Source organism: Ochlerotatus camptorhynchus, unplaced genomic scaffold, assembly GCF_037179485.1.
Source record: "Ochlerotatus camptorhynchus isolate MF236.1 unplaced genomic scaffold, CSIRO-AGI_Acam_v1.1 ptg000391l, whole genome shotgun sequence".
Lineage (NCBI taxonomy): Eukaryota > Metazoa > Arthropoda > Insecta > Diptera > Culicidae > Ochlerotatus > Ochlerotatus camptorhynchus.
In genome coordinates, this window is record NW_027040878.1 from 2,298,401 (window position 1) to 2,442,579 (window position 144,179).

At 40.4% G+C, this 144,179-nt stretch overlaps 1 protein-coding gene across 1 annotated transcript; it reads right to left on the bottom strand.

Annotated features, from left to right (window-relative positions):
• Positions 1 to 25,110: 25,110 nt before the first annotated feature.
• On the bottom strand, positions 25,111 to 110,787 carry LOC135710565 (diuretic hormone receptor-like). Its single transcript, XM_065233180.1, has 11 exons — positions 108,928 to 110,787; positions 81,640 to 81,838; positions 81,441 to 81,555; positions 81,254 to 81,347; positions 80,425 to 80,505; positions 62,158 to 62,240; positions 61,898 to 62,008; positions 61,626 to 61,811; positions 42,445 to 42,569; positions 41,908 to 41,937; positions 25,111 to 26,031 (listed from the first exon to the last, which is right to left on the bottom strand). Exons 1-11 carry the CDS (start codon positions 109,181 to 109,183, stop codon positions 25,923 to 25,925), a joined length of 1,389 nt encoding a protein of 462 aa, XP_065089252.1. The 5' UTR covers positions 109,184 to 110,787; the 3' UTR covers positions 25,111 to 25,922.
• Positions 110,788 to 144,179: the final 33,392 nt, after the last annotated feature.

Genomic DNA, 144,179 nt, shown 5'->3' on the forward strand with positions numbered 1-144,179 from the left:
TGTTTTTGCTGTGTGGTTTGATTCTGATTCGATTGAAACAACGACCAGCAGGCTTCAATTACGTTTGTTGGTTACGGTTCAATTTAAATCCTCACGGTTATCAATTCTCTAATCAATTGTCGGAAGCTGGCGCAATCGGGGCAACAGTCTTCGTGTCGTTTTTGATCAAGAAATCTGTAAACCTGAAGCGGATCTAGTTTTACGACTTGTCAACTTGTCAACGGAACCACGAAGCATGTGAACAAGAAGTACGAAAATAGAAATGAGGAATATCCTGTGCATTGTTATGCGAAGCTGAAATTATCCTGCTGCGAGGCGATAAGAAATCTGAGCCAACGAAGACAATCCATCATCCATCCTTCTATTTAAGATATTTTTGCAAAATTGTGTCCTGAACCCCTTTTCCTTGGCTTCCGGCTGCGAAAGGCGCGAATGTCTACAATATCCTGTTTCTCTCCAGGAATCCAGAAGGACTAAAATGGGAAAGTGGAACATTGTTTCCAGCTGTTTTTCTTTCTTTCTGGAAACCATAGATTCGTGAAGCAGTTCTCTACTAGGCCTGGGGCTCCGACAGGGATATAACCGGCTTGCACAAGTTATTTCCGCCGAGGAGATTGAAACATAATATTGTTTGTTGTGAATGTGTTCGTTGGGTAAATATATATTAGGTTATGTTCTGAAGACGCATGTTTTGGTGGGAGCGTTCAAGCGGATGATTTGAGTAGTATTGATTGCTTGATTTTTAAATACAGACTCTGCGAATTTGAGATTTCCACGCACTTAAAGAAAGACTTGATCAATTTCGTAGTTGTTAATTGGGAGCTTTTCAAAGCCTTAGACCACGATTTTCATACAAATACTTAAATGAAGCTCTTACTAATTAAATCATACTCACACTTTAAGCCACGTTCCCTGTAAAGCTCTGCATTCAAGTTGACGAGCAAATCCGGAAACTCCAACACCACTGACACTAGGCACAAAGTATAAACAGCGACCAGAGCACCCGATTTAGCGCACAAAGGCAACACCGGCTACAGAAATATACCAGCTTAGCTCTCAATTAAAACAAATTCAATTACTTCCATTTCAATCCGATTCAAATCCGTTTGCAGACTCACACAAATACAATAGCGCACCACTATTCACACAGCTGCTCCTGCTAATGCCCTTGCTGCGATGGATGGCGTCACAATAATGCATCAACAACACGACGACACTATCTCAGTCCCCTTGAGACCGCACAAACTTGAAACTACTGCCACCCACAATTTATTTCCGACCCCTCCCGACGAAGGGGGACTTTTAGTATTTACTGGTTCCGTTTCTGCTTGTTCGTTCGCGTGAGGACCGACCGCACTAAATCTAAACTAAACCGTCATCACTGGACTTTTTCCTCTGATTTCCTGTGCTTGACTGGAGCGCGGACAAAATGAAATCCATATACCATTTTCTCATTTCATTTCACTGTGCACTTCAGGCCCCACTTCGCTCCCGGTCATTCCACTTCTATTTCCACTTCCGCTTTGGTTTTCCGTATTTTCTCGTTAGTTTTCCTTCTGAGCCTGGTGCCTTATTTATTGGTCATCAGATCCAGGCTAGCGAGGGATCGCTAGTCGGAAAAATCCGAAACAGACTGACGGTGGAATTCCGGTCCGCACACTGGTCCGTTCTCTGAATGACAGCAAACGTTAATCCCAAATCCTATTAACTGACACCGAAGGAGCACATGGAACGACTTATGCTTCTTCTTGATGTTCTTCTTTTTGTTTTCGCTTCACAGCAAATCACTTCCAATTCTTGGCACTTGGCGCGATGACGACCGATTGGGCTGTTTTCCTGGCTGCGCCCGCACTGTTTGGGTGTGTCGTTCAATTAGACTCTGGAGCAGGGAGAAAAAGAAAGACAATGGCGTTAGCTTGCTGTTCGAGTTAATTTTAATCTCATTTTATGTCTTGAATCAAAGCGAAGATGTCGATCGTATTAATCGAATTGGACAGAACAACCATGGTGGGGATTACAGAAATCGGAGCAAATGAGCTAATCGGAGGGAAAAGAAATAGCGGAGGATTAACGTTTTGGCAAACATCGAAAAATGGCCACCTAGAACTTCCCGCCAGTCCTCAGCGTAGTGTTCCTTGAGCATGGTATGCTGCACCTTTCCCGACTAGGACTAGGAAAGTAAAAGAAAGCGAGGTAATAGCATTTATCAAAAAAGTGAAGAAACCTAATTCCAAGTTCAAGCAAACTGCGGCACGGATTATTTGCGCTATTTATAAGCAGAAGCAACATAAAAGCTTGTGACATTTTTGGCTCTCGTGAGTGAGTCGTGTATACGATATAGGGGACTAAAAATAACCTCCGTAGACTTTTATTGGGGATGGTTGATTCTTGGTGTTTTGATGTAGGAGTGCTATTGTTCTAGAATAAAGGCGTTTCTTCGTTGTCTTTAAGGTGGCATAGAAACTAGAGAAATTATTAAATTTTTCTTCACAACGTTCGGAACATAACATCACTGCGACCAGTAATTTGATCTATTGTAGTATATCCCGTGTTCTTAGTTTAGTGCATGTCGTATTACTTCATCACTATATAGAAATGATGAAGTATTCGGTTTTGAAACAGTTGTCATTCTTGCCTTCATCGCAAGGAATCGCTTCTAATTGAATGGTCCCGCTATTTATACCCTTCGAAGAGTGAAAGCACCCTTCAAAGGAGCGGCACTTTGTCAGTCAAAAACGGATTCCTTAGCAACACAATAAAGCAATGACACCGATAATGACCATGCATCAGAACCCTAGGCTTAACCACTTCAAACTAGAGAACAGCGAATAACAAATTAGGATTCACGTAGAATTAAAATAACTACCTTGCTCATTTTTATCTCATCCACGGTGGACAAAGCCTAGTCTTGTCACTATCAAGAAGGCATAAAAGTAAAAAGAACTAATATATGATTACTGAAAAATCCTGTTCCCCTAGTTTGAAGTAGTCAGGACCAGTTCTGGTAAAAATCATTTCTTCTACACTCATCTTAGCTGAAAATACAGACAACCTTAACAGATAGACAAACTACTTGCATGAATTTGAATTTTGACATAAAAATATTCTCTTGATCAAGGCAACCCCTGAGTATCGACAATATTTGTTTTTCTTCATTCGTGGCTGGATATTAGTAATCCTATATAAGAGCACCCGTACCCTCACCAATGCGTTGCTATTCGGGCTGCTAGTTTGACAACTTTAGCCATTGCTATTATAGTCAGCAACTTGTTTACGCACCGGTCGTTGCTATCACGATTGTGAATTTACGTTTTCGGCATTCGCACCGATAGTTGCTAAACTTATCGTCGAACTTCCAACTGAAATTGATCACAGAGTTTCGTGATTGTTTTTTTTTTCGACAATATTGATATACCTAACCACGCAGACTGAAGATTGAAGGTTAAGATTCAACTACAGACCCAGGTACTCAAGAAACGGTCCTCCGGTGTTTTTTAAGTGATTTGAATCTTTTCTACAATTCAGAAAATACAAAAATTTAAGTTCCAGCTGTAGTGAGAGACAAATCTGCTTCCAACGGGGGGTTTACTAAAATGACTTGTTTCCCGATTTGACATATAAGTATAGTTAGTTAAACATTGTATCTGTAACCATATGACATAGTTAATTAAACCAATAAAAAAGAGAAACTAATATACCTTCCAACGAGAAATCAGAATATATGCGCATCAGAAGTCCATTCAAAAGATTCCAAGCCCATTCGAAGATAATACAATCATATTTTATTTAGTGAAAAATAAGTTTGGGGTTTGATGCTCACAGATTGAATTCAAGCTGCTTAAAAGTAAAACAACGAATAATGAATAGAAAAAAAATATGTAAATTATATTCTTCTTACTTACAAAATCTGTCAATTTTTAAAAAATCTGTAATCTGTATAAACAGATATCTGAATCAAAATATTGAAAGGAAATCTGTATGGTTCAAAATAAATCTGTATAGCGGCGCCGGTGGTGTAGTGGTAAGGGGAAGTAAAGCCGTTGGTCCCCGGTTCATGAGTTGATGAGTCGATAGGTAGGGTCCAGGTATGGGAGCTACCTTCCTGGCGCCGTTAGCATTGCACGGAAAACAAGATCGACGGAAAAGAAATCAAAGAAGAGATAAATCGGTATATGTGGCATCACTGCATGCTGAATTGATGATAACATCTAGATCTTAGGCTCTGGGGTCGACAATATTCAAAATAAAAATTTTGCCCAAAATGAATGCAAAATGATAATTCTCGCGTCACTTTTCAAATAGACCAATCTACATTGATCGATTCTCTTCAGCGACTCTATCTTTCGTTAATTACTTCCCAAGTAACCATAGGCACGCTATTTCGCCTTTTTGGCTATACATGGGTCTCATTAGAACTTACAAACACTGGTATAGCCGTTGTTCAGTTGTAATAAATTTGTTGTAAATTTGGTAAGATCGTATCTGATTTTATCTATTTAAACTAAATTTACATGATTCTCATAAATTTGACAAATTCTTAACGGAGTTTTCTCCACGCATCTCATTTTTTGTGTCTTTGAAATCATCATTGAACGCCAAATGGATTATCTGCACATTTTTGAGCATGTGATTAAACATTACTTTAAATCATATATGTTTAAGCATTATATTATATACTGGGTTGGGGGGGGGGGGTGCCTAAGGGAATCAAAGGATGTGTTGTCTGGACGAGGGTTCGTGGATTTGCCAGCCCCTTGTCACGTGATTACAGTTGACCATCTGGTCGTTTTGTCCAAAGGTCTTCAATGAAGCTGATTCACCCTGCTGCAACAAACCATCAGGCAGAACCTTACAACCGACAACTTTACCGAGTTTTTTTCAGTTTTCTTGATTTATTTAATTAAAAAAAATACACACGAAAAGTACACGTTTTTCTATGTGCTAAGGCATTTAAACTATCCTGCAGCTGAATTCCGGGCATAAATTTCATCGGAACGAAAGAAATTTATACATATTAAATGTATGTAGAAATTTCCATCTCTTCGTTAAAATTTATGCCAGGAATTCAGCTGCTGTAATCAGGCTTGCTTCCACTCACTTGCTATAAAAAATTGTTTTTCGGACTTATGAAATCATTAGATATTATAATGATAGTTAGTAGCTGTAAGTCACAAGATAAGGTTGTAAACTAGGTGTTTGACACATAAAACCTGTCATTATTGCTTTCAGTGCGTCACGATCAGCGATTTTACGATTCGTGAGCGCTCACTCTGAGTGAACGCTCACGAGTCATAAATTCACTGATTGTGACGCACTCAAAGCGAAATTGACAGGTTTTATGTGTCCAATACATACCTCCCAACCTCTTCTTGTTTCTGCCAAGTACAAACTTTTATAATAGCATCCAATGATTCCATAATTCCAATAAACATCTAAGCAGCTCTTTCACTGTCGATGCGTCGTCGACTTTGGAAAGCAACCATTTAGTGATGAGTGTGTGAGTTCTGACCACGTTTTGCGTCCATTGCTGCAATGGAAGCGCTCTGCCCCCTTTGGCGATACTGCCAACCAAGGAAACCAATGGAACCGGCTCCCGGTCTGATGGAGGAGGCTTTTTGGATAGCGGAAGATAAAGTGTTTATTGTGTTGCATCTTCTGACTCTAGTTAATTCGATTGAGCCTTATCAAATAAATAAATGAAAAAAATCAGAAACGTCAAAAAATATGTCTCAAATCCACAGTTGCGCCTAAATGTAGGCATTTCATTCAAAATCAGTGGTAATTTTGCTTAATAACCTGGACACTTAGTTTAGTAAAACATGGTAGGGTAGACGTACCAGTTATGGCTATACGTTCCCATTATGGTGTGTTCCAATTATGGCCTATGGAATTCCATAGGCCATAATTGGAACATACCATAATGGGAACGTATAGCCATAACTGGTACGTCTACCCTAATTGAATGGTAATGACATCAATCGTTGCAGTCCTATGATCGTTTGTTTGAATGTTAACGTCAGCTTATAAAATTGAAATTTATGCAATTTTTTTTTTGTTAGGAAAAACACATAAAGGCTTGGAGTCTCATGATGATATACTTTTAACGTTTCTCATGATATCTATCACATAACATGTTATACGTGACAATTAAAGGTGCAACGCATTATGATAAATTTCACCCCGGTGATCAATTTTCCCCCGGATTACGGTACTTCCTGAACAACCTACAGTTTTGAAAGAACAATTAATTTTTAAACAGTTGAAGATCCTCAGAACTTGATCAACTTTACGAATATCTTTGTCTATATGGAGATCTTTTGAATATGTCCTGCTGTCTAGGAAGGGTACCTGAAAGAATATCCTGTAACTTATGCAACGTTTCCTGAACATCTACAAAACTCCCTTAAGTTTTACTAAATTTCCTCAACTTCTGCGAAGTTCCCTTAATTTATTCCAAAATCCATATTTTGTCAATCTCTTTTAATTCTACGGAGATCTCTGAACATCTTTGCACTTCTGGCAAGGCAACTATCAACTATAAATATTCATGAACAATTGGAAAGTTCCTTGAAATTAAACGACGTTCTCAAAACCCCCAAGAAGTTCATGGAGCATTTTCGAATTAAGATCTCTGACAATCTTCGTTGCCTCCCAATACTGAAACGAGGATCGCTGAAGTTCCTAGAAGTTTATTGAACTATTAAATTCCCTGATTTTTTTTCCAAATTTCTTACACTTATATGAAGTTTTACGCTACGAAATTCGGAATACTTCTACAAAGTTTGCTGTACTTCTACAAAGATTGCGTAACTTCTACGATTCTCGATGATTTTCCGTGAAATTCCACGAACGAAATTTCTTACAAATGTAAATGTGTCCCCCCCCCTCTCCATGCGTAAACAATTGGGTTCTTTAATTTAGAAAAAAAAATATCGGTTTTTATATATTATCTGAAAGAGGTCCGTTTTCTGAACACAGCGATATGTTTTTCGAGCCCACACAGTTTCATCTCGATTTTTAAATCAAGATTTAAAGCAAAATAATAACTTCACTGTTTGACACTAAACTGACAAACTGACAGCTCGCTCCCATATAAAGTGACACCGAGGGGCGCTAATAAGGTGACTTTTGCAAATGTAATCGTTCTTATTTAAAATAGTTCTAGTGTACCAAAATTGATGATAGTTTGGGTTTGGGTTCCATTTTTAATGCAGATTACGAATATACATTTACCTCAATACCCTTAAAGAATCCAATTGTCCAAACAAAAATTTTAAACTGTCTACGTAGTTTATGAACAGCCCCTTATATAGAAGTTCCTGATCAATAATGAGCCTTCCTGAAATAAAATAATGTTCCCTTAACTTCTACGAAGCTTCTCAAACTCAAATAAATTTCCCACTTCTACGCAGTTTTCAGAACTTTTCCAAGTTCCTTGTTTCTCCAAAATTTTCTGTAGATTTATGAAGTTCCTAAAATTTCTTATAAGTTTCCTCAATTTCTACTACTTAGAAGTCCTTAAAATTTTACGAAGTTCCTAGAAGTTAAAGAGAGAATCCCTGAGCTCATTATCAATTTGTAGGGCCTGAAGACGTCTAATTATGTCATCGATTAAATATCGATATAATATAATTTATCAAAATTGCTTCTTCTAGTCCAGAACGTAAGAAAAGTAGTCAACAAAAAGGACTTCAAAAAATTATTAGTGACATCAAGCTTGACAAAATACCGGTAAATAAAAAAAAAACACCAAAAGTTCTGGGGGGGGGGGGGGGCCTAGATAATTCTGGATGGGGGCCTGGCCCCCTTGGCACCCCAGTAGTTACGCCAATGCCATTCAGTACCTTCATCAGGTTTTAAGCTTAGATAACTGTTGAGACCAGAATCTCTTATTTAGTGAGAAGTTCAGTCCTCGGTCTAAAATCAAAATCCAAAAACCTAATGCTAAAGGCACTCCTTTTTGGTCTATCAAAATTCTGAACCACACTATTGTAACAGTCTCTTAATTTAGTAGAGTAACTGTCTTAGCGTTTTGAACAGTTTGTTTGATAGAATCGAGAAAAAAGGCACTCGCTCCAGCAGTCCCGGTACACATAGGGGAAATGGATGTAATGTCGGCCTAAATGCCCGTAATTTGGGCCCATACATAAATTCAGCAATCGACTAAATTTTCAATAGCGACCAAAAATATTCATTTGTACCGTCCCAATGACGCGTTCATCTAGATAAACTTGAAAAATAGTAGATTTTTAGCGATGGGCCCAATCTTAGAACCATAGGTCAACATTAGAGCCAGCCAACATTTGAAAAGAATAATGAGCTGTGGATGAAAGGATGTCTAGACGTGGGAAGATCGGAAGCTATTAACGATATATCTGTGCAATCAAGTAAGTGGCTGCATGAATATTGCATCACAAAACGCAATCGGTGAAGGAAGCTATTGAGAAACGAAAACAGATATCCAGAACAAGTTCAAAGCTGAATGTGGGCTGTTAGTGGACATCGTTAGAGAGCGATCCGGAACGGCAAACGATGGCAACACAGTGCGGAGATTTTTTTTCGAATCCATCGAAGACAAGTGAAATCACAAGTATCATATCTTATATTTTCATGTTTTAGGTTGTCGAATTTAATTACATAAAGTATGACACACGATGTTTATTGCTCGATAAATTTCAGGTATTGATACTATTTTATGAACGCTGTCCTGTGGGTATGCTATTAATGTGGAGACCTTCCGAACATTCGCTTTAGATACAGCAAAACTTTATGTAAAGCTCTACAGTTGGTATCCCATGCCAGCAAAGTGTTTATGCACGGATCCAATGCAATCAAAATTGCATTACTACAAATCGGCATGCTGTCAGAGGAGGCACAAGAGGCCCAAAATAAGGATTTCTGAAATTTCCGGGGATGGAAGAGCAGACACACTAGTCGGAAGGATACAATGCAGGATATTTTCAACAATTTAATGTTAACTTATGATCCTGTTTTGTCAGCGATGAGAACTCCCGTGATCAATAAACACAGGGATCTCAAACCGACTATGGTAGCACTTTTCTGCAGCTACCAAATGATGCAAACAGTGTTAATGATATAGACGATAGTGATGCTGATAACGAGGATATTTATGAAGATTAAACCTTATTTTATAATATAATAAATGTTACAGATGCATTTTATATTTTATTTCTACTACAACAACAACAAATGAACTTGAAATCTAATCATTTTAAAGATTCAAACAAAAACAAAATTGCTTCAAGGCTTACTTGATTATTTTGGTATGTCATGTAGAGAAAATAGCAATTCACAAGTGCAATGGTGTTTTTTTGTAAATCTAGTATTTTCAACACGCTGCAATAAAAATGCCTTGTAGTGCCCTGTTCAGTGCTATTCAGGATATCCATCGGTAAGCATTGAAGAACTTGTGAGCTGAAAATGAGCTGCTACTTTTAGCTCATTTTTGTTCTATGGACCATAGAAGTTTGCATGAATTTTAGCTTGTTTTGATGAAATATGCTGATAATCATTTACTTTAATAAGTATGTCACAAAAAATGCTTGAGGAAATGCATATTTTTATTAAAAACAACACATTTAAGTTTATTTTATCTGCGTTTAAAGTACATTAAATTGAAGAAAAAAAACTGTTTTTCAATGCATATTACTAATAATGTCAAATATCTCGCTTGACGTAGGCTGTGGATTTTTGACGTCTTGAGAAGAGTTGTTCAAAAAGTCAAAACAAACAACTTTGCTTAAAAAAACTTTTTCGCTATGATGCTTCTATAAAAAGTTAGAGGTGGCACCATCTGAGCGGCGTGATCTAGAACTAACATATTGACGTCCTTAGATAGTCCTTAACCACTTGAACAACTTTGCAAAAGGCACCAAACCTCTAAGATGCAGGGGTGGCGCGCTACGATTTTTGTCCAACAAAAGTACCATTCTGCCCCTATGTGCGGTAGGGCAACGGCGTACCATCCAAAACCTTCACGTGATTACACAAACTCGAGACAGCTTGTGTTCAAGTCCTCTGCCATCCGTGCCGAACAATTTAAGTTAGATTAAATAAATTGCCGTTGAAAGCCACTTGTCTGCCATAGTTCTGTAACATAAAGATTTGTGATGTCAGGTGCACTTTGATTTCTAAAGTTATTTTAAAATGACTAACATTAGTAAGTTTCCGAAACTTGAGCGAACATGTCTGGAACCTAATTATGAATAATAAAGAAATTGAATCTTAATTTTAGGATTTATTCAACAACCACCTAGTTTCAGAAAAATATATAAATTATTTGTTAAATTTGGAATTAAATATATATACCATTTATTTTGTTATTAATTAATAATATATTTATATTATTGAAAGCAGCAGCAAAAATAATCTCGTAGTTAAAAGTCAACGTTTTTACCCTTCTTACAAAGAAGGGTATAGATATCACTTGAAAAACCGACTATCGATCCGAGGCCCGGAGGGCCGAGTGTCATATACCATTCGACTCAGCTCGACGAGATCGGAACATGTCTGTGTGTGTGTATGTGTGTATGTGTGTGTGTATGTAACGATATGAATGCGCTCACGTTTCTCAACCGATTTGGACAAACTCGGCGCCAAATGATAGGTCTTGGGGTCCCATTGAACGCTATTGAACGGTTTTGGAATTGGTGAACTGGTTCCGGAGATATAGCCGGAATAAGATCCGGTGAATATGGGCCTTCACGCTGGATTTAACGGAAAACTTATCAAAACCATCATGCGACACATCAAATTACTACAGTATTAAAAAATAAGATCAATGCAAGTCGTGTTAAGTGTTCCAGACCACATTGGACACACTTGGACATGTTCCGGGTACCCCGGGGAAGTTGCTTGAATATGAATTGAATTAAAACCCATTAAATCACATTAAAATACGATGATAAGGTGATTGGTAGCCTCACCAAATAGACTACACCCGGATATATTCCGGGTACCCCCAGGCAGTGGCTTAGCGTCACTGGATGACACGGGGGTGGGGGGCTTGGTCACTGATAATGACAATAAAATAAATAAACTTGAATAAGTAAGAAGGGTCTGATCACACCATAGGTGGATAAATTCGGGTCCATCTTGGGATATATGAACTAGTTGTAGATAAATGGTCTGTCATTTTGTCGAAAAAAAAACCTTTTTTTTAAATAATGGTTTTTTTTTTTTGAGAAATCTGAATTTTAAGTTTTAAATATTTTTTTTCAGGTCAGCAATAAATTTTTTAATTTTTTGAAATTTTATTGTGCTTTTTTTCTCTTACAAATCATTCTTTGGCAATACTTTTGTAGTACTTTACATTATTGAGTTATAATTTTTTGAAGAAAATGTTATTGAAAATAGTCCCGGCTTTTTTAAACATTGGTCTATCGTTTTTTATTAAAGAAAAGAAGTATGCAAAGTTGCTTAAGTAGACGAAATCCACACATCCACAAAGTTTCATTGAAATCTGAGAGGGGGCTGCCACTTCCTTTGTCGAGTTAGCGTGAAATTCGACAATCTAAAATGAACTAACACATCATAACTAGTACAGTCTGGTTATATGAATTCTGTTTACCATTTAAAATGTGATGACCCCTGGTATAGGAATGTTTCTGGTTTGACCACAATGTACTAAATTGGATCTGAAGTGTTTATGCTTGACCAGCAATTTAATGTTCTTTGAACACTTCTTTCCTATTCTTCTATGCACCTGGCTTTGAAATTCTTACACGAGCTTTCGCTTGTTCTCAACTAAGTGTCCTTGAAGCACTTCCACAGTAATTGAGAGCTTTTTATGCCAAAACCAATGCATGAATTTGTGACAAGCACAAAAATACCCGGGGGTGACGAGAAAAATGTCCAACCCTAAAGATGTTTCAGACTGGACCGGGAATCGAACCCGCTGCCTCTAGCTTTACCGTGCCTTTATTTAGCTTGAGCACTTACACAATTGTAGATTACATAGGATCATCCTTGACCTATACCATTTTCACATTCAAAAAATTTCTCACCCGCATATCAAACTCGCTGCCTCCATAGCCAACCGTGATTCTAAATTTGTGTTAATCCTAAAACATTTTTAAGCCAGTCTTCATCTAATCTGCATACCAACATTCATAATTACCGCAAAACTCACCCACTCTCTCGCCCACTCTCCCCCTTAATTGCAGCTCCCAATTATTCCGGACCAGTGCACGCCCGCACTAATCTGCCTCTCGGTTCAACACTTTTGATTGTTTAGCGAAACCGACACTGAAATAATCTTCTTCTGCACCACCACGAATCAACAAGTATCATCCATTGCCAATTTTCCGCGCCGAAAAATGTGTCCTACTTTTCCAAATTCCGGGAACACATCATAATCCTATAAATCCTTCCCGTGAAATTGTCTTAATCTAATCAACTGCCACGCTGAAACCCACCGAATGGTGATATAATTGCTTTCCTTCTAAGATATAAAAAAACAGGCTCGAGATCCGTCTTCGACACCGACGTGTTTGCACTGGAACCGCTCGCGAAGAACTGTTGAACGCTTGGTCCACTTGGTCACATCTGAAGGCGGCCGGTCGTGTCGTGTGCCGATAGTCAGCACAATCAGCAGGATCATCCTTCGAAGAGAGCGTGGTTCTCTCGCATAATTTCTCCCGCACGTGTTTTTCTTCCCAAACCGGAGGTCGGTGGGTGAGAGTTTCCAGCCGGCATTTTCCAATCTCGGAGAGCGGTTTGTTTATGTTTATGTTCGAATTTCGAACACAGCCGGCTGAGAGCGGGAGAGATTGAGTGCGTGTGTGGGATGGATGGGTGGTGGGTGTTTTCCGACAAGTGGGTAACACGGTTGGTGGACCCATGTGTTTGTTTATGCTGGAACGACGTTGCCGGGTGCAATTGTTTGCATTACAACGACGACGATAAAGTGCGGAAAATCATCGGAAGCCAGAGCATGTGCAATGATGCTAATATATATGCTACCATGATAGGCTGTTACTTTGTAGGATGCCAGCGATGTTCGACTAAATGACGTTTACTTTTAGCTCTACTGACACGATGATTGTGTTTGGATACGTCCTTGTAGGAAGCAATCACAATAAATATGCTATATTTACACAAGTTGCAGTTCGTTTTTTTCTCCATTCGGTGCAATTTAATCACTTCAGAACATTTAGCCGGATCGCTTCGAATGCATCAGTGTCATCCATTTAGGAACCGTGACGCAGTTAATGGCAATATCTTTCTCTACAATTTGGCAGAATGGTGGGGAGTGGTTTACATTGGAGCTTAATTTACGGTGGAGGATGTCATATTCGGAGGGAACGGTCAACAGTTTTATGGTTGTTTGTCGAGCGTGGTGTTGAATGCAAACAGTATTAATTCCTGAGGATAATTATAGGACGACAGAAGAATAGAGACACAATGGAAGACCTGGGCACATGTGAGCACACCAAGCTTCTTTTTAAAGCTATCATAGTGTATCAAGAAATTTTTGGTACATCTGAATGGATTACTTTTTTCAACACTGTGAATAGAAACCTTGGCTGCACACTTAGAAATAACTAATTTTACACAAGACGTAATTCATTTCGTGTAAAATTAAGTGTTCTCAAACCGAAACATAAGCAAATTGACGAAGAGAACGTTTCATTGAATTGATTTTCTTGTTTCTTTAAACTGATTCTTATTTCAAAAGGGCCGCTTACATGTGTCGGTCTCAGGGAACCTAAATTTACATGACATTTTCGTAGTATATGGTGATTGATCATTTGTTCAACTATTCATGGATTTATTTGTTTAGTTTTGGACTTAATAGGAAATTTTCAATTTTTCACTCAAATTTCAAGCCTCTGTAAAATCTCACTAATCATCAGTATCTTTATAATGACTACAAATAAGCGAAATTTTAAATCGTTTAAGTTACATGAAAATAACTTTTTTGTTGAGAAAAGGTCGCTTTAACCTTTCTACAAAGAAGCATTAGGGAGGCCTAAAATAACACTTTGTCGGGAAATCTGCGGGCTCACCCTCCAAATGTTAGTCAAAGATGTTGCATAAATACTTTTGTGCGGCGGATACTCTGAGAACAGTAACTTAGACGTAGCCCCGATGAGATTTTTTAAATTTGTAATTTTTTTTATAGTCACAGTTGAACAAATATTCCTAATGCATGCACATTTAGTGCCACCCAACCCTTTTATACTTTTAACACATTCTTTGGGGGTTTCTGCTAAATGAAAAAAAAAATTAAAGTATTGTGTCCTGATGTATGTCATGCATTTTCGACTATTACACTTTATCTTAAATTTTTCACGTATTTCAATATTTCCGTTATGGTTCAAAAGTCGCGACAATTCATGTTAGCATAATTGACCACCGTTCATCTTATGAGATAATGTATTTAAATTTAATGTAATGATTAAGAATTGACAGAATTTTCCCTACATAACAAAATAGGGTTGATCAATGTTGATCTATTTTACTGTGTGTGATCAATGTGCACTAAATTCGATATAGACTACAATAGGAACTAATTGTAACACTAACACTATTTCGTCACACATTTTTTTTTGTTGATTTGCACCTCAGTATAATACACAAAAACGCCATGCATGTTGTGGGATAAAAGAATTCGCAAAAAATACGTTATATTTTTCAGTAGCTCCATCATTAGTTTTAAATTAGGTCTCTGAAGCAGAGAAGAGAGTGAAGGTTGCATTTTATGATAACGCAACAGGCAGATGTTTTCCCTCTCAGAAAACGGTACTTTCAATATTGAACAAAATGTTGGTTCATATGTCAACGAAGTAGGGGAGGAAGGGGTATAATGATCATACGGGTTTAAAGCACCTCTTTCTTCTCCATAACATAAAATTATCATGCATCATCATTATGTACTTTACAGCGTGTTCGTAGAATGATGCAAAATAGAATACTGTGCCTTTTCTCAAATCAACCGTTTGGTTTCCAATAAGTAGGAGCTTAGTACAACATTAATTGAGGCGCGATGCGTAGCACACCTACAAAAGCCTTAGATGCGATACTAAATCTTCTTCCACTACACCAATTTGTGCAATTAGATGCTGAAAAGATCGCACTAAGACTTAAGCGAACTAAAACCTTGTTTGAAGGGAACATTAAGGGACACCTACATTTATTAAAACAAATACGAATCAATCCATTAGTAACAGTCAGTAATGATTGGATGGAGACAAAATTCAATTTTAGTCGACTGTTCAATGTGGTACAACCAGACCGCTCTCTCTGGAGTGCGGGAGGACCACAAATCCACCCAAGATCAGTTGTATTCTATACTGATGGATCAAAACAAAATGATAAAGTGGGAGCTGGTGTGACAGGTCCTGGTGTTAATATTTCAGTTTCTATGGGTGGATGGCCAATCGTTTTTCAGGCTGAAATTCAAGCCATACTAGAGTGTACTATTGTGTGTTTAAAGCGGAAATATAAACATGCAAATCTATGCATTTTTTCTGATAGCCAAAAAGCTTTGAATGCTTTAAAAACATTTACATGTACTTCCAAGTTAGTATGGGAATGCATTCAGATACTTCAACAGTTGTCTAATAACAATACAGTAAATCTCTACTGGGTGCCAGGACACTGTGAAGTAGAAGGTAATGAAAAGGCTGATGAACTAGCCAGGCAAGGATCATCTAAACAATTTCTAGGACCTGAACCATTCTGTGGGGTCTCTCCAAGCTCCATCAAGATGGAATTAAGGAACTGGACAAAGATGATGATATATTGTAATTGGAATAATACTATCACAGCCCGACAATCAAGAAAGTTTGTGATGCCAAATGCATCAAACACACAAAAACTCCTTAGCCTCTCAAAGAAAGACCTATGTACTTACATAGGACTAATTATAGGGCACTGTCCAGCCAAATATCATCTAAGACTAATTAAAAAAGTTGATGATGATATTTGTCGGTTTTGTAACGAGGAAACAGAAACCTCCGAACATTTATTGTGCAACTGTGCAGCACTTCTTAACAGAAGGGTAAAGTTCTTTGATAAGGGACAACTACAGCCCTTTGAAATATGGTGTTCATCTCCTAGTAAGGTAGTGCGTTTTATACGACACATAATTCCTTGCTGGGAATATACCTAAAGTTAGGCGTTGATGGTTACTTCTAATAGTAGTTTTTTACCATAATAAGGTTAACAAAAACCGGGGAATATACTACAATAGATGAAATAAATGGTCGCAGTGGTAATGTACCCAACAGGAAAAAAAAATAAAATTAGGGGGATTCAGTTATTGATTTTCAAAGTCAGAGAAAAAGCTTCTAAGCCCCACAACTGACAGGATTTCTCGCCGTTTTTCATGAAGGGCGTGGGGCAGAAAGTATCTTTTGTGTAGAATATGTTTAAAAGGATGGACTTGGGATGTTTATATAATTGCATATATAGAGGTACCAGATCTGTTTTACAATCAGTTGTTGGTAAATCACCAACAGATTACCATCGAAATGCATGTCATCATATGCCTCTTAAGCATTTTTTTTCTCAAATTTGAAAGTTCTGGCTCTCTGGTAAGCGGGTAAAAATAAACGAAATTAAAATTTTGTTGTTACTTATAATTGTAGTTTGCTTAACAATTATTTCCCAGAAAAAAAAATGGGTTCGTCTAAGTCCATGTCTTTTTCGGGTTGTCATTGTTGGATCTGGATACCATAAATTACTCTCATTGGTCGAAAGGTACAGTAGCAGCACCTACCCTACCCGTGTCCCCTAGAGATCGTCAAGTCGACGGTGACAGGAGCACGTACCGTGGTAGAGGTAACAACAGCTGCAATTTCAAAACCTACGACTGGATGCCTTCCTTCAGATAACAACTGGAGTGCGGTAAAAATCGGTAGAACTGTTTCAAACACATCGTCGGTGAAATAATTAACACTTTACCCTTTGGCTTCCTATCGGACAGAGATTAAAACCACTTGCTTCGTTAGTTGTCACAAAAAGTAAACATAATTTATTCAGCCTATTCCTTTTATACACATCTCCAACCTAGCTCAATTTCCCTTTTTGTATATACATCTCTTTCTCTATCGGATCTCCTATTCTACATCGGATTCTTTTCCTTGGTTGAAAGATCACTTGATCGAAATCGTTATGCACGTTACTACAGTCGGTACATGATCATTTCTTTTTGCCAGTGGTGGCGGGGAGTGGGGGACACTTCTCACTATCCCTCTCCAAAGGGGGAGTTTGGTAAAACTGATTTGTACCTTCCTAAAAGTTGTCTAGCTCGCTTTCTACTCTCTACATGCAATTGTCACACTGCCGTACTCTAAACGGAACTATCAATTCTATACTTTCATCTCCTATATCGTATAAAAATTACCCCTTTAGCCTGTTATTTGAAATTAACATCTCCATTTCATGAAAAAAGTGATAAAATTATAATTTGCGCATTTTTCAAAAGTGTTTTAATTAAAAATTAGAAAGTATTTATTTCAGCAGATTCGTTAAGTAACATCCTATCGATTGGCGTATTTGGATTTTAATTTCATCTATAAATGACAAGCGTTCAAAACCCAACACTATTCCATCACACATATGTTTTGATTTGCACTCCAGTATAGTTGACAAAGACGTAGTCCTACGTCAAAATGCACCATAGCCTGCTAGATGCTCATTTATTTTACGATATATTTTTCAATTATCATAAATCTGAAACAATTAATCAAAGCTAAAAAACGCGGTTATTGGCGTAATTTCATCGAGAGACTCTCACGAGAAACCTCAATGAACACCTTGTGGAGGGTGGCTCGCAACATGCGTAGCCGTTCATCATCTAATGAGAGTGAAGAATACTCCAACCGATGGATATTTGATTTCGCTAAAAAGGTCTGCCCGGACTCAGTTACAATACATCATATTCTTCGAGAAGCGTCTCCAAGCGGCGGTTTTCTGGATAGACCATTCAAAATGCTGGAATTCTCTATGGCTCTTCTTTCACACTGGGAAGCGATATGATTAAATTCAATCTTCTAAAAAAATCACCCAGATATCGCTAAATAACGCTTGCTATACTTATTCAATTCCTTACTAGAAAACAACATTATACCGCCTGAATGGAGACAGGCCGAAGTAATAGCCATTCGAAAACCTGGCAAACCAGCGTCTGACCATAACTCATACCGTCCGATTGCTATGCTTTCGTGCATTAGGAAATTGTTGGAGAAAATGATCCTTCAGAGACTCATTCAGTGGGTCGACTCAAATTATTAGCTATCAAATACACACCTTGGGTTCCGCAAGAGCAAAGGAACAAACGATTGTCTAGCGCTGCTTTCCACAGATATTCAACTGGCCTTTGCGCACAAGGAGCAATTGGCTTCAGTATTCTTGGACATTAAGGGGGCTTTTGATTTAGTTTCCATTGAAATTCTGTCAGACAATCTGCACAGATGTGGACTTTCTGGAATTTTAAATAATTTCTTGTACAATTTGTTGTCCGAAAAGCAAATGAACTTTTCTCTTGGACAACTGACAACTTCCAGAATTACCTGCATGGGTCTGCCCCAAGGCTCATGTCTCAGCCCTCTTCTTTATAACTTTTATATCAAAGATATAGACAACTGTTTGGCAGAACAATGCACGCTAAGACAACTTGCAGATGACGGTGTGGTTTCCGTAAGAGGTGCACATGCCGTGGACTTGCAAGGATCATTGCAAAGTTTCTTAGATAGCTTGTCTTCTTGGGCTAGGAATCTAGGGATCGAATTCTCACCGCAGAAAACTGAACTGGTAGTGTTTACTCGAAAGCGGTACCCAGCCCAAATGCATCTTAATCTTTTGGGCACAAACATTACTCAATCATTGTCTTTCAAGTACCTTGGGGTCTGGTTTGATACAAAGTGCACTTGGAATACCCCTATTACGTATTTGAAGCAAAAATATCAGCAGAGGATCAACTTTGCGGCACATGGCTCATGTCCTTATAACGCTTTATAAAACAACTATTCTCGATGAACATTCCAAATGGTCCTATCTGCTTTGATCGATTCACTTCATCGACTTTCTCTTTTCATCACCACTGCTAAAGGGTTATACGGTCAAAATTTGGTCAACATCAACTTGACGTATTTCTTTCAATTTTGCATTTAAAAAACCTGATCACCCCTCATTTTGAAGGTGTGTGTGTGTAGAATGTTGCTCCTATTTTGATTTTGGAATTCACTCTTCAGTTGTCAAAATGCCGTCCAAGCAAGAAGAGCAGCGTATCAAAATTTTGCTCGCGCATCGCCAAAATCCGAGCTACTCGCACGCAAAGTTGGCAAAATCGCTAAAAGTTGCCAAATCAACCGTTACAAATGTAATTAAAGTGTTTGGGGAACGTTTGTCGACAGCCAGGAAGTCTGGATCGGGGGGAAATCGAAAACCGGAAGCCGCTGAGACGACAAAGAGAGTTGCCGGTAGTTTCAAGCGAAACCCTAACCTCTCTCTCCGAGATGCCGCAAATAAGCTGGGTGTATCGTCTACAACCGTGCATCGAGCCAAAAAACGAGCCGGACTATCGACTTACAAGAAGGTAGTGACTCCAAATCGCGATGATAAACAAAATACGACGGCCAAAGCGCGATCCCGGAGGCTGTACACGACGATGTTGACGAAGTTTGACTGCGTGGTAATGGACGACGAAACCTACGTCAAAGCCGACTACAAGCAGCTTCCGGGACAGGAGTTTTATACGGCAAAAGGAAGGGGAAAGGTAGCAGATGTTTTCAAGCACATGAAACTGTCAAAGTTCGCAAAGAAATATCTGGTTTGGCAAGCCATCTGTACCTGTGGCTTGAAAAGCATTATTTTCATAGCTTCCGGGACTGTCAACCAAGAAATTTACGTGAAAGAGTGTTTGAATAAACGTCTGCTGCCTTTCCTGAAGAAACACGGTTGTTCCGTAGTGTTTTGGCCGGATTTGGCATCTTGCCATTACGGTAAAAAGGCCATGGAGTGGTACGCCGCCAACAACGTGCAGGTGGTTCCCAAGGACAAGAACCCTCCCAACACGCCAGAGCTCCGCCCAATTGAGAAATACTTGGCTATTGTCAAGCGGAACCTAAAGAAGACCAAAAAAACTGCTAAGGGCGAGCAGCAGTTCAAGGCAAACTGGCTTTCTGCGGCGAAGAAGGTGGACAAGGTGGCTGTACAAAATCTGATGGCAGGGGTCAAGCGTAAGGCCCGGCAATTCGGATTTGGAAAAGCGGAAGCCTAACTGAATATTTTTCCTGAATTTTATACTAATTGAACTTGAAAAAGAAATTTAATTTGATTTTTTAAATAAACGATTTCACCGATTTACACGCGTTTTCCCTTGAGCAAATTTTGACCGTATCACCCTTTATGCAAACAGATTTCGCGCTAATTCTACTACATAGTTTGATAAAGGAGGTTCTTATCTAGCGTCCAAAACGACAAATACAACAGGGAAAGGTTTTGCAGCTGAGTTATTGTTGAAAGAGAAAATCGACGAAGAGAATCGATCAATGCAGATAGGACCTTTTGAAATGTTCATCTAGTATTCTCTCTGTTCTAGAGTACAGCTCTTTCTGCTTTCTCTAGGCAAGAGATGTGTTACCTAATAAAATTGGAACGAATTAAATATCGTTGGCTGCGTATTGCTCTCGGCTGAATGCACTCAACGCATAACATAAGTCTCGAGGTCTGGAAGAAGTAACACCACTCCAGAACCGTTTCTGGGAGCTCTTTCTCAGAATACTTATCAAATGCGGAGTGACGAACACACTTATAATTGCAAATTTTGAAGAAATTCTTGGGCTGAACACACAACCTCGATATATGAGAATCTACCACCACTATTATATCGCGTATTTTTACTGAAAAGTACCAACACGTCAATTGCGTAAACAGATATTTTACAGACGGGTCTCGTCTCAGTGAATCCACTGGCTTCGGTGTCTTCAATGAAAACTCTAGCGCCTTCAGCAAACTCCAGGAACCTTGTTCCGTTTTTGTTGCTGAGCTGGGAGCAATCAACTTCGCATTGGAGATGATTTCCTACATGTCCGCAGACCATTACTTCATCTTCTCATCCTCTCAGTTCAATTGAGGCTATTTGGTCGATGAAACCAGGAAGACACTCATTTTATTTCCTATCAAAGATAAGGAAGCAGATTAGTGTGCTGGTCGAAAGATCATACAGTGTATCTCAAAATTGATCGTACACCCTAGAAGATTTTTTTTTTAAATTGTGAGTAGACTTATTTTTTTAAACCATGGCTGGTGACTGAACAGATGTTCATTGATTTATTGTTGACGCTCAAGCTGCCCAAAGAATTTGAGATCGTTGGCTTTGCGGACGATGTCGTCTTGACGGAAGAAGTGGAAACGCTGGCCTCGATAGATACGATTGGTAACTAGATGCAAGGAGCGAAGCTGCAGATAGCCCACCACAAAACAGAAGTGATGTTGGTCAGTAACTGGAAAGCAGTGCAGCGGTAAGAAATCACCGTTGGAGAGCACGCCATTGTGAACAGTGTCGATGGCTAAGTGGCAGCAGGAGTGGGATGCAGCAGAGAACGGTAGATGGACACACAGGCTAATACCGATTCTTTCGACCTGGGTGAACAGGAATCATGGAGAAGTCAACTTCCACTTGAGGCAGTTCCTGTCTGGTCCTGGCTGCTTCAGGAAGTACCTGCATTGGTTCGGACACACAACGTCACTCTTCTGTGCGGAGTGTCGAAATGTGGAAGAATCACCAGAGCACGTGGTCTTCGAATGTCCTAGATTTGATGCTGTGCGAGAGAAGATGCTCGACCTTAGCGCGAAGAATGTCGTCGAAGAAATGTGTCGAGAGGAGGGCACCTTTAATGCATGTCAGCGAAAATGGCGAGAAGACCAGCTAGAAAGTAGTAATTTGCTCACACAAGTGCGAAGTGAAAGACGTAGTCGGGAGAACTCTCCGTCAGAGTAGACTGAATCCATCGCCGGGGGTTAGCTGAGTAGAACGCGACGCTGGGAGCTAAATGACTCACAAATTGGAGAAACAATCAGTGATGTGTATTTTAGTATACCAATCAACTTTGTTGAACATAATGAAGACCTAAAATTAAAGAAAATATGTGTTTTGATGAAAAACGTGTTTTTAGGGGTCCGTCCTCAAACAACGCTCCCTATCTCGATTTGAGTAAAATTTAGGACTTTTATGTCTTCAGCAAAGTTGTTTGTAATCATTTTTGCTACAACTTTGCTGAAGACGTCAACCATTTATCTCGACATTGTGAAAACATAAATTTTTCATTTCTCTTTTAGGGGGATTAATCACAAAACCCATGCCTTCAAAATATGAAGCATGTCATACTCATCAACTTTGCTGAAGACGTCTTACTCTAAATCCGCTCTCCATGGTGCTATTAATTAAGAGCGCCAAAATGGACTTTTCAACCACTGTGCAATGAGAAGGCAGACTCTCTCGCAAAGGTGGGCGCACAACAAGGCGAGATTTATGGTAGAAGAATTTCACATGATGAATTTTTCCCATTAGTACCTCAGAGTTCTCTTTTAAGTTGGCAAAACGATTGTACAAGTAATTCTCTTGGGCGGTGGTCACTTTTCAAATAGACCAATCTACATTGATCGATTCTCTTCATCGATTCATCGACCCTCTCCAAAAACATTTTCAGTTGTTCTTATTGTCCAATACGCTCAATAATACTTTCTTTTAACAGGCTATATAGAAAATCTAGCACACAATATGAATGCAGCAAAGTAATTAACGAAAGAGAGAGTCGATGAAGAGAATCTATCAATGTAGATTGGTCTATTTGAAAAGTGACGTGAGAAATGATTTTCCCATTCAGTGTGTTGTTTCAGGCACATGCTAACATCACCTTCTGTCGAACTGTGCTGCGAGCTTAGTGAGAAATTCGTTTTTGTTGCCGTGGTAAACCAAAGAGAAAGTCGATGAAGAGAATCGATCAACGAGGATATGCCCTTTTCAAATGTTACGCGGGAAGTGTCAAATTAAATTTGAAATTTTTTACTTGTGTCAATTTTTTCAAGTCTTTACTTTTGCTTGGTAATTCGAAATTGCTCGAGATGATTAAATCGTCAGATAAATATAACAAATAGACTTTCCATCTCGATGTATCGATGTATTCAGTTTGAAATTTTTGTTTTAAATAAAAAACTTGTTCGTATTTTGTTCAATTTTTAATGAAAAAAAGGATATTATGCTATTTTATCCAAGGTTTGATTTCCTCAGGAGTAACCAAAAGCTCCAATAAAACGCTATTTGTGGCTTAAGCAGCTTGGTTGAAGATGGTCTATAGAATTCTAAGCAGCCTCATTTTTAAGTCGTTGTAAGAACTTGAAAGTTCCGGTACCATAATTGAAGAGCATTCTAAGCAGCTTCTGATGGAGCTTGGATGGAACTTTTAGAAAATAAGTTAGAAAAAGTTTTTTGTTCTCAGACCAATTTTATATTGTTCGCACTTTTATGAAAGTTATTTCTATATGCAGGAACGAACGTGTACTGATTTATCAGAATTAATTATTAGTTTTGGAGCTGTTTGAAGAATTAAACCCAGTCCTTCTGGGTGAGGGCCTCCGGCACGAACCGCTACGTCATCTGATATATATTAAAGTGAGCTGCTGTCCCGCCTACTGTTGGAGTTCTCAGTGCCAGCTGACGAGGATTATGACAGACTTTTATAGAAACTTGCAAGTTGCTAAGAAGTTCCGCAGGGGAACTTTTAAGATATTTTAAAGCTGCTAAGAAGTTCTGCTGGGAACTTGTTCGGAACGTTGTTTTCAGCCTTGTCTGAAGTTCCTCAGAAGTGCTTAGGGATGCTTTTTGGAACTTTTTTTGAACTTCAAGTTGCTAGGAGTACGCATCGGAACTTTATAGAATTTGAAAGTGGGCTTTATCGTTGAATACGGAACTTTTGGTTGCTTGAGAAGAAAGTTCTGTCGGAACTTTATTTGAACTTTATGGTACGTGAAAGTTCTGTCAGTACTTTATTTGAACTTTATGGAACTTTAAAGTTCTGTCGGAACTTTATTTGAAATTAATGGAACTTGGAAGTGAGTTTTATCGTTGAATGCGAAACTTTTGGTTACTTGGGAAGGGTGAAACCAACAATTATTAATTAAATAAACCTCTTAAAATCGGTTCTTGCTTGCTTACAATTTCTATACATCCTAATTTTGAACTTCACCAGATGGTATCCCGATGTCTAACTTCAATTTATGATCAGCATTTTGGAAGGGAATTTAAATTCGTAAGACGTCAGTTGGATAAATTCTGGTTTTTGCAGCATGAAGCACCCTACTCAGCACATAAAAAATTCCCGGATATTATGATTGAAACGGAAAACTGCTCACAACATAAATGCTCAAACGGTATTCAACATCCCAAAGCCATCACCGCCATTGCACATTTCCTTTCCGGGTTTATTTTATAAAAGCGACCACTAGCGACTAAATTGTATTGCATCAAATTCACTTTTCGTTCCTAACCTCGTAATAGTTTTGCTACTGCCGGTGCTCGAGCAGTCCGATATGCTTATCATCCGGAAGACAAACAGAATGCAAACGCCATCCTCCGACCGTCCGACTGATATCCAGCCAAGGCCAACGCCACACACGGAGATGGAGCGCCAGGATGCAGTATTGCAGATTCTGAGAGCGGGGCACTGTTAGATATGCCATTCTGCGGTTCGCTTTCTAGCCACAAAGTGTACATCTATTTAGTTCTACATGCACGGCAGCCAGACATCCACAGCAGACCTGATGCTCAGGCTTCTATGATTCTATTGCCGGTTGCCAGATATAGAGGGAACGTGTAAATATTTATGGAAGGATTATGTGCATGCGGTGCGGGAGGTCTAGAGGGACTGACCGACTGTTGGCACGGAAATTGGGGCTTTGCCTTTCTGAAATGGTCGATAAAATGGACTTTTGCAGTTTGCTGGCTCGAGATCAAAATTCATTGGGATTTCCACGGGGAAGATGATTGGATTATGAATGTGTGAATTTAATAATGCTGTCGATCAGTTTGGTTGAGAAATGGGCATTTGGACGTTCTTTCCAAGGTAAAACAGCTTACGGTTTACATCGAGATGCTAGCTATAAACATGTGTCTGTATTCTGCCTTCAAATATATACAAAAAATATTACCATCAATATGAACATTCGTAAGCTTTGGTTCGGTCTCTTATTCGTATGAATCTTAAATCTAAGCAATCTAGCCTAAATCTGTTGTACACTGTAACACTCTGTAGCTGCCTGTCAAATTCAGACCTCTCAATTTGCAATTGTATATGGCCACACCAAAATCCTATCTAGGCCTGACACTTTAAATCTATTCACTGATCACACACGCCACAATTTCAAACGTTTTGCATATCGAAAGAGTAAATATTTACACCCTCCCTGAATTTCGCCTCCATCAAGTACCTGCTGCATGTGAAAACTCCGTTTTGCTAAATGACTGTATTTACCCTATCCAACCGACTAAGCTTAAACATTTTACATTTCAACTTCTGGTAGCGGATGAGATGAAATTCCATCCGTAGACTGTCTGTTACAAAATGCTATTTACTCTTGCCTCGTTTTTTTTGTACTCTTCCCTAATCCACAATTGTTGAACAAACATACTAGTCTACACAGAAGATCGTTGTCGGTGTCGGTGTAGCAAATATTAAAAGTTGTCTCCACAAACAAACAATCACCCAAATAAAAAAATAAAACCATTCTCGATGACGATGTTTGTTTTGGAATTCAATTTAATTGGAGTTTCCGACGTCGTTCCGGTTGCGTCCATTTCGTCTAAACCGCACACAATTATCCAAGTTATTTCGTCGAAGTTTTCCCGGGCAATCCCGACGGAGTCTGGCGTACACAAATTTGGCCATCTCCGCTCAGTTGTTGTTGTTGTTGTTGTTGTTGTTGTTGCTGTAGTTGTGGATGCTGCTGTGCCTTCTTGGTGGTGCTAAGCTTTTCATTATCACGATACTGTACTCCAGGGTGCTGTGAAGTGAATTCGGTTTGGTCGGTCCAGTCCGGTGTCCGGTGTCCGAGTCCGAGTTGGTGGTCGAAGCCAGCAAATGGAAAATGCAAAAAAGATATGGAAGAAAGAAGAATATTAATTGCTACGTGCTGATGATCATTACAGCTGTTGCTGGGGAAAGGGAAGCGAAATTGTGTAGTGTTTGTGGGCTGTCTGTAGAATTGTTACGATTTGTTAAATTTAAATGTTAGGTTTCGTGTTATTTAAATCGCTTTATTACGCTATTGCTTATGTCTATCGTTTAGCTACTGACACATTAGAAACAACGCTGCCATAGTGAATTTAGAGCTGGTAACTCACTGATTTTTCAAATGTGCGCTACCCGCCCATCGCAAATCCATGCGCCCCTATAGCGCCCATTACACATGTCAATATATTGACAATAAATTGACATACTGACAATATTATTGAAAAGGTGATATTGATGATGATGATTGATGACAAGTATTGATGGAAAGCTGATTTTCATTTCACTTTGTCAATACTCAGAATATATTGACAAAAAAAAAACAGTCAAATCATCAATATGCGAATATTGACAACAACAATGGCAAAACGTTTGAAGCCTTATAACCTCAATGTATCAAAGTCAATATTACTTGTCTCAATTTCCCCACACAAGAAACGTGGATCAGCGAGTCAAAAGAGAAACGTCGTTGCTGGACCTATGGAAAATACTAACTACACACTGAACTCGGATAACCTAAGTCGGTAAAATTTTGCTCGGTTTTTGAACTACTGAAAAAGTCTCGTAAGAAATCAATAAAATCGACACATTTTCATTGAATGATTTTAAATAGATCCGTACAATTTCGTAATAAATTTCAAATTTTTTGGATTGGTTGGTACTAGAAATACTCAGAGGGAGAGATGGGCGTGTTTTGAGCCAAATGAACTGTCAAAATCTGAGCCAATCGAACATTCCCATTAGAATTTTTGCGAGGATTTCTTATTCTTTCTAGAATAAATTTGAGACTATTCATCCCCTTTATGTTTTGTGTGCTTCTCAAATTCAACTAGTTTTTGGAACCAAAAACAATATTCGAACTCTATTGATTAATTGATGTTCGTTGGTTAATGAATGGCACCAAGAAATGTGCAAAATATTGCGATGCAATCAATTATTATTTTGCACGTAACTCGAATCAAAATTAAAAATCATTTGGAATGCTAGTTTCTAGCAAGGGTTGCAAGATAATTTAGGAACAAATCCCTGCTGCCAAATTGAATTTTGTTTTCTCCGCCTATCACTCCTTCTGAGTATTTCTAGTTGGTACCTGAATACTGCGAACTAACTCAAAATGCTTGTCATCTGGGAGCCGATTCGAACTGTCAAATGGGAGTCAAACATTCAAAAGAGCTCAGAAGTCATGTGGGTACCCAACAAACAATTTTAGCTGCAATTCAGCTTATATAGCCAAAAACTACCTGCATAAGACAAATTTTGGCTGTATAAGCTAGTTTGGAGCTAAAATTGTTAGTTGGGTAGTTACTGCTTGAACCACAAGTAAAGGTATTGCCACCTACTGAAATCAAATTAAGAATTATAATTATGAAACTGCCGAAACATCAACCTTAGTAGGCGGATAATGTAAATCATCGAACGTGATGCTTTTTTAATTTTATATTAATATGAAATAAAATGAAACAAGAATTTAATCAAACTTTATAAGAGTCATGTGAGCTTTGTGGGCAGGTGCATTCCCAACACCATGTATACGTTATTTGTGGAGCAGAGAAGGAGGAGCCAAGAGTTCATTTGACAGCATGTATATACGATTTCGTGAGCAAAACAATTTGAAGCTTCGAAAGATTTTCACAATTTTTTTTTTTGCTTGCTTGAAAAATTAAACCGACAGAGTTCACAATACCCATGTTGGTACTATCCGTTCACTCCACTGAGAGTACCAATAAGAAACTGTCAATATTTGTCGATTTCTCGACGGTTCCGTCAACGCCAATATCAAATGTTGTAACTTTTTGACAGGACACAGAAAATACACAGGACAACATGATAACAAATTAATTGAATTGAATCAAATCGATTGTCGACTGCGCGGAGTTACCATTCGTGTTGAATAACCCACGTTCATGGTATGCAGTTTCCCATATATAAACTATTATGCTGATGTTTTGGTATACATTCCTCAAGGAAAAACGCGTATATATTATTTAATTTGCGTTACGTGTAGGCATGTGAAACGCAGATAGTATTTATTTTATTTTAAAGTAAAAAAAAATACATGATTATGTTTGTGATTTTATAGCAAATGAATATCCATATAGACGAAGCCTGGGTAGTGATTGGCGACTGTAAAAGGATACTTTTTTATTTATCCATTTTATATCACACACGAAGATTTAAACAAAATGGCAACACTGCATGCGTGAAGGTGCATTGTGAGTCAGTCGGTCTAAATGACGTACGTTCTACCTCCTCTTGCGTAGGGAAAGGATATTGAGAAAGTGAAATGAAAATCATCATCAATATTACCTTTTCAATAGTATTGTCAATATGTCAATTTATTGTCAATATGTCAATTTATTGTCAATATGTCAATTTATTGTCAATATATTGACCTGTGTAACAAACGCTTTAGTGAACTGTCATTAATGTTGTCAATATTTATATATTGATTATATTGTAAGGAAAATTGACAATACGATGTTTGTCAATATATTGACATATGTAATGGGCGCTTATCAGAAGCACGGGACGGGATTTCACAAATTTGACAGTACCCTCTTAACTGGTCTATAAATTGATGGCCCATGACAAACTTGAACAACATATGCGTTGGTTGTAAGTGTGTGGGTGAAAAATAGCAGGCAACATCAAAATGCTGGCTTATCAGCCGATCAGAAGCGACCATCATTGTAAAGCTCGATTCAAAGTAAATCTGGACGCACGGTTGGAACAAAAAACGTTTGACAAGCATTTGTTGATGTTTCATTGACGAAGAAATTGGCGAAAAGTTTTTCTCGATTGATCGACGCATCCCGAAATTACGGATCATGGAACTTGAGAAAAGAAAATTAATTGTGCACAAACATCTAGAGAACCCTTCGTGGTCTACCTCAAAAATAGCAAAAGTGTTCAAATTCCCAGAGTCAACGGCGAGTCTTGTAATCAAACGTTATAAGGATACTCTGAGTGTTGATAGAGCACAGCGTATCTATCATAAAAGTGGCACTAGGAACAAAGAGTTGAGGAGAAAGGTGTTGAGGTACGTGAAGAGCAACCCAGGTGTCTCCATACGTGATTTGGCAAAGAAATACGATTCCAACTTTTCCACCGTGTTACGCATCCCTTCAAGAGAAGGATATAAGTCTTTTTGTGCCAGTGAACATCTAAACCGCTCCCTGAAACAAAATTTAGTGGCCAAAAAGCGAGCACGATTACTATACGAACGAGTTTTGACGAAATTTGATGGCTGTATTTTAATAAATGACGAAACAGGTGTCAAAATGGATAATAAGCAAATCCCCGGACGAAAATTTTACCTGGCAACTGGTCGTGGGGATGTCCCTTCCAGGTATAAATTTGTTTTTGCTGATAAGTTTGCTGGGAAACTAATGATTTGGCAAGGAATCTGCAGTTGTGGCCTTAAAACCAAGGTTTTCATCACATCTCACACAATGACGTCGAAGGTTTATATTAAAGAGTGTCTGAAAAAGCGGATTTTACCCTTCATTCGGCAATACAACACCAACGTTATGTTTTGGCCGGATCTAGCCAACTGCCACTACTCTAAGGAGGTACTAGAATGGTATGCTGCAAACAATGTTAATTTCGTCGTGTTTGAAACTTTGACATGTTGATAATATTTCCTATCAGTTTAAATGCATAACACAATGAATCACTCTACTGTTTTAAACAGTGAAATGCAGTTGAAATAAATGTGATTGTGCATATGAAAAATCAAGTGGATGTTGAGAACAGGACAGAACAGGACTATGCCTTTGTTTATGTTGTGTGGCGACATCTACTATTTGCAAGTGGGTACGTGAAACTAAGGTTATCTGTCACCTTGCCGGGGACTTGTATAGGACTTTTTCGGATCTCTCCTACAGTCAATCCCCTGCAAGAGTTGTTAAAGTGTCAACACACAAGTTGAATATCAGTTTCTATAACCTTTATATAACTGCATTTGGTTGTATAGAACTTTACTCAATATGATTACATGAAGATGTATTACTGAAGTATTTAAACCCTCAGGGTCATCCACTAACGTGATTGAAATTGTTGCTTGGCGAGTGTCAGGTCAACACATTCCTACCCATTCCTTTCTTGGCCTGCGTTAGGGCGCGGCCGGCGTTGCTATTGCCTAGTTTGAGATCACCAGTTTTTACACATTGAGGATGGTTGCTAGTCCCAAGCATCAGGATTTTCCAGTAATCAAAGGATCACTTCTTAGTCCTTGTTACTTTTTATGACTTGATAATAGTGACAAGACTCGGGTAGTGACCACCGTTCTGCATTTCTATATTGTATATTTCAAATAAAAATATTGTTTATGTTCATAGATTTAACAAAATCCTTTTACCTTTGTCCTTCTCCTTTTCCTTTCCCTATTCTCTTTTCAGAAAGCGAGTAATGGCGCTATAGCCATAAGTCATAAAATGCTAGGACAAGAGTTAGTGCTCATGCCCCAACCGTCAGAAGAAAATGGAGCATCACTTAACCTTTCTAACCTTTCCAAATAATTACCAAAATCGGAACGTACGGTACGAGATGTCCACGTTTCTTCCATTTATTGGATTCTGAAGCATCGTGTTTAAACCTTCGATTTAAACAGGCCCGATGTTTTCTGAATCATCTTGTCCCTTAAATTGCCAGATCCATAGCGTCATATAAATCAGGCATCTTCCTCCTCGGATGAGCGATCAGCAGAGCCACCGGTACCTCACCCTGTTTGAGTCATCATGATTCAGGAATATTATGATACTCTATTGTGCATTCATCAACAATTTAGATTGGCTTTATTTAAACAGCTCACAAATAACAATTCAATCAATTCAATCATACAAATTGACATGACCAATACACCGTGTCCAATATATACTCATACACTATTTCATCTCGTCGTAGTGGTGAAGCTACAGTTCATACACTATCTATGTATTGGTGTAATGTTGCACTGTGTTTACACAAACCATTGAAAGTTCTGCTTGATTACTTTCATTTAGTGTCTATCTTTTATCAACGATGAAAGAATTTCGTGCTGTGTTGATAAAAAGTTTTACGAATTAGAGCGCCCAGGTGCTATTTTCAACAGTTTGGAGAACCTGGGAGTAAAGCGTGATTTTGTGTATCGAACCATTAGAAGGTACCGTGAGACTTCCTCGTTAGGTGACCGGAAAAGATCCGGCCGAAGACGTGCAGCTAGGACTGAACGAGTGATTAAGACCGTCAGGGAATGAATTCGACGAAAATCACAACGCACTGTACGTATAATGGCCACTGATCTTAATGCCTCGAAATCGACCATGCACAATGTACTCAAACAGAACCAGGGATGCCAAGGCTTGAAAGAGCAACTAATCTTCTATCGCGGCATGCTGGACGAGACATTGTTTTTTTTTTTCTGATGAAAAGTTATTTGTCATGCAGCAGTCTCACAATGTCCAAAACGATAGATTGTGGGCTTGCTGGTCCAAGGGCATTCAAGATAGTGACAGAATTATGCCACGGTTCCAAAGCGGCGGTTCCGTGATGGTTGGGGGGGGGGGGGGGTGTTATTTGCAAGCGCGGCAAACCACCGCTTGTTTTCATCGAGAAAGGCGTTAAGATCAACGCTTTATAGGGTAGAGCGCTACTTCTTAGTAATCGCCCATTTCCGTTCTATCGATCAGAAAAAATCGATAATATCAATGATTTCACCGTGCAAAAATCAATAATAGGTTTGTTCCGATGCGTTAGTTCATGAGCTACTACATACCTTTTTCTACGTTTATCCGTAGGACGAAGAAAATCTAATGATGTTTCAATGCGTTAGGACTGAATTGAAACTCGAAGGACGAATATAGAATCAAGAAGCAGAGTTAGATTTTGAACAAAATCTCAACAATTCGTGACTCTTTATCAAATCGAACGGTACGTATGGAAAGGTGAATAAATTTAAAAGTCATCTTTGACAAAAATATTCAATTTTCTGTTCAAACCCGTTCAATAAAAAAAAAGGTAAAGCGTGAGTTGCGCTTAGTAGGACGGAAATTAGATCAAAACCCCTATTATAAAACGGAAGCTTTGCAGAATGTCGTGAAGCCAAGCTTAGAAAGAATGTACGGGAAAGATGATAACGTTTTTCAGCAGGACGTAGTGTCTTCTCATATAGCATTTTGGCCAAGGAAGAACGGTCTCCCAATTCACCAGATCTAAACTCCTTGGATTATTTAGTGTGGTCATACATGCTGTCGAAAATAAAACAACACAAGGTGTCTACTTTGGCCCAGTTCAAAGCCGTAATCCTTCAAATTTGGAACGAAATGCCGATGGAAGTCGTGTATGCCGCTTGCGATGGGTTTGAAAAAAGTTTGAAGCAAGTCAAAAAGGTTAAAGGCGGTGTTATTCCGAAACATATGCTGTAATTGATCCATGTAATATAACACTTCCATAAAAATTACTACCAATAAAATCCAAATAACTGTTGTGAAATAATCGAAGTTTGAATTTGTATGAGAATATATTGGAAACAGTGTAGATGGAGGATTGTCTCATATATCCGTTGGTTTTATTACTTTGCTTGATTTAATGATTGTTTGCTAGAAATAAGCAATGGAATTCAAAGGTGACAGTAACGTTATGTCAAGGAATACATTTCAACAACCTAAAACAGATCCTTAACCCCTTCAAACCTTCCCCTTGGCATACTACAGAACCGCATTCGGCACCTTGTTCACCTCGAGGAAATCGATAAACTTTTGCTTGCAGCCGATTGAACATTTCTATAGGTATACCGCCACCTCACAGTTGTTATCGCTGTTGTTGTTATTGTTGTTCCATAATCAACGCCACGGAAGAAGAACCCCGTTCAGCTGACCGGAACCCACCAGAAACATGAGTTGTGTCAGAATGTACTGGTGGTTGACGCGTGATTCCGGATTTATGAGGATCCGGCGTAAAGCTTCGGAACCGGCTTCCATCAGGGCTACAATCAATGTTCTTGGAACAGATTTGGTTTGCTTGGCCCAGTTTGCTTATTCAGGTGAAATTTCCGTGCACGGAGATGAAAAACTACCCAAAATTAAGTACTTTTCCCTCAATTCCGGGGTTCAGCCCAATAACCCAAATTTGAGTAAATCGCGTATAGTAGTGTCCATTTAACACCAGCAAAAAAATTACCTACTCTTAAGTATATTCTACCCAAAATTAAGTTTAATTCACGTAAATTTGAGAATATGCACTTTACTCAAAAGTAACTTATTGGGCTGAACTATACCGTTGGGTCGAATCTCTCGTTCCTTTTTTGAAAACAATAACGAGTGCAAGTGAGAGGCTGAAGTCAATATCAAGTAAAAAGAACTAAAATTTTGGGTAGTAGTTTTTCTCCGTGTGCAGCAGCAGTGATTTTAGGCTAGATACTTCAATTTATCTTTATCAAACAAACAATATCTAGAGTCATTATAACTTCAGGGTTGCCAGACTAATGGGATGCTTGATTGGCACGCTTCGACAGAGCGTTTCAGCACACCTACAACATTCGGCACAGATTGAGGGGTGCAGAGTTGATTACCCTTTTAATTTTACTCAAATAAGCCCATAGTAATCTATGCATTTTTGTGGGCAGCTTTTATCCGAGGAGCGCATGTCGATAGAAACTTCTTCGCCCCCTTAGTATTGACTAGAAAAAATCAGCTGATTAGAAAGCCAGTTTAGAATGTTGCATTCATTCCATGAGTCGTTCTATAAGAACGCTCTGAGTGATACATTTTTATGATGGCAACGACATTGACACTTAAAAAATAAAACATTCAGCAACAGGTACGGTGGCAAGAAGATTAAATTTCCCAACCAAGTGACAAATAACACCTCGGAAAGCTGTCAGCACACGTTTATTCTTAAAAAAAAACCAAGCAACCGAAACTTACACATCTTAATTGGGTCATCGTATTCCACAACGATCAGTGGCAACGCCAACACCGTCGCCATCGGAACGTCGGTCTGCACGTACGGGTCATTAAGGGGAAAATCTCGCGCGTTGTAGGGGGAGATTGCAAGTGGTGGAATGAGTGGGTGGGTGTGGATGTGGATGTCTGTGATTTTTCGCCGCGTTTCAATCTCTGTCCCCATGCTGTGCCAGGCCTGGTCAGTTAGCCGGATCGTTGGTTGGTGCAATCAAACTTAAATCAACGGAACCGATGTGGTTGTTGTGGTTGTCGTAGTGGTAATACTGGATAAAATAAAAATATTTTCATCGCGTTCATGAAAAACACACCCCCACGCGCGGGTGTGTGTCTCTGGGAAAAATAAAAACACCGCGTAAAATACGACACACAAACATAAACAAACGCACTGATGTTGATGATGGACAGATTCGTATTAAATTATGGGGAAAAACTCAATTAGTAATGCCGAGGGGCGATTGCAGTGAGCGTTTTCAATTAATTTGCGGTTATGTTATTTGGGGGACCACGCCAAACCTCGCGAAACCGGCAAATATTTTACACTTTAATGCAAACACACAGACACAAAACAGAAATTATGCAACTCGAGCTCGCAGAGGACAATCACAGGTGAAACCGCAAAATGATGGTCGGGGATGTTTTCGTCCATCCCATGAGACAATCGTGGTCGGTGGTGGTCAGCAGCTAAAAGGGACACAAATAAAGCCTATTTATGTGGTTGAAGGCTAATGGCGCTGTAAATTACTCGCATGGTAATTCGGTGGTCAAATGTAAAGCTAAAGCATTATAATCTACATTGTCGGGCAGTGGACGAATCAATTAACATTGGAATCTATACTAACATCGGTGTAATGAGCTTATCACTTTGACAACCTGGAATTAATTGATTTAAATGGCTGATTTGGTACCTTCAATAATATGCAATCGTAATCAGTAAATTGCAAGACAAACAAATACTGCTTGTATTTGACTAATAGTGCCATTTAGGTGTGATTTGAGGGCTGCTCTTCACATTCATTCTATTTTGCATAATAAGTATAGATTAGGATGCCAATGAACGTATGGAGAAAAAATGACCATCAAATTTCTAGAATATACCCCCTACAAAATGTGTATTGACTCGAAAAACAACCCAATGTAAAATTTGAGCTCAATCGGACTTGATTTAGGAGTGAACTAAAGCGGTCAAAGTTTGACCTTTTCCACTCTCGAAAAGTTCCCAAGGGGGGTACATGAAATTGTGGAAATCGAAAAAAATAAAGGTCGATGACTAATAAAACGTCGAGATCTGGTGTTATTTCGGTATTTTTGTTTTGTCAAAAATCGACTTTCAAGGATTTAGAATGTTTTCATGAGTTGTAGCGAGATATTCAATATTAATGAATTGGTTTCTAAAACTGTTCACAATCGACTCCAAACTACTTGTGTATCGCTTTAAACCACAATTTGGCATCTAATACGTGAAGCTTCATTAGGGTGGTTCACTTATTTTTCATTAGGGTGGTCCAACAAATCAAAATACATGAAGAGTCATAACTTTTGACCAAATGCATCTAAACGTAATTTTGAAAATATCATCAGGGTCGTCGTGTCAAACTTCTTTCAAGGTATTTAATTTACATTAGCTTTCATTATTTGAGGCTACATCAGGGTGGTTCATATTATTTTCATTTATTTTAACTTTTCAGAACTAAGAGCAGAAATATAAATCATAGAGGAATTCCAAAAAATTTACAGTCAAATCAGATAGAAACAGTCCAAGGGGTAAGTCACTCAGCACATTGTGCCGGAATTATAGTCTACACAGCTTGGGCCCATCCATCGGCACATTTTCGGCATACATTCGGCACAATCTCGTAGGCATTAGATTGTTGTAAATAAGCTGCACTGCTGGACAACCCTTAATTCAAATAATGCTGCAAATCACACAAAACAAACTAAAGAAGTCTATTCATCACCCTCTATAGTCGGTCTCTAACAATGCTCCCCACCGGTTCCAACTCTTTCCGGCCGGAAAGCTAAATTTCTGGTCTGCCTTTGAGGGCATTATAAAACACTAAAACACAAGAGTTTTATTACCCTATGGATCACAAAACACCGAAAGTTCACACACCCGCCACTTCCCGCGTCATCCTCAATCCGATTTATCCTTGCGATTTCAAACCAAAACATTCAATGTGTCAGAAATACCGGGTTGCCGGGATGGGTATTTTACAAACAATCGCAGCTTGCTCTATGACCGGCACAATCGGCATACTTGCGGCACACTGACAAAAAAGATGACCCAAGATTGGTGTGCGGAGTGACCAACCCCTTGAAACAGTCCCAGTTTGCATCCAAAAACACAAACTTGCAACTCTTTACCTGACAATAACACAGTATAGTAGGTACATCTTCTTTGTTTTCTTTTTATGTTGGATTAAAAAACAGCGTGATTTTCTCTCAAGTATTGATTCCAACCTAGGTTTTAGCATAAAAATGTTGTAATTCGATGGTTTCTTCAGTAGTGCTTTTGAAAAAGTCTATAATCATCGAACAAAATAAGTGTATTGAAAATACAGTTTAACATACCGACGGTGATATTGATTAACATGGGTGATATTTGGTTAGATGGAGAATATCTGACGTCATTCGTACACTCCGTGAATCTACCAACGAAGTTGAAGTTTTTCATAAATATATTTTTCATTTGCGAGCTGAAAGACAAGTTATAAACAAAGCGCTTTCTTAACAATAAAATAATTGAATGATGTTTGGAAGAAGAAAAACCTAAACCTTTAGTGAGTGATGTGAGTATACATAAGAAATTAATGAAAAATTTAAATACCTGAAAGCCTTATTAAAATGTAACCTTCGAACTTTTAAAAAAGACGTTGATAAAAGAAAAAAATATTCCATTAATCATTACGAAGCTTATTGGACGTCGGGGAGGATTATAAGGCAAAAAATCAATATTTAGGCAAGCGAGCAATATTTACTCAAACAACGGGATCAAGCTTTTCTTCAAGAAGAAACTGAGGCTAACCCTACACACGTTGAAACTACTTCGTATCGTGACTTTGAGGGAGAAGAATCAAGGCAAAGACCGAATCAAATTTACAGTGCAACTGACATAACTGAATCGTCAGCACAAAATGACAGCCAGAGTGAGTCCCTAGCCCCCAGCAAACCCAAAAGAGTTATTCCAAGATTATGTAAGTTGTTGAGAATGGCTTTAAACTTAAGTTTTTTTCTTTTATCTGTGTATTTTCTTCTATATTAATTTATTTCAAACGTTCTAGGTGCCTCTATTCTTTTTCTATGTCTAGAAGAGGAACTCCAGTTTTCCATTTATCCGGAAAGTATGCCAAATGGAAACATCTGTTAAATAATTTTACCAAGAAAGACAAGGTACTCTCTGGGAGTTTTTTTTTGATGAGGATATAGAAAATTCCATCATCACCTGGAGCTTTCATATTTTGAAACTTTTAAGTTATAGACCTTACTTCGTCCAAATCAGTCCCCCAGGAATCATCACAAATATTTTCCCGAGAGAAAATATTCAGATAATCCCGAGCAACCTGATTCTCAATAGGACTAGTAAGACCCAAACTGAAATTATGGGAACTCTCGAATTGCTTAGCAAGTTTCTGAGCTTTTTCCAAATTTGTGATCAAAATTTTACCACCTTCTTTAAGATCGCGTGTTCTTTGATATTGTCTCCTACGGACATTTTTAAGACGGATCAAGAGCTGAAGATCGGCGTCTATTATAATTGTATCGAATTTAACCTCGCATTTTGGTACTGAGTCAGCTCTTGCTTCAACTATAGAAGTAGTCAGAGATTCAAGAGCATAATTAATTTCATCTTTGGTTTGCAAAGGAATGTTTCTATCGAAGTTATAATCCATAAATGTTCGATATTGCTCCCAATCAGCTCTATGGTAATAGAAGAGCTATTGGGATAATTTCTTGGGATATTTCAAAAGTTACTGGAAGGTGGTCAGAACCGAGGGGGGCAACTCTATCTACGATGCAGGTAAAAATGTGTTTTCTGTGGTTAGCTGTGCACACGCTGAGTAGATAGAAAGAAGATTGATAACGATTCTTAAGATTTCTTGCAAAAAGATGATGCACGATGCAATTAGATGCGAGAAAAGAAAGAAGATTTTTCGAAGATTCATTCGCTAGTGTGAGATTTGTTGAGCATTTAGAATTGAGATTTAGATGTGTCGCCCCCCTTGGTCAGAACCAAAGTCAGCATGGGCAACCAATTGGCTACAAAGTTGACATGAATCAGTTAAGACCAAATCAACAGTTGAGGAATTTCTTGCTGAAGAAAAGCATGATGGGCTGTTTGGATATTGAATAGTGTAATAACCTGCCGAACAATCATCAAACAGAATATTACCATTGGAATTGCTTTGAGCATTATTCCATGAGCGGTGTTTTGCATTAAAATCACCAATAATGAAGAATTTAGACCTATGACGGGTAAGTTTTTGAAGGTGACCTTGAAAAAATTCTTTTGCTGGCCTACGCATTGGAATGCCAAATAGACAGCTATGAATGTAAGTTGTCAAAATTTTGTTTCAACAGAAACTCCCAAAGTTTCAAAAACTTTGGTTTCAAACGAAGAAAGAATGTTATGTTTGATTCGTCTATGAACAATGATGGCAACGCCACCGCAGACTCCAGCAAGACGATCATTTCTATAAATGAAATAATTTGCGTCTCTTTTAACCTTGTGGTTAGGTTTGAGCAACGTTTCAGTTATAACGGCAATATGCACGTTATGAACTCTCAAAAAGTTAAATAGCCCATCTTCATTATCTTTAAGAGATCAAGCATTCCATTTCAAAATATTTAAGGCTTTCAAATCCATTACTGAATTTCAAAGTCATGACAATATTGTTCGCAAATTTAATTCCAGTTTGAATGGCATCACACATGGAGTTAGATTTCAACATATCAGTAATTATGTCAATTAATGATTTCTGTAAAAATTTCATTTTAGGAGTAGTGCATCCTAAGTCAAAATTATCAAAATTTCCGTTAAAATTATGTTGGCTAGAATTACGACTTCTACCAGCTGCAATAGCAGAATAGGTAGATCCATTTACTCACTGAACATTGTTAACAGTGAGGGGAGCAGGTATTGATGAAGAACTTGAAGCAGGGCACAGGGGAGTATTTGGGCAAGAAAGCTGGCCAAAATGGCAAAACTCAAAAAGCTGCTTAGCACATAATTTTGTAGACCACTGTGTTCCTAAATCTCCAGTGCACATTTTATGTTCCTTTGTTTTGCTTTCATCCCGCTGTCGGCTGTCAAACTTCTGCTGTTAGTTGCATGTTCAAATTTCGTTTGAAAATAAGGAAAGTTCTCTCAAAAGTTTTTTGAATTTTAAGATAAGCATCAACCTGAGTTTAAATGGATTTGCTAGATAAAGGTATGTAGAATATGTTGAACTCAAGAAAAAATTAATTTCAATATATTGTTTTTTGTTTTAGTTAAATATTTCATTTTTCATACGCTTGCATGCAATTTTTGAAAGTTCTATTCATTGCATTCATTGTTTTAGAGTCTAGAGTAATAAGGCTAGCGTTTTCTAAGGCCTTATGATTGTTTAGTTCACTAGACTTGAAGTGAACTAAATAAAAATCATTGGAAATCCCGTTTCGTTTATCACCAGGACGGGATTTAATTTTCAATTTTATTTCTTGGACTGGCTCCACTCTAAGTAATTTAGTCAATTCATCTTTGATCTGATCCAGGTATTTACCACTGGGCAGACTTTTCTAGACAACCTTGAACGGACTTTCAGTTTTGGTGTCGTAAGTGAAAAACGTATGTTGCTTATCAGTAAGGTACTTGAGAAGACGTTTGAATCCGTCCAATTTGAAGTGAAAACTAAAATTGAACGAAGTTTAAAAATTACTTGGGATGAGCATGGAAATCGGAAGGGGTTACAACAATAGGGGGAACCGTTTTCCTTTTTGGCATTAAGCCGGGAATGTTTAATGGAATTTTGCCTGGATGATGGATGATTCTCGTCATCCATAAGCATATTAAATTGATTGCTCAATTGAATTGCATCAGAAAGGGGATCAAGCGACAGCCCTTTTCTTTTGTGCTTAGGCGCCATGGTGGCAGACCCAAGTTTCTCCAAATCGACTTCCAAGCAGATTTCTATAAGAATCTGAAGGATCGAAGGGGAATTTTTCAAGTCGATGTTTAAGCAGGATTACCTCGGGAAGATTGAGCACTGAAAAATGATGTTTAAATTTGTTGTAGCTTTACAAATACAAATAGATTCGTACGGCAAGAGAATACGACACGGACTGCAGGGGGATCTTTGAAGTGAATTCATCAGTACACAGTGGTCCAAAAGCCGTATTTAGAAGGAATGAATTTTTCAGACCTAAACCATATCAATTTAAATGAGATAGCCCCATAGCCAGCCGTGGAAAATCATTTAAATTCATTTACATTCATTTGCCACTAACTTTTTTCGTCCACAGAATTCCGTGAAATCATGCATGAAGCTTTTGTAGGATTTGATAATAGCTGCAACTTTTGTTAATAACTCAAATCTGTATCTCTTATTTATGATGAACTAGAGCGAACAGTTATTGTTTTTCAATTATTTGTTAAAACCATTGGTGGGTTCTGTTCACTCTGGTTCGTCATGCATAAGAGATACAGATTTGAGTTATTGATAAAATGGTCTACCTGACATCAAAACCTACAAAAGCTTCATGCATTATTTTACGGAAATCTGTTGATGAACACAGTTAGAGGCAAATGAATGTATATGAATGTACGAAATGAATGTTAATGATTTTCCATGCCTGCCAGTAGCGAATAATAATAAATAGATTCATAGAAATCGAATTGGAACTGATTCCTTTTTTGCTAAGTCGAACTAGGTACTCAGCCTAGCCAAAATATAATACCCCCCTCTATGAATTTACATTTTTACTGCAGGCATGTCACCACTAAATTGTTTGAAGGAAATTGATGACACCATTTTCCATCATAACATTTTCATGACATTAACCGCCACTGCTCCCGATAACCTATTGTAATTCTCTATCCGAAATGGATTTTCCCATCAGAAAACAAAAATGTATCAATGTTGACCATCCGGAACTAATTAACTTCTGGTCGTTAATTTGATCCACAGCATATCGAAATTAAAGCGAAACAAGGCGGCCGCACTCTTGATTGGAAAAATTAATCCATCAGATAGGCAACGAGATGCAAACAGACGAAAAACAAACGATCCATTTCCTTTACATCGAGGATGCACCGAACGACGTCAAAAGTAGATAAACATCGTCATCAGGCCGTCGGTCGGTCGGGCAGTGGGGGGTGGTTTTGGTGTGATGCTCAATAGCCAATATCCATCGAAAATTGGTAATCAATCATCGCTTTTTCAGCTGTCGCCATCATCATCCTTGACGGGGATCTGGAAGCGTAAAATTCGCATCCCTCCAAGCTGCTGCCCAGGCGATAATTTACACCAGCACATGGCGGACGTGGTCAACGAGAGATGAATCCCGGGCAGGAGGATTACGACGAAATGGTATAAAAAAATTAATAATCCCACAGACAGACGGAACCACAAATTTAAGCGCATTTTAGTGTGACAATCGTGTAAGTGAATGGTGTTGAATGAAAGTTAGCACAGGAAGCATGATTAAGCCGATGAATACGCCATACAAACCGTATACTTTCAGTTCCACTCATGGTTGGTCTTTTTCGTTGCCGTTGACGTTCGGATTGCGATCGAGTATTTATAATTTATTCCCCAATCGGTGGAACGATGAAAGTCGAGCGATGACAGCCCTCACGATGGATGATGATTGATAGGGTGTATTTTTTTTATTTTCATTTCGATGGGTTGTTCGACGAAATAATAGCACACAGATGGGTAGTGCAGTTCGGGAAATGCAATCAGCGTTTTCCATTGGTCCCACGTGGTTGGAAAATTGCAGGAAATATGATCCGGCCAGCACACAGAGAGTGGGTAGCGGTAGCGTGTTGAAGATATAAATAATAATTGAAGATTAGGATTACCGTCCGACAGCAGCAACGGGGGCTAAAATTTGTTATGATTGCGCTAAGCTATAAAATACGATCGCGGCTACCATGCTGCTCAATCATACCAGCAAAGTACTTGAAACTGGATGTTCAAACCGCCAGTGATTGATTGGATCATTATATCCCGAAATAACGTTGGAGCACATGCACTCGCACTTACCTTCGATGTTTGGAAATGATGCCGAGTCGGATGTTGCGCTCGTCTCGCCAACGGTAGTAGTGTAACCGCAGAGTACCCCGGACCTCGTAGTTCAGGAAGCAGTACAGCATTGAAACGACTAGCCCCTGGAAGTAGAGGATTTATGGTAAAAATATGCATCATTCGTGAAATTTAAGTCCTAACAGTTCATATTATATTATAGAACAAATAAAAGCTATGACGGCATGTCTAGTAACGTACTCTTTAAAAATAATCATCAAAAACTGTACCCCTCATTTTGCATGCTGATTTTTTACGAACAGGACTATCCCAAAAAACGGGATGACTGAAACATTTATAGAAAGCTCAGCAGATCATCAAGCATAGAAGTTAACAAAGTCAGTTTCGAATCGTCGAGTAATAAGTATGCTGCTTGCAAAATCTATAAGATAGCAACACTATAGAAAAGAAAATCAGATCCCAGCATTTGATTGTGCTTAAGAAAGAAATATCAGATCTTAAGCATACTCACAGATTTGATCGTTTTGAACAACTTTTAAGAATATACCAACATTATATATCGCAGCGGATGGATCATTTTTTAAAACTTGTAATCATTGATATTCATTTTTCAATTGCGTCTCAGTATCGCGTTATGTTAAGATTATCGTGTAGAGTACTCGTTAATATGTTGACATTTCATGGCAGGTAGTTTTCGTATATGTGTGCAGTCTCCCGTTATAAGCAGTCGTTCACCCCCCGAAGTCTACTAAGCTACATGCACCGATCAGATCAATTTTCAAACAACCATCGAGTTAAACGGCCGATAATTTAAAGTCTCTTGTGAAATAATTATACAAGACAAAGCCTTGAAATTAGAAAGAATTACTGTGCAGACAGCAGATCGATAGGGGTAGTAAGGGTAAAGTGAGTGGAAGGAACGGATTCCCGTAATCACCATTTTTTCAAAGGTCCTAATGTGACCCGTTTGTCCCCGTTAGGACCCCGCTGTTATTTTTAATACACAACCGCTGAAATATACCTGGTAGACGTACAGTACCGGTGTACTACGGCAGTCCCCAGCCAAATAAGGACGAGTTCGTCAACATAGTCGGTGGCCCTCGCCGGTAATAGTGTGTCAGTCATCACCAGCCAGCATCAGAAGTTTCGAGAGGAGTTCAGTCGCGCGCGAAGGAGAAAAATGAAGAAAGTGGAACAAGAAGCCGAGCTAAGCAGGCGTCGAGGAAACTTTGTAATGGAATTGCGAGGGGGCGCACACTATGTCTGAAGGCACTTTTTTTGCAACATTCATGTACCTCAGTGTTTTCTTCAAAGAATGTTAGTATTGATTCTAACAAACAAATCTGTGATGGTTTTAAAATATTTCCTTTTGGGTTTTTTTGAGAAAGAGTGTTTTGAAGTTTAAAACGCTGATTATGAAGGCGTATATGGACTATTGACGATACCAAACTATTACGAATTGAATAAATTTAGTCAAGCAAGGTCCAAAGGTTGATTGAATTAATCCAGGAGATAGTAAGTATCCGAAATTGTTGTTTCCCGTACTCAATAGGTGGCGAAGGTGGCGTTTGCAATCCTGAGAGGTGGTAAATTTGCTTGGATTTTTAAAAATAAATAAAGATGTTTGACTCAACGGCGAAGAATAAAATTTGATTGAAAATCGTTTAACCGATAATGGCCATAACACAGGAATGAAACCCACATGATGTTAGAAACTCTTGCCCAGTAAGTTTAGGTAGCCCTCATCTTGAATTACTAAAGAATTGCTAGAGCTTCTTACAGTTCCCTTATTTTTGGAACTGTGGCGAATTTTAGGAAAGTTCTGCAGTTTAAGCAACATTCAGTTTTTTTGTAAACTATAGCAACATTATATGAATTTTAATCATGCCCTGCAAAAAGTTCTTTAAACGCCAGGAAATTTTTGCAAACTTTAGGATGATCTGTGAACCACAGGGAAAATTTAAAAACATTAGGTAAGTACTGTGAACTTAAAGAAATATCTGAGAAGTCCAGGAAAAACATGGCAAACTCAGAGACGTTCTGCGAACTTCAAAGAAGTTCTAACATCATCAGGAAAGTTTAAAGAATTTCATCGAAGTTCATCGAAATCAAGGGAAAATTTCTGAACAGGGATTTGAAATACCTTCTATAAGCTGTCTCATCAGGTCGTTGATGAAACAACTTCCACTCCATGTCTTAGAAAACAGGTATGATAGAGAGAATTTGTTGCGATATATCTTTCTCTTTTACGCTTCCCTTATGAAATGTGATCAACGACATGAGCAGGGTGGAAGGCATAAAAAATGAGAGTTTGCCACCTAAAAAAAATACCGTGATTACAGCTCACGCATGTTACACACTTTAAAAAATCTACACGCGCTGTTCATGTGTTTCGTATTTGAATAGGCGAATGTGGCAAACACATTAATTTCAAATGTATAACTTATGAAATCAGCCATACCTTCGCATGCTTCATTCACTTACAGCAAACATGAATTTCATGTGATTTAAACGTCAGTCATGTGCTTGATTTATAATCATGAAATGTTTTGCATATGAATATGTTAAACCAGACATGCTAGATTTATGCGTGATGCACATGAATTTGATGAAAGACCTTGTAGCAATCTAATAGAATAACTATTGGATTTAGATTTTATTTGTTGACGTGAAAAAGATAACGGAATTTCATTTGAGCAAATCGTAGTCAAGCATATTACATTCAAATAGTATCGTACAAACATAAAAACTAATTATCCAATACCTTTGAAACTCAAAACATTACTACGGTCTTCTTAAAAGATAATTATTGAATGGGTTTCAGTATGTGAAAACGATGAACAAAATATTATTCATTTTAGATACATTAATTTATATTTTCATATTGTGGGTACAGTAGATTAATCGTAGTAGATAACTTAACCTATCAAATCAAATATCGCTGTGCTCGTGAATAAAGTTGTACTTTTTTCCTGTATACGTAGTAGTAGTATACGTATACACACGTATACAAAAGAAAAAGAATCGGATGTCTAAAAGAATTCATTTTCGTTCTAGTATTAAAATCATATGATCAGTCCTATCCACTTTCAAACATTCAAAGCGACTCCAGTTTAGACCTACAGAACTCAAGACTGTTTAGTCAAATTTAAACTGCACACTTAGGCTCTGAATCATTTGGCGATTTTTTTTAACTTTTGGTTAAAATTTGATAGATGGAAAGTTATCGATTAACCCTGCTATCCGAGCATGGTTATTTCTGACAGACAAGAAGTTAAATTTTGACGACCGTGGCTCGAAAACCGGTTGATTGACAGCACGGAGATTTTCGAACATAAGAAATAATTTTCGAAATGTCACTTTTAACCACTAGTTAAATTTAACTCGGCAAATGGTTCACAGCCTTAGAAAAAAAATCATGTAAATTTAGGTGCTCTGAGAGTGACATACGAGCATCAATTTTGTCATAAATTTTAGCTATAGCAGACGCAAAATATAGCTCAATCAAATGTACTTTTCGTCGAGCAACAAACTTTTCAGTCTCGGAGCACTAAAAATAGCATGACATGTTTGTTTACGTCTCTTCTTTTATGTTAAAGACGGATTCCGTCAAGTGTAACATTAGTTATTTCTAAATGTGTATAGTAATCCCTTCATTTAAACATATAATTTCCTACAAACAATACTCACATACTCACGGTTGATAGTTTCGATGATTTTGTTAGGAAAGTCTAACTCCACTAACAAGTCTTCTCTCATCGCTGTTGCCTTCCATGTTTGTTTTGACTCTTTAGGTACTCTTCTCATCCTTATAGTAAGATCCCGTGTAACTCATGTGTCATACACGTTAAATACACTAGTAGGAAACAGTAGCGCAGAAAACGTGTCATATTTTTCGAGTGCATTGCCGTTTACCGGTATAAACAATCAGATCGATGTTCACAAATATCCGGAAGAAAGATGTTAACAAAAAGTTCAAACCATTTTGACTGTCAAATTGTGCGGCTGTGTAGAAATTTGCAAATCATGTCTGACGCAGTTTTCTCCTGGCAAACGTCATACATGTAGTGAAAACCGGAAACTTCAGAATCTCTCCGAACCGGCTGACGAAATTAAGGATCACTTTGTTGCCAAAAGCATTAGAGCAGCGTTTCTCAATCTGTGAGTCGCGACCCATCAGTGGAGACAGGCTACCTTCAAGTAGTTCTCATAAATTCAGATTGTTGATCATAAGTTTTTTTTTTAACTTGCATGTAGAATAAATCTGATTTTAAAATAATGCAGGGGTAATCAATTTAAGAAAGTCTAGGCCATTTTGACTTATATGGACCATTTTTGGGTATTTTAGGACCATTTTAACGTGTCATGATTATTATAGGAGTTGTCATTTTTAGACTGTTGATAAGATTTGTAGAATAGACGCTTATGATGCCATTCTAGGTCGTTTTAATCTTGTTTAGCGATTGTGAGGCCTTGTTGGTGTTTTGACGTTTCAAAGCCATTGAAGTGTTTTGAGGCCTTTTTCGCGCTTTAAAGCTTTTATTTTTTACTTTTTTATAATCATTCTGGTGTCGGTCTTGACTCGGTTTTCTAACATCGTTATGAGGTGGTTTACTAAATACATTGAACTTTCTTTAGCTCGATATTCAAGGGACCATCGAATCATAGAATAACAATCCCATACAATATCGCTATTACAGCAGCCATGAAATTAATGTTTACTATGGTTCTATAACTCAATATCGAGTTGGTGGACATCGAGTTGTGGAGAGTTGACTGTAGTTTTAATACTAGATTTTTTATGCTACTCATGCGATTAGATAGCTCTTTCAGAGTCTTCAGATAATGTTTGGACGGTTTTACCAATTTACCATAAATTTGTCGATTCTAACCATTTTATCTTGTTATGCATGTTTAGGGTGTTTTGACGTTTCAAGCCGTTAAAATATAACGGATTTTCAACATCATTTTGGCCTAATAAAATCTCCATCTAATATTATACAATTCCTAAAATTGGGTCACAATCGAAAAAAGTCAAAAATGATCCCAATAATGCTTCAAATGGGGTGACTGCCGCAAATGCGACTGAAATATAGTTTTTTGTTTGACTACTTTAATCTCTTTTGAATCATTTTCAGCTGAATTTATTTCGATCCGTAAAAGTTGTGTACAGTCATTAGTCCATATACGCCTTCATAAACGGCTAAGTGTACTTCAAAACACTTTTTCACAAAAAAACCAAGATGAAATATTTTAAAACCATCACAGATTTGATTGTTAGGATCAATACTAAATTCCTGTGAAGAAAAAACATAGGTACATAAAAGTTGCAAAAAAGTGCTTTCAGACATAGCGTGCCCCGATGAAGAAGTGGAGACAATAGAACAGGGCAGTTCGCATCGTGCTCTCTTGCCGGACGGATCTGTTTGCTTTTTGCTGAAGGAAGTATTACTACTACCTACATCTACAACAAATTTAAACAGCACTTTTCAGTGCTCAACCTCTAAAATTTCTACCTTGTTCAACTCTTATTCCTCTTCGATCTTTGTTTGGACCCTATCCGAGGTAATCCTTCTTGGATATTGATTTTGAAAATTCCTCTTCGATCCTTCAGATTCTTATAGTAATCTGCTTGGAAGTTGATTTGGATAAAAATTTACCGCCGGTATGGCGCCTAAACGCAAAAGAAAGGGGCAAACTCTTGATCCCCCTCCGATCCAACACGGGCGTTGGCATCGGAGTATCCGGAAGTGGCATACTCGCTAGCAGCAGCTTACCACAACAATGCTCCGTTTACTCGGCCGAAGCGGCCGCAATCTTCCATGCGGCCACGTCACCAGCAAACCAGCCAATCGTAATACTAACTGATTCCTTCAGTGCTATCCAAGAGCTAGCTTCAGCAGTTCCCACCATTTTTACATGGATCCCCAGTCATTGCGGAATACCTGGTAATGAAGCAGCAGACCAACTCGCTGGAACTGGACCGGCGGGTCCGAGATTCACGGACAAAGTCCCCCTTCCAGATCTCCGGCGATGGATCAAAACAACCGTACAGAAAGCCTGGGCCGACCAGTGGTTCAGCACTCGAGAGCCTTTCATCCGGAAGATCAAAGGAACCACGGAGGCATGGACGGACCTCCCAAACCTCCGGGATCAGAGAGTGCTGTCAAGGCTGAGGACTGGCCACTGTCGGTTTTACTATAATTTCGGCGGCGGAGGTCCCTTCCGCAAAAGCTGTGCCATCTGCCATCTCCCGGCCACCGTTGAACACGTCCTCTGCATCTGTCCTGAATTCCAGGACCTCAGGGAATCCTATGGGATCACCTCCAGCATCCTGAACCTACTCGGAGAGGATTCAGCCGCTGCAGACGCCCTGCTAGTTTTCCTCAGGGAAGCTAACCTATACCATGAGATCTAGGAAAGCCATAGCTGTTATATTCGTTTGTATACTCGTTCATTTGTTTATATGTTTAATTTCTTCTGACTGTCGGGACGGCACCGCACGGGATGAGCCTTTGGACCTCGTCACGGTGTCGTCTCGTTCAGTTTTGTGTTATTCATTTTGAACTTGTTGTCGTCTTCGTGAAGAGCCAGGAGAGCTGTCACCTTACAGCCTCAGCAGCCGGAGGGGCACCACATGGGATGAGTCTTCTGGCCCTCATGAAGGTGTTCCCCCAGGCATTGTCAGGAGAAACTCATTTTAAGCCTACTATGTCCAACAACTCCGTAGGAGGTTCTCTTTCTGAGACCTCAACAACTGATTAGAGATGAACTAGCCTAAGGCTAAAAATCTCTTAAAAAAAAAAAAAATCTTGAACCCCCTTCTGATGAAATTATTTTGAGTAATCAATTTGATTTGCTCACGGATGATGAGAATGATCCATCATCCAAGAAAAATTCTAGTAAACTTTCCCGGCTTAATGCCAAGAAGGAAAAGATTATTGTGATAACCACTTCCGATTTCCATGCTCTTCGCATGGAACTTTTGAATTTCGTGAAAGTTAAGTTTTCACTACAAATTTGACGTCAGGGTGAATGCCGTGTATTGGCTGAAACCTTGGACGGATTTAAATGTCTTCTCAAGTATCTTACTGAGAAGCAGCACAAATGTTTTACTTACGACACCAAAACTGAACGTGTGTTAAAGGTTGTCATGAAAGGACTGCCCAGTGGTGCATCCCTGGATCAGATCAAAAATGAACTGGCAAAATTACTTGGAGTTGTGCCACTCCAAGTAATCAAAATGAAAATGCAATCCCGTCCTGGCGATTTGCGCAACGGGATTTCTAATGATTTTTATTTAGTTCACTTCAAGTCTAGTGAACTAAACAACCTTAAGGCTTTAGAAAAAGCTAGCCTTATGCTCCATGTCCGAGTGAAGTGGGAACACTTCAGGAAGACTGGAGGAAATTTCCAAAACCTCACCCAGTACCGTAAGTGCCAGGGATGGGGTCACGGAACTAAAAATTGCTACATGCCAGCTAAATGCATGAATTGTGGTGATTCCTCTGACGCAAAGGACGACTGTCCTGTGAAGGAAGATCCTAAGAAATTTAAATGTTCAAATTGTGGTGAAAACCACAAATCCATTTTTTGGGAATGTAAGACTCGCAAAGCGATCCTACAATCTCGTTCTAAGCGACAGGTAGGAAACGCTCCACGTTTCCGACCAGGTTCAAATTTCTCTGCTGTTAACAACGGTCAGTGAGGAACAAATTCTACATTCGTACCCGTAGGTACAAATATCACCTCCGCTTCAATTTTTTCATCAATACCTACTCCCCTCACTGCTAACAATGTTCAGCGAGTTAATGGAGCTACCTATGCTGCTATTGCAGCGGGTAGAAATCAAAATACTAACCAACGTAATTCTAACGGAAATTTTGACAATTTTGACTTAGGAAGCATTACTGCGCCTAAAATGGAATTTTTACAGAATTCATTAATTGACATGATTTCTGATATGCTTAAATCTAACTCCATGTTTGATGCTATTCAAACTGGAGTAAAATTTTCAAACATTATTGACATGACTTTAAAATTCAGCAATGGATTTTAAAGCATTGAATATTTTAAATTGGAATGCTCGATCTCTTAAAGATAATGAAGACGAGCTATTTAACTTTTTGAGAGTTCATAACGTGCATAAGGCCGTTATAACTAAAACGTTCCTTAAACCTGACCGTAAGGTTAAAAGGGACGCAAATTATTTCAATTAATGAAATGATCGTCTTGATGGAGCATGTGATGGTGTTGCCATCATTGTTCATAGACGAATCAAACATAAAATTCTTTCTTCATTTGAAACCAAAATTTTTGAAACTGTGGGAGTTTCTGTTGAAACAAAATTTGGACAACTTACGTTTATAGCTGCCTATTCATCATTCCAATGCGTAGGCCAGCAAAAGAATTTTCTCAAGGGTGACCTCGAGAAACTTACCCGTCATAGGTCTAAATTCTTCATTATTGGTGATTTTAATGCAAAACACCGCTCATGGAATAATGCTCAAAGCAATTCCAATGGTAATATTCTGTTTGATGATTGTTCTGCAGGTTATTACACTATTCAATATCCAAACAGCCCAACATGCTTTTCTTCTGCAAGAAATCCCTCAACTATTGCTTTGGTCTTAACTGATTCATGTCAATTTTGTAGCCAATTGGTTACCCATGCTGACTTCAGTTCTGATCACCTTCCAGTATCTTTTGAAATATCCCAAGAAATAATTTCTAATCCCAACAGCTCTACTTTCAATTACCATAGAGCTGATTGGGAGCAATATCGAACATTTATGGAATATAACTTCAATCCAAACATTCCTTTGCAAACCAAAGATAAAATTAATTATGCTCTTGAATCTCTGACTACTTCTATAGTTGAAGCAAGAGCTGCCTCAGTTCCAAAATGCGAGGTTAAATTCGATACAATTATAATAGACGACGATCTTCTGCTCTTGATCCGTCTTAAAAATGTCCGTAGGAGACAATATCAAAGAACACGCGATCCTGCCATGAAAGTTATCTGGAGGGATTTGTAAAAACAAATTAAAAAGCGATTCTCTGAGGCTGATTGTACGATCAAAATGCTTCAAAAAGGCTGCTCAATGTATCTGTATTGGTTCCAGAGATATATGAAAATGAAAACTGGTGTTTATAAAAATCGGCAAAAAGGGGGGCATTCGCCAGAGCCGGGGGTAAATCATGCTAGGGTTTATTAAATTGTTTAGTACTGATATATCGTCAAACCTTGTGAGCAGACTACCCAAGTAACAATACAGCAGCTACTTGGCATCCACTCTGATTTATGATGGTTTTATAACGGCAATGAACAATCAATTTAGTTTAATGACAGCATTTAATTTTTATTGCTGTTTTAACAACCTTGAAAGTCAAAAACTGTCTTGTTTTAAAAATAAAATTTTAAGCAGCTCTCAACCCCTCCATAAAACTATTTTGTTAATCAAACCTAAACTCCATTAGCAATTGTTTATTAATGTCTTGACAAAATACTCTATAAAGATGTTCTTTCATTATAAAAGCAACCACAAATCCATTCGGTTTTAAATGAGAGCTAAAAGCTGTTGTTGTTTGGACTTGTTAAATTGTATCATAAAATCCCAAATTACTCTGTTTACAAATTGAACTTAAAAGTTGGATCCTCATAGTGAATAAAAGTAAAATTTATGACAAGGAAATCTGGAAGGGTAGACGAAGTAGGATGCAAAATTCAACCGATGTTAACGACCGAAGGGAAGTCAATTTCAGCAACGACTAAGCATCTGGCGTTTGCATCACGTGCTGACCGGAGTTGAACGTCTCCTTTATGAAACACTCTAAAAACAGACCAGCCATCTCCAGATCGGACGAACGAAATAATTTGCATTTGTACCGACAGCAAACCAATGGAACTGTCAGTAAGTGGAGATTGGCTGGTTTCCGATGCATAGCAGTGATTTTATTCAGCGAAAGGTTCAAAATTTAATTCAAGCGTACTTAATTTACAATGCATCTTTTGATGGTGCACTTCGGGAACCATCCGGAAGAAGAAGATCTTTTACGGGAACGATTGAGCTTTCAGCTGTTCCATTATATATGCGAAATGTGTCAAAACAGTACCACACACTTCCTAAGTAACTACTTCCAATATAGCGGGAGAAAGTTGCCTAAAAGAATGCTGGAGTAAACCCTCATTGCAATGGTCGCACAACGCAACTATCGAAAGATAAACAAACTTTGGCGTTTAACTTTTTGCAGGCAACTTTGCCTCCATAAATGCTGCCATAAATCTGAACGGGTTGGGATCAAGCAAAATGGGTTTTGGTAAATACAATTCATTCAGCAAGCTTTCTTCATAAATGCCATTTTAAAACCTTATGAATTTGTTAGGGATTTCATTAAAGAAAAACAACTTTTTCACAAATGGCCCATGAAACCCGAGGGGGCAACTCTATCTACGATGCAAGAAAAATGTGTTTTTGTGGTAAGCTGCACGCAAATAGAAAGAAGATTGATGACAATTCTGAAGATTTCCTGCACAAATATGATGCGCGATGCAAGAAGATGCGAGAAATGAAAGAAGATTTTTCGAAGATTTATTCGCTAGTGTGAGATTTGTTGAGCATCTAGAATTGAGATTTAGATGTGTTTCCCCCCCTCGATGAAACCCAACTTTTAAGCCACCGCCATAGAGATTTTCACGTCCGGTTGTATTGGTGCGATATCTGAGAGCGTGTTAGTATATTAATATCCGAGGAAAATACATAACAAATCGATGTCAAACTCATTTTGACTGATCTACTTTCATACATTTTTTAGGTTAGCCAGGGGAAAATAATAAACAACTTTACACGGCGTGGCTCCCGCTAGTGTGCGTGCGTTAAACGTCACTAATCTCTATATTACAATAGGCCTTTTTAATGCACCACCAACGTAGAGTGCGCCACGCGAGTTCGAGAAGAAACGTCAACCAAACCGTTTGTTTACATCAGAACAACTATTTTTCACAACGCAAATTAAAGCATTTTTAATTCAATATCTTGCCAATTTCCATCGGTAATTGTCTTATTGTACGATTTTCCACAGATCTGAACTGATTTGTACGTTAACTATTCACACACAAGAAATCCGGAAGATCATAACCACTAAGGCACTATTCTAATTTTAAATTTTTCTCAACAAAAAATATTCCTGAACACCATCGGATCTTTGCAAAAACGTTACAGAATTAAATTTTTCAACTGTAGATCAAGTTTTGGATCATCTCAGATAAATCAATTTATCAGGAAAAGTAAAAAAGTGTTCCGTTTCCTGTATCACGGTAGAAATTTCTGCTCACTCACAACACTCTTTTTGACGTTTTCCTATTCACCACCAGAGGTTGAATCGATCGTTTAGTTTCTATTAAAAAGGCGTATTATGTTGTTAGGTTTTTACAATCTTCGCTTTCAATGTGCATTTCCTTGGATATAACTTTATTTTGGTCAAATTAGCAATGATCAGATATTTGAAATACGATAATAATAAAAAAAAGGGGGAAATATATGTAATGTCAGCCTAAATGCCCCTAATTTGGGCCCATACATAAATTCAGCAATCGACTAGATTTTCAATAGCGACTAAAAATATCCATTAGTATCATCCCAATGACGCGTTCATCTAGACAAAATTGATAAATATTAGTTTCTTAGCGATGGGTCCAATTGTAGATCCACAGGCCAACATTAGAGCCATTTCCCCTATCTCGGCTGAATTTAATGATCAGTCTGAAGAATAATTAATTTTTTTTTCTCAATTATAAATAATATGAAAATCGACGTTTTCCGAGGCCGGAATTATTTTTTCGATGCTGATGACTTCGCATAAGATTTAATTTGGCACCTGCAACTAGGCCACTTTATGGGAACAATGTTGATAATTTTGGAAATTGAATACGATTTTTATTTGATCAATTAATATTTCAATTATTTTGTTGAGATCGGATGGAACCCCTTCGAGTTGGAAAACCGTTTGGGACACTGGAAATCTTGGACGGTGGTTATGTTCAATTATTCCTAATGTTTCTTCGGGGGCGTGGTTTAAATGCTTGGGCTTAAGTCGTGACATCATCCGCGTAATGAGTAGACTTAAGTCCAACCACTACTCGCTAGATGCTCATCTCAATAGAATAAACCTCGTGAACAGCAACATCTGTCGGCGTGGAAACGGTTACGATGACAACGATCTCGCAGTAAGGCAATGCACGGATAATGACGCCACCAGAGAGCGACCTTTGAATACCCTCGAGGCCCAAGGAAGACAACACCCCAGATACGTATTGGGTACCCGCGATCTGTGCAATATGCAGTCGATTTATGTGTTTCTGCAAATGTCTAGTATAGGAATTATTAGTTTTTGTTTGTCTTGTCCCCCGTCTCGATGAGTCTCATCGTCGCCCATTGGTCACCATAGCCGATCGAACTCTTGACGAATCTAGAACCACACTACCGTTCATACTGGCGACATCGCTCTGATGAGACAACGAAACCCAACCCCTTCAAGCTCCTCCCCTTTTCCTATCCTTCGACAATGTACTCCTCTAACCTCGGGTAAGCCGCGAATATTCGGCCCAACTCCTACTAGACATTGAATTAAGTGAATTTTGTTAAAAACAAAATGAATTATCGGCTCCGTAAAGCTAACGTGATTGAGCCTAACAAAACGTCTCATAAACAAACTAGATAAAAAAATCGGATGGTATTTGAGAATCCTTTTCGAACTTGATTGATGATGTTCTCTAGAGGATTTAGCAAGCGGCTAGGGATATGGCTTGAAAAAGGTTTTTATTGTTGCCAAATAGCTTTTATTGTAGCTTAAATACGGGCTTCAAATGGTTCTTAATACGTTCGTCATACAAGCTTTTTGCAGTAAATCGATCTTGAAGAGCTGGAGAGCTTCGAAAATATACCCTTCAGAACCTTCGCCAGCATGGACCAAGTAGACAGATTCTAGTCTTAATGAGGTTTTGGTGGATTCATCAATGGCAAAGTAGGTTAGGGTTTTATTAATGTTGTTATATAGTAGGTTTGTATTGCTTCATAAAACTTACAATGTTACTTAAGTAGTTACCGTAATATGAGCGCTTCTTATTTTCTTTTAGCCTTTCGATTCTCCTAAGCGTTGATAGACCAGTGGCACAGAACAGAAGGGGAAGTGCAAACAAATCGGTGAATCAAAAGGTGCTTCGTTTGTCTGCTCAACAAGCGATGTATTGTGGTAGCGTTCCACACGGGCTTTCTATGTGCACTCACACTATCATAGGATGCTGCCTATCTTAACTGCAGGCAGAAGATGCCTTCTACCGCCAGATGCGCTAGTGTTTGCAAAAAACAAGTGGAGCCACTTTCCGATCCGTAGTTCCACTCCTGTGCCAGTGGGGAAGACACAAGCCTGGTAATCACGACGTTCGTGGTTTGAAACCGATTTATTACCATTCTAATTTGTTTTAACATAATGTACTAGGTGGGGTAAAAAGTAACCTCATTTGGAATTGAAAAAAAAAATAACATTTTTTTTTATATTATTCAATCTAGTCCCCTTATAGCAACAATCAATACGAAACTAACGATTTTAAATTGGCTCACCACTTTAGTAGCCTATTGGTCCCAAGCAAACGATTAACGTACCCTATTCTAGTTGAAATTCTATTACTACACTATGTTTGTTTTGATCCGCTATGAAAGTTTGACAGATAACATCAGGGGTGTGTGGATTCATGCAGAACATGCAGGGGTGAGTGAAATAGCTTGGGACTGCTTGGGACCGTTGTTCTGGTACTGAGTGAGCCAAAAATAATAATGATTTTCTTCGGAACCCAGTGGTCTTAGAGTTACCTCTATGCTTATAGCTCGATACACTTATTCCAACGATTTTTCAACTTCATGATCCCGTTCGAAAAGTAATTTTCCGGAAAATACTCCTCCGCGGCGTCGATGATTTCCTCACGTGAGCTGAATTTTTTATTGATGAGCCATCTTTTGAGGTTTGGAAGAGGCACATTTCCTTGCAAAAACAATTTTTTTTTTCGCTTCATGTGAGGCCGTTTTGCAGCGATTTCGGCCTTCCATCGCTCCAATAATGCACAGTAATCCCGACAATCGATACGAAACTATCGATTTTAAATTGATTCACTACTTGACTAGCCTATTGGTCCCAAGCAACCGATTAACGTACCCCATTCTAGTCGAAATTCTAGTACTACGCAATGTTTGTTTTGATTCGCTATGAAAGTTTGACAGATAAAATGAGGGGTAATTGGTTTTTCCTATGTTTCGAGGGGTGAATAGATTAGCTTGGGACCGAAGAGAGTACCAGAGCTGAGCCAAAAAGTTGAGCACGTTATTTCGGGACCTACTAGTCTTAGAGTTACCTCTATGGTAATACCAACAATCAATACGAAACTAACGATTTTAAATTGGCTCACCACTTTAGTAGCCTATTGGTCCCAAGCAAACGATTAACGTACTCTATTCTAGTTGAAATTCTATTACTACACTATTTTTGTTTTGATTCGCTATGAAAGTTTGACAGATAACATCAGTAATCGTTGCACCCCTCGAAACATAGGAAAATCCACGAACCCCTCATTGTATCTGTCAAACTTTCATAGCGAATCAAAACAAACATACACACTAAGATTTTTTTGCCGAGATGGGCACCACCGAGCAGCTCGGCATTTTATTTTGCTGGAAATTCAGCAAAAAATATGTTTGTTAGCTGAGATCTCGGCAAAATTCCCGTTTGTTAGCTGAATCTCGGCAAGTTTTTCACTGAGATCCAGCTAAATAAAAAGCCGAGCTGCTCGGTGGTGCCCATCTCGGCGAAAAAATCTAAGTGTGTAGTGTACTACTAAAATTTCCACTAGAATGGGGTACGTTAATCGTTTGCTTGGGACCAACAGGCTAGTCAAGTAGTGAGCCAATTTTAAATCGTTAGTTTCCACCGGTAATACTCACTGTTGATGGTTTTTCCCTTTTCGAGGTAGTTCACGAAGAGTATGCCATGAAAATCCCAGAAAACCGATGCCATAACCTTTCCGACCCATCGAGCCTTCCTGGGCCGCTTCGGAGCACACGTGCCAGCTTCAGTCCATTGCCGGGCACTCATTCTGTTCTCTGGGGTGTAATAGTGCATCCAGGTTTCATCAACAGTTACCAATCGACGCCAAAAGTCCGCTCGATTCCGCATCAGCAAGTCCAAACACTCTTTCGAAGTGCTCTCGCGTTCGTGTTTTTGGTCAGGAGTGACTTGCGCGGCACCCAGCAGCAGGATAACTTTTTCATATGCAGAATCTCGCCCAAAATATGGCATGTGCGCTCAGTACTAATCTTTGCCGTATCTGCTAGGTTGCGACATTGTCCTCTGTAACCGCATCGGAGGGCCTGCCACTGCGGACTTCTAGACTAACATTTGAAAAGGGTGGAACTCCAAAATTACCATATCGAGAAAATCGCTTCTGAATTTTGATGACCTAAAAATTAATCCTATTTCACGACTTTCCATTTTCTGGATGATTTTATAAGCTTGACATATAGTTAATAGTGTAATCTATCATCAGGCATCACTTAAAGCTCAAAAAAAGTTTTCTTTGTCGTGAAATTGAGAAGAAAACATCATACGCCCTGATAATTTCTTACATGTTGTTACCCCCCAGATCTTCCATCCTTTGAACTGCCAACACTGGTGATACGCCGTGGAAGTACACCATCGGGATTTTTTGTTTGTTGTTCCGCCTTGATTCTTCGTTCGCAAATTTTGTGAGAGTGGAATTACGCCCGGAGATTTTTTGTTCTTCTTTTTGTTCGTTGTTTACACGTGAAATATCAATCGGATGCGTTTCAAATTTATCGGGCGTGACTAGATACTACAGAATCAATAAGTTTGGCATATTAAAACAATATAATTCGTTGTTCTGGTGCAAGGCGTAACAACCAGTTGCATCATCGAGTTGAAAGTTGGAAATACGCCATGTAAGAAGAAACGTTTTTGATGATATGAAGTGATATTTTCTTCTACTTTTTCGTGTTTATCGAGTAGTTTGTGAACTGTTCTCTCTATATGTGCCAAAATATGGTTTGTTTACATTTTGGCTCTTCCGCCCCTTTCAAATGTTAGTCTAGACTTGATCGGAGTTGCGGCTATCACGAAACTCTCGAGAACAATATTTCACGGTGTAATCTGACGAAGCATTAGCCCCATAATATTTATCCAACTTTTCTTTTGTTTCCTTCGACGTTTTGCCTCTCAAAAAATTATGTTTTATGAGAGAACGAAACCCGTTTTTATCCATACACAACATGATGCCAAACACGTCAACAACAATCAGCTGTCAAAACAAAACTAAAGACAGTATCGCACTGAAATTTGACATGTCTGCCTAAATATGAACGGACTACATGGCACCATAAACTTTTATGCAGCAGCAGCGCATTCTGGTGGTCAAGGAGGTTACTTTTCACCCCACCTTGTATCATAGAGGTAACTCTAAGACTAGAAGGTTCCGAAGAAACGTGCTCAACTTTTTGGCTCAGCTCTGGTACTCGGGCCCAAGCTAATCGATTCACCCCTCGAAACATAAGAAAAACCATTAACCCCTCATTTTATCTGTCAAACTTTCATAGCGAATCAAAACCAGCGTGGCCAGATTATTTTTTTCATTATCGGTCAGGGTGGCCAGACCTACCGATTTATCGGTAGTCCTACCGATTTTCGGGATGCCTACCGATTCACAGACAAAAGGTTAAAAACTACCGATTTTTCACTTCTCCTACCGAGAATCACAGATTTTTAGAAATCTTGAAAAATGTTCAATACCTACAGTCAGGGCGTCACAATATCAGCTTCAATCGACCAAATCGATGCGACGAAGAGACTGTTGGCTCTCTTTTTCTGTTAAAGTCGAACAGCTTCGCAGCATTCTAGAACCTCAGTCGGCGTGCACAAACAAATGTTCAATCGATTCTCTTTCTCCCGTCGCTCCATTGGTCTTCCTTTCAAGCTTCGGTGAAACGGATGAGCGAAAAAGCGCACGACTTTGATAGTTTTCTCTTTCATGAAACACATCAACAGAGGTTTCATGACGTATATGACGGAAAATGAAATTACACATTTAAAGCATTTCTCACGTGAAAACACGTGAAGATTACACGTAATATTTTTAATTTATCTTCTATCCATATATTTACCTAAAAAAATGATCAAAAACGAGACATAACGCATTTTAAACAATTTTTTTTTTTTTTTATATCTTTATTAAGGTTTATACAAATTGAAAGAGCGTTCGTGAAAGGGGATTGAAAGCCATAATGAGGTTCGTTTAACTAGAAAATCGACGTTAGTTACATTGAAAGCGATGAGCAAAGCAACGACGAGAAGTTCCACAGCCAGCCTTTCCTTCTAAGCGTCCTGCTTTTATATTTTCGTTTCTTGCTGATAGTCTAGCTAGGTGTTATAGAAATGAAGCGTCGAACACGTATGTATGAGAGAAAAAAAAAACACGAGTTTATTTTAGAGCTTCGAAAATGTAGAGCCCTGCCTACAGTTGTGTTCAATATAATAGCAGCGCATGCCAATTTCCATAAAAAATCCTCAACTTTGACATGATGTAACTTTGTTAACCTATGATCAATTAAGCTACAACGTTCGGCTGCAAATACATTAAATTTTACGATTACAAAATAACAAATTTTTGGAAGCACCTGGTAAAAATTTTCAAAATATTAGCTGTTTTTAATTTGAATTCTTATGTACCGCAAATATTTTAATTTTTTTTTTAACTATTATGTACATTTGTTTATAGGGTAGGGATTGTTAGAATTTTGAGTAATATAAAATTTAAAGTCTCAACATTGAGTTGAAATGCAAATTATTAGTACTGCTAATATTTTGAACAATTTTACCCAGTGTCTCACTTTCCGGCAGGTGCTTCCAAAAATGTGGTATTTTGTAATCGTAAAATTGAAAATATTTGTAGTTCTGTGGCGAACGTTTCAGCCCAATTGATCTTAAGAGAACAAAGTTACAACCTATTATATTGAACACAGCTGCATGTTTTGTTTTCCGTGTAGTCAGAATTAGAAATATTGATTTCGACACGTTTAAAGCAGAAGAGCTGAAGGACAGTGTATTGTTCTGAAGCAGAGTCCCCCCCCCCTCCCTCGCTCACAAAGGTTTCAAGTATCGGGAAAGCCTTCTTAAGATAGCCTACCGATAACTACCGACAAAAGTTTTGAGAAGCTACCGATAATGAAAAAAATAATCTGGCCACCCTGTTTAAGAGAGTGATAACGTACTGAGATAGTTTTTTTTTTCACGACGTAAATGAAAGATGACTGTCTTCATACGGAATTTCCCATGCGCTGTTTGGAGTGCGACGAAGATAGTAATACAATATTTTTCATCACTAACTTAGCTCTCTCTACGTTGATGCAAGACAACCTTCGGAAGGGAAGTAGAACCCGGTCCATGACTTGATGGATCGTTGGGTAGGGTCCAGGTGTGAGAGCTGACTGTTATGAGAAAATAATATAAAACTACAGTGAACTGAACTATCTACAACTCGATATTGAAGGCACCATGGAGTTATGGAATTATCAAGTTATAGGATAAAAATCCCATTCAAAATCGCTATCACAGTAGCCAATAGCCAGTACAAGATCCAGAATGGTCGATTTTTTGCAAAAAATGTGAATGATTGTCCAACACATAATTATGCAAAGCTTCATGCAAATCGAAGAAGTCCGAGTCTAAAATTTTTATGTTTTATATTATATGGCCAGGAACTGGTTCCACGGGACCAAAAACTTGTTACTAGTTGCAAAACTGGAACACTTATCCAACACCAATAAAAAAAATGTGTAAAAACCACCCCAGGAAACGGTTACCCTACATTTTTCTGAAAGTGAATCATTAAAACACTTCTCAACAGGCCAGTGTAATACTTAAACCTCAAACCCCGTGGCTCAACCTATTGCACAAACCACCCCAACCGGATATTACCTCTCCAAAGAGTACATATTTTCAATTTTTCAACCCTACTCCCACCATAATGCTCGTATTGAACCTATCCAACCAGCACCTTCCACAAGAAATGTCAAAGGCAACAAATGAAAGCCCCCCCACAAACTCCCTATCCACCACAGCCTCACCTGCGTACTCAGCAGCACAGCTCGGGTAACCGCAAAGATCCGACTGCCGACGCCTTCGTGCGGTCCGTAGATCACCACCAGATAGGTGATGCCCAGCAGCGGAATAAGTACCAGCAGTGCCTTGGATGCCTTCCGGTATTGCCTCGTTTCGACCGTATTGGCCGAGCGGAGCTTGGTGATGAGAACCTTTTCATTGTTGGAAAAGTGGAGAAATTGAATTGAAATCCGCTGCAGAACACTCGATTGAGCTGTTGATAAAAGTTTCGACTTACCCACATAATCCGCAGCAGAAAGATAAGGTTGATCACCAGCACAGTGCAGGATGGGCCCTGGATGATCCAGTCGATGTGAGATTCCCTCATCCACGAGCATTCAATTTCCAGCTGTGTGTGTGTGTGTGGGAGAAGGGATTCCAACGGGGGTTATTGTGCACGACGATAAATTCACCGAATCAGAAACAATTCATTAGCAATTTATATAAGTAGCATCAACATTTGTATCACAGCAGCAGTAGCAGCAGCAGCACACTCACCTTGTTGGGAAGCTCCGACATCATGTCGAATGGGTAGAGGGACTTGGTAATGGCCCACGCTCCAACGAAGATTAAAGGACCTCCTGGAAGAGAAAGAATTAAATGGAAACCGTAAAGAACGCTGAGCGGAGGACAATAACACGGAATGACGAGCCAGATGTGTCTCGTGATGTCGTTGCGATATACTTTTAATAGAATTAATTTCTGAAAGCATCCATTCATTTTGCTCGCTCGCAGAGGACAACATTCCAGATTCCTGCTGGCTGGATGCGAGGGAAAAAAAATTGCTCGCTAAGTCCAGCCATTTATCTCTTCGGTGGTGGGCCAATTTGATTTTCCCCGCCGTTTGAGCTATGTGGACTTTCAGCGAATGGGTGATGGAGCATTATTTCCTTTAAATTTTAACAAATTGGACGTTTGATTCAGGAGCCAAATTAGTCAACAGAGTTAGGCAAACGTTTCTTCACACCGCTCCAAGGCTCGTCGTGAGTTATTCTAAGCCAGAAGAGCTGGCAAATTATACGGCGATAAAATCGTTTCACTTGCTTCGGGTGCTTTAATTTAATCAAGCCCATTGTCTGCCTTTGGAATGAAGTATATGTTCGTAGCATGTTCCTAGAAGCAGTAGCTTCCAGCCATGGAAAGTGAGCACCCGTGTAAGACGTGTAGTCTCCCATAAGGTGGGAAGGATTTTGTGCTCCTAACAGAGCATAGGTAGAAATTTTGAGTTGAAGGCGGTGGTTCTATGATAGATTTTATATTTGAATCATTTTCATTTTATTATCAATAATTACACTGCGCAACAAATCGGAACTTTTTTTCTAGGACTGAGAAAATTGACCATATTTTCTTGTAGGCTTTTGAGTAAAAGTCCTGAAAATACCTATATCCTAACACGTCCTAATTTTGTGGTACCGCCCCCTTTATGAAGTTTGGTATGTTGTCCCGATGTCGGTCGTATACTGCCTAACTAAAGCATGATAGAATAATCTTAATTTTATTCGTTCGACAGAAATACTTAATAGCCCGGATATCAGGAAGCTAGATAAGAGTATAGTCTTCAAAAACAATCTTTTGCCTAGGAAACAAGCTGTCTGGAGATGCGTTAAAGATGTGATTCATAGATGACTTGGAACAAATCGGTCAGCAAGATTCCGATCAATTATTGAAAGTATGATAATCGCGTTTTATATTTGACGAGGGGTGCCCAATTTTAAAAATCACTCAAACGAGGGGTAAGATAGCAATATATCGTTTTCAAATATTCTAGAAACATGTTCCCTAATCTTTTGACGTAGAACTACGTCTTTGTCGACTATACTGGGGTGCAAATCAAAAAATATATATGGTGAAATAGTGTTAGGTTTTGAACGATTATAACTTTGTCGTTTATAGATGAAATTAAAATCCAAATGCGCCAATCGATAGGATATTACTTTACGGACCTGCTGAAATAAATAGTTTAAAAATTTTCCATAAAAAAAAAACTTTTGAAAAATGTGCAAATGATAATTTTCTCAATGTTTTCTGAAATACCTAAATGTTTTCCCTAAACCCAGTCATCATAATCGAGTATCATTTGGCTGCACATCGTTCTGCTTGAACCTAAAAATATATAAAACTGCGCTGCTGTCGTGCTTCTGCTCAATGTTTTACTGTCAGTGATTCTTTGCTCGACTGTCGAGCTGTTCAGTCCGTATTTTCGCTCGAGTTCTCGATAAGATTTTGTTTCGTTTTGTGCTGTCGCGTTGCGCCGTAGAAGTGTCGCCACCTTCTCGCGTTCTGGCAAGTTTAATTGAACTTGCAAACACGAAACAAATGGTGCGTAAACGTGCCAATAAGCCACCAGCGGGCCCTTCAAAGAAGGTACTAATCAAGCCCAGCGCGTCGCAGGATGACGCCGGAAAACGTGTACTGCAAGCCAACCAGTATGCAGTACTCCCGGAAGAAAATGGCGATGGTGACGCTGTTCCCATTGCAAGACGAGAGCGGATTCCCCCGCTTTTCACGCCGGTGAAGGATGTTGCCAAGCTGGGTGCCGAACTGGCAAAACACAAGCTGCTGCCTCGCTTCAAGCTTTGCAGCATCGGTACAAAAATCATGTGCTCCAGCTTGGAGGAGTACAAACAAATAGGAAGTTTCCTGAAGAACAACAACGTGGACTTCTTCACGCATGATCTGCCATCGAGCAAGCCACTGAAGGTGGTTTTGCGTGGATTACCGTCGTTCGAGGCTGCTGCGGTGAAGTCCGAGCTGGAGTGGCTTGGGCTCCAACCTGAGGCCGTGTTCCAGATGAACCGGCGTCCCAACCAAAACACCAGCTTCCGTGATCAGTTGTTCCTGGTGCATTTCACGAAGGGATCCACCAGTCTTGCGGCTCTGAAATCCAAAATCCGGGACCTGTTTCAGGTCATCATCACTTGGGAGCATTACAAACCCCAACATCGTGATGTAACGCATTGTATGAACTGCCTCTCATATGGCCATGGCACCAAAAACTGCCACATGAAGAGACAAACTGCGGCAAGTGTGCTGGAACTCACTCAACTGCGTCCTGCGAGCAAGTCGATGACATCGAGCCAACGTGTGTCAACTGCGGTGGAAACCACCAAGCCTCCAATCGCGGATGTCCCAAGCGAGTGGAGTTCATTAATATCCGTCGGAAGGCCACAATCAACAACCAGCTCGGTCGCCTTCGTAATCATCGTTCGCCTCCTGTACTAACGGAAGTCCAGTACCCAGCTCTCCAGCCCCGTCGACATGTTCCGAACCTAGCTCCGCTTCCGCTCAACAACCAACAAGCCAATCCAGCGAGTATCCAAATGGTTCCCAACAGTCGGACAGTTCAGCATCGTCTCGCTGTTGCTGCGGCCCAGCCAATTCCAGGTTCATCCACCGCCCCTGGTTTATCATACGCTGGTGCTGTCTCAGGTGAATCTGTCGACGATTCTCCGTTCACCTCGGAGGAACTTGTGACGCTCGTGGCCGAGGTCATCATCATCATGCGTACCTGCAAGACTCGATCTGAACAGCTTCATGCTGCCTTTTCACTCGTCACCAAGTATGGACCGTGAAGCTATAAAAATATCAAATTGGAACGCTTGCTCACTGACGAACAAGCATAGAGAGCTACTCGATTTCCTCAACGCCAAGGAGGTCGACATTGCTATCATCACCGAGACGCATCTGAAGCCCGAACTAAACATATTCCTTCCCGACTTCCGGCTCGTCAGACTTGAGATCGCACCTGCTCTGGAGGTGGAGGAGTGGCCATCGCTGCAAGACGGAACATCAGTTGCCGGCTGTTACCAAACTTCCAGCTGAAAACAATTGAAGCCATCGAAGTGGAGGTGAGCACATCACTTGGCCCAATCACCATCATCGCGGCCTACTGCCCCAAGCAAACCAACATCAGGGACGGGTCGTCAGTGGCCCTCCGCAAAGACATCATCAAACTCACCCGGAGGAGCGGGAACTTTATCATCGCTGGCGATCTGAACGCAAAACATCAAGCTTGGGGCATCGGCTTGGGGCAATAGAAGCGGCATCATCCTCAATGAAGACCTGCAAGAGGGCCACTATACCATCTTGGCCCTGGACTCTCCCACCCGGTTGAGTCGGTCTGGGGTCCATGCGACCATCGACATCTTCGTAAGCAACATGGGACACAACGTCTCGCAACCTGTGGCATTCCAGGAGCTGAGCTCGGACCACTACCCGGTGGTGGCCGAAGTTGGATCCTCGGTAAACCGATTCGAAGCTTCCCGGCGCAACTACCATCGAGTCAACTGGGCGCAATATCAACACTGCGTCGACACAACCATCGACTACGATGTCCAACCGGGGACGTCGGAAGATGTTGACCGGTGTCTACAAACCATCGAGAAGGCGATTTCCCGGGCCAGGGAACAACACGTGCCAGTATCCAGACAGGTGAGTAACACTCTGAACCTTGACAGCCCTACCAAAGATCTCATCAGACTCCGTAACACCATTCGTAGGCAGTACCAGCGTACTGGCCTGCCTAACTTGAAGACCAATTGTAATCGATTAACAAAGACCATTCAGCCCAGGATGGTGGATCTCAGAAATAACGATTTTGCTAGTAAGATCCGCTATCTCCCAGATTGTGCTAAGCCCTTCTGGAAACTTACAAAAATTCTTAAAAACAAGCCTAGGCCCATTCCCCCACTGACCCCACTGGATCGTCCCGGCGACCCAGTGGTTCATCTGATAACTCCTGAAGAGAAGGCTGCCGCGATAGGTCAACACTTCGTCAGCTCCCATAATCTCGGACAAAACATCGTCAGCCCTCATGAATCTGAGGTTGCTGAAAATGCAACCAATCTTCTTCAGATTCCTAACATTTTTCCAGAGGAATCCGAGATTACGGCTCACGAACTGTTGGCCTATATCAAATCATCTAAAAACATGAAGGCCCAGGTTTTGGCAACATCCTGAATCTGGAACTCAAACACTTGAGTTCCAGATTCTACAACCATCTGGCACTGATTTTTAATCAGTGCCTCAGACTTGGCTACTTCCCCTCGTGTTGGAAGTCAGCTAAAGTCATACCCATCCGGAAACCTGGGAAGGATCCCTCCTCTCCTTCAAGTTATTGACCAATCAGCCTTCTCTCAGGGTTATCAAAACTGTTCGAAAGAGCACTGTACCACCGGCTCCTAACATCTGCCGATGAAAACAACTTGTTACTCGAGGAACAGTTTGATTTTCGGAAAGGTCGTTCGACCGTCCACCAGCTGACTCGAGTAACAAACATTCTCAGACGGAACAAGTCTGTTTCGAAAACATCTGCCATGGCGTTGTTGGACGTTGAACAAGCATTCGACAATGTCTGGCATGATGGCCTGGTGTTCAAATTGCAGCAGTACGGTCTTCCAATCTTCCTAGTGAAGATCATAAACAACTATCTATCAGACAGGACGTTCCGAGTCTCTCTGAATGGCATCTCATCGGATGCTTTCAACATCGGTGCCGGGGTTCCACAAGGAAGCATTCTTGGCCCCATCCTATTCAACCTGTTCACCTTCTTTATGCCGGCTCTCCCTGATGGTGGATCGTTGTCTCTGTTCGCAGATGACATTTCCATCGTCTACAAGGGTAGGGTCATCGGAGCTCTGACTGCCAAACTTCAGAGAGGCCTGGACGTCCTGTCTGAATATTTCAACAGCTGGAAGATCCGTATCAACGCGGCAAAGACCCAGGTCATTATCTTTCCACACTCTAAATCTCCTAGACTTGTTCCGTCGGAGAATAACAAGATCTGCCTGAACGGCACAGTGGTGGAATGGTTCAAAGAGGTCGTGCACCTCGGGTTAATACTAGACAGCAAGCTTCTTTTCAGGGAGCACGTTGACAAAACAAAAACCAAGTGCAACATCTTGATAAGATCGTTGTATCCACTTATCAACAGGAAGTCAACCCTGTCCCTGAAAAATAAGCTTGCTGTCTACAAACAAATCATCCTTCCTGTAATCGAGTACGGTATGCCAATCTGGGAGAGTTGCGCAAAATGCCATCACCTTAAACTCCAAAGGATCCAGAACAAGATCCTTAGGATGGTCCTAAACAGTCCCCCGCGGACTAGAAATTCTGAGATCCACTTCCTGGCTGGAATTCAAACATTAGAAGAACGGAGAGTATTCATCCTGGAAAGGTTCAGAGACACCTGTCTGAGATCAAATCATCAGATCATACGTGATCTAGCACGTTAGGTTAAGTTATACTCGTAGTTAGGTAGGTTATCACTTTTTTCAATTCAAATAAAACACATCCCCAAAGGGATATTCTGTAAACTAGTTGAAAAACGCAAATATTAAATTAGAATATCAAATTAAACAAAGATGAAGAGCCAAGTAGGCTAATCAATTAAAATGATAAATAAATGTACTACCATAATCAACAGAAATAAACATAATTTTACTACTACTGCTTCTGCTCATAAATAGTAGTTATAAGTAGTCTCCTTTTTCAAATTTAAAACAAACCAATCCCACCAAGGTGGTCATTCTTAAAACAGGCCTGATAGGACTAGGAACTGTAATTAATAATAATTGAAATTTCAAAGAAACTAAAGTTGAAAAGACGCATCTGTGTAACTTGATAAGTTATACATGTAAACCACACAAATTCAAGAAATATAGATCATTTAAAGTAAAAAAAAAGTGCCTCTGCTCATTACCGCTTCGGATGGCATTGGGTCCTGCAAGCAGGAGCAAGTTAGCGGTTAATGTGGTGTTTACATCTATGCGGATTTGCTAGCGCTAGTGTAAGCACTGTGTAAAAAGTAAGCAGCATAATGTAAGCAGGGCATCAGAGTCTACCAGCACGTTAGTACACTAGGGCTTGCAAATAACCACAGATATAAACACCCCTAGAGGTGGATCACGGCATGATCACCTTGACAACCTGCGATGGGGTCGAAGGGGAGTAGCTTGAACTAGATCAAAACGCGGAAATTATTAAAACAAAACACCGTTAACATCCGAAGTCGCTTCCTTTTTTACATATTCTGCACAAAAGATACTTTCTGCCCTGCCCCATTCATTGAAAAACCGCGGGAAATCCTGTCAGGGCGGAGCTTAGAAAGTATTTTTTGAGCAGAATATGTAAAACAGGATGGACTTCGAATGTTAATCAAATTGCATATAAGAGGTACCAGATATGTTTTACAGTCAGTTGGATGCGAAGGATCGTCAAGCAGACGGTTCTCCGAAACGACCCAAGATTGCTGCAGAGAGAGAGTTCGGTGTTATCAAGCCTTCGGTTTGTTTACAATTTCCTACGCGCGCATCAGCATGATTTTCTGTATACTTTCTAGTCACAACTTTCTTAAACAGAGCATAGAGGAATAGATTGTGATTTGAGGCATCGCACAATGGATTTTGATCAAAGTCTAAAACTGGCTACTTCTCAAGGGATTTCCGGAAATTGACTGGATGTGGCCAGCGTGATCCTGGCTATTCCTTGTAATTGCCATTGAACAGGTTGTTGGATTTTAATGTAATTAAATGGTTTTTTTTTTTCACCATAATTCACAAACTGGCCACTTTTCCGGGGGATCGAAACATGGTCAGGTGTGGTAAATGTGGCCTTAGGCCCCCCAAATGACTACCATTCAACTAATTTTTTAATTCTAATGTGATTGGAGGTGTCACATGATAAGTTTTATTCGTTTCATGTCGCAATTAACCTCATGCCTCATATAAACCACAGCATGTTCCGGTCAAATTTCCGGAACCGGTTGAGCGATTCCAAAAAAATATGTGCCCTATATGACCAGAATACCTTTTATTTAGCGGCTGTTGATTGGTTTGTGATACTCGATCCTGCGGTACTTTATATAAAAGGTCCAATCATGATGCATTTTCAGGTCCAACCATAATTCAAATTCATTGCTGAATAAAAACGTTATAATGGATAATTATTAGAAACTAAAATGGTAGACTTTTTCACCAAACACACATTTTTCATCTCCATATATGCATAGGAAAAATCCATTACCCTACACTAGGGCAAGTTGAAACGGTAGATGTATCTGTTAGCGGAAGTGAATAAACACTGAAATTATTTCTAATATAGTATTTTGTGGTAGCACATAATGCCTCTCAAAAATAATTACAGTGAATATTCATTTTCGCTAAGAGATTCACGTAACGTTTCAACTTACTCCGGTGTACCTTAACTATAATGCTTACTATCAAAACATTGAACAAGAGGAGAACCTGTATACGAGCTTTTGCTCTGACTTTGGAATTCAAGAAATGATTCCCCTAATTTCAATTAATGTTGTACTAAACATCTACTGATTGGAAATCAGACGTTTGGTTTGAGCATAAAAGTCACAGTATTCTATTTTGCATCATTCTACAAACACGCTATAAACGTAAACTACATAATGATGCTGCACACTGCTCGAAAAAGTAGTGTGTTCAGTATGATGCACATAAATGGATAACTTTACAAAGCCGAGGATTCTTGGTCACTTTTCAATACATCTTAAAACTATAGTCAAAAGGTACAACACAATAAGTACTTTATCTTCCGCTATCCAAAATCAGAGCTGGAGCCCCCTCCAGTGGTTTCATTGTATGGCAGTTACGCCAACGAGGGTCAGAGCGCTTCCATTGCAGCAATGAACGCAAAACGTGGTCAGCACTCACACACTCACCTCTAAACGGTTGCTTTCCAAAGTCGACGACGCATCGACCGAAAGAACTGCTGATGAAGAACAATGAGGAGGACCACACAATGGTTGCTGCCCAGAAAACAGACGATCGCGTGGCACACATGGAGAGTGGCCTGCAATTGTCGACAGCCGTGTGAACACTGAATTGATATAAAGTATTGGCAAAAAATACAATTTTAGAGAGAAATAAATGTATCAAATAATTTCATTCTTTTAAGACGAACTTTTCTTGAAACAATAAACATAGAAAATATAAGATTCTATCAAATGTTTCTTCTTTAAACTGAGAGTTGCCGGTTTCAGGTCATGTGTTGAGACATTTTGAAGATTTACACAGAATTTCTCAATAAACACTTGTCTCGCTTCGAATATTGACTCTATCCAACGCGGAGTGTAAACTTTGAAGAATTTGCTGTACCAGTTGGAATTTACAAAGAATGCTACAATACATAATCACGATGCTCTTTGATTATGATGTCTGTATTTGGGAAACAATCACAAAATGAAATTTTGATTGCCTTTCTTTTTGAACACGCCGGTAAAGTACACAGACTCCTCCCATCATGAGTAGTTTGCTATCAAGTAGCGACACTCTTCTTTTGTACTCACTGTACTCTAAGTCTGTACTCTCTGTACTCTGTATTATTCAACGGTTCGGACGATTTCGAAGATGTCGCGCAGCAGGAGAATGCATACGATGATGGTTTCTTAGTTTATTAAAGTGAAACGGAATAAATTTAACCCACCGATAAGACTACAAATAGAACATAATTTATTTCCCTTACAAATTATTTGATTTTTGCATCGTTTTGATGTATTTAGTGACAAGTTGAATCGGTGAATCATGGGTTATTCTATATAAATTCTATTCTTACTCTTTTCTGAAATGAATTTGGTGGCCCTGAAAAGGGCCGTTTTGTTACGTTGGTGATAAGTTTTAACCTCCGAAACCGTACAGAATGCGTCCCTGTCGCTTCGGAGTGTAGACGACATCCATGGCCGTGACGGTTTTGCGCTTGGCGTGTTCAGTGTAGGTGACGGCATCACGGATCATATTTTCTAGGAACACCTTCAACACACCTCGGGTTTCCTCGTAGATTAAACCGGAAATACGCTTGACACCACCACGTCGAGCCAGACGACGGATGGCAGGCTTGGTAATACCCTGGATGTTATCACGCAGAACCTTCCGATGACGCTTGGCGCCTTCTTTTCCAAGACCTTTGCCTCCCTTGCCATGATGTTTGTCGTTGAACGGGTGAATCGAAACTAAGCCAAAAGCGTAGTTAGCCACCTGTTATATAGACAACCAGTTGTGCCGGTACCATATTTTCTCGCTTCCCATTGGCGATATACAGTCATGGTGATGCAGCTTTGTCGATATTGGGAAATTCTGCGTGATAACATCCAGGGCCAGCCATCCGTCGTCTGGCTCGACGTGGTAGTGTCAAGCGTATCTCCGGTCTGATCTACGAAGAAACCCGAGGTGTGCTGAAGGTGTTCCTAGAAATTATGATCCGTGATGCCATCACCTATACTGAACACGCCAACCGCAAAACCGTCACGACCATGGATGTCGTCTACGCTATGAAGCGATAGGGACGCACCCTGTCTGGTTTCGGAGGTTAAAACTTATCACAAACGTAACAAAATGGCCCTTTTCAGGTTGGTGGCCCTGAAAAGGGCCGTTTTGTTACGTTGGTGATAAGTTTTAACATCCGAAACCGTACAGAGTGCGTCCCTATCGCTTCAGAGCTATTTCATTTCAGAAAAGAGTTTGCATAGAATTTATATAGAGTATCCCCTGCTTCAAAGTTTGGTTACAAGATTACAACTCTGGAGAGCAGCGGCGCCGGTGGTGTAGTGGTAAGCGTAATTACCTATCACACAGGTAAGCATAATTACCTGGGTTCAATACCAGTCGGCGCCGCCGGGAGGTTCTGAGGCATAACATCTCTGATCACGCCTTCCTTCGGAAGCGAAGTAAAGCTGTTGGTGCCCGGTTCATGAGTTGATGGGTCGAAAGGTAGGTTCCAGGTGTGGGCAGCATTGGTGCTCAGCACGGAAAACAAGATCGACGGAAAACAAATCCAAGGAAAATATGGAGAGCATTTTGTGTGGTCATTGGGGGCGTGTGTTTCTGAATTGGCAGCAAAATGTTCCACAATTATCTGATGACTGTGTTGGGGAAGCAGCATATGCATGTTCGTAATTGGTGGATTTGTTAGTTATTTCGTAACTTTTGGACATTGCTTGAAATTTACCACTTTTTCAATAGTTTCAATTTGAAAATCAACAGTCAAAAGCATTGTTATCGATGCGTAGAAATGTTTCTGATTGATCGGTGATAAAAAAATTGAAATTGGTCCAGGGGCAGCTACGTTATTAACGTTCAAAATCTTTCATAATTTCATTTTTCGGTTTTCATAAAGTGTATCTTCCCGAAAGACGTAGTCCTACGTCAAAACTTTTCGACGCCAATACCGTAACATGCTTTAGTTAGGCAGTATTCGACCGACATCGGGACAACATACCAAAATTCGTAAAGAGGGAGGTACCAAAAAATTAGGACATGTTAGGGTTTAAGTTTGTTCGAGACTTTTACTCAGGGGACCACGAAATAGTCAAATAGAGGGTGAATTTTCCCAGTCTTAGAAAGTCTTGTTGCACAGTGTAATTAATACCTGCTTCAAAAATCATTTCAATTACTTATTGATTCAGATAGACTTCCTCTTCTTCCACGCATTTCAAGCTTATTGCTTATCGCATATTAGCTTATTGTGTGCTCTCAACTTAGTGTTCTAACATGCACTTCCACAGTTGTTAATTGAGAACTTTCGATGCCTGTAGCATTTTTGCATTAGACGCATTTCGCGTCAAATCAAATCGAAGCTGGCAACACCCTCTCAGATTTCAATGAAATTTTCTGGAGGTGTAGAATTTGACTAAATAAGCACTTTTGCATACTCAGTTTTTCCAAAATTTATCTAGACTAACATTTGAGAAGGGCCAAACTTTTTCTGCCGATTTCAGCTTTGATCAGCCTAATGCCACGGATACACTTGGATGACAAACTATGAACATGAGGATTATTTGTATAATAATTATTAGCACTATACAACAACTATACAAAAACTAGACAAGTGTGACCAGGGATGCGCTCATAATTTTTTATTCAAATAATTATCATGTTCATAGTTTGTCATACAAGTGTTATCATTATATAGCCAAGATCATAATGGATGGAATTTGCACCTATAAACACAACGATCCACTCTAAATAAAGACTGGAACGCGCAAAAATTGGTCGACAAAAAAATCGTTTCTTTTAGTCAAAATTCATGCCAAAAAAATCTTCTTATTTTTCTTTTGGTAGTTCAATTCATATATTTAAAGAAAAAAATGTTCGTTTATTCTTTTGGTTTGCCAAATCCGAACTGGCGTGCCTTCCTCTTAAACCCTTCCGTTTTTAGACCACACGTGCAGGCCTGCAAGACGAGATATTTTTTCGGGAACTTCGATAGTTTGATAGTTTTGAAAATTTCAGCCACCTTCCCTTTTCCTGATGCGGTATAAAACTCCTGTCCCGGAAGCTGCTTGAAATGGTGGAGAGGTTAGGATTCCGCTTATATTTCACCGCCACCTTCTTCGCCGTCGCTGTCACGTCCGGATTACGATTGCCGCCACTTCCAGGCTTCCTGGCGGTCGACAGACGCTCCCCAAACACTTTTTAAACGTTTGTCACGGTCGATTTGGCCACATCCAGCAATTTTGCCAACTTGGCGTGTGAAAACGTCGGATTCTCTTGCTGCGCGAGCAAAATTTTGACACGCTGCTTGGACGTCATTTTGAAAACTGGAGAGCAAACGGTGAAAACTCATGCAACCATTGTATATACACTCAACTTTCAAATGCAGTATTTCAGGTTTCATTTTTAATGCATTTTTAACAGAAATACACCAATTTGAAGTTGACCAATTTTTGCGCGTTTCAGACTTTAAACGAGCAATGTGTGGAAGATTCTCTTGACTATTAGCTTAACTGATTCCAATAACATGATGAACGGATCACCTCAAGTAACATAGAAAACATGTTTTCGAATATAAATAAAACTCATGTTGTATAAAAGTTATATAGAAGTAACAAAAACTTTTTTTGTATTGTAAAAGCTATAACGATGTTTAAAAAAAAAAACAATATTTCTGCATCTAATTTTCTGAAATTACTGGACAGATTATGTTCTATAAATGTCGTACAAATGTTTGATTGCATTCCTTATTGACTTTCATGAATCCTTAATAAAAACATCACAATAAGAAGGTTGTTAAAGAGCCTTTGAAATGATTTATATAACCAGCTGTTTTATCTAGAAAATTATGCATTTTCGTTGGTAGTAATTAAAAACGTGTACGGCAAATGATATTTTATTAATGTTTTACTAATGTAAACATTTGTTTTCAATGTTTTCTGTCATATGTTTGTTGGTTAGCTATAATCAGCGTAGCAGCTGGTAACGTTATACCCGGCTGGTGCATCAAATACCTCGGCATTTTTGGTAATTGTAGCTGAGTCGGTGGAGGAAGCAGAACGCTAAAAGAATCCGTAATTGACGAGTTGAAATCATCCGTATGACGAAGCGGAGGTTGCTGAGCTTCCGAAGTTGTTTCCTCAACCTGAGTAGGAATTTCAACCAAGATTGGCGATTGTATTTTCTCCGAATTGAATGTGTTGGGTGCTGGTTGGATCATGTTGTGTTCAGGTAGGATGTTTTTAGTATTCGCGATGGGCATAGGTATGGAAAAAGTGTTGAGATAAGAAAATTGAGTACGATTCGATATTAGGGTGCAACTGCTTTTGTAACCAATGATTTCAATTGCCAGTTTCTTGCGAATAAAAGCTTCTATCAAAATAACGATTCCAGGTAGGGGAAGGATGCATCTACCTGTTGGTATAGTTTGTTTGTTAGGGCGTTTATTCGCAAGAAATCGGCGATGGAAGTTATTGTTTACAAAAGCAGTCATACTCAACTTACCACGATTAACTGTTTTTGAGGAGATGTTAAGCTGTACGTCTTTACTTCAAATTTCGCTTTCTTTTTTGAAGACCGTCTGCGAGTTCCTAGTTGTAGCTGAACAGCATCTTTGAAATTCGTTATTGGATACCACGTTTTCTGCTTCACGATAGCTTCCGGCTCGACCGACAACTTCACAGTTTGTTCTGATTTTTCCACGTAACCACATTTGGAGCACTATTCGCATCCGTTGAAAGGGAAATAAAATTGATTGGTGGCCACAGAACATGGCCATCTTTTACCCATCTTGACGGGACAATTGTGATAATAGGTTGAGATTTTTTTCTGTTTTCCTTGTGTGGACGACAGAAAAGGTCATTTTTGTTATTTTGTAAAACAACACGAGCAAATAAGCTACACTTTACTGCCAACCGTGAACTCTTCAAGCAAACTAATGAAATTGTTCATTTATGATTTTGTACTGTCTGATTCGAATGTTCTTAAAAGGTTATAATGATGCCGTAAATACCACACCATAACTACTTATAGGTGTTTTCTATTGTAAGTTGTATTGAAGTATTACATATGTTTATTTCACACCCTTAATACTTCATGCTGACATGTTCCTATTCCTATCCATGTTCCTATACATGTTCCTGTGGATTTTGTATTTCAATTCGGTGTTGTCCAAGCCAAATGTTTCTTCAATGGCATCAGAACTTCATACTCATACAGTATTTCAAGTGCAACATTTCAAATAGACGCTACTGCTTTTGTTAACACTGGTTTCGAACGTCTATTTGTCGTTACTTCTCACGCAAACGCCCAACTAACACCACCAACAGATATATGAAAATTTCCCCTACAAGATCGAGGTGTTAGTTTGCGTGGGTGAGTTACGAGTTACGAAAAATCGATATGCGAAGTCATTGTTTACAAGCAGTTGTGTCGGATTGAAAAGTATTGCTTGAAGGATGTCGGAACAGCCATTCACATTGCCGGCTAAACGATTTTTAATACTTTTCAGGAATCCAACGTATTCATAATTTTTTTTTAACATAAAATGGAGGGATGTTTACACTTTAATGCCGTATGATTATGCAGTAGAGAGCGGGATTTATTTAAGTGTTTTCACGCTCTACAATGTACCGTTCTGATTAATGTAAAATTGTATCGCACTAAGCAATTCCAAGGAAGGTGAACAATTAATTGGATTAGTAATTGTTTCAGTTTCTGCTTCGGTCAAAGAAATAGTAGACGTTTGAACATTCAAAGTGTTTTTTATGTTACTTCATACGCGAAGTTAACGATTTTCAGAGTTGGTTGGAAATGCTAACATGAAGCTTTAGTGTGATGATTTATTAGCTAGAGAATGATCTTTAGAAGAGGGTAGGTGGATAGTTCCGTTAGAGTACGGCAGTATGAAAATTGAATAGAAGTTGAAAATGAGCGTCTATCTTGTAAAAACTGTCGCTTTAATGGCCCTTCGCTCATTTTCAACTTCTATTCAATTTTCATACTGCCGTACTCTAACGGAACTATCCACCTACCCTCTTCTAAAGATCATTCTCTAGCTAATAAATCATCACACTAAAGCTTCATGTTAGCATTTCCAACCAACTCTGAGACGTTTGAAGTTTTCTCGCCTTGTCCCAGTATGTGGGTGTCCCAAAAAATGTAAAAGAGTTTTAATTAATCTTCAATTTAATGCGTAACATGATTAACGAAACGATGAGGAGCTTTTGAGTGGGTTGAGTTATTTTCTTTTAATTCCGTTATAATTATTGAGCTATTCACATGATTTACTGAGGAATTGATACAGATATTTTGATAATTTGAAGCTGACGAAGTTTGGTTTCAATAGAATAGGATCGAATTTCTTAGTATACGTTCGAAGGCTTTGAATAGTTAATTGAGTTATTTCCCTTTAAATCCGATATAATTAATTATATTTGACAGATACGCGTATTTCGTCCACTTCCTCAGTTCCAAGAACTCAAGCACCGCTCAGTGTACTACTTGAATATTTGGAACTGAGGAAGTCTACAAGTAGTGGACGAAATACGCCTATCTGTCAAATATAATTAATTATATCGGATTTAAAAGGAAATAACTCAATTAGCTATTCAAAGCCTTCGAACGTATACTAAGAAATTCGATCCTATTCTATTGAAACCAACCTTCGTCAGCTTCAAATTATCAAAATATCTGTATCAATTCCTCAGTAAATCATGTGAATAGCTCAATAATGAACGGTAAAACAATAATATATTGTCTTCGACAAGTTTGTCTTCAAATTGCTCATCTGTTGGCTTGTCCAAGTTTTTTCCACTTTTATTAATTGGGAGCTTTCTATACCCACCTACGCATGAATTTGTATGTAGCATAGCAAGCACAATAATGGTCTTTGCTTAGGAAATTCGAGAAAATGTGCATCAGAAAGTTCAATTAAAAGTGATAAATGATGGAATTTATGGCTCATATCTTTTTAATACTGTGTTGTACGGTTATCATAATCTTCTTCTTCTTCGCATTTCAAGCTTATTGCATATCGCTATTAGCTTATTGCGTGCTCTCAACTTAGTGTTCTTGATGCACTTCCACAGTTATTAATTAAGAGCTTTCGATGCCTGTACCATTTTTACATTGATATGATTGTGTGGCAAGTCCAATCATACTTCTATGCCCAGGGAAGTCGAGAAATTTTCCAACCGGAAAAATTCCTAGACCGGACCGGGAATCGAACCCAGCCACCTCCAGCATGGTGGGGCATGAAGTAGTTCGCCTCCTCGTGGTGTGCCCTGGAAACGCTAATTATCGAACCCAAGGGAGAGATATTGCGGCTAAACGAACTACCGCAGAGTAGGGACGCTGGAACCCCATCCAGCTCGTCCCAGGAGGTTGAGAAGCCCTGCACAAACCCTCGTTGTGCAATGGCAGGAGTGACGCCGGGTTCTTAGAGTGCTTAGCACAAGCAGCTGGTAAACGGTCACATCTGTCCTAAGCTACCCTGTTGGACAGTTGGCTGGCTATCACGTCTGCTCTAGAACTCGGGCGAACAACGAACAGCGAACAACAAGAGGAAGGCCCTGCACAGCTGCTCACTGTGCAGTAGCGAGTGTCACGTCGGACACAACACCTAGTGATGCGCCATAGCGCAACCGGCCCCCTCCCATGACGTAATGCTTTTGGGCGGTTCCGGGGAGGGCAAGGGCCTAGAGCACAGGGTAAGGTTTAGTGGGTCGGGAGAGCTATTTCTCCCATCCCCACACCCTGAGTTATCTTCTCAGGAGTCTGGGAGCAGATTCCCCCCTGTATAAAAAAAACCTCCAGCATGGTCTTGCTTTGTAGCTGCGCCTTTACTGACTGAGCTAAGGGAGGCCCCAAGTGCACTCAAAATGCTGTGTTTCAATCAATTTAAGTTATGATTTTCGGTATGATATGATTCGCGGTAGTGGATCATTCAGGGAATATTTTTTTTTAATCTTTATTTGAGAGATTTTCAGCCAAAGGCTAGTTCATCTCTTATTCAGGGTAATGGAACTCGTGGTAAAATAGTATAATTAAGATAATATAATTATTATAATTAATCTAAAAAGGCAATTTCATAGTTTTTTTTTAAGCACTCGAAAGAACACCAAATAAGGCGATATTTGCTTTTGTAACAATTCGTGAGTTTTTGAAAGACATGTGCAGTATATAATATGAAAGACTGTCGTGTTTGGGGTATGATCAATATTTTCAATCGACAGTTTATTTTTTTTTTTTTAATTTCATGACGCCATGCGTCGTTTTTGCTTCCGTCGATCTTCTTTTTATAATGTTTCATATTGAGCGTTATTTCCAGATGAATCACAAAGATAATTTCTAAAATATTGTAAAATTCAGCAGGCCCACTTTAGTTTTGGAAGCAAAACAAGACATTTCACGATGAATTTCGAAGTGCATCTAAGATTCGGGCATTAATGACAAGATAAAAACATATTTAATTATTTAAATGTAATTATCACGTAGAAGAAAGCTCTTAACGATCCAGAAATTTAAGAACTTATTATCACTAATTTCTGATCAGTTGAAAAAAAAAATAATCAAAAAAACAGATTTTTTGTTTTTCTGTTTAAAATATTGAGGGTATGATTTTTTCAGCTATAACCAACATACATTCAGTTTCATAAATGTGTTTCTGACAGATTTTTAAACCTTTAATAAGTATTAAATGGAGATAGTTGAAGCTCGTTAGTTTTAACGATGTAGCTAATAATGTTTAGAGAACTTATCCAGTGGTGCTATAGATGTTTTGAAATATCCTAAATTTGTTTTATATGACGCAATCCCTTGCGCTTTTTTGGTTGTGTAGATGTAAGTATTTAAGTTATTCCTTTTGGAAATAATACCTACCGTTTGTCTTGAAGATGTATTTTCAACTTTTGCATAACAACCCGTGTTGCTTGGGACTGTTAGTGATACAATCAAGGCGTGGAATATTTGAAAGTGCATTCTCCGCGGCATCATTCAATTTGTTTCCAAAATAGGAGCCAGCATCACTTTACATTTGTTCCAAATTTTCACACAAAATCCCAGACGACGACAAAAGATAAACAAACAAATTGAGTTTGTCTAGCAACGATGGTAACTATCTAACGCTAAATATTTCTTAAGTATTTTTAAGTATTTCTAGGTATCTTACATATCAGTATGAACTTTCAATGTACAACGCGAGAAATACAAACTTTAGAGTGAGATGCCCCTAGTTGCTTACAAGTTTCTCCGTGGCAAAATTTCTGGTTTGTTCCGATCTTATATTTAAAATAAAAACTTCCCATCCGTGCTCCGTTGTCAAGAATTCAAATCATCACCTCCTCCTAGCCATAAGGGAGGCTTCAAGTTTCAACCGGCATGCAGTCTGTCGACATCCGAAGACAGCACCACTCCACAAGCATTCCTAACGTGTCGCATGTATATCACAGAAACGTATCTCACTTAATCTAGCATATTCATGGAGTTTACATACACGTACCTGGAATGTACTATAATAGGACAAACTTACCCCAACCGATGATGGAGTACTTCCAAAAACGTAAATAATCGCCGGAGAACGTCTGCACCACCAGCATGTAGAGATAGAGACCTGCAAAGAGTAGGACACGGAAGTTAGAGAACCGTCGACGTATAGTAGGCTTCCTTTCTTCTCCGGTAGGAACGGAATCTAGGTCGCACACAAAACGGCACGATGATAAACCTAAGGAAGGAAACGTCGTTCCGATTTGCACGAATACAAAATGATAACAATCTTGTTTCACGTCCCATTCTCGAAGATAAACTGCCTTCTCAACATGGTGCGTATTAATTAGTCTACTGTAAATTAATTACTGTTTTCGTAAAGCGGAAGGTGTGTCCTATAAACTCCGGGTTTCACGTGTTTGCCAGGAATGTGCCTACTCGTAAATATTGGTAAACCCATTTGTAATTCATGAGATCACCATCAAGGTTATTGGATTACACCATCGGGATTTTCAATAATGCCCGAACCGGAGCAGTGAAACACTCTAACTCACAATGTGGGCCATTACCATATGCATCCCTAATGAGAGCGGCGAACTGGTGCAATTTTCGATCGATTAAATGTCCATTGCATACGAAATGGTTTGCTATATATATAGCCATCTCTGCTAGATTAATATTTAATGGCTCAATTGCCGTGACCGCGAGTCGTTACGGATTAAATTGCTGTAATTTAATCTCATTCAAATCAGATTGATTTTGAACTTGTTGAACTTGTCGAACTTTTTCAATTAATATCTGAAAGCTTCTAAGAACCGGGAACCGTTTTACCAATAAATCCAAATAACATCTAGACACACATCGAATCAACCTACCCTCCACCAGCATCCAGAAGAAGTTTGTCGTGCTGAAGTAGTGGAATAACGTCACTAGAAATATGCAATCCACCAGTCCTTGCTTGGCGACCAGCTGCAAATGCAAACATGCAAATAAACAAAGGAAAGAAAGAAAAGAAAGAAGAAAGCGTAACGCGACCAGCTGTCATTCGCAACGTTTACAAACATAATTGCGCCAACTAAACACCTGTTGAGAGAGTATAATGATCCAAAAGCTGGATGACATGATGTACGTTACGAAGAGGTTGACATGAATCGTGTTCCTGAGGCATCTTAATTCCCTGGAAATATAGTGGACGGAGAAGGGGAATGGAAATTTATGCAACTGACTGACGGTTGGAGAGCCTGGTAAAATTTGAGCATACTTAAAGTAAACCAGCACGGTAACGGCACAGAACAGCGCCAACAGACTGATGGTATATCCGACAAAGTAGATGATTATCGGAAGTTCGATGAACGATTCGAGCGTTTGATCCGATGCCGCTGGTTCCAGGTGTTTGCAGGCATCGTAATTGGCGAATATGTTCCAGGTTCCATCGATGTTGCAGTACCGGGTGGCGTTTTCTGAAATCGGATAAAAATAACAATACAGGTTTTTTTAATATCTTAATAACCACAGTGAAATAATGATTGCTACGCTCTGAAACGCTAAAAGTGAATAGATACATATATCAGTTTCCCCCTGCAGAGACCGTAGTAGGTGGTGCGGTGAAATTCAATCTCGTTTCGAACGCTCGAGCAAACTGAAGGAGATCTCAGCAGGTGGTGGCAGTGGAGGTTATTGCGATGTCATTACAGCGCCTACTGTGACCCGCTGGCAGACGCCAATCCAAAGTGCGGTTATTCATAAAGATATCTAAGCCTCGTTTATTTATTTTTTTCGATTTCGTTCAGTAGCCCTGCTGTTCCATGTAGCATTTGGCATCTAAATTAGCGTCGTTATCAGTTTAAGGATACCACCGGAACCGTCATTAGAAGTTAATCAATGGAGGACATAAGACTGGAACATTTTCAACGACGAAAAATGCATGGCAAGCAGTAGCTTCGAGTGGGATAATAAGTTATTATTAATAACCCCCGATGTATTACGTGGCAACCTCTCTCTCCACTCCTCGGGATTTTTATTATTAACGGTCGAAATTACTAAAACATTCTATCAAAATCAAAAATAAACATGTTAAATTGTCACTTTTTATACCATAAGCGTAGCAAATTATCGACTAACTAATTCGATATCATTATTAGCAGGCAGCTATTAGCGGGCAGTAAAACGAACCGATCTGTTCATGAGTGCGAAAACTAATGACATATATTTCTTATCTATCTACATACAGCCTACTGTGACCGAATGATAGGTGTAGCTTCAATCATGGGTTGCTTGTACTTCTTCACTCCTCCTCAAGCTGTATCGATTGAAGTCCCATCTCCTTCCGGCAGGTCTCTAGCTTCACTCTCGCCAGCGGCTTGGTCAAGGACGCCATCATGGACGCGGCCATCATGGACTCGGTAGGGCAGTATACAACCTGGATTACGTTGTTTCTTACCAAGTTTCGGATGAAGTTGAACCACGTGTCGATGTGCTTGGTTCTACGACTTCCTCCGTCAGCTAGCAGCATTGCTATGCAGCTCTGATTATTTTGGCGGACAACGATCGGCCGGCAGCATTCTCACCAACATCCTTCATTAGCTTCTGCAACCAGAACAACTCCCGGCACGCCTCGGCTAGGGCAACGTATTCCGCCTCGGTAGACGAAAGGGTTACACACTGTTGCTTCCGAGCAGCCCAGGAAATCGGTCCGCCCAGATGGAAAACAAAGCCCGAGTTTGATTTGTCAGCATCCACGTTTACTTGCAGTTGGCCAGGTCCACCGAGCTCCAGCTTCAAATCCGCAGTCGACATCAGGTACCGCAGATTCCGCTTGGCTTCGGTCCAGTCAGCCTGGCTAGGGTTGCTTACCTTGCGCCCCAGAATGGACGCACTGATGGCAATATCGGGCTGCATGTTTACCGCAGCATACAGCAAAGCACCCACTAAGCACTGGAAATCGTTGGTTTCTCCTCCTTTTGCTGTTGCTTCGGGTAACCTGGGTCCATTGGTATACGGGATGGTGTGGCGTCTGCTTGTAAAAATCTTGCAGCGATTCTACGGATATACGAGGCTTGATCTAGCAGGAATCACCCATCCTGTCCTCGCTTAATACGAATACCAAGGTAGTTGCTGACATCTCTGAGGGTGGTTTTCTTGAAGTGCTTCTTCAGTGTCGCTTCGATAGACCCCTCTGTCTTTTTTATTCCACGATTGCTACTGTCAAATCGACCAATCAGAAACTGGCTCGGATTTGACAGCAAATTGGCTTCCGTCCCAGCTGAAAGCGAATCGCAAAGCAAAGCAAGCAATCGCACAGACTGGTAAAACGTTTGCTTGCCCCGTACCGTGCGCGCGTTTGTTTTCGTCACATGCTGGGAAAGAACCGGTCAGTAATCCCAAAAGCGGACAAAGTTAAATCGGTCTGGTGGCTTAATCGGCGAACGACAGTGGCAGGCAGAAAAAGCAGCACTTATTTCGCACGAGCAGAGCCATATTGGGGCAACCTGATTGAGGTGCAGTACATGCACGACAACGATCAAAATCGGATCGGACCACTGGACTAGTTCGATCTATCGGAACATACGGAGCGAACACGGGCGGAGCAGAGAGGAACCATTGTTTAGAGAATTCGCGTGATAGGCACGTCCAAAGACACGAATCGCATTGCCAGTGTGCAGGCTTAACGAGCAACTTGATTTCCGACAGAAGCTAGCAACCAGAGAGGCCTTCGGAAGAAATAAGTCACCATTGCTCTGGAGGATATGAACCTGGTCCTAACCCCGATGGGCCACAGGGCCTTTCTTTTGATCTCTTCTGATTCTCTAGCGCGGACGGTTTGCACAGGCCGAAGCTCGAGTGCCCGCGTGTGCGAGCAGAACGATGGCTTACGGCCGCGAGTGGGACATTCATCTTGGAGTACGAAGAACACGTTCGCACCATGGATAAGGAGAACCCTACACGAGACTCCCAGAGCGAACTCGGATGGTGACGAGCCGACCGACTCGATCATTCGGTGGAAACGCGGGTAACGGATTGAAGCGTCGACTAACATGCGGCAGCAAAGCGAGTGCCATCGTGTACGACCGGAACGGAGCATCGTGCACTTGCTAACTGAACGGAAGTGACGTGTGACGCAAGGAGGGACGGCAGAGGCAACAAGCGAGTTTGCTACGAGGACCTACAATACACGGTCGAGGCGAAGAACCGTACGCACGATGTCCAAGCGGGAATTCGGCGATAGCGTTCCAGCTAAAACACGGCAGTTATCTGGTCGAGCCGGGGCATCGAAGTCGATAGAGCCACATAGAGAACAACCCGCACTGATGAGCAGCGGCAATGTTACCCTCGGCCGCTTCAGCAGTAGACGGATGGGCCCATCGTGAGTAGAGCTTATCACACACGTAACGTTAAGAGTAAAAGGACGTAGCAGAGTTAGAAAAGATGAACAGATAAGGAAGTAGTAGGCAGGCATGGAAAATCATTTGCATTCATTTCGTGCATTCATTTACATTCATTTGCCTCTAACTTTTTTCTTGAACAGCATTCCGCAAAATGATGTAAAGAGTTTTTGTAGGTTTTGTTATTAGCTACAACTTTTGTAAACAAGTAAAATTCGTATCTCTTATGCATGACGAACCAGATCGAACAGAAGCCACTACTATTTTTCAGTGAATGTATTTTACATTCACTGAAAAACAGTAACAAGTTCTGCCCGCTCTAGTTCGTGATGCATAAGAGATAAAGATTTGAGTTATGACCAAAAGTTGTAGCTAATGAAAAAACTTACAAAAGCTCTATATCTCATTTTGCGGAATGCTGTTGATGAAAAAAGTAAGAGGCAAATGAATGTAAATGAATGTATGAAATGAATGCAAATGATTTTCCATGCCTGGTAGTAGGAGGTAATGAAGATGGAAGAGGGGAATGTGGGGTCAAGCGATGGTGTGAATAAATAAGTAAAAATGAAATCCAACACTGAACAATCGTTAAGCTAGTAGTACATATCTAAATTCTATCTTTCTACAGTTACGAGAAAATGGGTCCAAGTCTTGGACACAGTTGCAGAACAGTTGATTTTATGAACATTTGCTAAAGACATCAAGTTTATATATCTAAGCTCTAAAGAGATATAATTGATTTTATTTTAAGACTACCTTAATATTGGTTTTTTGAGATAATGTGTGCTTTTTTCAAATGTGATCAATTCACGTTGTATCAGAAAGATAAACACAGGAAAGTAAACATGTTTTATTCATACGGCCCATTACAAGCTTTCATCGCACATCTATGTTAAAAGCAATAATCTGGCTAATTGAAGGCTGATCAAATTCTTTGTCAAATTATAACTGAAAAATCTAAAGTATTTTTGTTGCCATTCGATGATATTAGAAAATGAAACTCAATCAATTGGTTCAATTTGTATGGATATATTTCATTTCTCCACGAAAATCATAAACTCGCTCTTTTCGTATGACCCGTTATTTGACATCCACACATTGTGAAACAAAAAGTTGGTTTTCCATAGAGAAATACCGTTGATTACGGTGTGTGGTGACATCTACTATTTGCAAGTGGGTACGTGGAACCAAGGTTATCTGTCATCTTGCCGGGGACTTGATTTTATATGACTTTCACGATAAATTTTAAACAAAACATTTCGAGCTGAAAACTAAAATTTTCAGATACACCCTAATTCAGTTCGGAAAATTACTCTAAAATGAGAGCGTTAAGAGATAGATGAAATGTGTTTGAAAAAAGTTGATTGAAATTAATTCTGAACAAATTAGCTGAAGATCATATGTCTTTATTTTCAAAAATATAATGTTATGAATATCAATTAATTTGTTTGTGCAACTGTCCACTAATGGCGGTAAGCTCCAACTCGGATTAACTTTTAATACCGTCCCTGTTTGTATGATCTGAAAAATGTTTGCTCAGAATTATGTTGATTAACTCTGATGTCGACATCAAACCAGCCGGACATTCTTGATCGGGATTTAATCCGAGGATAATACCGGTTGGAGCTTACCACCATAAGTGTGCAATGAGCTGGATTACCGAAGTGCATGCTTGGCATACACAGTTTTGGTCACGAACTGCTCATTTGCTAATAACTTTGCACATAGTTGATGATTCACTTTAAGTCTATAGAAAGAATATTCATGAAAATCTATGAAGAAAGAGCTGTCGCACGGCATGTTTTTGAGTAAAAACGCAATTGCCCCCTAATACAGGTTCCCCCGGGGGTATCCCGTGATTCCGAGAGCTGTCAATGTGGTCACTGATTCATTAGAAAGTTTAATGAATGCCTATTCATGAAAAACCATGAAGAATGAGCTGTCGCACGGCATGTTTTGGTGTAAAAATGCAATTGTCCTCTGCTCCAGGTTCCCCCGGGGGCATACCGGAGGTCCCGAGAGCGGCCAATGTGGTCACTAATCCATTTAAAGTCTATCAAAAGCCTATTCATGAAAAAACTTGCAGAAAAAGCTGTCGCACGGCATGTATTGGTGTATAAACGCAATTGACCCCTGCTACAGGTTCCCCCGGGGGTATCCCGTGATTCCAAGAGCGGTCAATGCGGTCAATGATTCAATTGAAGTTTATGGAAAGCCTATTCTTGAAAAACCATGAAGAATGAGCTGTCGCACGGCATGTTTTGGTGTAAAAATGCAATTGTCCCCTGCTCCAGGTTCCCCGGGGGCATACTGGATGTTCCGAGAGTGACCAATGTGGTCAATGATGCATTTGAAGATTATCAAAAGTCTATTGACGAGAAACCATGAAGAAAGAGCTGTCGCACGGCATGTTTTGAGTGATTAAATTATCTGCCTGCATTCAGAACCCTTCACCAGAACCGATTCCAGAGAAATGGCCTTATCTCGGTTAATTATAGGCCGATTTTAGTTCTTGGCATATGATTCGCTTAAAAAATGGTTCTTCTTTCGTTGCATTTACTAAAAATATATATATTTAACCAGCATCATATATAAAATTTCACCAAAAATTTAGCAAGTTAGACAAGCCTTCCGGAAACCCAGAATATCTCCGGTATCCGGTGACCAGGATTATTTTCGTGACTTCACCGTAAAACAATATTAGTTTTTCAGTCAAATGCTCTTAGAAAATTTAAAATCGGATCATATTTGACGAAGTTACAACACTCCAAAGTTGACCAAAAATTTGCTTATCCTAGTTATTTTGAGTAACCCCTGTAAGTGACGTCACTAATTGCGTTTACGTTGATTTTTTGGTTCACTAATACCAGTGGCGTCGCGTCCACATTTGCAACCTGTGCACGACAAAAGTGTTAATAATTAAAAACAAATGCGTTTAGATTTTTATAGATTTTATGGCAACATTATAGCTGTACTTCTTCACTCCAGACCACAAGTGACCATGAATACACTATTTTATAGTTGAGAGCCTCGAACAAATTGCTGTTCAAGTCGATTTACAACATCCATCGATCTTTCTGTGCTGCATCTATATTCGACCAAACAGTCAGCCCAACATTTACACCAAACACGCTGAGTCCGTACAACAGCTCCTTGGTATGGCGAACCCTCACGATACAACCATAGTTGTGGGCGATTACAAACTGCCAAATCTAGCTTGGGACTTGAGATTTCTGCCTCTCAATGCTTCATCAGAACGGGAACTCGCTGTAGTGGAGTCCATACTATCTTCTGGATTGAAGCAAATCAACGATCTGGTGAACACGAATGGTAAGCTTCTTGACCTGGTTCTCGTCAGTGACTCCGATTTCATCGAGCTGTTTGAACCACCCTTTGCAATTATGAAAGTTGATTGTCACCACAAGCTGTTGGTTCTAAAAGTTGACTCCCGCTCGAGAGATCATCCGTACCCAGCAGCCTGCAGTGAGTATAATTTTGCACAGTGTGATTTCGATGTTGTTAATGTTGCCGCCTTGGATTGGGTACAAATACTTGACCAACCCACCATTGATGCCGCCGTCTCCGTATTCTACGACAACATCTACACGCAAACCAAAAATCTATTACAATGAATGTTAGTTCCAGTTCCTATCATCCTCTGTTCATGAACATCGCAGCGAATGTTAGAAGTTGACTTTGCAGGCGATGTAATGGTTTTTTGCCTTTTTTATTTTGTGTTCTGTCTGTGCTTTCACCTGCACAAGCAAGCATTTGCCTTGATTTTTATGTATAACATGGTAGAACGACGCACACCCTTGCCTCGAATCTCTCCACCAGAAAAAGCATACGAAGTCGAGTGTGAGAGGAAATGAGCGCTTCTTGTTTGCTTTTAGGCTATCCTTATTCAGAAGCATGGAGCGAGGCATGGAGAGAGCAGTGGAGAAAGCACAGGTCTGATAATCGCAACGTTCGTTGTTCGAGTCCAGTCGGCAACCTTTTTCCTATTTTTTTTCGACATAATTAATTTACCTCACTAATACACTCTACATTTTTCGGTCTCCAATTTTCTTGCATTGGACCGCAGCTTGGTATATCGCATCCTCGGTTCATGCGGTCTCCACTTACATCCTCTGGTGATGAATCCCACATAATTGTAAGCGAATCTTACATCCACCGGTTGGGTGTATAAAGTAATCCAAGATACTCTTCCGGTGACTTGTTTGCAATTCCAACAACCTTGGTGGAATCCTCAATTGCGTAATCTGCGTAACCGTCTGAGTAAAGCTCGAAAACGTTACTAAAAACGAAAAGCTAGTAGAAGCAGAGTATAATAGTTTGCAGGAAGCTCGCTTTCGTGAGTACATTGACAACCTCCAGAGGGGTTTCAAGGAAAATCCATAGTCGTTCTGGTCTTTTATCAACTCTCGGAAAAGATCAGCTGGTATTCCCGTGGACGTCACCTACGGTAGTAGAAGCTCCACCACCGACACCTCTTCTGCTGACCTTTTCGCTGACTTTTTCGAAGTGTTTTTCAAACTCCTCCACCGCAGCAATACATTGATCAGCTACCAAGATACGACATTCACCTGCAGCAACTCATCTTCAGTCAAGACGCTATTCTCAAAGGCCTTTGCTCAGTCGATCCATTGAAAGGTCCAGGCCCGGACCGTATTCCACCGTCTTTCGTCAAGAACTGTGCAGCATCGTTGGCCACTCCCGTTATGTCTATTTTCAGTCCGGTCCGGTAACATGCACAAAGTGGAAAATTACCGACCTATCTCGATCCTGAACTGCTTGCCAAAGTTCTCGAAAGTCTTCTGCATGAGAAGTTGTATCCAGCTGTTCAACCTATAATCACAGAGTTTCAGCATGGATTCATGAAAAAGCGGTCTACTAGATGACTTACACGAACACTCTTATAGGTAGCATCGAGAAGCGTCAGCAAGTGGACTCCGTTTACATCGACTTCTCTAAGGCTTTTGACAAAGTCCCTCACGACCTAGACATTATGAAGCTAAACCGCCTTGGTTTTCCACCGTGGATCGTTTGTTGGTTGAAATCATACTTATCATCCACGAAGGCTTTCGTTAAGGTACGTGATTCCAGATCCGAGGTATTCCATATACCATCGGGGGTTCCACAAGGGAGTCACCTTGGACCTCTCATTTTCGTTCTGTTTATTAACGGCGTGTGTGATATGCTAAGTTCCTGTAAGTTGCTATATGCGGATGATCTTAAGCTGTACCGTGTGATCAAATCGATCGTAGATTGTTGCGCACTACAAGCTGATATAGAGCGATTGTCATCCTGGTGTCAGATGAATGGAATGCAAGCCAATGCTGCCTAATGCAAAGTGATTACCCTTACCCGCTCTCACTCTCCGATCATTTTTGATTACTCTATGAATCAATCGCCGCTGGAACGGGTTAATGCCATTAAGGATCTTGGGCTCATCTTGGACAGCAAACTACGGTTAAGGCCAACTCCATGCTAGGATGTTTGCGCCGCAATACTGCTCAATTCGACGACGTGTACGCCCTGATAGCGCTGTAGTGCTCTATGGTCCGCAGTGTTCTTGAATATGGAGTACAAATTTGGGCTTCATATCATGCTGTTCATGTACTGCGCATCGAGAGAATCCAGCAACAGTTTATAAAGTTTGCATTACGACGTCTGCCATGGACAAATCCAGATAGCTACGAGCATAGATGTGCGCTTATTGGACGCAAACACTAAAAAATTGCCGAGTCTTTCTCCAGAGGATGTTCATATTTGACATGATTAGTAATCATATTGACTGCAGTTGTTTGCTCGGGAACATCAATTTCCACACTCCAGCTCGCCGTCTCCGCAACTATTACTTTCTGTGGACTCCCGGACATCGTACTGCTTACGTTTATAACAATTCCTCTCGATAGATGTTGCAGACTGTTTAATGATGTGTGTGATGTTTTTGATTTTAATATAAGTAGACCAGTTTTTAAGAATAGGATTAAGTCACTTTAAACAGTCTGTATTGGTAAAATGTCAAAGATGATGGTTAAATAAATAAAAAAAAAAAAAACCTAATTACATATTGTGCAATGGTGGAGCCGACCTTTTGGTCACTTTTATCCATTCTTTCCTCAACTCCAGCTCGTTCTTAAACACCTTGGACGATTTTCGAACTTTGACCTTGATTATGGCCCAAAATCATTCCACCGGACGAATCTCTGGTGAATTTGGGGGGTTGGCGGTTTTTGGTACAAAAACAACGTTATTGTCTCTGTACCAATCCAACGTCGATCGTGCGTAATGGCATGATGCCAGGACCGGCCAAAATAATGTCTCGTTTGGTTTGTGTATTCAGCAAAGTTGTAGATTATGTCAATACAAACAACTTTGCTCAAGATATTAACCTTCTATATTTTTGCTCAATTGATCTATAAAGCGTTTTTGTGGACGTGCCTCTTAAATCATATTTTTTTACCATAACTTTTTCTATGTAATTTTTAAAGGTTTGCAATAATCTAAGGACTTCTTTGTATTGTTAAAATACATGCTATTGTAGAACATTGTTTTTCGCTATTTCCTATATACTTGGAGATATTTGGGATTTTTCAATAAAATTGGCCTATTTTTGAACTCAAATATTTCATAAGGTGGCAAATGGTGGCAGATCAAACAACTTACATTTGAAAGTACAACAAAAATGCTGCAAAATCGTGCTGGAGTTGTCTACATCGGACTACATCCAGACAAGTTACAGCTGTTTTAAGAAGGGATCAAAATCAAATGTTTCCTATTAAATATTTGATCTTATTCAAAAGGCGACAATCGAGATACTGTGACTATCTGTCTGGTATGTTTATAAAGATCTTAATTCTTCGTTAGATCATTTTCCAAAGCTTTATGAACATTCTTGTATTGATATGTTGCGTTAATGACACTCTCTTTTGAATTAAAATAAAAAATAAAACCCGCTTTTTATGTTGCTTTATTCGCTATCAGTATCGTCAGAATCATACCCAGTACTTGAGTCGTTCATATCTTGTAGGAATCGAGTATCATTACACGCAAACCAAAAATCTATTACAATGAATGTTAGTTCCGTTTCCTATCATCATGTTCGATGTTCATGAACATCGCAACGAATGTTAGAAATTGACCATACAGGCGATGTAATGGTTTTTTGTCTTTTTTTATTTCGTGTTCCATCTACGCTTTCGACTATACCAGTAACCTTGTAGAACGACGCACATTGTAGAAGATTGTAGAACGACGCACACACTTATCTCGAATCTCTCCAGCAGAAAAAGCATACGAAGTCGAGCATGCGAGAAAATGAGCGCTTCATGTTTGCTTTTAGGCACTCCATATTCAGAAGCACGGAGAGAGCAGTGGAGAAAGCACAGGTCTGATAGTCGCAACATCCGTAGTTCAAGTCCAGTCACCAACCTTTTTCTATTGTTTTCGACATAATTAATTTCACTCACTAATACAACTCCACATTTTTCGGTCTCCAATTTTCTTACATCGGACCGCAGCTAGGTATATCGCATCCTCGGTTCATGCGGTCTCCACTTACATCCTCTGATGATGAATCCCACATAATTGTAAGCGAATCTTACATCCACCGGTTGGGTGTGCTAGTTTTGAATGGAACGAGATCTGCTATTTCACGATCAACCATTTGTTTTTCGGTTACCGATACTTCTGTTGTTTCTTTGATCAACTGAATTCTTAATGGCCGACAGAACCGAGTTGATGATGGGGTGGGATTTAAAAAAACAATTTTTCCGTTAGTTTCCGCCTTTATCAGGACAATTGACGTTAAAAACATGTGCGAATCTGATGCATCTTCGTCCGTTGTAAACCGTTGTTTATATTAGATGTGATCGCTGCTTCCGTCAAACCCCCATTTCACAATCATTTCCACTTTTAAAAGCTCATCGGCGGAAAGCTCTTTCACTATATCTGCAGAAGATTGCAAAATCCGTAAAGTACACGCAAACCAAAAATCTATTACAATGAATGTTAGTTCCGTTTCCTATCATCCTCTGTTCATGAACATCGCAACGAATGTTAGAAATTGACCATACAGGCGATGTAATGGTTTTTTGTCTTTTTTTATTTCGTGTTCCATCTACGCTTTCGACTATACCAGTTACCTTGTAGAACGACGTACATTGTAGAACATTGTAGAACGACGCAAACACTTGTCTCGAATCTCTCCAGCAGAAAAAGCATACGAAGTCGAGCATTTTTATTTCGGGTTCAATCTACGCTTTCGACGATACCAGTAAGCTTGTAGAACGACGCACACACTTGTCTCGAATCTCTCCAGCAGAAAAAGCATACGAAGTCGAGCACTTTTATTTCGTGTTGCATCTACGCTTTCGACTATAGGTACCAGTAAGCTTGTAGAACGACGCACATTGTAGAAGATTGTAGAACGACGCACACACTTGTCTCGAATCTCTCCAGCAGAAAAAGCATACGAAGTCGAGCATGCGAGAAAATGAGCGCTTCATGTTTGCTTTTAGGCTAACCATTATTCAGCAGCATGGAGAGAGCAGTGAAGAAAGCACAGGTCTGATAGTCGCAACGTCCGTGGTTCGAGTCCAGTCCGGCAACCTTTTTTCTATTTTTTTCGACATGATTAATTTCACTCACTAATACACTCCACATTTTTCGGTCTCCAATTTTCTTACATCGGACCGCAGCTAGGTATATCGCATCCTCGGTTCATGCGGTCTCCACTTACATCCTCTGATGATGAATCCCACATAATTGTAAGCGAATCTTACATCCACCGGTTGGGTGTAGTGTGAACCAAGAGTTGTTGCAGTTGTACTTCAATTAAAGTTTCGCTAACATGAATATATTCCTGATCAAGGTAACATTTTTGTTTTGCTGCTAAAACCTTATGGTACGAAGGATATAATTGCGCATTTCTCAATTTTGCACCCTTTCAAATGTTGATGTATTGAGATTTTGTCAAATCCTGTTCAATAATCAAAGCTAACGCTTCCGAGTCAGAGAATGAAACTATTTCCGGAAGTTTCGATGATTTCCACGATTTTAAAATTTTTGTCGCACGAGTTGGGGAAGTTTGTGTGGCTTCTTTGACAATAGAAGCAGCATCATTTTGCCCAGTTGAACGCAATGACATTTGTGCAGCATAGGTCAACTCATCAGCATTATGAGCTGAGCGAAGCACCGCTGTTCTACGTCTTTTCACACAGTCTGAGGTTTCGACAAACGCTTTAATTATTTTGTGTGTAACATTGAACGTTGATGGAATGTTTTTAAGGATATGTTGCGGTAAACAAAATGGTTTGTCAAAATAAGCAACGTTATTTTCCAGAACTCTAGCCATTGTGCGGTTATGCCTCTGCCACAGCTGGCTGAAATATTTGCAAATGTTATCCAAGTAATTTTCAATCTCTGACATAACATCAACAAGTTCTGCAGCTATTTCAAGACATCGTGTTATTTCTTTAACCAAAAAACCCAATTTGGTTTTTTTGTCACCTTCCGCATTTTTCCAAAGCAGAAACACCTGACGATAATCCATTTCTCCTGCAGATACTGATATAAGATTTTAGTATAATATATGTAAATAATGTGTTACCATATTAATGTTATTGATAAGCATTCAAATTATGCTAAACGCCAGAATAGAAGAAAATATCTGAAGAATCATTATAATATATTTGCCGGATAGTTAACAAGTTATTTCGGCTGAATTTAAGAAAACTTAGAGCACTTCACAAAAAAACACTTCCGAGCACTACGGATGAAAGCTCCTTCCAAAGTGACCTTCAAGCCGTGGTTTTACAAAGAACATTGTACCACAAACGAAGTGACAGACGGAGCGGCTCGAAAACTTTGGTGACTAACCTGCTATTGCTATTTTTCAGTGTACCACATGGCAACACCACTACTACTGGATTGAACCACATGGCAACACTACTACTGGATTGAACTAGCATTTTCACCAAATGTACTAGAATGTTTTGGTTCTATCTCTTTCACTCTACTCAAAACTGAAATGCATAAAAAAATGAGAAAATGATACGCACTCTTTGCACACTGTCAAAGAATCATTGTACACAAAATCAACTTTGTTCAAATCAAAACAAAAAAACTAACCCATCTGGTGGATGATGGCATAAGCTTCCAAGAAAATTCTATTACAGTGAACCACATTATTTAAATGGATTTCCTCGCCAGTTAGTCGTCTGTCACTTCGTTTGTGATTGTACTATCGGAGATAATTGAACAAGTGTGCGTGAGATGCTTTTGATATACATCAAACTAAACCAATAAAAATCTAAACAATAGAGATTGCTGACAGCTCCCTTACCACTACAAACGTAGCCGACACGTGGTTTGTGATCAACCTAAAACACTTTCCCTGCAGAAATATTGGTCATAAACGAGCCACCGAAGGTGTTGTCGGGTTGATGTGAACTTGCCAGTACATGGCGGTTCGGTAATGAGCACTTTTTCCAGCTGGGAAATCTTCGCTCAGTTTTGTGATCATCTTAGAAACTGACAGACCGACCAGAAAAAGTATGGCGACATGCTTCTGTCATAGCTTTTTGCAATGGGTGCAGCAAACTCTATTTAACCTTTTGCAAACATGGCATCACTGTTGTGTGAAATGGTTGTACATTTGGTTTCGTATTTCATTAACTCACTATCTACTTTCTATATGCAATTTTCACACTGCCGTACTCTAACGGAACTATCAACTCTAGACTTTTATCTCCTCCATCTATCGTATCTCGTATTTAGTCTTTAGTCTGTTTTTTGAAATTAGCATCTTCAACTATACATAAACATGTTTTAATCACCACGAAAATCATAAACTCGATCTTTTTATATGGCCCGTTGTTTGACATCCATACATGGTGAAACAAAAAGTTGGTTTCCAATAGAGAAATACCGTTGAGGCGGTGAAGGACAATTCCTTTGTTTACGTTGCGTGGTGACATCTACTATTTGCAAGTGGGTACGTGAAACCAAGGTTATCTGTCATCTTGCCGGGGACTTGATTTTATATGACTTTCACGAGAAATTTTAAACAAAACATTTTGAGCTGAAAACTGAAATTTTCAGGTACATGCTAATTCAGTTCGGAAAATTACTCTACAATGAGAGCGTTAAGAGAGAGATGAAATGTGTTTGAGAAAAGTTGATTGAAATTAATTCTGAACAAATTAGCTGAAGATTATATGTCTTTATTTTCAAAAATATAACTGTATTAATATCAAATAATTTGAGGATCACCCCAATTTTTAAAACAACCAAAAAAAGGAACTTTTCAAGCTCAAAAACTTCACCGAAGACATCAAACGTCAACATACTCATGCAATAGCTCTAGAACTACTTCCCTGCTAAATTCCCATAAAATGCTATATCGATTGGTTTGAAATTCACGTATTATACAAATTTTGCACCCGGCCAGTTTCCTAAAGCCTTACTCCTTTGGGACAATTGGAAACACAAAATGGAATAATTCAAAACAGACAACATCAAATGAAAAAAAAATGCTTTCTATGTGTCAGAATTGAAAGCCTCGTTGAATAATCGATCAATGACCCAAAGGAAATCACCGTGGCACCTGCCATAAATTGACCACTGTTCCAGTGTTCGAATTACGTTGCAATACAATATCCACCATACCGAACGGCATGATCTCACGGAAAACGAAAAGAAAATGAAGAAAACGCTTATCCCCCTCTTCGATCCTAGATAATAACAGCAAATCCCACGCATTCATCCTTTTATTAACTGCGGCTTTGCTGCCATTCGTGTCAACTCAGGCTCAGATGCTCATTTTCTACCCTACATTCCATATTCCGGAACGTTGTTCACATTTTTTTTTCCTCCCATCAACCCGTGTTCGTCACCATTCAGCGGACTCAATTTCAACACGGTCCAAGGGCCTGCAGAAATCACTTTCATCCCCCATCAGGTTTCCTCTTTGGGAAGGAAGAAAAATGCAAAAATGAACCGATCCCGCCCCCGGTCTTATTTCTCTCCCGTTTATCAGCCATCCCGGTTAAATCTCGTCCTTAATCTTGTTCGCCTTTTCCCTCACTGCATCCAAAGCCGGAGCAAGGATGAAAGCTAAGATCAGAGACCGCGGTACGTGCACACGAAGCAGGTGGTGAAGCGGCTTTTATCGCGATTTTCCACTTCCGCGCACCTGCAAAGAGTCCGACGAGGGCAGATCATCACGTCTCCATCCGTTCCGTGCCATGCCTTAGGAGCGGCGCAGGAGGAAACTGTGTCAAGGTTTAAGTGGCTTGTTCCTGAGGATTTCAACAATTTGCGTTGTGAATGATTTGGGGAGGGGTGGGGGGGGGGGGAGTGCTAGGTGTCGTCGGGGATAAATTGAGCGCTAAATCCACGTACTTTGAGGGACTATTGTCGCGTTGGTTGGTTCGTATTGAGGTGAGATGAAAACTGGAAGGTATGCTTTTGATGGAAACTTTTGATGAGGCTCGTGGTTCGTGACCCATGCTGGGTTCATTACATTAGCGTGGGTCATCTTTTAGGTCGTAATTTGGTTTATTAAGCTTCAAGCACTACTGAAAGTGTATTTTTTTTTCGATTGGAAAATGCAAATGACACATTGAAAGAACGATTATTATGAGTTCAAGGAGTTTTGAGGGAATTTTATAAGAACGGTCATACCTCACCGTAGGTGGATAAATGAAGGTTTATCCACTTGTCACCACTGTTGTTGTGCCATTACTGTCGATAAAATCCATTTACCAGAACACCACAATACACCATTAGTAAACGACACTCATTGACAAGCTTGGAACATCTATCCACTTCATAAACACATCCGACGGCTTTTCTCGCCCCTTTCACCGGCCCACATCGCACCCCGTAAAATGTGTCCTTTCTCCCGAACAGGAGCTAATTTCCCGTTCTTTCACATTTTAAACCGACAGACACTGTGGCTCCCAACCCTTTTCCTTCCTGTCCACCACACCGCCCAACCAACCCATTTAGCATCACCGACCGCGGTAAGTGTCAATTTAGAGAGAAAGCTATTTCCCTTTAGTGCCGGAGCCGCGATACGATGGATGGTACCTACCCAACCCACTTGCTAATCCATACCGGAGATAGAGAGAGGCATAGTGATAAGGGGGTGGACGAGGGGAGGGGGCTGACTGTCAGTTGAACAAGCAAATATAGAAACCGTTTACCACTCGCAGCAACGTGGGCGTGGGTGAGCATGTGTAGGTGGTGGATCGTGGTTTTCAACTTTATGACAATTGATATGCGAATGTGCGGGTTGCGGGTTGGAACTTCATTCATATGCATGTTTTTCCTGGCTTATTTCCACCGGCTGCTTTCCATTTCCTTTCAATTCACATTATCTGGCATATGGCTGGTTTACACTTGTGCTGGTTGGCTAGTGCTAATGAGCCAGCTGCTGGCAAGAATGATCATCAGCAGTTGATTGTTATAAGAATCAGCTGCCGAAACCTGTTTGCATCATGCTGATGGTTATCTGCGCTTACAAACCAGCAGATGTGTAAGCCGGGCATTAGCGACGAGATATCTGATGGCTTTCAGCGGGTGGGATTGACATTTTTGATGAGTGCATTCATTATGCTTGTTAGGAAATGAGATCGTTTCCAGCAGCGTTTTTCAACCGGTGGGGAATCCCCCCCAAGTGTGGCATGCATTGGATCCTTCGCATGGCGTGTAGTCAAACAAACAAAATTTGAAGTTGATAAAAAAAATTACCAGATGATTGAAGTGTTAACTACCATATGCAAATAAAAATTCTTTGTGTGAAATTCAAGGCCATATTTATTCAGGTAACCAGCGAGAATATGTACATATGCTTGAAGTTTGTTATATTGGCTTTATGTTATTACATCGGAAAGTAAACAATCCAAGCAGAAGCAGGGTTTCTTACGTCTGGCATAGCACGTAAAATTTCCATGGTGCATGCTGGTTTCTTCGATGTAAACAAAGCGAAAACATTCCAACCACTATAGGGACGCCAACTCCATCCAGCCCCACAGGTACACTGATAAAGGAAATACAATGCTGAGTTCCATTCCTTTTTTCTTTGCTTGCTCTTTTGGAAACAAAATGGATATTTATGAATAGGAACAGCTGAACTGTGTCTTAGCTGTGTCACGAGCATAAATGTTCGTAAATATATGCGTCTTTTAGGAATGCTGGTTCTTTGTCTACTTGACTTCAAACGACCCGAATTGAACTCTTCTTCTGAGCACTTCTCGTAGCTATCTTTGAACAGTTACAATGTTTTTAGTTGAGCATTTTCTAAGTGTATGATTCTGTGTATTTTCGCGGGATGATTTTCACCCACACTTCAACTGACTGTACTAAGAGAGAAGCTTAGAAATAATTAGAAATTGATCCAATTGTGGCGAAATTAGACTCTTATTTCCAACTTGAATTTTGGAGTAGAAATCAGATGACAGGTTTTAACATGATTGAATTCAACCGATTCAAAGTTCATTTTCTGTGCACATCAGATTCTCGGTGATGGCACGAGTACAGTATCCGAACTCTATTATTGTGGAAGTGCACCAGCCATCGATCACAAGCTTGGGATCATCCACAGTATGATGCGTTTGTTTTCGGTCGCTGGAGTTGTTCATTAATGTATTTGATAAAGCCCAACCGAATTAGCTTTACAGAGCCGAGTTGTTCACTATACAAAACATCTTCAAGCTATAGTAAAAAGGTACAACACAATAAACACTTTATCTTCCGCTATCCAAAAAGCCTCTTCCATCATAACGGGAGCCACTTCCAGTGGTTTTATTGTATGGCAGGATCGCCAACGGAAGGCAGAGCGCTTCCATTGCAGCAATGGACGCAAAACGTGGTCAGCACTCACACACTCATCACTAAACGGTTGCTTTCCAAAGTCGACGACGCCTCGACCGAAAGAACTGCTGATGAAGCACAATGAGGAGGACCACACAATGGTTGCTGCCGAGTAAACAGACGAACGCGTAACACACATCGAGAGTGGCCTGCTTCTGTCAACAGCCGAGTGAACACTGGATCGCTGGAGTTGTCGGTTCTGATTTCGACACTGGTCGTGAGTTGATTCGGTCGGTTAGGAGCTGGCACTGCGTCCGTGGGATTGAGTATAATCTCCCAGTAGGATTACTTGTCGTCGGAAATTTAATAATAAGAAAAACACTTTAAGTTAAAGATTGGAATGAGCTAGACAGATGTGGGATACTTGGGAGGAAAAGAGATAGTATCTCTGATCGAATCGGAAGGTAATCGGAGATCGCCTTTTGATAAGATCGTTTTTTCGGTTTCCGGAACAAAGGCCAAGAATTGTTTGAGCGGCCTTTCTGAGGAATCCCAAGATCTTTCTCGTCCACTTTAATCCAACCCGTGGAAGAGGCAGGACTGTGAAGTTTTTTGGTATAGTTTCGCGGTGTGTTTGTAGAGGTATATTTAAATGTGAGAAGTGTCTTTAAGTTCAGTGTAATTAATTGTTCGTTAATTCCTTTTGATTAGGTGTAGTTACTACTGAATAAGTTTAGTAGGCTAGTGCGGTACTGTGCGTGATTTAAGTTTCAACAAAAAGGTAAATGATTTACCATGCGGTTTTGCAACAATGCGCTCATCCAGTTGTACAGCCGTTTGACGGCTTTTTGTCTCTAGTTTCGTCCCACAACCTCCCGCTTGGCATACCGCGCCCCCCGTTATTACCACTACCCTGACCCCACGCGTCGGTATTAAAGGACCTAACTTCGGCCGGAGTTAGAAGGGAGCTGAGCCGTCATATCGCGCTCCAGGTGAGCAATTTTCCCACCCACCGGGATATCACCACGAAAAGCAGTTGGTGAATTAGAGAATCAAGACTCGCACCCAATTTGGTGAATCTTTTGTATTCCGTGCAGCGAGCGTCGCAGGGGCGACAGACGATGGTGAGGAGCAGTCGGTAAAGCAGAAGCGTGAGTAGAACCGTACAATGTCCGCATGCATGCATTAAATCTGGATGAAGCGCCAGTTATAAATAGCCATTTAGAAATCCGCACAGTTAGGTAGGGAATTAGAGAGAGAGTAAGAGAAGAATGAGGGTTCCCGGATAAAAATGTTTAGCTAATAAAATTTTCGTTCTATTAGTTTTTTCTAAATAAATGTTTTTCTATTCTGCTTTTGGCTGTGTATGTGTAGACTATAAATGTTTTTCTATTCTGCTAAATAATTGTGTTGATTGTTAGGTTAGAATTTCCCGTTCAATGAGTGCACTGGTCTAAAGAAGTTTCTCACGTTTCGTTCGTTGTTGTAGTTTTCGTTGTTTGGTTTTACTCCAAGTCGGACTGCTTGGGAATCTCAGTCCACCATTTATGTCCTGAAGCGTGTAGATTTTGTGTTTGGGGAAGAGCTTGACCTGTGATGAGAAACAGGTCGTCCAGTGCATTCGCTCCGGTAGAAAGACGGTTTCTGGTTAGTTTTTATTCGGTTGGATTTAGTGTTTTCTTGGAATCCCAAGTACTTAACGTCTACTAGCGCGTTCCAATCTTTTGCATTAGACTGAACTCGCCCTGGGGTTTTGAGTTTGCCGGGCATCCGAAACGACAAGTGGTCCTCTATGGAGGTTTAAAAACCAATCCACGGAACACTCTAGTAGACCGATTTAGGCTAGCCAACTTTATGCCGGCTACAATCAGACGTCTTTTATTTCACATCATTTACAAGTGGTTATGGGCCCAGAACACTGGACATAGCACAAGTTCAAGTTTGAAGAAAAGTAGTTCCGGAGCTTCCACCATGTTAAGAAGCCCAATCCCGCAAGATCGGAACCATGGCGGAGGCAGTCAAGCGAAGGTGCAGGATCGACAACGCAGAGGACCCATACTATTGGAGACGGTGTGCGTGCTGGCGGAAGTGTGCGATTATTTGGCAATTTCATGAATGTTCCGGCCATTGAGAAGCTGAAGGGATGGTAGAATTACACATCGTGGGCGTTTCTCATGAAAATGACGCTGATTAGAGAAGGCACCTGGAAAGCGGTCAAACTTGCGTAGAGACAGGAACCTGATCCGGAGCTGAGGGATCGAGCGTTGGCCACAATTTGCCTGAGTGTCGAGAGGAACATTTTTCGTATCGTGCGAAAGGCTACTACAGCATCGGATGCGTGGAGCAAGCTGCAGAAATCGTTTCAAGACAACGGGCTGATCCGAAGATTCGGTTTGCTGGATAAGCTGACCGGAGTGAAATTGGAAAATTGTAGCTGTGTTGAGGACTACGTTGAAGAGCTTGTGTCCATCACGAATCATTTGAGCGAGATCGGATTCGAGGTGAACGACCAATGGTTGGCATCACTGTTACTAAAAGGACTGCCGAAATATAAAGGGTGTCCACGATGAAATTGCCACACTATGAAATTGCTCTAACTTTTTAACCGTTGGGTAGAATTTAATGAAAATTTGGGTGGATTTAGTTCATAGTGCATTATTTACATCCTGCAAGTTTTAAAGTCCTGTGATCAAAACTCGCGGAAATGGAGTCGAAAGAACAGCTCGTGCGTGATAAAATCTTGTGCATTCATCACGAGAACAAGGATCTCTCGCATCGTTCCATCGCTAAAACGTTGGGAATCGCGAATTCCACGGTGTCGCGAGTGATTAAGCGGTTCGAGGAACGGTTGACCACCGATCGGAAGCCCAGAAGTGAAGGAAAAAGTATTCCGTACAACACCAAAAATCACAACCGCGTAGTTGGGGCCTTCAACCGAAATCCGAACGCCTCCGTTAGGGATGTGGCTAAGAAGCTGCACCTAAGCCGAAGTTTTGTCCAGAAGGCCAAAACTAAGGCTGGGCTTCGAACGTTCAAGGTACAAAAGGCCCCTAATCGCGACGAGAAGCAGAACAAGTCCGCCAAAACCCGTGCCAGGAAGTTGTACCTCAACATACTGACGAAAGTTGAATGCTGCATCATGGACGACGAAACATATGTGAAGGCCGACTTCAAACAGATCCCCGGCAACCTGTTTTTCACAGCCAAGGATAAGTTCAGCGTTCCGGAGCATGTCCGCACTCAGAAGATGTCCAAATTTGCGAAGAAATTCCTGGTTTGGCAAGCCGTCTGCACGTGCGGGAAGCGGAGTGCACCTTTCGTGACCCAGGACACGATGAACGGACAGGTGTACATAAAAGAGTGCCTCCAGAAGCGGCTGCTTCCTCTCCTGAAGGCCCACAACGTCCCAACAATCTTCTGGCCGGATTTGGCCTCATGCCACTACTCCAAGGACGTGCTGAAGTGGTATGCGGACAATAAGGTCAATTTCGTGCCAAAAATGTTCAACCCTCCCAACACTCCGGAGCTCCGCCCCATCGAGAAGTACTGGGCGATTATGAAGCAGCACCTTCTTAAACGACCTAAGGTAGTGAAGACAGTCGAGGAACTGAAGAAAGTATGGGTTTACATGCAAAAAACGGTTGATTCACAGGTTGTGCAGAATCTTATGGCCGGGGTTAAGGCCAAGGTGCGGGCATTTGCGTATGGACTGTAAATAAAATACGAGTAAAATGGTAAAATGAAGTTTAATAGTTATTTCTCAATCCCTGAAAATTTGATGGCAATCGGATGAAAACTCGAATTTTGCAAATCAATTTTGTGTGTGGCAATTTCATCGTGGACACCCTTTAACAACCCAATGATCACGGCTTTGCAATCATCGGCAATCGAGTTGACGGCGGATCTCGTTAAGGCAAAGGTACTTCAAGATGTGCAGGAGCATTCTATTCGAAGCAGAAGTCGCGGTGTCCGAAGAGTGGAGCAGATAAGAAGGAAGGCACGTGCTTCAATTGTAACAAACCTGAGCATTACGTGGCCAAGTGTCCCCAGAAACAAAGTTCATCAAAGTCAAGAGGGAAGGCTCTGTGCACTATGCTGGCGGTTGGTCGTGGAGAAGAATAAGACTGGTACTTTGACTCCGGAGCCACTTCGCATATGACGAGGACGATGAAGAATTTTGTGAAGCAGGAAACTTTTGTACACTCGTTCGAAACGGCAAACAACCAAAGCGTGAAATCAACATTGAAAGGTCTGGTGAAGCTGGAGTTGCAAGAAGGTTCAATCGAAGTTCAGGATGTATTGCAAGTTCCGGATTTGGCAACCAACCTTTTATCGGTGTTTCGAATATGTAAGAAAGGGCTGAGTGTAATTTTCACGGCTGAAACTTGCGAGGTTCGTGACTTGCTTCTGGAATGAAGACCGGAGGCTTATACCGACTGAACACGAAGAGACCGGAATCTTCTTACTTGATAATTGAGTCCAATATCTGGCACAAGAGGCTTGGGCATTTGAATCAAGCCTGTTTGCGGAAACTTGTCACGATGGTTGATGGCATGGATTTGAAGAATGAAATGAAAGTGGACTGCGTGGCATGCGCAAAGGGTAAGCATGCTCGAGACTCTTTTCATTCTAGTTTATCCCGAGCAGAAGGTCTGCTAGACCTTGTACACTCCGATGTGTGTGGTCCAATCGAAGAAGCCTCGTTTGGAAGGAACCGTTTCTTCGTTACCTTCGTCGATGATGCGAGTCGAAAGGTTTTCGTTTACTTCCTGGAATCAAAGAGCCAAGTAAAGGATGTTTTCGAAAGGTTCAAGGCCATGACGGAACGGCAAACTGGACGAAAGTTAAAAATATTGCGTCCTGACAACGGTATGGAGTATATGGTGATGAAGGAAACATTGAAGCGAGACGGCATCATTCATCAGACGTCCTGCCCCTATACCCCGGAGCAGAATGGTATCGCTGAGCGCATGAACCGTACGCTCGTGGAGAAAGCGCGTAGTATGATCAATGATGCGGAACTGTCGAAGAAGTTCTGGGCGGAAGCAATCACAACCACCGCGTATTTGGACAACAGAAGTCCATCACAAGCGCTGCAGATGATGACACCAGAAGAAGCGTGGTCCAGAAGGAAGCCGAATCTAAACCATCTGAAGATATTCGGTTCCAAGGCGATGGTCCATGTGCCGAAATCGAAGAGAAAGAAGTTTGATTCAAAATCCGTGGAAGGCATTTTTGTCGGGTGCGCGGAGAATTCGAAAGGATACCGGATTTATCTTTCGGAGAACGATGACGTAGTAACCAGTCGAGATGTGATCATTATCAACGAAGGTCGAGCAGTGATGTCAACCGAGAAGCAGAAATCGGTGGAGTTCATGCAAATTGTGACCTGGATTGATGATGTTTTCGATGTACCGGAGCAACCAAACGTCGAGAATACTATCCCAGAGGAGCAAGATACGGAAGGACTGACTGAGCCTGATGATCTGATGGAAGGTCCGTCTAACGCTTGTACGGTTTCTGAGATTGAGCATACTGATTCGTTGAAAGGTCCGTCCAACGCCGACTGGAGAGATGTGTCTGCATCAGCGCTCCCACCGCAACAAGATAGACCAGCTGGTAATGAGCACCGCCAAACCCCAGGCAAGTATTTAGATTTTGTATGTTTTAGTCCATTGTCTGGTCCCGTTATTTCCCCACAGTGTGCGGACGAGCATATTGTTGTTGATGATCCTACGTGCTACCAAGAGGCGATGAAGCATCCAGAACGTGAACACTTGATTGCGGCCATGAAGGAGGAAATTCAAGCGCTTGAACAGAACGAGACGTGGACGTTGGCTGACTTACCGGCTGGATTCGCAACAAGTGGGTGTTTAAAACAAAGCGTGGACCGGATGGAGCAATTGAGCGATACAAAGCACGTTTGGTGGTCAAAGGATATTCTCAGCGACCGGGAATCGACTACGACGAGGCTTATTTGCCGATGGTCCGTTACTCCACCATTCGATATTTGCTGGCATTATCTGTGCAACACGACCTGGATGTGGAACAAATGGACGCAGTTACTGCATTCCTGCAGGGGAAGCTCAAGGACGAAATCATATATATGGATCAACCTGAAGGCTTCGTGAACAAAAGCGACAAGGTGTGTCTGTTGCGGAAAGCACTCTACGGCTTGAAGCAATCCAGCAGGGTCTGGAACAGCCAGCTCGACAAGGCGTTAAAAGATTTCGGACTTACACGCTCGGATGTCGATACTTGCTTGTATTTCAAGTTAGAAGGAGGAAAGATGCTTTTTGTGACCATCTATGTTGATGACTTCCTTGAATACCTTTTTGAATACCCGTTTTAACATGAAGGACATTGGTCAAGCGAAATTCTGCTTGGGACTGAGAATATCCAGGGATAGGCGAAATGGTATGCTTTGGCTTGACCAGCAGCATTATGTGGAGAGCATTCTCCAACGGTTCAACATGGCGAACTGTTGTCCAGTTTTTGACTCCAGCTGAACCTAGCTTGAAGCTCCATAGTAAGATGTCACCAATCACACCAGACGAAATTCAGGCATTGAAAAATGTCCCGTTCAAGGAGGCAGTTGGCTGTTTGACGTACTTGGCGCAAGCGACGAGGCCTGATATAAGTTATGCTGTCAATCAGGTCAGCTAATTTTTCAGTAATCCTGGACAATGCCATTGGATTGCTGTAAAACGTATCATGAGGTACCTAAAGGGCACAGCTGGACACCAGCTTCAGTATTGCAGAGAGGAAGTTTTCCAATTGGTCGGTTATACAGATGCGTGGATACGTGTTCACGTTCATGGGCGGAGCAATTTCGTGGAACGTGAAACGACAGCCGACAGTTGCACTCTCATCGTGTGAAGCCAAATATTTGGCGCTTTAAAGGACCGTGCAGGAGGATCTCTGGTGGCAGTATCTTCAATCGCAAATTTTCGGGCAGCAAGTCATTTCAATTCGATGTGACAATCAATCCGCTATCTGCGTGGCGCAGAACCAAGGACATAACCCCCGGACTAAACATTTGGACATTAAGCACCAGTTTGTGAAGGACACTTTGGATCGTGGAGTCATCAACCTTGCGTACGTTAGCACGAAGGAGCAACCAGCCGACGGTCTTACGAAGGCTTTACCGAACATCAAACTGGAAGCTTTCAGAACATTAATAGGGCTCGCAGCTTAGGAAGGAGTGTTGTGATCTCAATCTAAGTAATCCGCGAGTTCGTAGTAACCACTGTTAGTTTGTTAGTCAAATAAAACTTTCATTCGTTTCCAACCATTCCTCAAGATCAGACGTCTTTTATTTCACTGCATTTACAAGTGAAGCCATTGTGTCGCGAGCAGGCTTACTGAAACTCTGCAAACTCACTGGAGGTTTTAAAACACTCTTGTCCTGCGAGTTAAGCCAGCCCTCACCTCGAGTAAGTGGCGGCAGGAATATGGAAGAAGTAAACACAAACTCCTCGAGAGAGAGAGAGAGAGTGAACTTCAGCGAGAGGATGATTTGACGTGAGGTGCGCTTTTCGAGACTACGGATGACTTTTTTGTTCGACGCAAGAAGCTCAAAGTTCACCCAGAGTGAGAGGCCTATCCTATCTGCATTGATCAATTCTCTTCATCGACTTTCTCTTCCGTTAATAACTCGGCTGCAAAACCTTTGCCTGTTGAATTTGACGTTTCGGACAGTAGATAATAATTTCCTTTATCAAACTATGTGGTAAAAATAATGCAAAATCTATTTGCATAGCAGCGGTTATTAAAAGAGAAAGTCAATGGAGAGAACCGATCAAAGCAGATAGGACCATTTGAAATATTCATCGAGATTTGACTATTCAAGCTGAACATTGCATTAGGTCCTAAGTAACACTGACCGATTCTCTTCCGTCGACTTTCTCTTTGCATCCCCACGACCATGTAAAACATTCCCAGGTATTTTCAGCACACAGATCGGTAAAAGAAGCTTTTATCTAGCATTTGATACGACAATCACAACAAAAAACGGCTATGTGCTCAAGTTATTAACGAAATAGAAAGTCGATGAAGAAAGTCGACGAAGAGAATTTGTCAATGTTACTTAGGACCTAATGCAATGTTCAGCTTGATATCTATGGGAAATCTTCGAAATCATCGTGATATCATGGATTCCTTTGCAACATCGGGTGAGATCTTTCCTTCATTTCTAGATAGAGCAGTTTTGGCGTGACTTTCAACCAGCGATTTCACAAAACTGGACTAACTAATTTCTATTTTTTTAAGAAACGCACACATTTTGGCTACTTTTCTCGAGGTTCTAGAAGAAAAAATCTCAAAATAATGTTTTATTTCAAAGTCTATTTTGTAGTCTGTGAGAGCAAAATCACAAATAGAGTGACATCAAAATACATGGCATGTTGAGAAATTGAGCTAGTGAGAGCAAATTTTCGCTCTCAAATTTGAATGTTTTGGCTCGCTGAATACTGGTAGTAAAGCAGGTTAAACTGTTTGCGGAATAATCATTTTTATTTAATTGTAGCTTTCTTAACAATAATTTTCGGGAAAAAACTGAACGACAAAGTCCCTGAATAATTTATTTAGGTTGTCGTTAACTTTTTTTGACCCCTGAATATGCACCGAAAGCGAATTATTCCCTCTTCTCTCAATTTCTTTATGGGGATTTTTATCACTTCCTACCAGCGGCACAGCGCCATCTCTGTGGAAAAAGGCCAGACGATATGATTTATTGAAAAAAAACAAAAGTATTTGAAAAATTTTAACATACAGCAGGCCGTGATATTTTTTCCCGTAGAATAGGGACCCATAGGGATGTGTAAAAAATTTAACATTGTATTGTTGCAGTAAAGTTTGATGCATTAGAAGTAGTATTTGTTCAGCTATGGCAATGAAAATCGACTTTTCCAAAAATCTCTTCGGGGCCTCCTCTAATTCACGTTTTTCAAAGTTTCCGCCATAAAATGGTTTTAACTTGCATTTTAAACGACAAGCACATTAGAGAATGTTTTTGAATTATTAACGAATGATAAAACCGGTGAAAAAATCGATCAGTACTAATTGCATGTTTTTGAAATATTTAGGATGTGTTTGATTTTAAATCGCATATCAACGCATTAGCATTTGATTTCGATTTGACTATATACAATCGGTTGAAATATGTGGCTTCAATTGTTTTAAAAGAGTCTTCCTCTATTCTTTACGTGTATCGTGAATCACAAGGCAAATCCCAAACAAATAAATATTTAATTTATGAAATGCTTCATGAAATTCCTGTCACAAATCAACAGTTCTGAAAAAGAAAAAGAAACAAACATATTGCGAAGCAGAATACTCACGTGTCGTATCGTACTGCACGCCCTTGAACTCCGAAAAGCACGGCAGGACGGCCGTCGTCGCCGACGGTGTCCTTGGCCAGCAGGAGATGGAATCGAACAGCGGCGGACATGAAAGCTCCAAGAATAGCGTATCGTTCAGCTGAAGGCACTGCTCGCGAAAAGAATCATTAGCTGCCAGCGGAAATCCATCACTACTTTCGGAACCGGCACCAACCATCACGGCCAGTAGCGACTCAATCGACGACGACTCGTTCATCCTGTGGTACAATTTGCCTCCCTATACTTTGTACTTAGGCCTAAGCGGAAGCAATCTTATCACTATCACTTTTTTTCACACTTCACTCCTATCGACAGTTGGGGTTGTTTTGCTTCATCGAGCTCAGTAATCAGTACGATTCGCTAGAATGTTTTTCCGATGGAAATTTTTGCTTGCTTTATTCATCTTCCTCCGATTGACTGGCTCTGATGCGGAAAGAAACGGAATTCACTCTGATCAACAACTCTATTTTTCTCAGACGCACACGTAAAAATTCCCGCTCGCGAAGGTTCATTATGTTGCCACCAACGAACGGCGAACGACGATCCAAATGACCAATCGCGCTTCTGTTCCGATCGAAACTGAATCGAACCGAACCGCGTAAAGTTGGGAAAACGAAAATCCCACTTTTACAACCACCCCCTCACTGTGGACGCTCTCTGCTGCTACGACGACGGCAGCGATCTCCAGCCGCTTTTCCGCGTGCACCTTGGCGATTCGATACAAGATGAAACAGTATAGCCGTATCAACTGGGAGGGATTTCCGTTGAAAAACCACTTTGTCCCCTAAGGAATGATTCGGAACCTCGTACTGTAGCCGAGAGGATGCCCGGTTAAGTGACAAAATTGGCTCGAATGAGCATCGGTAAGTAACTGATCAACACCTTGAGTGCCCCTAGCAGACAAATGAAAAATGATACAAATCTCATCGCACGGTCCCGACGATCAAGGTGAAACGGAACAAAGAAGAACTCGAAAAGTTGTTTTCGATAAGATCAGGTATGTCGCGCTAAGTATGTCGCCTCGGTGTGGTGATCACTTTCGGTCACTCATGGAGTTTGTACACGAAAACGAATCCACTCAGGATGAATGGCCGAAACGGTATTGATCTTTTTCAAGGCAGAAAATGCAGTTCAAATTCCTATCCAAAGAAGATGATTCCTCGCACCACTAATCCGTAGCCAATCACGCACGACTCTATTTTATCACCGGCTATTAAATGTGGAGCATAACATATTATCTTGGTCATGAACAGATTCATAATTGAACCGGTTTTCAAGTCTATTGGATTAAGCTAGCCGAGTAGTTCTGCTTGAAAACCAAATATCTCGTTAATTGAGTCGGTCGTTGCTGAATCGCGCGTGTCTGGTTGCCTATTTGAATAAGCGCTTTTTATCACTCATCGTATCGGTGTTATAACCGGATCAGTAATTAACGTGATAATGGGATTAGGCACGTGTAAAAACGTTCGTAGCAAACGAACCAGTTTTGGCGCCAAATGTGGCCTGAACCGGTGTTCTCGGCTTGACCCTGCCCCCTGGACAGTTTATTTACGTACAACGGAATCACTTAAGCATTGTGCTGGATGAATGACATTAATCAAAATAACATTATGTTTTACAACTTGTTACAAGAAGTCAGTCTAAATATGGCACAATATCACTCTATCATTCAATCACTGCACAATCACAAAAATAAACTTCTATTCCAAGGAACAAAATTTGCCAGTTCTCTACTCTGTGCAGGAGATCAAAGAACTAAATAGTGATCTGCAAATGAGTTCATCTTCGACATTCCTTCAAAATTAGGCCTTTTCAAATTTATTTTGAAGTCTCTGGGGGGGGGGGGGGGTGGGCCTTAAATCGACTCAAAAAATCCGGGGGAACAAATAATGCATTTTATTTTATGTTCATACTAGATCCAGCCAACTATTAAACCATCAAAATCTGGCATGTGGCTCAATAAGTTGGATCTAGCTGCTATCTACTATGGTGAAATAATCGTTCTAATTGTGTGGCCTGGAACCTGCCGACCTACCGAGTGCCAATGCTGCAGCATGTAGATGTCACTCCGTTTCTGTTGGCGAAGTTCGGGGAACGTCGTAAAAGTTCAGGTAAAGGTTTATAAGTCCGTAGATCGTTGCAAAACTTCAACTAAATTCGTGGAAGTTTAGAAAATGACGTCCAAGTTCAAGAAACTCTCTTGAAGTGCAGTAAGAAGCTTATTTAACTTTATAGAATTTATGAACCTTTGTTAAAGTTCTGTGAACTTTATAGAAGTTCAGTTAAATTTGTAGAAATTCAGCGATAAATTTGTAGGATTCAGTTATTGAATTTCTAAGTTAGAGCAAAAGCTCCTATACAGGTTCTCCACTTGTTCAATGTTTTGATAGGAAACATCATAGTTAAGGTACACCGGGGTAAGTTGAAACGGTACGTATATCTCTTAGCGAAAGGAATAGTCACTGTAGTTATTTTTGAGAGGCATTGTGTAATACCGCAAACTACAATATTAGAAATAATCTCAGTGAATATTTACTTTCGCTAAGAGATACATCTACCGTTTCAACTTTCCCTCGCTTTTCACCTTGCCCCGGTGTAGGGTAACGAATTTTGGTTGGACCAATTTATGTCATTTTCGCACTGCGTCTAAATTTATGCCTTGATTTTCTATGAATATAACATATCAGTGCCAACATTTCAAAGGGGCGTAATTGCATTTGTAAACAATGGCTTTAGCCGTCGATTTCTCGAGAATAAAAGCTCACTCATGTGAGAGTGACTAATTCAGAGAGTGAGTCACTTTTACTCATTCGTATGGAGAAATTTCTAAAAGCGTAGGTCACTCAGCTCATGAGTAACCTACGCTTTTAGAAATTTCTCCATACGAATGAATAAAAGTGACTCACTCTCTAAATAAGATTAGTTTTCAGTGAATGAAGACTGCTTAAGCAAGCCTTTTGAATCAAATTATACTAGCGCTGCATGTCAACCATTTTGTCAAGCTTCGGAATTCATTTTTTTTCATCAGATGTATCTGCTTTTGTTTGCGGTTACAGCTATCAGAAACTACGCATAATATATTTTCTGTTTATTGTACACAGAGGACAGTGCAGTGCAAAACACGTCTGGTACGTATATAGGGGAATTTACGTATTCTCGGCAACCTAAGCAGCGACCTTCTTTCTATAGCCTTTTTCTCTAAGGAACGCACACATATGCAGTATTGGGTTGTTTACAATCTTTTGCTGCCAGCTGCTCTAACAATTTCAGTCGAAAGAATTGTCAAAAACTGTTTTGAAACGCTTTTACAAAGCTCCAAACTTCTCTAGTGAGAGCGAGTATTGTCGGCAACCAGTTTTTCTTCGGCAACCGTTCCATTTGAACTGCATGTAAATCTGCTGTTCTATTATCGGCAACTCGAAATCAGCTACAATTTGTAGTGCGTGTGTTGCATTTCAAGAAAACCTTGCTAGATTGCTTTTTCTCAGTGGTAAAAACACAGTCAAATTGAAGCTGAAAGCATACATAATCGTTTGCATGCATTCAGCGAAGTGTTTTCGTAAGAAAATCCAGTGAAAATAGTGTTTCAATTTGTGTTGCCGAAAATAGTCTGTCATGCCGAAGCCGTCATTTCCCCTATATATATATATATATATATATATATATATATATATATATATATATATTTTTTTTTTTTTTTTTTTTTTTACATCTTTATTAAGGAGATTTTCAACCGTTGGCTGGCTCTTCTCCGACTTATATATATATATATGCATTTAGATTAACATCCAAAATCCGTCCTTTTCTACATATTCTGCACAAAATAAACATTTGAAGTCCCTCCATTTGACGTAGGATTACGTCTTCCGGCTACATATTGAGGGTGCAATTTAAAAAAAAAACCAAAATCGACCGCGTTACGAAAAGTGGTCAGGTTTTGACCCCTTATAGGTCTGTCAATAGCGGATGGATTTTAATTCTAAACAAACCAATCGATTGGCTTGTTTTCTACAAATCTACTAAAATGAACACTTTATCGATTTTCAATAGGTCACTATTGAAAATTACACAAATGTCCAACTGTTTTAATGGTGATCAAAATTTTGCGGATGTTCTCAAATGTTATCAACGAATTCGAAATGCAAATGGTATACGACGAATTCCGCGAGGTGAGAAACATGGATTTGCCAATGGATACTAATTTTGATGATGGTGTTGAATTTTGGGGAGTGGTACTGGCCACCAAACAGGTGAATGGCAAAATCGCTTTTCCCTACTTGCATTGCCACACTCCTCAGCGGTAGTTTGAAGGATGTTTTCGTCGATCACCCTAAAAAAACTAAACTGCGTAACAGGATGGATTCAGCTATGATGCAGAGAATCCTAGCGTCCAAGGAATATGGAAAAACCATCAAAATAAAAAAAGGAATCACTGAAATCATAAAAACAGATTTTCGACTATTTTCAAGCAACATGTATGATAAAACTAAATAATAAAATCTGTTCGGTAAGTTCTGATCATTCCTCATTTATTTTTATTTGAAATAATAGATTTTTCCTTCTTCTAGCCTTACCCACAAACCTATGTTCCTTTTTACGTGTTCACTTAATTCCGATGGTTCGGTACATGTACCTTGAACGGGATTTTTTTTTTTTTGATCTCGTGATTTTAAACAGCAAAATGCTTTTTAAGTTTTGATTTCGTATTTTTTGCACTAAGAATATTTTATTTACAATACAGACAAAAACAGACATGATTTTTGACACTCAAACAGACTTTTGAAAAAATCATCTGGCATCCCTGTTATTCCATCACCGTGTGTGAGGGTGTCCGGTCGTTCTTCACCATCAGCAGTAGCAGCAGCAGTGCATTCGGCGCAACATTGAACATTGTTCTCCAGTACACAACGAAAGGCTGCTCGGAAGCAGCGAGCTGCAGTCCACATGAGCGTCCATTCACCGAAGGAGGAGGAAGAAGCTGCATCGCTACTGATCGGATTCAGTAGCTCTTAGTGAGTCACTGTGGGCCATCTATGCCAAGCGCGTCACCTTCGATCCAAACAACAAACAGCTCGCAAGCCTCATCTGGGTTGAACACCCTAATAGCTCAGCATTACTCAACATCACGGAAAAACGGTTCTTTTTTTTTCAGGACCACTGTAAATTTGTGGTCGAATTTTAATCCACAGATGATGGATTTTTAATTCTTAATACGCCAATCGTTAGGGCATTTTTCTTCAAATATGTTCGAACTAAGACTTTATCAATTTCCAAAAGGTCAGTATTGAAAATTGCATGAAATATATTATCACCGGGGCTACAAATGGTGAGTCGACAAACTGGAAGGAGTGTTGTCCCAACAGCTCTGGTCCTCACAAGTTCCTACCTCACGCTTCCACGGGTAAGCCGATGACAAAGACCGCCAGCAAAAGATGCTGGTAGCGTAGCCTGGGCAATGTCACCACGATAAAAACATGGATCCGGATCGTGGTGATAGCAAAGTGAGGAGGTGCGACCCTCGAGCGTCTGTTCACCATGGAGGTGCGGCTCAAACAGCGTCTGTCTCGGAGCGAGCGGCTGAATAAGAAATGCTGTATCACGTCAGCTACACCTAAGGTGGCAGCCCCACCAACATGATGTAGGTATCGCGACCCCGGTAAGGTAGCATACTGAAACCCCCAACATTACTCAGAAAAACGAAGAAAGAGAAAACAACGAACGGAATTTTCGGCAACCGACCTGGCAACGAAATAAGGACAATGAATGGAAACTCGGTACTTGGAATGTCAGAACCTTAAATGAACCTGGACGAGCGGGCCTTTTGGCTCGTGAACTGCAAAAAGTGAATGTGAGCGTAGCTGCTATTCAGGAAGTACGGTGGCCTAGATCCGGAGAACGTGAATTCCGGGCGGTGGATCCCATCGCCAATACTTCCTTCAAGTATCATATCTATCACAGCGGTGGCGATAGGGCAGAACATGGAGTAGGGTTCATAGTGATCGGGAAGCAGATGAAGCGTGTTATGCGGTGGAGACCGGTAAGCGACCGCATCTGTGTATTAAGGATTCGGGGCAAATTCTTCAACTACAGCCTGATCAACATCTATGCGCCAACCAACGATAAATCCGATGACGTGAAGGACGCGTATTATGACAGTCTCGATAAAACTTATGATGAGTGCCCAAAACACGACGTGAAGATTGTAATCGGAGATGCAAATGCGCAGGTCGGGAGGGAAGATTTCTTTCGTCCAATCATTGGTACAGAGAGCCTACATACAGTAACCAATGATAACGGCCTGAAACTGATAAACTTCGCCGCTGCTAGAGGTATGGCCATCAGTAGCACCTACTTTGCACGCAAGAATATCCGAAAGCACACCAAATGGCGAAACTTGCACCCAGATCGATCACATGTTGGTGGATGGCCGGCACTTCTCAGATGTCATTGATGTAAGGACTTTTAGGGGGCCTAACATTGACTCAGATCATTATCTTGTTGTCTGCAAAATTCGGGCGCGTCTATCGACCGTTACGAATTCAACGAACCGGAGATCGATGCGTTTCAATATCCATCGCTTGTCAGTAGAAGGTGTTGCTGCAGAGTACCGCCAGAAGCTTGATGAGCGGATTAGCGAAATCAACGTGAACGAAGACCTCAACAATCTGTGGAACACAATCCACGGAGCGGTGAACACAACAGCACAAGAAGTGATAGGTACAGCTCAAAGACGACCACGTAATGGCTGGTTTGATGAGGAGTGCCAGAGGTTGACGGATGAGAAGAACGTTGCCAGAAGCCGGATGTTAGTGTCTGGTACCCGGCTGAACAGAGAGCGGTACAAGGTAGCAAGGGCAGCTGAGAAACGAACCCACCGCAGAAAGAAAAGGCAGTACGAAGAACGCGTGATTGCTGAGGCGCAAGAAAGTATGGAACAGAACGATATGCGAAGGTTCTACGCGACTGTCAATGGTGTGCGGAGTAAAACAGCGCCATCTCCCGCCATGTGCAATGACCTTGAGGGGAATTTGCTGACAGATAAAACAATGGTGGCTGCCAGGTGGAAAGAACATTTTGAGACATTGTTGAATGGAGAGAGTGAGGGAGTATCGAGGAACAGAGTAAACATCGCAGACGACGATCAAGCTGTGGAGCCTCCAACGCTAGACGAGGTTAAAAAGGCAATACGTGAGCTGAAAAACAATAAGGCTGCTGGGAAGGACGAGCTCCCGGCCGAACTTTTCAAACACGGAAGTGAGCAGCTGCATCAAGCAATCCACCGTATTCTAACGAAGATATGGGAGGACGAAGAACTGCCTGCTAGCTGGTTGGATGGCCTCATTTGCCCATTATTCAAAAAAGGGCACAGACTCGAGTGCGCCAATTATCGAGGAATAACTCTTCTGAATTCGGCGTACAAAATACTGTCACGCGTTCTGTTGAACAGATTGAGACCGCTTGAGGAGTCCTTCGTCGGTGAATACCAGGCTGGTTTTCGTGAGGGCCGATCAACGACGGATCAAATGTTTACCCTGCGTCAAATCCTTGATAAATTCCGGGAGTACAACTTGCAGACTCACCATCTGTTTATTGATTTCAAAGCAGCATACGATTCAGTGAAGAGAAATGAGCTTTGGCAGATTATGCTAGAACATGGTTTTCCGGCGAAACTAATTAGACTGATTCGCGCAACGCTAGATGGATCGAAATCAAGTGTAAGGGTTGCAGATGAGATTTCGACCTCGTTCGTGACCTTAGATGGATTGAAGCAGGGTGATGCACTTTCAAACTTACTGTTCAACATTGCTCTTGAAGGAGCGATTAGGAGAGCTGGTGTGCAGAGGAACGGTACCATCATCACACGATCGTACATGCTCCTTGCCTTTGCGGACGACATCGATATCATCGGAATTGACCGTAGAGCAGTGGAAGAGGCGTTTGTGCCTTTTAAGAGGGAGACGGCGAGGATTGGGCTCACGATAAGTTCTACCAAAACGAAGTACATGGTAGCCGGTAGACAGCGTGGGAGCAATAGTGGTGTTGGTAGTGTAGTGTTGTTAGATGGTGAACAATTTGAGGTAGTGGAAGAATTTGTGTATCTTGGAACACTAGTGACATGCGATAATGATGTTACCCGCGAGGTGAAGAGACGTATTGCAGCTGCAAACAGGGCCTTTTACGGATTACGTTGCCAGCTGAAGTCCCGTAGCCTGCAAACGAAAACGAAATTCGCTCTGTATAACACGCTGATACTTCCGGTAGCCCTCTACGGCCACTAATCGTGGACGTTAAAAGAGTCTGACCGGAGAGCATTTGGTGTCTTCGAGCGTAAGGTGCTGCGAACAATACTCGGCGGTAAACAGGAGAATGGCATCTGGCGGCGTCGCATGAATCACGAGTTGTACCAAGTGTATAACGGTACGGATATAGTGAAGCTTATAAAACACGGCAGACTACGGTGGGCTGGGCATGTAGTGCGGATGCCGGAAGAACGACAAGCAAATATTATATTCAGCAGAGAACCCGGTAGAGGTCGTCGACTCCGGGGTAGACCTCGGACACGTTGGCTATTTGCAGTTGAGGAGGACATCAGGTCGCTAAACGTTCATGGCGACTGGAAGCGATTGGCTCAGGACCGAGTCCAATGGAGAAGAGTACTTCGTTCGGCGTTGAATCAACCTGGCGATTCGTAGCCCATCAAGTATCAAGTAAGTATATTATCACCGCTTTCCCTAACACAGATTTCAAAATAGAATTCCATCCGGTCTCGCCGAACGGTGTTTATTCAATCACCGCGTGCGGTCGTTTGTGGTGGTGTCCGGTCGTTATCATCAGCAGCAGCAGCAGTGCTTTCAGCGCGTGGCGTTGTACATTTTTCTCCAGTACACAAGCTATCAAGGCTATCAGTTCTCGATTCACCAAAAAAGGAGGAAGAAGCCGCACTGCTACTGATCGGATTCAGTTGCTCGTCATGAGTCGCTGTGGGCCATCTATGCCAAGCGCGTCACCCTCGTTCCAAACAACATACAGCTCGCCAGCCTCATCCGTGTTGAACACGTAGAAGTTCGTCATACTGATCAGAAGCTCAGTGAACTTCATAGAAGCTCAGAATTTTTTGTAATAGTTCAAATAACTTCTTAGCAATTTACTGAACTTCTTATTAGTTTTTCAAAGATCTCACTCTTTCTGAACTTCCTGGAAGGATTTTAAGCTTTCTGAAGTTCCTTAAAGTTTAGGAAAATTACGTTTAATTTCAGGGACCTACCCAGATGTTCAGGGATATTCGTACAGAATGTTGGGGGTCTTCCAGTTTGTATGCAGAAGTGCAAAGACGTTCTGAAAGAAGATCTGGCAACACTGTTATAAGTTGGGAGTGGAGAATTATCGGTCCTGAATTAAATAAAAATTATAGACGTTAAATACGCAATAAAAAAGTGAAAATGGTGACAGTAATTGGACAAAATATAGTGCACAATAAAACCAAGGAGTGGCATGTGAGAATTGTGAAAATATGATTTAAAATGCAAATGAAAATTTTGGTGATGGGAGTACCAGTATGGCATCATACGGCCGAAGAGCGAAAAAAGCGGCAAGAAGGAGAAACTTCGTCCGTAGCAGAAAACGAGGCATTTGAGTCGAATTGGATTGAACCTATAGCGAAAAATAGGGAGAAAACCTGCTGGTTGGTTGTCATATGAGGCGTATTGGCAGATAAGTACATAGTATAAGAATAATGAAGAATATTATCTTAAAGTATAAGAATATTAAATGAAAAGTGCAAAAATTCCTTTCGTTGTATCGGTTAAGCTCACATGGTGTCAATGAGGCTTTCAGTTTAAAGCTTTAGACAGCATGGACAACAACCTATTTTTAGGTCAAATGGTTGATCTAATAAACTTGCACGAAAAATTAAGTCAACTCAAATGATGATAAGAATAGATTGGGTATGCCGGGAATTTAGGATGCAATGCAAACTTGAAGATTAGAAAAGATTAGATTAGAAAATGTAAAGTTGTTGTGTTAAAAAGTGTTGTTAAAAATATATTAATCAGTCAAATTTTAGAGGCAATGGTTCATGAATAAGTTCAGGGTGCTACAAATCTTCTGGGTTGCACATCAGACACAAACGTTGGGTGAGAGGTGGGTAATATGATGGGGAACTTGAAGATTGAAAGAGCATTACATGGATAAGAAGAGTCACTAGGAAGGGATGATTGCTGATCTTGAGTATTCTTTACTAAGTTTTATGGGAGAATCATTGTCTGAGTAGCCAACGCTTTAGGGTTCTCTTATTTTACTAGCCAGGAGAGAAGATGAGAAATGAATAGAGTGTATCTTGCTTAGGTGATACTGTTTCGCAGTGAAATGAGTGAGTCTGACAAACGCGTGGAACACGGCGAAGTCGAGCCACCCGGAGGAAGATGGATTTTACTCATGATTGGGTTCCGTCTGCTCAGTTGTGTGTGGGGGGTTCTGGGCGCGTAGGCTGCTCACACGATAAGTAACCTGCGTTCTAGGGATTTTTTCTCGTGCAGCTGGGTGGAGGGGACTCGGGAGTGGGTGGAGTCTGTCTTTCTCTGAGTGGTTCTGTTTCGCCGTAAATCAATGTGCTATAATCATTACACGGCAGATCGTAATCGCTCAGAGAGGGATGGATTCTGTTCATTTTTTATTTGCCTTTGCTCAGTTGGGTGTGGGGGGGATCTGAGTGCGTAGGTTGCTCATGCGATGAGTAAACTATGCATTCAGATTTTTTCCCGTGCAGCTGGGCGGAGGGGGGTCGGGGGTGAATGGAGTCTGTCTTTCTCTGAGTGATCCCGATCGGCCGTGTAGAGTGCTGTCAGTATGAGGAATAAAACAGCACAGACAACAACCATGGATGATTGGCGAGTGTGTTGGTGATGCAAGAATGGAAAACGTGGAAAGTTCAAAATAAGTTGGTATGAGTGTGAACGAAGAGCTTTCAAATCAGCATTAGGAAATCATGAATGAAAGAGAGAGAGGTTGTGATGAATAAAGTATAATGTCGCGAATGCGTGGAAAAATACATATTAGGAACAAGGAGAGAAGAATGAAAGAAAAATGTATAGGTTTGGAATGCTTCATATATGATACGCGGCAGGTTGCTAGGTAACGGTTAATAAAACGGTGAATGGTATGAAAAAACAAGAATGGTTGCCAGATAGTAGAATAATTAAATCACTACATTTACCGATGTTGCAATGAAAAAGGTAATAAGTTAGGTGCATGTACGTATGTATTATGTATTGAAAATTAATGATATATTATAAAACATTGGGATGCATTTCGAGAAATCCGAGATAGTTCTCAGATGAAATTGAAAAAGTGGGAATTTAGAAACAGAATCAAGAAGTAGGCTTAATCAGGATATTACGATAAGTCGTGAGTTTAAATACATTCTGAGCGGATCAGCAATATTTTAGGTAAAAAAGGTGTTTTTCAAAGGATGATTTTAACGCACTGTTCGGAATTTGAATCAATACGGTAAATCGCGCGATGATCGAGACGTTTCCGTCGGATAAGATTATTTTGCGGCCGAGTGTCTAGGAAGCCATGGAAACCGAAATGGCTCTTGATTTTGTTTTATTCCCTTATAGTATAAACCACCATCGCACTTCGTGAGTTGCCCCAATAGAACCCTTGCTTTTGGTTTGAATCAGTACAAATTCGTTCTATTATATAAAAAAAAAAGAAGTATACATATTCATTTTCTTCCGAACTAAATAAACCACCATCACACTTTGTGAGTGGCCCCAACAGTATCCTTGCCGTTGGTCTAAATCGGGTCAAATCGGTTCTAATAATTATTTTATATTCAATCAAGTAAACCACCATCACACTTGGTGAGTGGCCCCAACAGCATCCTTGCTGTTGGTTTAAATCGGTTCAAACCGCTTATAATTAATTATTTTGGTCATTGATAAAATAAAATAAACCATCATCACACTTTGTGAGTGGCCCCAACAGTATCCTTATTGTTGGTTTAAATCGGTATACACACATCTAATAATGATCTACATCTCTAGACAGCCGGCTGTTTAGAGCATAAATCGAAAACACTTATAAATAACTACACAAAACAAAAGATCGCATCACTTATCAAGGTGAATCCTGATCCAACGAACCTAACCCACTAACAAAACCTCCTTCCTGTGACTTTTGTGGGATGCAGAGGTAAACACGGTCCCAAAACAACAAAAGTCACACACTAATATTCCTTCCCTCTCCCACCTGATTGCAAGGACGTGGCCGGTGACGTTATTGATCTTTAAAGGTAGGAGTCACTGGAACATGTACACTGAGAATGGCAGGTTACTCCCAAGCCCCATTCAGTTGATTCTTTGTACAATTTCACTGGTTCAGATCAATCACGGAGTGCAACTATCGATACGTGCAGTCAGACTAAGCTAAGCTAAGCTAAGCTAAGAAGTGCAAAGACGTTCTGAAATCTTGTTAGAATTAAAAGAGCTTACGTACGTAAATTGGATGAAGTGACCCTCTTCCATTTCTGCAGCAGCATCCCGAACATATTCAGGATAGGCTGAATCGCCACTTTCAACGGGATGCCATCCGGGAGCTTCTCTCCGAATCCTGCGAACCACCAAATCCAGGTGCAACAGCATCATAAGTGAACACGATTGCTTTTATTGGCAATAATCGTATTGTCAATACATTTTATAATGACGTCAATATATCGATGTTGACAATAGTTCAGTATTCACACCATCGATATTTTTGTCAATAATTCCTATTTGCGTCAATATAATGATACGTGTTGAAGCATCGACCCTGTCAGTTGACGATGTTATGTAACTCCATCAAATTTGAGAATTTGCGATGACGAAATCCCTTGAAAATTGAAAGTCAATCAAAACTTTTATGCACAGTGCTCTTTTTTTTTAATATGTTATGCTCTTTTTTATATTCTGTTCAAATTCTGTTGACAATGAAGTAATATTTTTCACTGCAATAGCAAAGAAATCAAAGGCTTCCGTCGTAAAACAGATTGTTCCCTAATATTAATATAAATGCTCGGGTTAGCATCCAAACCATTTATGGAATAGTTGTACCATTTGGGTTCGATTATGGTATTTGCTTATTTGGGAAGTCATTGAAATTATATGAATGTAAATTAATTAAAAGGTAAGAGGTACATTGCTGAAAGACCTGTGAGTTCAATTGATTGATATTTGAATGAATAAGCACTTAAGCTTAATAGTCAATGGTTCTGGGTCTTTTGATTTTCCAAATCTTTAATCACGTTTATCTCCGTAAACATGGCCAAAATCGCAATTTAAGGGATGTCCTGATGTTCGAAACTTTCAAATGTATTTTTCCCCTTAGAAAACCGTAAATCATGATTTTTTGGGTGTTCGGATTTAACTTCCATCTTCATACACTTTTTATGTTATTCCTAAAGCGCCAAGGTGCACGGGTCAATATGTTACTTCCACCGGCCGACGGCGACCCAAACCGAGACGGTCTTCTGACGCATTCGTGAACTTTTTATTTTCTTTCCTTTTCTCTCTCCGATATATTTTTTCTCCATTCCCCAACTTTTCCCATTCCGACTGCCATGCCAGTCCATAACGGTCCGAAGTAATATGAGTTTGATGATTATTTTCGCTTCTTCCATTGTTACTTCCAGCTGATTTGGCAAACCCATCACAGTTGAAGTCGAGCTACATTGAAACAAATGTCTCCTGGATGATGATCGCACACCACCACCACCACCATCACCACTGCCATACCGACGATGCCCGACGATACAGCGCAAACAAACCGCACCGTCTCCATCGTAGTTGGTAAACGGTGCGCGATGTTTGGATAAGAAGCATCGCGAGTCGACCGTGAAGATACGTCGCAACGCTCATAATAGCAAACGGAACGAAGCACCACGCGTCTCCGTGGAGTCCCTTTGAAATGCAGCCAGCAGAGAGAGCTGCTCTGGCTTTGAACTTGGTGCCATCACTTCAACTGAAAACTGACACGAGCGGTCGGTCGATCGTTTAATGGGCCCGATGGTGGTGTACCGATGTCGGCTGCATTATTATTATGGTTTTGATGATGATTGGTCTGGAAAAAAAGAGAGAGAAAATTGAAAGAATGGTTAAAAATAGCAATCGGAAAGCGTATAATATTCAGAATGTTAATGCGGCGGTGATGATAGTTCCGGACAATGAAATAAAGGCGAATTTATTTTCAAGTACGGAAGCCGACCCAGTTTTATTGGAGAGAGTAAAAAAAAATACGCGGCAGACGTTGCTGTATGGTAGACGGAAATAAACAAATTGTGTGGGGAGATAACGAGCTCCTGGAACTTCGTTGATGCACACTGGCTGCGTTCCAATCTGCGGGGGTGACACGCAGAGTAATTTAAAATACTATCGAAAGAATATCTGTATTTAAATTATATGATGAAAAGAATAACTGTATTTAAATTATACGATGCGAAATTTTCAATCACAGGCATTGTATTGAAGGTTTCTGTATCATTTTCTTTGATTAAAAATATGTAGGAACAAAGTATGACTTCAAAAGTTGGATTTCTAGACCATTCTTGCATCCCCAATAAATACTATTATTCGGATGAATAGATCTTGCACGATGACCTCAGCAACGATATATGTATGTCCAAGTAGATCAAAGAGTCCATGAGCACAAACGAAGTGGCAGACTACTAACTGACGAAGAAATCAATTAAAATAATGTGGTTCGCTGTAACAGAATTTTCTTAGAAGCTTGTGCCATCAGCCACCAGATGGGCAAGTATATTTGTTTTTATTTGAACAAAGTTGATTTTGTGGGCAATGAACTTTGACAGTGTGCAAAGAGTGTATCATTTTGTAGTTTTTTTTATGCATTTACAGTTTTGAGCAGAGTGAAAGAGATAGAACCAAACCATTCTAGTATATTTGGTGAAAATTCTAGTACAATCCAGTAGTAGCAACAATCAATTCGAAACCAACGATTTTAAATTGGCTCACTAATTGACTAGCCTATTGGTCCCATCCCAAGCAAATCGATTAACGTATCCCATCTAGTTTAAATTCCAGTACTACACTTCACAGCTAAAAAAAAATGGTGTAAATTTCCGTTATACAAGTTTAGATTATAGATCGTGTAAATTTATGAGACATGTCATGCAATATTCCATATATTGTATGCAACTGTCAACTTTTGTTTGCAACATTTCTTGCAAGCAACTAGTTTACGTGTAAAGGAATTTTACATGTATGAATGTTTGCATGTTTACATCGCCAGTAAAATTCAGAATTTTTTGGTGAGTATGTTTGTTTTGATTCGCTAAAAGTGCTTCCCATATAAAATAGAAATGGTTTGTGCCAAGTCAGTTTCTTACTAAAGCAGTTCAAATGTTGGGAGGCTAAGCAAGACTCGATTTGAAACCGTTTGAGCACTGTGGAGTGGAAATGTCAAAATTTGCATCAGTCTAGTGCGCATACTGTTGTAATTTAAAATGTAATTTGAAAAAGAGCATCACGACAATAATGCATCTATTCTAATAGTATGCATCTACACTGTAGTATGGCGTACAAAGTAGTGTTTTTGTTGAGTTGTGACTTGTGCTGTGAAAATAAATTCGTGTGAAATAGTGGCGTGTGCCGCGAAAGGATTATTCCAACGCGTGCCCGTGGTATTTTTCTAACAGGATAAGTAGAGGAAAGGTTGCCTAGCAACTAGTTTTTGTTTAATTTTGTATTTCCCCCCCCCCCCCCCCCCCCGGCGCACTATTGATTTGTATAGTGAGCTGTGGCGGTAAAATTTTATTTTGTGTTCTCCTCCCCTGTATATGTCTGCTGCTAACAGTGTTAGCGTTTAATTTGGTAGAATGGATGTGTGTAATGTATGCGAGCAGTCTATTGCTATGAGTGGGCTCCCAGTTACGTGTGTAGGTCCGTGCAATGGAACGTTCCATTTCGCTTGTGCGGCACTCACTAAGACTGCGGCCAGGCTTATAGCAGATAATGCAAATGTTCTGTTCAAGTGTGATAGTTGTCTATCAGATCAGAGTTGTGACGAGCAGAATGATCTGATCTCGCGCGTCAAAAGGATAGAGGAAGAGATGAAGAAGGTTTTTCAACTCTCGGACTCGATCACTGGCATGCGAGATCACATTGCTGCTCAGGTGGACATCGCGGTTAAAAGCGGGATGGCAGATATTAGAATAAATGTAAATGGTCTTGAAAATTTGATTTGTGAGAAATTGGATAATATGAAAAGTTCATTTTTTAAAATTGATGCGGAAAACCAATTAGCTGTAAAGAATGATCCGTGCAGTTCATCTAGGACGATTCAGTCGGAATCGGACAAAAATACCAGACGCAAAAAACGTAAATTAGTAATTAGTAATAGTGATCATGATGATGATGTTGTTTTTCAAGAAAATGCGAGTTTTGCGGATGTTGTAAAAAGACATAGTCGTATTAGTCAAAGTAAAACTAATAGTAACAGTAATAGTAAAAGTAACAAACCAGAAAATCGTAAGACTCGTCCAGTCATTGTGATTAAACCGAAAGAGTCCAAACAACCTTGCGAAGATACTCGTAAGTTTTTAAAAACTCAGTTGGATCCAAAAACACACAAAATCAGTAATTTTAGAAATGGTAAAGATGGCTCCATTATTGTTGAGTGTGCAACAGGAGCAAACGTAAGTGATGTGAAAAATGGTATTGAAAGCAATCTGGGTGAAAAATATAGTGCTGTTGTTCCCACTTCGGTGCCAAGATTGAAAATAGTGGGCATGAGCGATCAGTTTTCCTCCGATGTCTTTATTGACTACTTAAAAAGTCAAAATGAAGACATCGCTATTAATAAAAACAAGTTTAGTGTTGTAATTGAAGTCGATGTCGATACTTATAAATGTTTGTTATGTGCGAAAAAAGTAAATGTAGGGTTTGATCGGTGCTCGATAGTTCCCGCGATTAATGTGTTGAGATGTTTCAAATGTGGAGAATTTGGGCACAAGAGCATGGATTGCAAAAAAATGTGAGAGATGTTCTAGGTGCAGCCAACAACACAAGACGTCGGAGTGTACGTCAACTGTATTTAAATATATTAATTGTTTGAAAATGAATAAAGAACGAAAAATGAACTTGGACGTCAACCATGCCGCATTTAGCTCGGAATGTTTGCTCTATAAAAGACTTTTTGATCAGAAGAAAAGCAGCTTGCGTTTCAATAAATAGCAGCCAAGTTCCAGGAATGTGAATCAATTCGATTTTTTATATTTGAATATTGCGGGGTTGTCAACAAACTACGTAGCATTACGTCAGATTGTTGAGGAAAAACGTCCTCTTTTAGTTTTATTATCTGAAACTCATATTGTAGAAACTGAAGCTTTTGATCAGTATAGTATTCCGGGATATATTGTTGCTGCTTGTTTATCACATTCTAGACACACTGGCGGTGTTGCTATTTATGTCAAAAAATCAGTTCAATTCAACCTTCGTACCAACGAAGTTATTGATGGCAACTGGTTCTTGGGCATTACAGTTGTACGTGGCATGAAGATGGGTAATTATGGTGTTTTGTATCATTCTCCCAGTTCTAGTGACCAGCGTTTTATTGAAGTTTTAGAGAACTGGCTCGAGACATTCCTTGATTCTAGTAAATTAAATATATTGGCTGGTGATTTTAATATTAATTGGCGTGATAACCATAATTCGAATCATTTCAAGCGTTTAGCTGAGTTTTTTAATTTAAAGCAAACGGTAAATGAATATACGCGTATTTCCAGGCACATTAGAACTTTAATTGACCACGTTTATTCCAATTTTGATTCCATTTGTTCAGTTACGGATACTGATTTGAAAATAACCGATCATGAGACTTTAGTGATTAATGTCTTAGACCATGTTAACGATAACGATAATTTTGTAAAATTGAAGTGCTGGAGGAAATATTCGAAGCAAGCTGTTTCAAATCTTGTTGAGAGAAGCCTGGATTTTCCATTCACGGCCGGTAACTTAGATGAATCTACAGCTGTTCTTAATAACGCTTTGAAAACGTGTACCAATCAACTAGTTGAGCAAAAGTTTGTTTCTTTGAAAAACTCGAACAGCTGGTACAATTTGGATCTTTTGCGTCTTAAACGGAAAAGGGACAAATGGTACAAAAAGTTTTGTAGATCTAATAATGACAATCATTGGACTAGGTACACAATCGCGCGTAATAAGTATTCACAATCGATAAAGAAAACTCGTTGTGAATATGTTCAAAGGAAGATTGATCAGCATCAAAACAACAGCAAAGAGTTATGGAAAATTTTGAAATCTTTATTAAAACCTAGTAATTGTAAACCGCGGTCCATAACTTTTAATGGCACATTAGAACAGTCAGAACAAGTAATTGCATCTAAGTTTAATGATTATTTCGTAGACAGTGTTTCATTGATTAATCAATCTATTGAATTGGTCGATGAACCTGACGAAATAAAACAACCAGTTAATAGTAGTTGCAGATTTGAAGTTTTTCACCCAATTACATTAGATGAACTTAGAGTTATTTGTTTATCATTAGGAAAATCGGCTGGAGTAGATAATGTTAATGCTAGAGTTATTCAAGATTGCTTTCATGTCATTGGCCACATCTTTCTGGACCTTATTAATGAATCATTGCAGAATGGACATGTGCCACAAATTTGGAAGGAATCCTTAGTGATTCCTATTCAAAAAGTTGCTGGAACGATTAAAGCCGAAGAGTTTCGTCCAATCAACATGTTGCACACATTAGAGAAAATCTTAGAACTTGTTGTTAAAGGCCAGCTGTTGGAGTATTTGAATAGCAACTCTTTGTTGATACCAGAACAATCGGGATATCGGGAAGGTCATTCTTGTGAAACTGCATTGAATTTGGTGTTAGCAAAGTGGGAAGACAACTTGGAGCGTAAAGATACGATTGTTGCTGTTTTTTTGGATCTGAAACGCGCTTTTGAAACAATTTCTAGGCCCTTACTGTTAAGTACAATCAAGCGCTTTGGAATTACGAGTACTGCATATAAATGGTTTGAAAGCTATTTGTCTGACAGAACTCAACGGACTGTTTTTAATGATTCTGTTTCCAGTCCCGTGGGGAACAACCTTGGAGTGCCCCAGGGAAGTGTATTAGGGCCCCTTTTATTTATTATGTATATTAATGACTTGCGACGTGTTTTACGGTTTTGCGACATAAACCTTTTTGCAGATGATACTGTGTTATTCATTGCAGCTAAGGATTTAGAAGTTGCCGTCTCACACTTGAATGAAGATTTGCAGTATCTAAGTAGATGGTTGAAGTGTAAGCAGTTAAAATTGAATACAAGTAAAACTAAATTTATGGTAATTTCGCGGAATCGATTAAATGAGAACGTCTCTGTTGTAATTGATGATGAGACTATTGATCGCGTTCGGGAGATTAAATATCTTGGCGTGATTATTGATGACACACTTAAGTTCAACTCTCACATTGACAATGTCATCAAGAAAATTGCCAAGAAGTATGGAATTCTATGTCGATTGAAAAACGATTTAACTATTGCCAGTAAAATACAGCTATACAAATCAATCATCTCTCCTCATCTAGACTTTTGCCCATCCATTTTATTTCTGTCCAATGCAACACAAATATCGAGATTACAGCGCTGGCAGAGTAAAATAATGCGTTTGATTTTGAGATGTAATATATTCACTTCCTCAACTTTGATGCTAGACGCCTTACAATGGTTGTCGGTGAAGCAAAGAATTGTATATTTGACTATGGTGTTCATTTTTAAAGTAGTTAACGGTTTGCTGCCTCGATATTTGTGTGATCGAATTGAAAGAGGAAGTGACTATCATAGATATAATACTAGAAACGCGGTTGAAATAAGAACACCACATTTCTTGGCTTGTGCTTCACAGAATTCATTATTTTTTAAAGGAATAAATGTTGAGATGACGTCTGAATACCGGGAATCGATGTCCGACGCCATTTTGAAATCCAAGATGGTGGCTTTTGGTTTCATAAAAGTGGGGAATACTGTCAAATTCCCTTGAATTTGGGTATTTTCAGAATCGGGAGTCGTATTGAGTCCGAAAAATGATGTCCGATACCATTTTGAAATCTAAGATGGTGGCTTCCGGTATCAGAAAAGTGGGAAACACTCTCAAATACTCTTCAACATGGATATTTTGGGACTCAGGATGTTGCCTAAATACCGGGAATCGATGTCAGATGCCATTTTTAAATCCAAGATGCTGGCTTCTGGTATCAGAAATAGTGGGAAATACTCTTAAATAGTCTTCAACTATCGGAGCTATAACCGTTACTTGTACGGTAGACGTGCGTCGTGTTCATGACAATCTGCGAAGAAATCCTAAACAGTTCTGGAGTTTTGTAAACAATAAGCGAAATGAAAGCGGCCTTCCATCTACCATGCGCATGGAAGATCAATCTGCCTCCACCGCAGAAGCCAAATGCGAATTTGCTGCACGATTCGCGAGTCTCCATCGGATGTTGAAACTGTGACAAGGTCCCTGCCCGTGAACGCATTCGACATTGATATTTTCGATGTTCTTCAGACGATGGTGGAGAATGCACTGAAGAAGCTGAAATCATCTGTATCACCTGGACCGGACGGTATTCCTGCGTGCATATTGAAAAAATGTAGTGGCATGTTGATTACACCTCTGCAAGCTATATTCAACCTCTCTCTTCGAAGCCAGCAGTTTCCAATCGCTTGGAAGACGTCATACATGCAGCCTATCTTCAAGAAAGGCAGTAAAGTGGATGTGTCGAACTATCGTGGAATAACTTCGTTGCCTGCCGGATCCAAATGCTTTGAGATAATTCTCGATGATGTTATGTTCCAGGCCTGTAAAACGTACATTTCAACATCTCAGCATGGATTTTTTTCGCAACGTTCAGTCATCACTAATCTGTGTGAATACACGTCTTTTTGCATCAGCGAAATGGAGCAAGGAGGTCAAATCGACAGCATATACACTGACATAAAGGCTGCGTTCGACTCAGTTAATCACGATATTCTGTTGGCTAAGCTGGAGCGACTAGGAGCATCTTCGAGAATTTGTAGTTGGCTGAGATCATATTTGACTGGCCGTCAATTGTTCGTGAAAATTGGATCAGCCGTGTCTGCACCTTTCATTCCTCGATGCGGGGTGCCGCAAGGGAGCAACTTGGGGCCGCTGTTATTCGCGTTGTTCTTCAATGATGTGTCCCACGTTCTTCTGAATTGCTGCCTAATGTTCTACGCAGACGATTTGAAAATCTACCTGGTTGTTAGGAGCACCAATGATTGCCGTCAATTGCAACAACAGCTAGATTTGTTTGTCAGTTGGTGTGCGCTGAATCATCTAGCAGTCAGTGTGTCCAAATGCTGTATCATATCCTTTCGAAGAACGAGAAATCCTATCCTACATGACTATACTATCAATGGCACTGTACTGAATCGGTTTGATCATGTTAAAGACTTGGGTGTGGTACTGGATTATCAACTCACATTCAAAATGCACTATTCGGAAATAGTTGATAAAGCAAATCGTCAACTTGGATTTATTCTCAAGATAGCGAACGAATTTGATGACCCTCTGTGTTTGCGATCTCTGTATTGCTCGCTAGTTAGATCAATTCTTGAATTTGCTTCTGCCGTCTGGTCTCCGTACGATGCTGTGTGGATTTCACGAATCGAATCAGTGCAGCGTAAATTTGTGAGATGTGCTCTACGAGGCTTGCCATGGACCGACTCATTACGACTACCACCCTACGAGCACCGCTGTGCGCTGCTTGGTATTGAACCGCTAGTGTTAAGACGCAAGTTCAGCCAAGCTATATTAGGAGCCAAAATTTTACGCTCCAAAATAGACTGCCCTGCATTGCTGAGTCAGCTCAACATCTAGGCCCCTAAACAAGTGCTACGATCTAGACAGCTATTGCGCCAGCCAACGAGACGAACACAGTACGGATCCAACAATCACATCGATTCGATAAGTCGAAGACTCCAAGACAATTACAGCTTGTTTGACTTCAATATCTCTACCAACGTCTTTCGAAACCGCCTACGGAATCGACCAGAATGATTTTGTTTTTTCTGTACAACGTATTAAAGTTTTTTTTTTAGTTAAGTTTTATTCATTAAAACTACGATGTCAGATGGATTTAAACAATAAATACAAATACAAATACAAACATACATATTTTTGAACTCGGGCTGACGCCTAGAGACCGTAAATCGATGTCCGGCGTCATCTTGAGATCCAAAATGACAGCTCCTGGTTTCAGAAAAAATTGGGAAATACTGTCAAATACCTTTCAATTGGGGTATTTTCCGAGGGGGGCGACTCTATCTACGATGTAGGAAAAATTGTATTTTGCTCTGGTTAGCTGCGCGTACGCTGAGTAGATGGAAAGAAGATTGATGACGATTCTAAAGATTTCTTGCAAAAAGATGATGCGCGATGCAAGTAGATGCGAGAAATGAAAGAAAATTTTTCGATGATTGATTCGCTAGTGTGACATATGTTGAGCATCTAGAATTTAGATTTAGATGTGTCGCCCCCCTCGGTATTTTCAGACTCGAGGTGATATCAAGAGCACGAAAATCGAAGAACGATACCCTCCTGAAATCCAATATGGCGGTTTCCGGTTTAAGAAAAGTACTCAACACCAACCACCAGCCGGAACGGGACTTGACAATCCAGTTTCTCACTCTTCTTAATGTTTTTTTATGAATGCCCGTCAAAAATTTGTGCATGGTATTTGAACGAGGTTGACCAAGGCTGCCAGGATTGCAAAAATATTTTTCTATTTTAATTTTAATTTGATTCGGAGTTTCTACCGCAGTTTAGCACCTTGTACATCATTTTTGCTTAACACAATAAAAACAACCAAACAATAATATCCATCGCTCAAAGCACGCCGTGGACCCTGTTTTCCAACTTTCTTTTCACAAATATAAACAATTAACAACGCCATAGCCATCATCACTGATTCCGGCATTACTGCCAGTCAGATTGATGTAATCCTTCTGTCCTTTTTATTCCACGATTGCTACTGTCAAATCGACCAATCAGCAACTGGCTCGGATTTGACAGCAAATTTGGCTCGAAATCGCTACCCGATTGTCAAGTCCCGTCCCAGGTGTTGAGTACGTGGCACTGATGAAGCCTGCAAGTAGTAGACGAAATACGCGTATCTGTCAAGAGATAAGCAATTATAACGGAATTAAAAGGAATTAAACCAACACACTCAAAGCTCTTGGAAAGCACTGTCAAATACTCCCACAATATCTAAAAGAAGAGGTGAAAATGGGGGCGAAAATGAACCACTTTTCTGTCAAACGTGAACCAGCTCCTGATTGGCCGATTTCATGTGCGTAAGATAGTGATAGAGATAGAGATAGAAATAGAAGAGGAAGAAGCCAATTGTCACCTCTTAGCACAATATGGGTATTTTCGGAATGGGGACGATAAACAGAGGCCAAAAACCGATGACCGACGCAATTTTGGAATCTAAGATGGCAGCCCTCTGTTTTGATAAAACTGTCAAATACTCTTCTACAGACGGAAAATCAATGTCTGACGCTATTTTTGGAATCCGGCGTTTTGGAATTCCGATTATCCATATTATAGGGTATTTGAGTTTTTTTTCTGAAACCAATGGTCGCCATCTTGGATTCAAAAATGGCGTCAGACACCGATTTTCGGCATCTACACGTCGTCCCCGTTCCGAAAATACCCATATACTAGGATATTTTACAGTTTTCTGAACCACCACTAGAAATCACTTAGGTACTACCAAACACGAAGTTCAGCACCAAGATTCCGGTTACTTCAAGACAGAGGGGAAATCCCGTCTAAACAGCACAATTCCATTTATTTCAATCTTATTATGTCTCGTATGCAAAGCGACACGCATTTACTATAGAAAACGACAAGCGGCAGCTTTGTCGCGACAGAATGCGAGAATAACATGACAAACTGTTTTCGTCAATCTTGTCGCCGAACGTATGTGTAACAACTAACTCGTGCTGGAAAACGTACCGCAACAGATGTTTCGCGACCAAATGAGAGAAAGACAAGAATAGAAAATGTTTCGTCGAGTGACAACCCACACGGCGAATGAGAACGACCCAAATTTGAGTTTAGTTCACTCATAATCGCCAAAAGTGCAGGAACTCAGCGATGAGTAAATTTGCCTCATGTTTTCCCAGGTTTTTCCAGGATTTTCCAGGGAAAAATTCCCGAATTTGAGAAAAGTAAAGATTGGATTTAGTCAGTCTATTGGTACTACTCCGAGACTGAATAAAATTTTCGTCAATTTCCTCATTTTCCGGCAGATTTTTTAGGTTTTCCACAGGAAACCATGAGACAAATTTTACTCATCGCTGAGTTCCTGCACTTTTGGCGATTATGAGTGAACTAAACTTAAATTTGGGTCGTTCTCATTCGCCGTGCAGTAGGTCAGTCTTTCAAGTAGAAGATAGTCAAGGGGAGGAGGTGTGTGTGTGTGTGTGTGTGTGTGTGTGTGTACAATCTAACCCCCACTGTCCGGCAGTATTATTATGGAAGAAAACTGCTTTTTATTACCCTTAAATTGGGAGTTTGAAGGTGTTAGCTCTATTGCAGCTCCAGTGACCCATTTCAGAATGCCTGGTAATTCACGACCACTCTGAGGTCACTTTTACTTACAATAAGCCCCGCATGTTCACTCTACCTTTATCAAATGGATAATGGTATCATAAACACACTTCCAGATTCAAAAAATATTATTTCCAAATCTGGCACGTATATAGTTTTGAAATTTGTTTCGAATACCTCTTGATTCATCTGCTGGCAGCACTTACTGGCCCTTACCGGCGACCAACTCATCTGCCCGCAAATACAACAACGCCTCAATGTCAAAGCTCTCCGAACGTCCCCTCGAAAATGCAATCGAGATATGTATAAGAGCAACCTTCAACTGGAACGTACTCACCAAATCAATACATCCGGGAGCTAATTCCCGATGCTTATTTTTCTCTCGCAAACCTCCCTAATAAAAATTGTATGGTTAATTTGCTTAACGACGTGTTCTGGGTATCATCCAAACAATTTGTGGAATAGTTCAATGATTTGGGTTATCGTTCGTTTATGGTTATTTTTTATTAGGGCTGTCGTCGTCGAACGGCGCAATGATGAGCAATTTTGTGACACGGAATTTTCACTGAACATAAACCGCGAATTCACGAATTTCACCACACCCAACTGCGAAACACGTTCAGAAGCACTTTTGGTATAATTTCGATCAATTTCTTTCGAAAACACAACAAAAAAGGTTACAAGCGAGCCAACATCAACACCGATTGTGCCGAGCTCTTTCACGCACCTTGCAGCGCGTAAATAAACTGAAATTAAAATTTATCACTCGCGATGCCACTAATTTCTGGTCCGGGAGAAAATCAAACAACGCAGATCGCGACATCTCTTCTGATGCTTGCAAACATGTTGAATCACGTTTTCTTTCTCTATTCTAAAACTTCCCGGAAAGCGAGAAAACTACCAATCACACACGTATAAACGTCCGCGAGGCAGAGCGCCAGCGATAATCCGGCAATTGCAGCCGAAAACTATGAGAGCGAACGCCCGCACAAAACAGAGAACAAACTTAAAACACAACCGTATCCAAAGGCGTTTGAAACTGCACCCGCACTTTAGGTGAATCATCCTGTCGCAAAAAAGCCATGCAGGAGACGGATTCTTCATCGCCTTTAACTGGATTAGCGCATTGGTCACAGGCGGAAGACATGCTGACTCAGTTTCCAAAAGTGATTTAGAAACAGCGGTGGAGATGCTTTAATACGCAAAGAAGAATTGGATTCTCAAGATCGCCCAATGCTAGACAGTATACATGTGCACTACAATATGTCTGATTGGATAACTTTTTCACTGTTTTCACAACACAAAATATGCTCTTATTAGACGATTATCGCAACGAACTGCACTTTCCACTAACAACGAGAACAATATTACAGGTATACCGAACGGAAAAAAACGAATAACGATAACCCGTGTGATAAAAAATCGACGATGTGAATAACAACAACTGTCAAATGTTTTTTTCAGATAGTCAAGGGGGGGAGGTGGCTGTCAAATACGAACAATCGTCGCCTACCTTGCATAACTGGTTCCAAACGTAAACAAGCCATAAGAAACCTACAGCGTTTGCTAACGTTTGGAACCAGTTTCATACAAGAATGATCAGTAGGCTGATTTGACAGCACGTCCCCCCCCCACCAGAAGATAGTGGCATCGTGCTGTTAGATGAGCGTTGACTTTTTTCGCTGTCTTTGTTTATCATCATGAGGTTGACAATTTCCGATCCTGGTTAGGACTGACTTTGCTTCCTAATTCCGACGTTTTCCGGTTTCAATTTGAAATTCAACTAATCAAACCCAACGAAGTATTCACACTGGATCTAAAATATGCATATTTCCCAAGGGGTAATCAATTCTGCACACTGTAACGAAAAACAGCATGGCACACTATTCGGCACGTTAGGACAAACGACAAGTAGGATACAATCATTGTATCTGCCAGTCATTGGTTTCAATTGGTATGGACATCGATGGGAAATCCACAGGACTTTATAAGGTTGTCCATACAAGTCCCAGTACTTATTGGGGGATGTCGATACGTATTAACACAGACAAACAGACGTAACTCTTTGAAAAACTTGTTCTTGAAAACATAGTATGTCAACATCAAAACATATAACCTCAGTAACGACATCTCTCTGGCTTCTCGTGGAAAACAAGCTTGCTCGCTAACTCGTAAACAATATTGCATAAAAGTTCTATAGAATGTATAGAAACGTCAAAGTGATCTGATGCCAGCGCTGCGGCGAGTAGTTCGCGGAACTGATAATATTCAAATCAACCGTTAAATGCATGAACGAAGATACACAATGAAGAGGTACGTCTGTTTGTCTGTGGTATTAACCCCAAATATTCCATCAGATCTGGATGATTGCCTTAGCGAAACAGTATAGTATTTATAGGAACAGATCAATGCGATCAAAAATGCAATTACATTCTATTCCGTGAGTATACCCCATCATCAACTATCTAATCTGCACTTTTCTGTTGCACTAGTTTGTCTCAAAAGGACCCGGTGCGTGTCCTACCAATCAATCAATTATAAAGCCTTGCCAGGGTACAGTTGAACTGCAGATGCACCATTTCCGAGGTATGAAAAATATGAAGTGGGGGGACATTTGATGGTTTTTACTGGTTGTACATTGGCCATTGGTTTTGATTGGTGGTACATTGTGGAAGATATCACATCTGCAAAAGATCGTGAACTTGATAGGCTTGAACGTGTGTATTTGGGTGATGGTAGGAGACATCATAATCTGCGATACGATAGGCTTGGGTGATGTCTTCGAGGTTGCGTAGTTCTGAGTCGATCAGAACTGTTTCGAGGATGTTGTTTCTAGGGTGGGAGTGAATTTTCGTCCGTTCGAGTTCTGGGTTTGATTTTGTCCGGGAGCATTTTACTTGCAGCTGGTGAAAATTTCACTCTTAGTTTCATGTAATAATACCACTGTCAAGTTAATGACAACAATCGTTGCAACCCCGTAGCCGATTGCTTGATTGCTGATTTTGAATGCTATTGAACGTCATATAACTAAAATTTAAATTGATGCATTAAATTCTACTTTTATGCTGAGAGCAACTCCAGTTTTTGCAGTCTCATGATGAAATGCCATCAATATTTCTCATAATATAACCGAAAGTTGTCTTCGTGACAACTAAAAACGCAACCCATAAAGATCCATTTGCCCCCGGATTACGGTATCTTAAAATATAAGCTAACTATGATTTTAGCTCATTTGAATTTGTTTGTCGGACCAAAACGTGCCAACGAACATAATCATCATATTAATTAGTCATCTCATATTCAAAATAGGGGCCTCCCTTAGCTCAGTCGGTAAAGGCGCAGCTACAAAGCAAGACCATGCTGGAGGTGGTTGGGTTCGATTCCCGGTCCGGTCTAGGAATTTTTCGGGTTGGAAAATTTCTCGACTTCCCTGGGCAAAGAAGTATGATTGGACTTGCCACACAATTATTCCAATGCAAAAATGGTACAGGCGTCGAAAGCTCTCAATTAATAACTGTGGAAGTGCATCTAGAACACTAAGTTGAGAGCACGCAATAAGCAAATATGCGATATGCAATAAGCTTGAAATGCGATGATGAAGAAGAAGATATTCAAAATAAACCGATCTTCAAACGGTGGACTTGTGTGCTGCGCAGTTACTCGGAATAGATTAAAAGTGTGACAGGCAAACGTTTCATCCTCTCGACAGCCTCAAACAATCCGATCTAATTATTGTTAACTGCACGATATTCCCACCCGACTGAAACAGAATCTCCGTTCTGAGATAATTAATTGAAACCACTGACCGGAAAGAACGTCACGATAAACTTCGAACCATCCACAATCGGCTTGGATTCACAGTTGTCCTTTGAACTTGACTGTTGCCCAAAGTTGATCGAAGCTGGATGCCTCAGAACATGGCGTGGCAAAAGCCCTCATCATGGCACAAAGTCCAACAACTTTATCGTCCACACAATATAGATACTACGCAGAAAATCGTTCGCCGTAGTTCAGTCCCCGCATCGGAAAGTCAGAAAGCTTTACGAGGCGAGAATTCTACGACATAAAAGCCGTATCCCGTAGTTCACATCTATCAGATGATTGAAGCTTACGAGCGTGCGGTGGACCGATGATGCAGCGGAGTGGAATAATCTGCTCTATGAGACAAAAACCCGGTAAAGTGAAAATTTAGAGCGGACTAGTTCTCCCCTTACGGACGGTGCAGTCATCCACGTCGTTCTCGTTGAAAGCATATCAAGCCATCAAGTCAGTCAATATAGTCGATGTGATTCTCTTCCCCTTTGGCTTCAAATAGTTGAGAACAAGAAAACCGCACGTACTAAGAAGCAAATCAAAATTCCTCTCGACGATCTCTCGTCGACGGAGGTAAAAACAGTAGAGAAACTTTTGATTGAATTATCAAGTAAAAAATGAAAAATGCTTCAATGGGTATAACCCAGTAGAAGCCCGAAACGGCAGTGATTCAGTGGAGGTAACTTCACAGTTTGGCTCAAACTCAACAGGTTTCAAAAACTTACTGAGAAGACGGTGCAGACTGCTATGGGTTGTTGTTGTTTTCTAGTTATGAGATGTTTTGAGAAAAGGATCAAAACCAATTATGGAAGTAAATTCTTAACAATGCAAAGTCTAATTGGAGAATTTAGGATGCTTTGAGTGCTAAAGTGATGGCTTATAGCTGTTTACACACCAACTTAGAGTAACCCGAATGACTTATATTCGCTTCCCATGGTTTACTTCTTTGTTGTCTACTTTTAAAAATCGAACAACCTCCCCCACCTCCCCCCAGACACGAGTATATGAAATCAAATATGCGCTAATTTTAACCTCATTCTTTTCCTCCCTCAAGCAGGTTGCTCTCCAGCATAAGATTATCTCTTGCGCAGGAAACGACTTACAGAAAGAAATAAAAAAAAATCTTAAATATCTCTTGAAAAGCAACCAAACACAAATGAAACTCACTTTTGGGGAAGCGTAAATATTTGCTGTTCGGGACGGGTCGCAAGGAGATAAGCTCGAGATTTTCTGCTGATAATGAATTCACTCTTTTTTGTGGGATTTTAATTTTGTTGGACTGTTGCAAATTGTTTCATTCAAATTGGGCCATTGTTTGCATACACAAACTCAAGAGGTGGGTACCATTTAGAAAAGTCTCTTCTTTTTCTTCAATTACAGTTTCTTTGTTCGATGATCTTATTTCAAGTCTAATTTTTTGAATTTTCACATCATACAATAGCAATGGAAAATGAAATTCAAGATGAGGTTGTTGCATCGTAGATATCCCAGCATCACTGGAGGCCCGTGGGTCACACTTACGCCACAACCATGGCAAAATCCAAACAACGGTGAGGCACTCAGAAGCTTGAATCGTGAAATCCTAGCATTTGATGAGCTGGGCGGAACGGAAATTATAAGCAGATCAAAAGAAAGTTATTGAATCATCTTTTAAATGGTTAATTTAGACGGTCCATCTTATTGGCCAATAATTAACGGAAGCAAGAAGAATCTCCTTCCAATGATAAAAATGTTGAAGTAGAAACAAGGACGACATTGAAGCAAGCCATGCTATTATTAATTTGTATTCTCTCAGAAAATAAATGTTAGTTACTGTTAGACCACCAACCAAGCAGGTTGTACTTCTCTTTAACCTTCAAGGGGTTATGGGCCCAGCGCTTGAGTTGCTAAGAAACGGATCAACAACGGAAGAAAATTTTCATTGAAGCCAGGTAAAATGGAGAAAATTCAAGTCCCGAAGTTGAACGGAACGAATTACAGCAGCTGCGACCAGAAGCACGAGCTGCGTCGGAACGTGACCCGGGAAATGCGGCCGCTATCGAAGCCTGGAACTCTGGGGACCAGCGTGCACGAGCGACAATCGGTCTTTTGATGGAGACAAACCAGCATGGTCTCATCAAGCAGACGAAAACGGCTCGTGAAGCGTGGCACAAGCTGAAGGACCATTTCGAGAAGCCGACGTTGACATCGAAGGTATCGGAACTTGATTTCCAAACGGTACTGTGAAGGCGAGGACATGGAGAAGCACGTGAACGAAATGGAGGAAGTTTTCGAACGTCTTTCCGTGTCAGGATTGAAGCTGGACGAAAAGCTGCAGGTTGCGTTGGTGCTCAGTAGTCTACCAAAATTGTTCAACATGCTGACGACCGCGTTGGAGAGAAAACCAAGCTGGTCGACGAAGTGACGAAACATGGTAGCTACAACGTGGAGACCATTCTGAAGGCTGGATCTGGTAAGAAGGTAATCGTCTGTCATTATTGCCAGAAGCCGGGTCATAAGCAGCGGGACTGTCGGAAGCTAGCAAGCGATCAAGAAGGAGAAAGCAGAAGCGACTAGAAGCACCGGAAGAATCCATCCAAAGCGAAGGCGGTTCGAGAAGCGAAAAATGACTACCGTGCTTTCACGGCGAAAGGGGCTAGGTGAAACCGGAAACTGGATCGTTGACTCTGGGGCGACATCGCACATGTGCGCCGCGAGGAAATCCTTCCTTGAGCTGGACGAAGCAGTATAGGAAAACGTCACGTTAGCCGACGGGACGATGACAGCTGCGAAGGGCAAAGGAACGTGCGAAGTGGACTGCTGCGATCTGGAAGGTAACAAACGAATAATTACGCTTTCAGATACCCTGTTTGCGCAAGCTGGTAGCGAAAGGCGGAAAGGTGATTTTCGACACCGAAAACTGGAGAATCCTGAAAGGAGCGCAAGTTGCAGCAGTGGCAACTGTGTCCAGTGGTTTGTACGCCATAAAAAACGCCCACAACGCTTTGAAGTCCGGGGTGAAATCGCACACGCAAAACTGCCAACACGTGTCCAGGAGCTGGTGAAAAAGGAGCTAGTAACCGGAATGAAAATCGAAGACTGTGGTATACGGTCTGTTTGCGAGTGCTGCCAAAAAGGAAAATTGGCGAGACTTCCGTTTCCGAAGAAGTCTAAGAAACGATCGAAAGAGCCTTTGAACCTCATCCACGTGGACGTGTGTGGTCCGATGAAGAATGTCACACCAGTCGGTACTATCTCACCGTCACCGACGATTATTCTTGCTACACAAATGTGTTTTTCCTGCGGGAGAAATCGGATGCTGAGGAGAAGCTGAGAGATTTTGTGATGGAAGTAAAGACGACGTTTGGCCGACCGCCGAAAATTGTGCGAGTTTTTTCAAGAAAGAAGGAATCAGACAGCAATTCACTACTCCACACACCCCGCAACAGAACGGGACAGCAGAACGCAAAAACCGCTCTTTGAACGAAATGGCGCGGTGTATGCTGCTGGATGCAAGGCTTCCGACGAGGTACTGAGCGGAGGCTATGAACACATCGAACTATCTTCAAAATCGACTTCCGACCAGGTCATTGAAGACCACACCTTACGAAGCATGGTGGGGAGAAAAACCGGACCTGGGTCACCTTCAAGTTTTTGGTGCAGACGCTTATGTGTGGATCCCGAAGCAAAACCGGACGAAGTTGGATGCAGCAGCGGAGAGGATGACTTTCGTTGGTTATTCGGTGCAACAAAAAGCATACCGATTCCTGGACAGAAGCACTGGACACATTATCAATAGCAGAGATGCTCGATTTTTGCCGACATGCAGCTTTCAGGACGAAGAAGATGACAATGCAAGTAACATTGACTTCCCGTTGACCAACAATTCAAAAACTAATAATTTTCCTATCGTTGCAAGGGACGTTCTCGGTGAGCCAACTGACGATAAGGAAGAACTTGTGTCGGAATCCGAAGCGGAAGAGGATCAATACGATACATCCAACGAATCATACGAGGACGCTACGCTCACCGAGCAGCACAATGCTGATGAACGTCCCCTCAACGCACCAAGAGATCCATTGTCCACGTGTATCCCGATATGTGCCTCAAGTCGGTCAACCAAAGGTTTACCGCCGAACCGATTCACTGAAACCAGCAAGCTGATGAGTCAGCAATCGTTCGAGCCGACGACGCTAGCAGAAGCACTGTCGGGTGCAGAGCGTGAACACTGCAAGAAAGCGATGGACGAGGAGTATACGTCGCTGCAGGAAAACTCCACATGGGATATCGTCAGCCTTCCCACCAATCAGAAACCAGTAGGCTGCCGGTGGATTTTCAAGAAGAAGCTGGATGAGGACGGGAATGTAGCAAGATACAAGGCCCGACTTGTGGCTCAAGGGTACAGCCAAAAATTTGGTACTGACTACGACGAGGTCTACGTGCCGGTTGCAAAACACGCCACGTTCCGGGCGCTCCTGTCGGTAGCAGCACGCCGAAAGATGCAGGTGAAGCATGTCGACATCAAGACGGCGTATCTGTATGGAGAAATTTCAGAAACAATTTACATGCGTAAGCCACCAGGGTACGAAACCGAAAGTCCAACGGATGTATGCCATTTGAGGAGGAGCTTGTACGACCTGAAGCAAGCAGGAAGGGTTTGGAACAAGACCATAGCCGACGTTCTGAAGAATCTAGGGTACGAAGCAACGGAAGCCGACAGCTGTCTATTCGTAAAGACCGGTCGTGAGTTGTCCTTCATCCGACTGTATGTGGATGATATGTTGATCGTCACCGACGGCGTCTAGGAGGACGAACGAGTACGGAAGCACCTGGAGCAGAAATTCAAGATTTCGTGTCTGGGTGATGTAAGCAACTACCTTGGGATTCATGTTAAACGTGATGCTGATGGAAGTTTCCTATTGTGTCAAGACACGTACATTTCGACGATGCTGACCACGTTTGGGATGGAACAAGCAAAATCGTCACCGATTCCGATGGACCCCGGATTCATCACCATAGAGCAAAAGGAGGAGGAAATGTTAACCATCGACAAATACCAGAGCCTTGTGGGAGCTTTGCTCTACGTTGCTGTTTGCACACGGCCCGATTTAGCGATCGCGGCGTCCATCCTTGGGCGCAAAGTCAGCAAACAAACGGAACGTGACTGGACGGAAGCGAAACGAGCCCTGCGGTATTTGAAGGGTACTGCTGGACTAAAACTGCGACTGGGAGGAAGAGGCAATCTTGAAGGATACGCTGACGCTGACTGGGCGGGCGACCATACGGATAGAAAGTCCAATTCTGGATTTCTGTTCAAGCTTGGTGGAGGAGTAATTAGCTGGAAAGCTCGTGACCTTGTCTTCAACCGAAGCGGAATATGTCGCACTTGCGGAGGCCACCAAAGAGCTTCTCTGGTTGCTCAAGTTAATGCGAGGACTAGGCGAGGATATTCAGCAACCCGTGACCGTCTACGAAGACAACCAAAGCTGTATCAGTATGCTGAGTGCCGAAGGAGTGACGAAACGAACAAAGCACATCGATACCAGGTATAACTTTGTCCGGGATTTGTACGGATCAGGAGTCCTCAACATCTTGTACTGTCCATCAGAGGAGATGTTAGCGGATGCGCTGACAAAACCACTAGGCCGAATTAAGCTGCAGAAGATACGGGAGGAGATTGGCTTGCAGAATATCGTTCTTGAGAAGAAGTGTTGAAGTTGAAACATTATTATTATAAATTTGTATTCTCTCAGAAAATAAATGTTAGTTACTGTTAGACCACCAACCAAGCAGGTTGTACTTCTCTTTAACCTCCAAGAAAAAAATGTTCCAACCCGATAAAGAACAAGCCATCATAGGAGGGGATGTCCCAATGAGTGGGGAGAAGAGCCCACCTTCAATTCACGAAATGTTAACAACCAAGGAGTTGGCAGTTCCACTCTCCCCATCAAAATTACTTCAAGCAGGCGCCCTGACGGTCCCATCCCTATCCAAGGAATTTACATGTTTATATGAAAATATGTAGAATATAAGAATATAATCGAAGACAACATATCAAGAAGACTGACCACTCTTCCATTTTCTAATAAAACCGTTCGAGACAGGCACAATCACTTCATCTGCCGCTCAAAGGTAAATGCTTTGAACGAATTTGATAGCTAAGATTACAACCTCAGAAGAAAGGTTTGTGTATTTGCTCGTATTTCATGCGCTGTGTTTGTGCAACGTCATCTACACGTACAACTACCCTACCCGCTGTATTTTTTTAACGATCCTGCGCACCTCCAGGGGTGCAAAGGGCCTTTGTGAAAGATTTCCATCCTGGGCGATTACTAGCTTTGGCGTTGACCTGTGCTTAAGTCAAATTTCGGTCAACATTCTTAATTTTACTGTTTAGGCTCCACCGCCACGAGCCTCTGGGTCTGCCTCTGCTGCGTTGTCCTGCTGGATTCCAGTCCAGTGCTTGCTTGCAGATTTCGTTTCCGCTCCGTCGTAGTGTGTGGCCGACCCACCTCCACTTCCGTTCACGAATTTCTGTTTCTATCGGCTTCTGATGGCACAAACGATGAAGCTCGGAATTTGAGATCCAATTGTGGGGCCACCAGGCACGAATTATGTACCGCAGGCATCGGTTGATAAACACCTGCAGCTTCTGAGTGTTCTCCGCTCACCATGATACACACCATGTTTCACTGGCGTATAACAGCACAGACTTCACGTTCGAGTTAAAAATTTGGATTTTGGTGCGTCGACTGATCTGATTCGCTC

Bases quoted from the DNA above. Each gene is read 5' to 3' on its own strand.
- LOC135710565 (XM_065233180.1), bottom strand. From the start codon at position 109,183: ATGAACGAGTCGTCGTCGATTGAGTCGCTACTGGCCGTGATGGTTGGT. The intron at 81,556-81,639 runs GTATGCTCAAAT...CTATATTTCCAG, and splicing joins ACCGTGCTGGTTTACTTTAA to GGAATTAAGATGCCTCAGGA. The intron at 81,348-81,440 runs GTTTGTAAACGT...TTGCATTTGCAG, and splicing joins TGTTTAGTTGGCGCAATTAT to CTGGTCGCCAAGCAAGGACT.